Source organism: Magallana gigas, chromosome 6, assembly GCF_963853765.1.
Source record: "Magallana gigas chromosome 6, xbMagGiga1.1, whole genome shotgun sequence".
Lineage (NCBI taxonomy): Eukaryota > Metazoa > Mollusca > Bivalvia > Ostreida > Ostreidae > Magallana > Magallana gigas.
In genome coordinates, this window is record NC_088858.1 from 370,991 (window position 1) to 515,169 (window position 144,179).

A 144,179-nucleotide genomic window follows, 5' to 3' on the forward strand; every position below is an offset into this window, starting at 1 on the left:
TAGTGAATACAAACATTTAGTGTTTTGGGCTCAAATCCAACTGGTGGTCTTTTAAAAAAAAATAAACTTTTTTGTTTTCAATGTTTGTTATTATAACATGATGTTGAATTATAATATACTGGTATATTTTAATTTGTTGTTATTGATTTCTAGATCTGTTGTATGAACACTATTTTCTTTTCTTTTTACTAGTTTTTTAGGATATACACAATATAACTTCATTAAAATATGTTTGCATTAACATTTCCAACTAGTTATCGGTTTACCTCTCATTGCCATTTTTGGAAAGCTTGTGAGTTTTTTAATAACCGGAATAGCCATATACTTCGACTCTCAACATAATATATTTTTGTTGAAACCTGTACATAGCCTTTCGAGGTTATAGACATTTTAATCCCAATTGATTCGTGTCGAGGAATCCTGCAAACTTACAATCTTGTGCGCTCACTTTCTTTAAAACATATATACACGTGACAAATGAGAACTTGGTTTCATAAAAAAGAATTGGGATCGCTGTATGTCGTCTTTTTTATGTATGTGTCAGTGACATATTATTTAAAAAAAAATGTTCGTTTAATCTGGGACAGGTGTACTTGAATTAATAAGAAAATACAATAAGAATTAATTCCCATATACTCAGACTAGGGTGAAGAGTTCACGAGCGAAGGCGATTTTTTTATTTAATTTCTCGATAATAATAATAACAATACGTGTAACTTTACATATAGGCCTATTGTTCGTTGTCAGGCTTTTTTCTGTGGTTGTTTACAGTATTTGTCTCCAAAATGACTTTTCAATAAATTTTCAATTTAATAATTTAATAACCAGTGGTCAGAGACATAAATATTTTTGTCTCTGCTAGTGGTTTCAAGAAAGACACAGATATCCATTGTCCTTTACCTATTTTAAGCTTAAATTAAATATATACATGATTATAATGAAATGAAAATTGATTTTACTTGGTAACACAGATTTTTTCCTCTCATATTTCCCGCCATTTCGGAACTCCTCTAATGTTGGTTTTCGGAAACCGGAAGTTACTATTAAATTATGTACACAAACTGAGGCGATAAACATTATCGTTTGCATCAAGATGTAAGTCAGAGAAAACAGAACAAAGAAGACTCTTAATGTCGAGGTAAGCAGAGTTCATTCCCCCCTCACATTCTCCTACTCTAACTTGACTCAGTCTGAATTTCTCCGTTACTTATTCCTGAACAAGTCCATCAATAGGACCAGTCCAGACAGAAAAAAAAGTTTTATGTGTATTATGTTTTCGTCTGCGAAAGATCAACCGTGTCACTGGTAAGTGAATATATATTACTTGATAATTGGTTTAAACTGTTTAAGCAGCCTATATAAATAACAAAATTTGGATTGTAAATGGCTTTATGTGATAAGATATAAGATCATAAGATGACCTACATTTGAAACGATGTACATACAGTACCCATTCACTTCTCTGGCTACAATGGATGAAACGTTCGATTACCATTAAGATGGTACGTATATATATTATTGAAATATTTTTCATCACGAACACTTTTAACCTACTTTACAGAACTAAGGTAAGAGAGAGAGAGAGAGAGAGAGAGAGAGAGAGAGAGAGAGAGAGAGAGACTTACAAAAATTGGCACGCATTGCAGTGTGTCTTTTGATTTTTTTTCTGTCAGTAAAATATTTGCGAACACAACGGATTCAGTCATGACGATAAAAACTAGCTATGTAAGATTCAAGAGCTCCTGATGAAGAAATTTTTATCGCTGTCTAAGTCTGCAGATTCACGGGATAGATTCAACACTGTTCAAGTTTACACTCTATAGTAATATTGAATTCAGTAAAATCGAGTATCATATTTTTAACAAATCCAAATTAAACCGACTTTTAGTACATTGTATGTCTTTAATTCGGGAGAGTTGGGCTATTTCTCTCTATGCAGGATCGAGACCATTCCATATCTATTCCTTGCGATGGAAAACACGTTGACCTCAATAGTGTTGAGGTACATTATAGTGGTTCTTGACATTTGATGATTAGTTTCAGATTTAATTAGTACGTGGGCATACCTGTAATTTATTCCCATTCTTTCACTTGAACCCCTACACATTCGTCAACATTTTTTAGGCGCTCTGAAGATTTCTTTGTACTTCAAATATCTAAAAGTCGTCGTATTATACATGTAACACCCCACGTAATTTTTTTTTGGCAAACGAAAACTACATCCAAACTAGATTGTAATAAAACTGATAAACTAGAAAAGTAAACTAATTACTTTAAAACGATTGATAAACACTCAAGTTCAACAACTTTTATAAAATCTTTCGGATGTTGGCGCGAGGGAATCAATGAAAAATTAAGAAAAATTCTGGTAAACTAGATCACACTTTGATGTTTTACGGAATGTAAATAATTTTACTTCATTCTCTTACAGTCTCCAGGAAGCCGTGGTGGCCGGAGACGAACAAAGGGTCAAGGACATTCTACAGACGTGCGATCCTCCAAAGGAACAACTCAAGAGTTGTCTGTTCTTTGCTTGTGGGAGCGGGCGGACTAACTGTGCGGCGCTGATTCTGGAGAGCAGCCGACTCTCTCCCGACATCCATAATGACGAGGAGTTCACACTGCTCACCCTCTCCACACGCGGCGGTCACGCCTCAGTGGTGGACATGCTGTTACGTTGGGACGGTGACGTCAATTTGGCGGGACCAATGGGGAACACACCCTTGCACTATGCGTGTAGCGAGGGATACATAGAATGTTGTCATATTTTACTAGCTGCAGGAGCTAATATCAACGCGAAGAATTCTCGTATGGACACACCGTTGATCGTAGCAGCTGCAAACGGCCATCTTGGAATAGTTCGATTTCTCCTGGATAAAAACGCTTCTGTACGTCGCCGTGGTTACCACGACAGAACGGCGCTTCATTGCGCCACAGAAAACGGTCATATAGAAATATGTCGCCTGCTTCTTGAAGCAAAAGCTGACCTTGAAGAAGAAGACACATTTGGGAACACGCCTCTAGTCTGTGCCGCAGAAATGGGCTACGTCGACGTCATGAGACTGTTGCTGTCCTATGGGTGTGACGTCAATCGCATGAGTCACAGTGCTGCAACAGCGCTGCACTTTGCTGCACAACATGGCGATTTGGAATGTTGCCGTCTGCTGCTTGATGCGCGCGCGGAAATCGACGCCCAGGACATCCGCCGCTTCACCCCCGTCATGATGGCGGCCCTTTACGGGCACGAACACATCGTAAATTTCCTGAACGAACGGCGATGTAACGTGAACATGGCGGCATACAACAAACGGACGGCACTACACTGGGCATCAGAAAGGGGAAGCCTGAAGTGCTGCGAATCTCTTCTCAAATTCGGCGCTAATATTGACGCTCAAGATACTTTGGCCTGTACGCCAATATACAACGCTGCCGTTAAAGGTCAAACGGAAGTGGTGAAATTCTTAATCCAGAAAGGAGCAGACCTAACTAAACGACCAAATAACGGCAATTCGTTACTACACTTTGCAGCCACAGGTGGCAGTGTCCCGTGCTGTCAAGAAATCATCAGAGCAGGTTTCAGTGTCGACATTCAGAACCAGGACGGCCTGACCCCTCTGATATCGGCGGTGAATTACAAACAGATACAGGCCGTCAAGTTCTTCCTGGACGCCGGCGCGGACACCAACGTCCGCGGTCTACACGGGATGACAGCGCTAAATGAAGCAGTGTTTTACAACAGTCCACAACTCGTGGCCCTGCTGCTTGAGCGAGGCGCGGATCCAAACGTTGGGGACGATGCGGGCACGCTTCCTCTATGGTTCGCTGTGGACGGCTTCAGCATAGAATCCGTCAAGTTACTCTTAAGGGCCAACTGCAATTTTGACACACAGTCATCCTTGAGTAATTACTGTGGCCCGTGCAACCCAGTGGAACACTCGGTGCACAAACGGAAGGAGCTGGTCCTGCGGTGGATAGTCAGTGCCTACTGCGAGGAAGCGGTCAACATCTTGAGGAAGCACCTGCCGGTCCTCGAGAAAATGACCACCATAGAAGACGTGATGAAAAGTAAAGTGCGCGAAATAGCGGGCTCCCCCGGATCTCTAATGGAACACTGCCGCAAACACGTCAGGAAAACGTTTGGAAGCGGCGGGAATATACAAGACAAAATCAAGCTTCTCAAACTGCCAACAGCATTACAGGACTATCTGTTGTTCTCCGACTTCGATATGGATTGAGTTGGACGCAAATTTTTAACAATTAGCCTTTATTTGTACTTTTTACTTAATCAGCAATTACATATTTATCATTCTTTACTTATACATGTACAGTATTGAAGATATATTTATTGTTAAATGTTGCCATTGTTTTTCTATTGATCACGTGATCTGACTATACTGTTGTAATTTTTTAATATGCTTGCCAGCTCATATTACATTCACTTGGCTTATTTATTTTAACTAAAATTCAATATTAAATGCATTGCAAACACTGTTTGTTTAATTTTAAAATCAACATTCACGCAGTACATTAACAGATTATAACAACAAGTTGCGAAAGGGGGTGGGGGGGGGGTGGGGGTTAGACCAAATAATGTGTCAGTCGCGCAACTTCTTTAAAACCGTTGCTCAGAATTTTGCGGAACTGTGAAGGTATTTAGAGTACTATTTGTACACGTACGTATTACCAAGATATTCCGATTTCGTTAATTTTTTTGAGAATTTTGGCCCTTTCGAACTTATAAGTTTGTTGTTGTTAAAGACAAAACGTTTGCAGAAAGATGATGGGTGGCTAACAGGCTAAGGCGGGTAAAGTGTCTTTATAAGGACGGATAAGATACTGAGAAATTAAAATAGCAACAAATCTGACGATTTGCAACACATCTGATGATTTTTTTAAAAGCCTGCTAAAACAATGTGTATTTAACATAACATCGATTTATAACCTCTAAACCTGTTCAATACTTGGAATATGTTGATTTAAACTTGCATATCAAAACACCCAAATATACAGTGTCATTTTTTATAACGTCAAAGTCCTTTTATAGAATGGGTCTGTGCTCCATATATTTGTCATAGTTTAAATAAGGTCGAGTGGATAACAAACCGATTTCAATCAACAAAAATGTGTAGAGATTACCCATGAAACATTTAAACATCATTTTGTATTCTAACAATTGAACGTTTTTAGAAAAACAATACAAGTCCGTAAATTCGTGGCCAAAGTCCCATGTAGCTATTGTGACCGAAATGGCTCAGTGGGTTGTTTTTCGGGGGGGGGGGGAGGGGGGTCAGATAAAAAAAAATCGTAGAGGGTTACATTATTGCGGCTGGGTAAGCGTGTTCTCTGCCATTCCTTATGTGTAACATTGCTGTGTAATGTGGGAGTGTCGCTGTGTGGGTTATGTGTTCTGTCATAAAACTGTTCTATGCTCCATACCCAGCCTCCAATCTTCACTGCAAATGAAATGACTGTTACACCCGCAAACCTTCTCTGTAATACTGTGATGGAGAATCTTCCCTCCAATATCTTAAGATTAATCAGGTTTCTTCATCATTTTATATTTACCGAATATTTCTCCTTAATTTCTTAAGAAAACTGATTGTGATTCATAGCTACTGTGGTTTCATCAATATTCGTTGAATACCAATTTTCGTGGATTTCGTTGTTAAGTTGATCCACGAAATTAAATGTTCATCGAAGTTCAATTTCAACCAACATTTTGTATTGATAGGATCACTGGCCACGGAATTACGTATCTTGAAACTGTGGTTTTCAGAAAATCCACGAAAATTGATACCCACGAAAATTAATGAAACCACAGTATATGGAATCTGACAAGGCTGAAATCTACCCCGATTCAGTTCTAACCAGTTTATCGATTGGTCGAAACTTTGATGGAAAATTGGCCGTTTGCTCTTGTCGAGAATATGTTACATACTTTTAATAACTTTCTAAGAAAAATTGATTAAATGATTTAAAGATAGATGTAATGGTCTCTTTGGTGCTTTATTCTGGCAATGAAGGTAGCTAGCATTAAAAAAAATTACATAACCCCCTCACGCGTATTTACTTATTTTATGCATTTATTGCTTTAATAAAACAAGAGATGTCTTTACTTATTTTATGCATTTATTGCTTTAATAAAACAAGAGATGTTTGTGAAACACTTATGCCCCCCTCCCTGGGAAACATTCACAAAGAAAATTAATGTAAACTGTTAATATTTGGAATTTTTTTACGTCCAAGGGGCATAACTGTCAAAAATGGCTTGATCGTACCGAATATCAAACTTGATCTAGATATTATCATGATAAACCTGTATACCAAATTTCATTTCAATATGTTCATCCTCTGCGAAGAAAATGAGCGGAGAACTGCAAATAACTGGAATTTTTCTAAGTCCAAGGGCCATAACTGTCGAAAATGGCTCGATCGTACACAATATCGAACTTGACCTGGATATTATCATGATAAACCTGTATACCAAAATTCATTTCAATATGTTCAACCTCTGTGAAGAAAATGAGCGGAAACTGCAAATAACTGGAATTTTTCTACGTCCAAGGGCCATAACTCTGACCTAGATAGTATCATAATAAACCTGTATACCAAATTTCATTTCAATATGTTCATCCTCTGCTAAGAAAATGAACTGAAACTGTTGGTGGACCGACCGACCGACAGCAGCAAAGCAATATGCCCTCCCTTCTTCGAAGGGGGGCATAATAAAACCAACACATAAGTGTTGCATCACTGTCCAAACATGAGTTTTCTGTCATACAGTTTTCACTAGGAAACCAACTTTTACTGCTTATGGTGTTGCATCTTCCCTATAGAAGACTGAAAGTTAATCATCCCTAATTATATCTATCAATCTCTTGTAAAGACAACTGACACAAGGTCAAATTAACATGATTCAATCTTTTAATACAAAACAAGACAAAACAAGGATTTCATGTCTAACATGCGAACAATGTACATGATAAAAATGTCTGTGATGATAATCAGAATAATGATTTAAAAATGTAACAATGGCGGGCGGGCACTGACTGGAGAATAGTTACACTATTCATAATCAGAGTATATAGACTGTTAATAGAAACCAGACTTCAATCTTTTCATAGGAACACTTCAACGTCTGCCTCAGGTTATCTTACATCATGAGCATCAACTTCAGAACACCTCGTACCCAGGTGCCCCTTCATACTCCATCCACCTATGAAGGGCCCGCCTACACCTTCAGGTCCCCTTCATACTCCTTTCACTTCCACGGGGCTGACACACACTTTCATGTCTCCTCCTCGCATTCATCAACGACCTCAAAGTCACTGCCCATTGGTCCACTGAGTCCTCCCTCACTTTCTGGATCTGAAAGGGAAATGTCCAGGTAATAAATATACAACTCCTCATCCATCACATTCTGTTGTTCATCAAACCAATGAGTGCTGATCATTATATTGACTTACTACTATGAAGATTGCGGTTAGGTTTAGCAGTCTCAGTTTAGTGTAATATGACAAAAGTAATCATTTTGTGACAAAATTTAAGGCAGTGAAAATATATGTGTACAAAAAAATAAGTGAGTTTAACAAACTTGTACCAACAAAACAAAAGAGGTCACTAAAGGTACTACAATCCATTTGATTCCAACTGAACACAACCCAACACAGATCAACAATAGGTACAGAGCATGCATGTAAGTAGATACAACGTGAATTCTGATGAAAGCTACATACCAGTGCTCACTGCTTGTTACCTAGCAACACAACAACATAAAGTTTACTGAATAGGCGCTTGAACAGATTCCTACACAAAAGAACATAAACTAAAACATAGAGAACAAAACTGAAAAAAGACAAACAGCCTCTTGTAAGGTGTAGTAACTGTTTACCCAACATCCATAGAGCATCTCGAAAAAAAGAAAGAGGTTTTCTCTAAAACCAATGTGTGTTATCTTGACATGTTGACATGAGTAAAGTAAACAAGAAATATTCATAGATGTCCTGTAACATTGATCACTTACATCAATACAATACTTGGCTGTTCACAATACCTGAATGTTTACATTTAATATCTAATTTTACAAGTATTGGTAGGACCAATGGTGATTTATCTTTCAGACATTAATTCTGCCCCCCATTACCACTTACCACTATCCATGCCGTTACTGTGCATCAGTTCACTGACAATATCCCCCACATCTGGGTCATCCATCCCTGTCGTCATGTCCCCGATGTCCATGGGTCGTAGATCTGAGAAGCACCCCGCCCCCCTGCGTCCTGGCCCCACAGACAAGACGTCGTCCAGGTTCTCCGACTCCCCCCCGATCACCCCGTACAGCCCCTCCACACTACAGTCCATGTCCCCCTCAAGCTCCCCGACTCCCCCTCCCCCCACTGCCACCTCCACCACATCCCCGAGGCTCCCCATGCTGACATCGATCACATCCTCTATTGGACGACATTGATGCTGCTGGACCGAACTGAACTTCTCACCGTCCTTCGTGTTTTCATCACCAGAATCGAGGTCTATTGTGTCATCTCCATCACTGATAGTCTTATCATCATCTACATCTGGATTTTCCGAGTCACCAGTCAATGGTTCTTGGTTTGAGTCTTGGCTGTTTTCAATGTTTACCGATATATTAATGGATTGGCTGACCCTGATGCTGCCGCTATTCACCGAGGGTTGATCAGCCTTTTCTCCTGAATGATCAATTGAAACGTCTTTATTGAATGACGTGTAATTTTTAGTGGTATCTGCAGCAGCGGATGATAATGAATCCGATTTGGAGAGATCTGATTGGTTCTCATTCTGAAATAGACGATCTTTCTTTTCTTTGGTTAGTGTTACAGTAACTGATGGTGAATTGTTAATTCTGCTTTCAGCTGGAGTCATAGTCACTGATTCTGGCATCACAATATTCTCTAGAGACATCTCATCTATGCTCTCTATTGTCACTTGATTACTGCCATACTTCACATTTCCATTATCACTAGCTACTGAATTTCCCTCAGCTTTCTGTGTATTAGGACTCCCTATGGTACTGTTATTTTTCACATTTGTGTCATCCTTTACCTCTGGGTTTAGACGGCTAGGTACAGGTATAGCACTGAGGTCGGCCATCACTGTGTCTCTGTTGCCAGTTTTTTCTGGGGCTTCTGGCCTCGTCTCCTTGCTGGGTGTTTCTTCTGAGACAAAGATATCCTCCTTTTTGCTGGGTGTTTCCTCAAGGATTGGGATGTCTTCCTTCTTGTTCGGTTTTTCCTGAGGAACTGGAATCTCCATCACATTCAGTAGAGCTGCTTGTTTGGCCTTTTCCTCCATTTCTTTTCGTTCCTGCTCTCTCTTCTCCTGCACTGCCTTCAGGATGTCTTGAGCTGTCACCTGTTTCTTCTCGTTAGCAGACTTATTTTTTTCCGCCTCTAATCCAGCAATGGATTTCAGCGGCTCTTGTCTAGAGACCGGGGTCCAAGGAGGAAGAAGTGCATTCTTTTTTGCTGGAACTTTCCCAATGATTCCAATCTTATTAGCAATTCTAATTTCTATTCCTTTTTTTCCATCTTCTTTCTTCTCTCCATCTGCTGTTTTCTCTGCCTCTTCCGCAGAGCTCTGAGTCTGCAGTGCTGGGGGTTCCTCAACTTCAGGCTTTGGCGCAGGATTTGTGACAGTTGGCTGCTTCAAGGATAATTTCATTTTGGCTAATTTTGCGGCATTTGACTGAGTGCTGCCTTGAATATCCGACAACTCTTCCACTTCTTTCTCGGATTGCTTAATGTTTACATTCCTCTCAACAGGTTTTGCTATCTGTCTCTCTCTGACCAAGGATATGTTTTTACCAAATAGTGGCTTGGATTCTTTGTCTTTCAGGGTTTTTTCTTGCTTCTCTGCCAAGCCTTTAGCCCTGTCTAGCTGCCTCCTCTGTTCATAGAAGGGACTGTCCTGGAGAAATTTCTACAAGGAACAATGGTGGCTCGTGTTAGCATTATCGACTTCAAAGGAAGTGATTTCAAGACTACGTTTTCAAATTGGGATATACAAAAAACTTAATCAAGAATGCTTATCTTACATCCAACTTATCAAAAAAAAAAGGATCATCCCTAATAGTTAAAGTAAAGGATCATCCCTAATAGTTCAAGTAAAGGATCATAACAAAGAGTTCAAGTAATAGATCTAGTACAGGGCTTCCTTAATAGGTCAAGTAAAGGATTTATCTAATAGGGTAAAGTAAAGGTCTTACCTGGTAGGTCATGTAGAGATTTTACCTGGTAGTTCAAGTAAAGGTCTTACCTGATAGTTCAAGTAAAGGTCTTACCTGGTAGTTTGAGTGATGAATATCTGTTTTCAAATGAAATTCTGCACACTGAACATCTCCAGAAAATTCACGACACAAAACGCAGAAAAATCCATTAATAGGAAACAGGAACTCTGGACCTAGTGTGGAAAAACATCAATCAAAGTAGACAAGGAGTAACTATTATTCAAATCTTTCATAAAATGAACCACTGTATGTGCATGGCCCGTCAGCAATCTCCGATTATGCTTTAAATATATACCCTTCAGGGAAACCACTTCTGTTTTCTGCGCTTTCTTTTTAGGGGTCGGGTTTTTCATCTGGTCAGGAATCCAAGGCCGATCATAATTATCTGTGTTTTTCCACTGTAAAAATTCAAATGGGGAGGTTTCGCAAACTGTGTTTAAGTAAGACTGGCAAGTTCACCGCGTGAAGATGTTTGCTCTTAATATTGAAATGTCATTCAACAAAGAAAGATCTCCAACTTTGTTGATAGATGAAAAATTGTTTTTATAAAATAAGATTCAAACAATTTAACAGGGTCAGAAGATAGGCAGTCTTGTGGTGCCCTCTTTATTCAATGAAAACAGTGAGATCTACAGATATATCAAAGCATACAAATAACAAAGTTCCTATCAAACAACAACAAGCGCTAATCCTAACAAAGAGCTGTACAGAACCAGTTTAACAGGACTGGTTCCTGTCTCTACCTTCTTGTTGTGACGAAAGTGCGTGTGCTCCAGGAACTGCATGGCCGTGTCGTACACCGTGTTACAGAGCTTGCACCAGTGTTTGCCCGGGTCAAAGAACTCATACCTGGTCTTCACACCGCCCTTCACTTGGAAAGACAACTGTAATGTACAATTGGAAAGTTAAACACCCACAGACTATATATAATTTGTATCACTGCTATTGTTGAAACTTATGTATTTCATTTACTGCTAAAACCAAATTAATGTTCATTTAAGTTTAAACACATCAACAACTTTAGCTTTACAGTTAAACTGCTGGATAAACACTTATCTTTAAATTAGAGCTATCACATAAATATCTACAATGGTATCAGAGTTGACAACTCACTGACTATCTGCTACAATCACCTGTTTTGGTTTTTCCTCTTGCTGTGCCTCAGACTCTGATTTAACTTCCTCCTTGACAGGAACTTCCTCTTTGACAGTTACTTCCTCTTTAATGGTTTGACCCTCAGGACTTGACTTAGGTTCACTTACGGCCAGTATCTCTTCACTCACCACCACCTTCTGTTCTTCCTTGTCAGTCTTGCTTTTCTTCTGCTGAGGTTGAAGCTCCTCCACACTTTTGCCCTCACCGATTTTCCTCAGCTTTGATATCTGCATTGCTATTTCCTCCTGTAACTTGCTGTTTTGTAGAAGAATAGGATCCTTGTGACCATCCTTCTGTCGGCGCTTCTTTCTCATGATCTCGTTTTGCTGCCTTCGGAGTTTTGTCAGTTCCTCTTCGAGCGCCAGGATTCGTTTCTGTCTTTCCTCTTTGTCGCGCTGCAGTTTCTCCGCCTGCTTCCTGGACTGTATCAAGGACTGTGCTGACTCTCGCTCAACTGGTCTCTTCCCTCCCTGTTTCTGATATTGTGAACTTTCACTTTTGGGAGGCAAAACAGTTCGACTGGAAAAAGAAGGATTTTCAGATGGCATGGTTCTTAAGGTTTCAGAGGATTTCGGAATTTCTCTTAAATTTGGTCTTGTATTTTTTTTTTTAGATGGCTCAGGTTTCACACTTTTGGGAAGATTCTCTTCGAGTGGTACGGTCGTCAGGTTTTCTCTTGCTGACATTTCTGGAGCCTTTGGTAACCCTGGAGACAGCTGCCTTACAATGGGCTCTCTCTGTTTTTTGGGGCCAGAGAAAGCACTCACTGTTAGGGGATACTGTGATGGGGCTGTAGAATACTCAGGATGGTAACTATACGGATCAACAGACGAAGCAGGGGGAGCATACGGTGCAGTATAAGCAGGGGCAGTATATCCTTGGGAGAATGAGGGCACAGCATAGGTGGATGAAGGGAACTCTTGTGCGGTGGATGGAGGCATGGAAGGTTCTGACAGAGGAATATGTGCATTAGTTTTACTGAGCTGATCTCTTCTCAGAATCTGGTCCAGAAAGCTGGGACGGCCTTCTGTAGACCCCCTGTCGGACCTCCAATCCCGTCCTTCCTGTGATGACAGAATGTCCAGTGCTGGTTTCTTTTTGGAGAACAGGTTTGAGGTGAGGTCCTCGGTGGACAGGCCTCCCCCGAGGAACGAGGCCGTCTGGTTGATGCCGTACTCCTGAGGAACCTCCTCCTTCTTCACTTCACTCCCGGCTTTTTCTTGCATTCGTTTGGACATTTCAAAATCAAATCCAATTGACTTTAAGATGTTTTCTATCGTGGGATCATACTTTTGTTGCTTCACTTCCTCTTGCATTGTCACTGCAAATGAGGCTGGCTGCTGAGAGGGTGGTTGTATGGTCTGTTGTATAGTCTGTTGCATGGTATGTTGCACTGGTTGCTGAGCAAGCGGTTGTATGGTCTGTGGCATGGGTGGTTGAGTGGGTGGTTGAGTGAGAGGTATCTGATCATCCTCTATGACCCGAGGTTGTGGCCGCTTTGTAAAAATGCTAAGGAGGTCTGAGGAGTCGTACTGTCTTTCTGGCTCATCAGGAGGTTTTTCCTGAATGTAAGCTGAAGGAGGAGAAAATGCTCTCTGCTGACCGAGAACCGGGAAAGTGTTGCTTTGCTGAGCCCCACTGCCCGGGGGCTGATAAAGACCAGCTGCAAATGGCTGAGTCCAGAGCGGTGGTTTTGATGTTGGTGTTTCTGTCTTTTCTGCTTCACCATAAAGAAACCTCTCTTCATCCTCTATATCCATTGCAGGTTCAGCGGGGGGTCTTCCAGAATTGAAATCTTGTCTGGGAGGTGGTCCCAGTCTGTGATCTATCTGGATTCTATACGGATCCTCAGCTGGAGGCACGACAGGTGGCGGCTCAGTGTTGGTTTTCTTCTTGAGTATGGATTTGAGAGGTTTAGCAGTGGGTGGTGTAGGCTCAGCTTTGGGAGGACTTCTCATCACGGGCTGTGTCAGGGATTCCAGGGTCCCGTGGTAGTAGTTCACCGGAGAATTAGGTCGCTCTAGACTCCTGTCAATAATGGTGTGGGGCACAGTATCAAACCTATCAATATCATGTCTACCTCTATCTCCATACTGTGATTCCATTCTCTCACTACTAAATCTTTCATCAAATTTTTTACTTGGATCACCCCTGTAGTAATCTCGGTAGTCTCGATCTCGGGAATCCTCCCTCCTGTCATAGTGACTCGAATAACTGTCACTACGGTGACGTTCCCTGCTTCCTTCTCGCCTGTCGTAATAATCCCGACTGTCTCGTCTGTGGTCTCTCCTATCTCCATGACGATCCCTACTATACCCGGGGTGGTCCCGCCTCTCCCTGCTGCCGTCCCTCCTTCTATCCCTTCCCCTGCTGTCACTTCTCCCGCGGGAATCCTCATATCTCCTCTCCTGGGAATTTTGTCTCCATTTCTCGTTCCTTCTCTGTGAATCATCTGCCCCTTTACTATAGAGCATCCTCTCCTGCTCAAATATATCTGCTGTGTTTTGTGTGTTTGATTGAACTGGGGGGCCCAGTCTCTCCGACAGAGGACTGCCCACAGGTTCTCTGCCCACAGGTTCTCTGCCCACAGGTTCTTTGCTGTAAATGTCATTTCCCACTGTAATTCGCAGGGATTCTGTTGGGGGAGAAGTGTCCTCTCTGGGAAGCTACAAAAACATGCAAACCAATTGTTATACACTGATAAAGAGATAATTTTGAATGAAGTTGGATAATAAATTGTTAAATTAGATATATGGGCTGATTTAAATTTCTTTAAAGCAATATGAGCTGCAATTTTCATGTTAATTTTTTTTTGAAGAAAATGTTATTTTCTACTCAAATGACAAAAAATATCATGGTTTTAAAATTTCTGTTAGCTCTGTTTTTGTGGGAAAAGCCATTAAGAAGCCTTAATGAGGCTGACTTTAGTTTTCATTGGGCATGTTTTTGCGCAATCTAGAATAATACAGTTGATTTATACTTCTTATGAGATTTTCTCGATATCATTTATAAAATTGAACACAATAAATAAAATACAGACAAACAAATTTATATTTTTTAAGGAAATTTTTATTTTTTAAATGATTTTTTCCGTTGTGGGGTAGGGGAGCGATGCCTTTTCTGACGTTATGATAAAATGAAGCTTTAAAGGAGTATGTTATAAGAAATAACATATATGAAAAAGTAAAAATTGTAGGCCGTTGAAATTTTATATACAGAATGATGCTATCCTCAAGGACATCTTCCTTATTTTTTGAATGAATCCATTTTACCAATCTTCATTCGTAATGTTCAAAATATATAGCAAAATTTGGTGCATTTTAATATTTTGAGATGACCCCCACTAAAAACAAGATGGTAGAATTTAGTATTTTTTACATTTAAGGTAGGAAATGATTTTACTAATCATATACAACAATTTGAGAAAAAAGCTATTGTATTTTTTTTTAATCTGCTTTGATGTGCGGAAAATGATAGTTTCCTATATATTCCTATAGTAAATGTACCTCTACTTTGAGATGGTCCCTAAAAAGAACCAGAAGGACGATTTTCTTAAAACTTCGCAAATAAACTAGAGTTGGTTTAAATACATATGGTTAAAAAATAAAGCGTTTTTCCGCAAAAAACCAAACTCGGCCTCCTTCATTGTAGCAAAATTGAATTATTGTTGCCCTGTACAAAGATTGAATGCTGGAGAAAACGTACCCAGGAGAAAACGTACCCAATTTATAGGGTACGTTTTCTCCAGGAGAAAACGTACCCAGGTACGTTTCCTCCAGGAGAAAACGTCCCTATGGAAATAATAAATAATGGTTTTCGTAGATATTCTTAAATGAAATAAAATAAAATATACAATGAACATTTGTATCATTTGTTGCTGTAGTTTTTAGATGCATATATAGTCACCATGGTCACGTACTTAAATTATTAAGACAATAATTTGTAACATACTGTTACACATACACGAATGTGGCCTGAGCAGTTTAATTAGTCGAATTAATCCACCATAAACGAAACCGTTAAATAATTAGTTTTTATTGCAATCTCATTTGGAGAACTAAATGATGAGTATCTCAAGAAGTCGATGTCGCGTTTTTTAAAACATTTTTTTGAAAATTATCTATAAAACCAAGTTTCTTAATAAAACCAAGTCCAAATCTTTTAAATATTTGTTTGATTCATATATGTGGAAACTACTACGAGATGTAACATTGAACAGTCAATTTGCTTCCGACGCCACTGACATGTATAATGTGTGGAGAGTGAATATTTCTACCTCCTGCGCGGGGAGGCAATACATAATATTACATAATAATAACTCCTCAGGTATTTAATTGATTATCACTATAATTAAAATCAGGGGATCTCGCATAGAGAAACTCAAATCGGTAAGGCTACTGATAAATGGATAATTAGAAGAAGTAGACTGATAACACTTTATGACAGATCATTATTTTGTACTAAAATAAAAGTTGCTACAATTATTATAAAGATATCATTCATAAAATGAATATATTTCTATACATCTATGCATTGAAATATGCATTAAAGTAGCATTTGAAAATTATTCAAAATGTCCAACCCCTTTAAAATTATAAAGTATTAAATTCATAGATCAATGAAATTCTTACATTTCTGATTATTTATTATGCAAGTATTAAAAACTATTAAGTAGTATAATTATGATTTTCATAGGGTATGTTTTCTCCAGGAGAAAACGTACCCGGGTACGTTTTCTCCTGGAGAAAACGTACCCTAGAGATTAGGTACGTTTTCTCCTGGGTACGTTTTCTCCTGATACCCAAAAATTGATCTGTTATATATTCCTCATAAGTGAAATCTTTCTCCTGACAAAAATTAATGATTTTTTCAAATTATTTATCAAAATTTTTTTAAAGTTACAGGCAGACTTATCATACCAGCAGGTTTTTGCAGCAAAATAAAATTCTAAAAAATACAGCTCATATTGCTTTAAAAAATTACTCTTCTTTGAGATATCAATAACGGTGTAGTTCTTTTTACACAAACATTATCAAACTTGTTGATTTCTAGCGTAAACATTCAAAATCGACAACTCCTTTGCATCTGCAGAAAACGAAAGTACAGAACCTAAAATCTCTGTCGTACAATTGATTTAATGGGAAAAGCCACGGAATTGTCAATTTTAGATATTTAGGCAAGAAAAAGATAACATTTATTGATGTAGATGTAAATAGATAAAAACTGGAGGCGAGATCCTAAAGAAGAGTCATGTGTAAAGAAATACGAATTGGAGCAAGATTTTAATTTAACGTTTTAAATTAGAAATTAGCTGATGAAGCAAGGCAGTGTGAATGATGGTATCATAACTTGTTATTTTTCTTCTGAGATACCCATTTTTTAACGATTTTTTTTTACTCAAGCTTCTTTAAGTGCGCATATTAGTGGGATAATTAAACAAAGGATGCTTTATAAGGTAGCACTGAGTTTCCCATCTTACGACCTGTTCATTTTGACTGAAAACATTGTTAAACTAAAGGAAATATCTTTCAGTCTACCACCTTAGTCCCAAGGCGGTCTTCTACAGTGGTGGGTCTCTTGCGCGGCGGTGACAGAGACCGATCGTGATCTCGGTAGCGAGACCTGTCAAAACTCGAAGACGACGACTTTCTGGTTGTTGCGTGGATACCTCCGCCTTTTGCTCCAAATCCGCGACCACGCGCTCTCCCCGTAAACACCATTTTAAAGGCGAAACGAGGACTAGTTGGTCCTGGATAGTTAACCGAAAGTTACACCTGAACTGCGCATGAGTGAAATGCCAACAATCTTCTGGTACAAAACACAAAATTCGGATGAATTTGGAAAACAGTGGAAAGGGGGTTTTTTTTGGGGGGGGGTGGGGGTGGGGGTCAAGGCTTGACAACCTTGACAAGCAAGAGAAAAATGCCATAGAATCTTCATTGTCAAGACCCCAACCTCCTATTGTAATAAAATTTTTACAGCAATGACGACTGGATAGGGGTAAAATTGTTAAAGCGGCCTGCATGGATTGTGGTAAAAATTGTTACAACAATGACAGCTGGATCGTGGTAAAATTGTTACAACAATGACAGCTGGATAAGGTAAAATCGTTACAACAATGACAGCTGGATAAGGTACAATTGTTACAACAATGACAGCTGGATCGTGGTAAAATTGTTACAACAATGACAGCTGGATAAGGTAAAATTGTTACAACAATGACAGCTGGATCGTGGTAAAATTGTTACGGCAATGAAAGCTGGATTGTGGTAAACTTGCTATGGCAATGACGTTTGGATTGCGTTAAAATTGTTATACATCAATGACAGTTGAATTGTAATTGCTAGCGCTCTCGAGCGCTAGCAACTACGTTAGTCTTTTTCACTGGAATACGCATGCTCGACTCCATAGAAGGGGATTCTGTGAATATCGTACTTCTATAGACAAACTGTACCATTTGAATTTCGTTTTATCATCTTCATATTAAGTTTTGTATTTGATTGTAAATGTCAAAAAGTAACAGTAGCTTAGGTCTTATAATGCAAGATTTTTTAAAATATTATAATAAAACTGAAGCTTGTCTTATCTTAAATTCCTTCAAGCTCGAAAAGCAACCTCAGATATGCTTTCGAGCTTGCCGGAAAGGCCATAGAATATACGATTGCTACAAAACAGTACTAATAATGGTTCTTGAAAATGTTCACCTCGAAATTGAAATTACAGTAGATATATAATGATTAAGGCACAGTCAATAAGCTATGCCATTGCCAATGTGAAGCTCACTCTAAAATCACAATTCTTAATCTTAATCGATTCAGAAATTTAAATCAATGTTTTCGAAATCTGCTTCTGTGCTTTTTATGATGGCTACAGCGCTAGCTCACCCATCTTTTTAAAAGATAAGCTTGTAAAAATAGTTACAGCAATGACGGCTGGATTGTGGTAAAACTGTAACAGCAATGACGCCCGAATTGTGGTGAAAAATTGTCACAGCAATGACGACCTCATTGGGGTAAAATTGCTACAGCAGTGACGGCTGAATTGTGTTTCTTGTATTTGGGTGGTTGACCGTCGACCTATTCATTTTTGTCGGTAAAAATTAAAATTAGGTATAGAAAAAAAATTCCAATAAGAGGTCACCGGAGTAATTAAGCGTCTGTGGGCACAAATACTATGGCTGGCAAATAAAATAAATAATAATAATAAAAAAAAAAATTAAAAAAAACCCACTATCATGAAACTTATTTCGTTGGGGAAGGAAAAAAGAAGTTGTAGGCAGATATGTTTTTCTTTTTAATATATTAGCGAGAGCAATTGAGATCATTCTTAAGTCTTAAAAGACTTAATTGGATCGTAATTTTTCATATTTGTTTGTTTGGGCCCTAAGTTAGAAAAAGTGTTCTGTTTCCCATTTTTCTTTGGATTTTCTTCTGCATTTCCTTGGCTTATTGATTTTTCCAAAATTATCCGAACAAAATGATTTCAACCATTTTTTTTCTTACGACATCAACTATGAATTTTTTATGCATGTTATGGACTGATAGTATTTTTTATCGGTCGAGTAGAAATATTTATAAATTTGTTAGAAATAGTATCTAATTCACCGATTTGTTTAAGCTAAATTTCCTTGATTTACGACAATCATATATCGTGCGCTGCTGAGGTCTTGTGGGAGTGCCAATAATAGAAGGAAAGCAGTCGACGCTTTGTGGTGATTCAGAGTGTGGATTATTAAGATGTGAATTTTATGAATCAATAAACAATGGATTAGCAGGAGACCATGCCTACGGTTTTGGACAGGCCAGAACTCTCCTCCTCTGGTAAGAAATGAATTTTTATTTTAAAAAAATCACCTGTAATGCAATTTGTGAGACAATAGACAATGGATCAGAGAGCCTTTCATTAAGTTTTATAGTAACACCGGTATCGATGTGATTTGGCATCAGTGATTTAATTCGGTTAAATTCTTTCCCACAACATAAGTATGATAGATATGCACTGAATTAACCTGTCCGGTACTACAGATGTATACTGCACATTTATTTCATTCACTCGAATGTGATCGCCATGAACAGATGAAGCAGTGATGGGGAGAGGTCTAAGATGTTTGATATCACTCGCCAGAGTGTTTTGTTTTGAAGGGCCTGTATTCTGACTTCTGGCTGTATACAGGTTCCTGGTGATAAAAGAAAATCAAACTGCGCTATTAGTTCACTTAGTGTATTGTATTTGATATGATTTAAATACTTAATAATATTAAAATTCAATTAGTAACTGTTGCAACATTGCTTGTTTGGTTTGTAGGCTGGTAAGGGTCTGTCTTTCGGCAGAGTTAACTCCTAAAGGAAGTACTACACACTCTTTTAAGTTTATCCCTTATTGTGTCAACATTAAAATTTTTAATAATATTGAATGTTTACTGCAATCTGAAAAGTATCAATAGACGACATAAATCTATAACACTTGACTTGATTTTATCAAACCTAGTGCTGTTTCTGTGGTTTGAATGATGTTCCCTACAAACAGTGTCTTTAAGTTCAGAATACATGACAGTATATACATCAATAAAGTCTTATCTGTGGTCTTTTCTCTTTATCTACAGGGGCATCCCCGGAGGATGGAGTTCCTGATATGATTGTCATCAGTGAAATCGATGAAAACGGAATCGCTGTCAACCTAAAAACCCGATACACCAAGGATCAAATATATGTATCCTTCTGATAGTTGCTGAAGTAATTTAGAAACTCAAAACAAGAATATTTGATTGATACAACACTCAACAATCAGATGTTGTTAATGTTTATTAACTGTGGACTTCACATTTCTAACTTAAGGTGGTATGGGACACTTCCATGTTATGAAGTATTGTGTATCAAAATAAACAATAAAATTAAGTGCAGTTACATAAGTAGTTTCTTTCCCATTATTGTCATCTAACAGCGTAGCGCAGTGGGTTAGAGGGTTTACTACGAATCTGTAAGTCATGAGTTCGATTCCCACTGTGGGTTTTACAATTTTTACTTTTCGAAATATTTTTAAAAGCTATTTTTTGGTTAGATATCGTCAAATTTGAAAATTCTTAACCGGTGAAAGTATTTCATTTATAATGTACTTTAATCCACGTTTTTATCGACAGATGTCCCATACCACCTTAAAACATATTTCAAATACATTATAGTTAGGTATATGAATTCAGAAATAACTTTGCTGTGTGACTGATTTAGAATATATGTGACCAACAGAGGTTGATTATTTCCTGGTAAATTTCCTGATCATTTTTTTTCTCTTAGAGGAATTTCAGAAATATTCACAGTTTTATACACATTGTACAGAACCAAATTGGATTTTTAAATTAAAGCATCTTTTTTTCCTCAAAATGTATTGCATGCATATGATAATCAGTCCAATGTATGTGAAATAGGGTGAATGTATGCCTGACACAGGTAATACAGCGAAACAAACGCTGAAGTATTCAATGTTTGTGAAACCATTAGAAATCTGACTCCTCTTTATATTTCAACAATTGTTTAAACATTGCATTTTGGAAAATATTGTATGCAGTATTGTTCTTGTCCCAATAAGAGTTACATCAATTGTTTGGAGAGACGATAATTGAGTTACTCTACACAACAGCTGGACTGCATTGAATCCCTCAACCCTGTCCTCAGTGTACAGACCTGGTGCTTTAGGAGCAGACTTTGTGGCAGGGCTTTGATTGGGGCTGGCGGAGGTTCAGTTTTTCTTGCTGGTTGTGTGTGTTTCCTGTACAGCCCTGTAACTGAGCTGTGTCTTCCGCAGTCTGTAGTTATTGGCAGGAAGTCCTTTCCGTTTAAACTTGTAACTTGTGTTACCAAGAAAAGAAAACTGTGTCTGTGAAAATACTGAAGAAATATTTCATTTGATTAAACAGAAAACGTGAGAACATTTGCTGCAATACTTTACTTCCAAATTGGTTTTTATGCAACACCATAAATATTCCTCATTTCTGACATGAGAAAAAAAAGTACCAGTACTTGAATTATTTACATCAATTTTGTCAATTATTTTGAGAACTCCCCCAGTTTACCCAAAATGTGACACTTTGACAGGTGTGTTAACCTTGATGGGATTGTTGTGTTAATTTTGTGTTAACCTTGATGGGATTGTTGTGTTAATTTTGTGTTAACTTTGATAGGGATTGTTGCAGATGTCTATAAAAAAAGGTTCTGATATCTGATTTATCAAGACTATCAATGAAACTTTAAAAAATGTTAATTTACAAGAGAGAGAGAGAGAGAGAGAGAGAGAGAGAGAGAGAGAGAGAGAGAGAGAGAGAGAGAGAGAGATTTTGTGATAGATTCCAGAGTTTATTTAGACTGTGTGTGCTTGTAAGCAGGAAGGAGGTGAAATCCTGCAGTTTCCATTCTAGTTTTTATGTTTACTTTGATATAAGCATGTGCTTTTCAGATTAGGGTGGATACCATTTCACTCATCTGTACCTGCCAAGTTATATCATTAATAGGAACTAATGCAGTAGATCATTTTGCTCTAGATATAGACAATTTCTTATCAGCTGATTGAAGTTTGTTCAATGGGGCTGATTGTCACGCTTCTGTAGAGAGGAATGTTGTGAACTCTGGAGTCTCAGACTGGGAACACTTGATTTAGCCCAGACAAGATACATTGTTTTAAGTGAGGCGATTTAATCCTTTGATAATCAGGTTGTTAAGGTGCCAGATGTTAGCAGTGGCTGCACAATGCCAGGCTCAGTCATGACTCACACGGCACACCTGTGAAGACTCAATGTGCACACCTGTAGTCTCAGGTACCACTGTACAGTACTCACACACCCACTTACACACCCACTCACACATTAAACACTCAAAAACATGTAAATAAGCTTCCTTTACTGTTGATTTGTGAGTAAAAATGAATAATCCTTAACTTCCTCAGACATTTACTGGATCTATACTGGTAGCTGTCAATCCTTACAAAGATATTCCAATATATGATCAGGTAAATATATATATGAAGGGGTCATATTGCACCCCTCCCATTCCCACACCCACCCCTAACCAACGCCAGGTCGTTTGACCATGTTGTGTTGACTAATGCAGCCCATTAGTTGTAGAGGACCTGGTATTACATGCTTCATCAATATTAGATGGGGATGAATGGTGTCCCTGGGGGGCTCTGAATCATATTGACTCTCATTGATCTGCCTCGTTACCCCATTACTACCGGGCTGTGTATTGCACTACAGGAATGAGGGGAAATAAGGGGGTGGATCAAAGCAATCAGAGGAATGTGGGTCTGTTACACAATGGGGAGCCTAGGGGTACATTGATTATTGGGATTCTGTGACAGTGTGTCCTGTTGACAGCGTATCATCAGTTGAGCTCTATGTTAGAGTGCAAGCAGCACCGCCTCATCAGGCTTCAGTCGGCTGTTTTATCTTTGGTATTTTATCTGTGGGGTTTAAGTAGATGCTCACTTCACAGAGTTACATCTGTGTGATGTTTAATTGCTTTGTCCCTAACTGGATCCTTATGGACAGCGACCTTTGATTTGTCCTTGAAATCCAAACAGGCCATTAATCTAATATTATCAGATCAGAAAACAAATATAATTGCCATTTGGCTGCAAAGTGAATAGTCCACAGAAAGTAATCTCTCTACCTCAAAGAAAAATCAATTTTATTTCCGATACCTGTATTTTATAATTGGAATATTTTATTATTTCTTTTGTGTTTGATAATTTGGTGCATAAACCATCACAGAAGTTAGAGATTTCTAGCCTGATATTATGAAGCCTAGGTTGTGAGTCTTATCAGGGCAGTTACGAGATATTTCTGCCAGTCTGCATCAATATTCAGCAGAAGTTTTGTTTAGAGAAACCATAATTTTGTGTGTATAGGACCATAACTGTCAGGAAGTCATTATAAATAGTGCTTACACAAATGCTCACAGCCCTGTGAACTTAATAAAATCTCAAGTCCTCTCTCTCTCCTTGCAGAAAGATGTTGCTCAATTTAACGGCAAGAAACTTAGCCAGGTGGAGCCACATGTGTTTGCGATCAGCGAGGCTGCATTCCAAAGTCTCCACAGCTCCCAGCAGAACCAGTCCTGTATCATCAGCGGGGAGAGTGGGGCCGGCAAGGTAATCACACCTGTATAATTAGTGGGGCTGGCAAGGTAATCATACCTGTATAATTAGTGGGGCCGGCAATGTAATCACACCTGTATAACTAGTGGGGCCGGCAAGGTAATCACACCTGTATAATTGTGGGGCCGGCAAGGTATTCACATCTGTATGATTAGTGGGGCCGGCAAGGTAATCTAATCTCCCTTGGATGATGAACATAGCTGCCCTTTGTAGGGCTTTATTTGTATCAAAACGCAGAAATCTACCTGAAATCAGTTCAGTCAGAGATACCCAAATCAAGAATATGAAATTCAATATTGACCCCATCATGATAGGGATGTAGAATTTGAATATTTTGACAAAAATTGTTTAAAAATGCAGGTGTGCAACACCATCAATAAACAACATATCCTAAATAAGACTCAATCATGAAGTTATTTTAATTTTTTTTACATAAATTTTACAAGGAACCACCGATTGTTTACATTAATTTTATAAGGATCCACGGATTAAACATGTTAGAGATAGACTCTGTAGCACCTGATGATATCACTTTGTCACAAATCAGAAAGTTGTAAATGTAAATTAAAATTAAGTGCTTATTTTAATTAGTAGTAGTTCTGTAGTACTCATAGTTGTCATGGTCATAATTGGGAATGCTACACTTGAGTTTTGGGGGGTACTTGAGAATCAGTAATTAAGAAGTCAGCTTTAAGGGGACTTGAAGCAGTGTCCTACTTGACAGATGATCTAGCGGTTTTCAGTGTGTGATAGTCACTGTAAGTACTTCTGATGAATGTGTTCAACATAGAGAGTATATTATCTCTTTACAAGCCTATTGGCTTGAAACATATGTGAGAAATAAGAATGAAATATGTTGATCGGGAAAGCAGAAGTCGAACACAGAGAAGTCTTAAGTGTGAGGCAAATAGCTCTCGTGGCAGGAGGAAATTCAAGCTGTGTAGAAGGGTGTACTTAGGTTCTGTAATAATTTGATAGGACTACAGTGCCCCTATAGCATACTAAATATAATAGGCTATTGAGGACATGGTTATTGACTCTTGTTTTAAATCTCGTTAATTACCCCTCTTTGCCAGGTGTGTCAGGTGCAGATGTGACAGAGCTCTCTGAGCTGTTAGTGCTATACAGAATGCTGACTCTCACTCAGCCATTATGGGGCCCCTTTCTATCTGTGTCGCATCTGTCCTGGTATTTGGAAGAGATGGAATCTGTTTTGAGATCAATATCTCTTGCGTGCCTGCTACAGAGAATAGCTCCCTGCGGCTCTGTTTGTTATAAGGCCCCATCACGAATAAAAAGGCTATTTCATAATACAAAACACATTGACCATGGCAGAAAGAGAGGGACCAGCACTATTTGCATGATTTGAGGGCTACAGTGGTTTAGGGGCTGTGAGAAAGAGCAGCACTATTGTCGGGTTGGTTACAGTGGTGTGGTCTACCGCCATAAATCAGCTTTATTGACCTGTACTGGGTCAGCACCAGGTGCTGAGTGGTGTTACCTGCCTGTGTTACCTGACACTTCTGTCAGGTGTGAATGTGCCTGTTGATTGTCACTCACTGCACTTCTTTCTATAGGTTTGGGGACTCTCCTACACATCATAAATAAAGCCCTTGTAGTACTGGTGTAGTATTACATGTTGTCTTGTGTAGCCTGAGGGTAGTTGGGGTCAGTGTTTTGTCAGCCTTGAAAAGCATTCCTTTAGAAAATAAAACAAACTGTATGTAGATGATGGCTGTGTAAGTTATTTGAAGGAAATTCATTAGTTTGACTTTTCTTCCTGTTCATTACATAACAAGTTATCGGTAAAAATAAAAATGGAATCAGGATATTTAGTTGAAAATTTTTAATTTACATCAATCTAAAAAAGGAAAAAGATATACATGTTATCCAGATGAAGATACAACCAGAAAAAAATCAAATAGATTCTTCAATTGATTTTATACAATTCTGTATGTTTTTGAAATTAATTGTCAACACACGAGCATCAAAACCCCACTTGTCAGCCCTTTGAAGTGTCATTACATGGGTAGAATTCAGAGTGATCAATGATGACATGTTGTAGAGATTTCAGAACACAGCTGGTGTATTATAGCCATGTCACATGCTAATTAGGAATAATCCAATGTTCTTATCAGAGTTAGAGACACCAAACTACATGTATTAGAATAGTAAAATCTTGTGACATAGGGGACATCTTAGTACGGAGAGAATGGTTAAATCTTGGGAGCATTGTGATAGTACATGTATGTACTTAAAAATCAGACTAGCGGCGAAGTGGGGAACATAGTAGCAATCATGTAGGTGATGTAGCATATTGTGACATGCATGTAATGTAGAGGAAGTCATGTAGCAAAGTTTTAGTCATAAAGCATATTGGCAGTCCTGTAGCATAATGGCAGTCATGTAGCACTGAAGCTGTCATGTAGCATTGTAGCAGTCACATAGTATAATGACAGTCATGTAGCACTGAAGCTGTCATATAGCATTGTAGCAGTCATGTAGGACTGTAGCAGTCACATAGTATAATGACTCATAAAGCATATTGGCAGTCCTGTAGCATAATGGCAGTCATGTAGCCCTGAAGCTGTCATGTAGCATTGTAGCAGTCACATAGTATAATGACAGTCATATAGCATATTGGCAGTCCTGTAGCATAATGGCAGTCATGTAGCACTGAAGCTGTCATGTAGCATTGTAGCAGTCACATAGTATAATGACAGTCATGTAGCACTGAAGCTGTCATGTAGCATTGTAGCAGTCATGTAGGACTGTAGCAGTCACATAGTATAATGACTCATAAAGCATATTGGCAGTCCTGTAGCATAATGGCAGTCATGTAGCCCTGAAGCTGTCATGTAGCATTGTAGCAGTCACATAGTATAATGACAGTCATATAGCATATTGGCAGTCCTGTAGCATAATGGCAGTCATGTAGCATAGAAGCTGTCATGTAGCATTGTAGCAGTCACATAGCATAATGACAGGCATAAAGCATATTGGCAGTCCTGTAGCATAATGGGAGTCATGTAGCACCGAAGCTGTCATGTAGCATTGTAGCAGTCACATAGCATAATGACAGTCATAAAGCATATTGGCAGTCCTGTAGCATAATGGCAATCATGTAGCATAGAAGTAGTCAAAAATATAATACAGGCATAGAACATATTGGTAGTCAAGTAGCATAGTGGCAGTCACATAGCATAGTGGCAGTCACATAGCAAATTGGCAGTCATATGATAAAGTAGCAGTCACATAGCATAGAAGTAGTCATTTAGCATAGCAGTAGTCATGTTGTACAGTAGCAATCACATATCATTAGCTAGTCACACAGCATAGTGGTGTTTATTGTAGTTCAGCATTGTAATACAAGTCAGTCATTGTGATAGTATGTACATGTTGGTTGTTAAAAAGTACAGCATAGTGGTTGGTGTTATAGAGGTCAAGTGCTGTAGTTTACATACTTGTCCAGATTTGTGGTAGTAGTGCAGTGTTGATGTAGTAACTGAATTACTGAGTTAACTTATATTGCTGTAACATTGCGGTACTCTAGTAAGTATCTGACAACTCTACAGGACTCTGACCATGCAGTAATCTGACAGACCTCTACTGGACTAAAGCGATTATCCTCCACCGCTTCTATAATGGTGGTATTATGTAGGCTTCCTCTGTCTGATGCCAGAGGATGTGTCTGACTCTCTGATAATAACCCCTAGTTATACGACTAGTAGGTCTAGCCTTGAATTTTCATCTGTCGGAACTCCATTAAAGCTGAACTTGTTTGGTCATTATAAGCTTTAAGACTGATATTCTTTAGTGTCTTGCTCTTTAGACTGGTTATGAATGTCTGGAAGCAGCCCAGATATTGTGTGGCTTTAATTTCTCTTATGATCTATCATCACAGAACACCAGTTGCATTTGTCGATTTCGTTTGATGAAGATTAAATGTTTACTTATTCATGCAACTTGTTTCTGCTGATACTGAAAAACTATTCATTCTTTGTCTTGAATTAAAAAATTTTTATTTTTTTTAAATCCTGAAAATTAATCAAAGAAACCTCCAATATTTCTTCCACCCTGAACTTAAAAAAATCATATGAAAATAGTCTTGAAAACTAAACAAAGAAACCTTCAATATTTCTTCCAGCCTGAACTTAATCACTGTCATGGAGGATTTATGTCCCAACACAAACCAATATGTCTCCTCTTTCAAGATTCCATTAAATGGCATTTTACATTTATGACATGTTAAATATCCTCCTGGAAGAGAAATTTGCCATGGCATATGATCAATACGGAATAATTCCCAAGCAATTGTTCCAAGTGTTCTCGGAGCAGGCCGGTTTTGTTATTTGGTGTTATCAGCCCGACTTAGTTCATGTTGTCATAATCTCATGATTCATCGCAAGTTGACTCTCTAAACTCAATCAACAAAAGCAAAACTACCTTATGTACAGCAATGGAGGAGGGCAATTAAACAAGACATAGATCCAGTATAAAAAGCTGTTTACCAATAACAAAAAGATAATCAGTTTCCTCACCATATTGCTATTTGATACATGTATATATAAAATGTTGTATATGACTGGACAATTGTTGAAATATTGTTGGTATAAATCAATGCTCCGTGTGTTTTAGGGATAATGTTCCTCTAATGGAGTCTGGTCTGTTTACCCTGACTGAGTGAGAGTATTTATCTTTCGTTGCAGACAGAGACCACAAAGTTCATCCTACAATATCTCTGCTCCGTCACCAATCATGTCTCCTTCTGGGTGGAACAGCAGATCCTGGAGGCCAACACTGTGCTGGAAGCTTTTGGTAGGTCCCCTTCACTAATCAACACTGTGCTGGAAGCTTTTGGTAGGTCCCCTTCACTAATCAACACTGTGCTGGAAGCTTTTGGTAGGTCCCCTTCACTAACCAACACTGTGCTGGAGGCTTTTGGTAGGTCCCCTTCACTAATCAACACTGTGCTGGAAGCTTTTGGTAGGTCCCCTTCACTAACCAACACTGTGCTGGAGGCTTTTGGTAGGTCCCCTTCACTAATCAACACTGTGCTGGAGGCTTTTGGTAGGTCCCCTTCACTAATCAGCTCTGTACTGGAGGCTTTTGGTAGATCCCCTTCACAAATCAACACTGTGCTGGAGGCTTTTTGTAGGTCCCCTTCACTAATCAACACTGTACTGGAGGGTTTTGGTAGGTCTCCCTCATTAACCAACACTGTGCTGGAAGCTTTTGGTAGGTCTCCTTCACTAATCAACACTGTACATGAGGGTTTTGGTAGGTCCCCTTCACTAATCAACACTGTGCTGGAAGCTTTTGGTAGGTCCCCTTCACTAATCAACACTGTGCTGGAAGCTTTTGGTAGGTCCCCTTCACTAATCAACTCTGTACTGGAGGCTTTTGGTAGGTTTCCTTCACTAATCAACACTGTACAAGAGGGTTTTGGTAGGTCCCCTTCACTAATCAACACTGTGCTGGAAGCTTTTGGTAGGTCCCCTTCACTAACCAACACTGCTGGAGGCTTTTGGTAGGTCCCCTTCACTAATCAACACTGTGCTGGAAGCTTTTGGTAGGTCCCCTTCACTAACCAACACTGTGCTGGAGGCTTTTGGTAGGTCCCCTTCACTAACCAAATATGTACTGGAGAGTTTTGGAAACTTTTGGTAGGCCCTCCAAACTAACCAACACTGTGCAGGAAGCTTTTGGTAGGTCCCCCTTATTAACTAACTCTGTACTGAAGGCTTTGGTTAGGTCCCCTTAACTAATCCACACCAATGTTGTAGTGGAGGCTTTTGGTATGCCCTCTTCACTAACATACACTGTATTGGAGGATCTTTGTACCCTCAAACAATGCATGCAGGGTTTTGATAGGGTCCCCCTCACTATAACACAGTACAGGAGACCTTTGGTAGGCTCCCCATATTAACCATCATTAACTCAGTAACAAAGGCTTTTGGTAGACACTCCCTCCTCTCTCAATAACCAAATCAGTACTGTACTGGGGGCTTTTGCTAGTTTCCCATTATAACCTTTACAAACTCTGTTTTGGAGGCTTTTGGTAGGTCCCCCTATTAACCCTCACTAACTCTGTACTGAAGTCTTTTGGTAGGTATCCCTATCAACCCTCACAAACTGTGTACGGCAGGTTTTTTGGTAGGTCCCCCTATTAACCCTCACTAACTCTGTACTGGAGGCTTTTGGTAGGTCCCCCTATTATTCCTCACTAACTCTGTACTGAAGTCTTTTGATAGGTCCCCTCTATTAACCCTCACAAACTCTGTACTGGAGGTTTTTGGTACGTCCCCCTATTAACCCTCACTAACTCTGTACTGAAGTCTTTTGGTAGGTCCCCTCTATTAACCCTCACAAACTCTGTACTGGAGGTTTTTGGTAGGTCCCCCTATTAACCCTCACTAACTTTGTACTGAAGTCTTTAGGTAGGTCCCCTCTATTAACCCTCATAAACTCTGTACTGGAGGTTTTTGGTAGGTCCCCCTATTAACCCTCACAAATTCTGTACTGGAGGTTTTTAGTAGGGTCCCAGATGATGTTCAACTTTTAGTGTGCAATCAATTAAATACAGGGAGATTTTTTATATTATTCCTACTAAGTGAAAGTGCATGAAATAAAAGAAAGTGGTGTTGAATATTATAAGATATGATTGTACTGTCAATTGGATTAATTCATTTTGTGATATAGGCAACATGTTATAAAATGTATGCAATTATTTTTTATAAATCACAATTAACATAATGACTGATTTACTATGGGTAGTAATATGGAGGTGTATAAGGACCTCATATTAGCTGTATTAGTGTTGAAATTACAGATTGTTGGCCTATCAATCATTAACAATGAGTTATATAAAAACTCTCACTTCAGCTGTGATACTTTTAACAATGATGTACAGGAATAGAAAAATGAATCTTTAATTGGATTAACGTTTTGATTTTGGATTGCTCTGGAGGTGCCCCATTAAATTATCTCCCATGTGGGCTCGAGTCTCTCAGGACTGAAGATGATGAGGACGTTATTCCTGTATCAAACTTCCGCCCTCAAGTGTACGAGTGCATTTTCTACAAATAGCAGCAGAACTCTCTCACAAACATGTCTGCCTGTAGAAGAGTTTGCGAGTCCTGCTGGGAATAATCCCTACCGCTGACTTTGAAATCGAGCAAATTATAAAATCAAATTGAACAAAGCAGGCGGCACCCAAGGTTTTATAACAGATTTCAAACTCATGGCCTCTTATAGCAACTCTTACAGCACTCTAATGCACTTTTTGGCTGTAGGCAGTGAATGGCAAATGTTTAAATTGTTGTTTACGAGAGGGATAAGAAAACGGATAGTCGGAAGTGAAGAGGTTTAGTCAATTGGATTAGGAACCCCTGGGATTGGTTGTCAGCTCTTGACACAGTGAGGATGAGAGGTGATACATCTCTATGTCTACATATATATCTATATGTACAGGGGGTTACACGGTATTCACAGCTGATTACATCCCCTTCCTGGTTCATGGGTCGGGTCAAAGATCTGGTGAGGATTGCATGTTACAATAGATTATAAATACACAGATCTCACTGGGTCATCACTCAACAGCAGGAAAACCACAAACAAACAAACCCTCTGATCAGACCCTGTCATGGTCGATGTCAGGAATCCCCCTACAATCCTCGTGTTGGGGATTGATGGCATTCACCTGCCTATTATTTATAAAGCCTACTGTAAATATTTATTTCTCTTTTTAGTTTATTTGTAGTAAAGTATGAATCGTTGAGAACCAGAAGTGATTTATTTTAATGCGTCTTTCTGTCCCTTTTATCATAATGAGGAGTGATCATGTTTTTGTTTAGCTCGCAACTATTACACTTAAAGCTATTTAAAAATAAAAACAAATTTTTCGACATAACTTTATATATAGTTGAAGTAATCAGATTAAGGTTACATTTTTTGGCTTAAGTTATGCAAGATGGAGATTTCCCTTTTCATGCATAATTCATTAAGTGCAAGAACAGTTTCCTATCAGAACAGACTCCAATCAGTGAAGCAAACATTTAAGGCAGAATCTTGACATTTGTAATTATTTTTTCCCATATGAACCAACTAAAGACTAAAACATTCATTTCTGTGTGAACTTTCTAAGGAGGCAAGAGAACTCATTATGACATTACATTATCTCATGAGCCTATGGTTTGCTTGATCCATTACTATTCATACGAAAATACTGTTAAGCTCATAAATTTATGTCATCCATCCCTTCTTTTTTTTTTAAGAATAAATAGTTTACATGGATATGAACTTGGTTTGTGTATATTCCTAACCTCTAAGAAGGCTTCCTACCAAATTCATGTCCTAGTGAACAATTTTAACATTGTCATTAAATTCTCATATTGGATTGAAATTAGACAAACTGATGTTTTTTACTTGTATATAAGAACAGCATATGCAGGTTAGGAATTGATGTGTTGATCTGTATTTGTAGGTAATGCTAAGACGGTGCGTAATGACAACTCCAGTCGGTTTGGCAAGTTCATGCAGGTCTGTTTTGACGCGTCCCACCAGATCAAGGGCTGTATTGTCCAGGACTACCTCCTGGAACAGTCCCGCATCACATTCCAGTCTCCGGACGAGAGGAACTATCACGTGTTCTACCAGCTGGTGGCCGGAGCTGCCGCCGCCCCAGAAATCCAGGACCAATTCTTCCTGCTACCCATCGAAAGCTACTACTACCTGAACCAGAGTGGCTGCTACCAACTCTCAAACGTGGACGATTCTAAAATGTTCGACAGGCTCCGATTGGCTATGAATGTGCTGAATATTCAGTCAGAGATGGTGGATGGGATATTCTCGGTGTTGTCGGCAGTGTTACTGATTGGAAACATGTCGTTTGAGGACATCGAGGGAGAGAAGAGTGACTTGACTGAGGAAGCTAAGAGTATTCTGGAGATGGTGTGTCAGCTGCTCGGATTTGAGCCGGAGGGACTCACGGAGGCCCTGTTGTTTCGTCAGATCCAGGTGCGAGGGACAGTCACCAGCATTCCATACAAAATACAGGAGGTACGTAGTGTCAGCAATGATCAGAGAGGAAACTCATTGTGATGTAGTGGAGAGGAATTCTGTTTAAAGAAGATCATTTAATGTGAAGCTTGCATTATTGCATCATCTAGTTATTAAAAACTGAATAATTTTAGTAGAATTAATGCATTTGGTAAAATAAACTGATTTGGAAAAAAATATAGGATTAAGAATGGCGCATGACCCAAGAACTTTAAAATCTCATTTCAATTATTTCCTGGTAGACTTTTTAACATACTGTATGACCCTAAAGCATGAAAACACACAAGACTCTCCTTGCTGAGGGTCACTGTGATATTGACCCTGGCCCATCTCATGCAGGGCACTTCACTATCTGTTTCATTAGATGAACAGGAAGCACTTTGCCTTGTTTTGTTATCTCAAAGATTACATTTATTTATTTATTGCTGTCCTGTCTTCCCTATATTTCCGCTTTAATCTCATCTAGTTGGGATCACTGATACACCAAGAGCATGACTTTTGTGCGCGGGGTATCGGGGCAATACACTGGAAATCTTCCCTCTTTATGGAATGATCTTTGCCTTAATTTCTTTGTTTAGATTTCCCAAAATAAAAGTTTACTGGAGAAAAAGTTAACTTACATTTTTTTGTGTTGGATGTCAGGGTAATACATTGTAAATATTCCTGCTTGTTCCTGATTTCTGTGTTTAGATTCCCCAATCTAAAAGTTTACTGAAATACATTTATATGTTACCACTAAACAGTTGATCACTGGACTAAATTGCAATACAAAGACTTAGCAATTGAAAACTGGTATCCAAAATATTTGTAAATAACTTATTATCTCACTAAATGTTGTAATGAAGAAACTTACACCTTTACATAATATGCAAAACAACAACTGATATTTTTTCATCAATGCCTCATGTTAGTTTAACATCTAATTTTAAATGTTTGTATGAAATACATTCCTGGTACATCACTCATGCATGACAGATAAGTCGGTGATTAATATAACAGTTTTAACTACTCACTTTCTTTGTGTATAATTTGATAAATTTTCTTCAGCCTCACACTGTAGATAATATTCTATCTATATATATATAACATCTGTATATTTACAACAGACATGCTTTAGGCACACACTGTAGATACATTTTCTATCAATTATATTACAGTGTACTGTATAAGTATATATATCTGTTACAAGTCATTGGCAACACACATGCTTTAGCCACACACTGTAGATACATACACTGGTACTATCAATTGTTTAACAGTTGTATTTGTACACTTAGTACACCATCACTTCTATAACAAGTGTATATTTAATATATTTGTTACAGGCCAGCGACAACCGACACGCTCTAGCGAAGGCCCTCTACTCCCGGACCTTCGCCTGGCTGGTGGACGCCATCAACAAGTGTACCAACCCCGGACAGCACCAGACCAAGTTCATCGGGGTACTGGACATATTCGGCTTTGAGAACTTCCAGGTATTTGTTACGGAGCAGATTGTACCAGCTGATTCTGAGCCCTTATCCATTAAACTCACTCTCGCTTTACTTTCACTGGTTTCAGTGTATTTTAGAACTTTTATAAACGCTCAATGTAAAACATGTACTTGTCACCTACTAGAATTAAAAATCAACAAAGAAATAAAGATCAGAAATTTTATCTTTTTATAAATTTGTTTTAAATCTGAAACAGAGCTGATTAAACTTGAATGGTGGGGCTCACTGTTTACTAATTTGTCTGACATTTTCTTTCAGACAAACAGCTTTGAGCAGCTCTGTATTAACTACACCAATGAGAAACTGCACAGGTTCTTCAACCATTACGTATTTGCCATTGAACAACAAGCGGTGAGGAATCCTCTTGTCTTCCATTCTTACATTAGTTAAAGAAAAGAGAGACAGTGGTATACTCAGGTGTCCTGTACTTGTACAAAATGTTTGGATCTGTTTGATACTTGGTGCTTACATGTGACCAGTACAGTTTTATTGCTCCAGAGGGTTTAGAAATGATTAAGGGCAATCTATAAATTCCACTAAGGAAACACAGAAGTTCTAATGTTTCCTGTTTTTCTAATTCAGAAATGTTATTTTCAAGGGAAGAATTGCGTTATTTCAAATAATGTTAGTTTACATTTCTCCAAAATGACACTTTAAAATGTAAACAGGCAACATAAATTGATTAATCTTTAACAATTATTTATATACAGTATTATATATAATTTGAAATTCCCAAAAGGAATTTTCCCCTATTAAAGTTGATCTGCTCAAACAGAATATGAAAGTTAAAACACTTCTCTACAATACCTTTAATTGTTTGATTGTTTCCTTTTCAAATACCATATTTATATGTTAATGAAATCTGTTATTTGGTTATTTTGTAATGATCTGCTATTTGAGGTTTGTTAGCTTGCTATGATCTGCTATTTGAGGTTTGTTAGCTTGCTATGATCTGCTTTTTGAGTTTTGTGTTAATTTTGTTATGACCGTGTCTTTTCCATATTGTGTTTCAGTATGAAGAGGAAGAGATCAATTTTTCCCACATCACATTCACAGACAACTCTGCCTGTGTAGAACTAATCGAGAAGGTTAGTACCCGCAATACAAAATTATAGTAGAAATCTACATACTGATGCTGCGGTAGCCACTGATATCCATGTATAAAAACTACCTATCGCAGAGGAGATCCTAATACTGAAATTAGCTGTAAATGTTCACAAATCAGTAAACTAGCATTTGAATTACAGTAGAAGTTACTACATTTTGAAATCAATATATAGAAACTACCTTTTACAGTTGAGATCCACATTCTGAAACTAACTGTAAAAATAAAAAAAACTGAAACTAATATTTACTGTTCAGTAGAGCTGGCGCTTGAGAGTGGTTAAAAAAATTTGTTTACATTTATCTGGAACTTTGGCGGCCGCTCTGTTGAAAAGGCCCGTGGTACTGAAAGTAACAGAGAATACTAGTATCCAATTTAAAATAGATGTAGAGGAGTATTACTAATGACAGGCTCTATAGATGTAGAGGAGTATTACTAATGACAGGCTCCAGGTTTATGCTGTCATAGTTAGACTTATTTACACAATTTATTAAGGTATCCACAAAAGCTGAAGATGAAATAAGTTTTGTCATCTCCCTAATTCTTGATTTTATCATTCAGATGTCATATTTAACTGTTGATGAAAACTCTAGAATTTTATGAATCATATTCAAATGAAAAATTGATTACTAAACAAACCAAAGCCCCTCTCATGATGTCTGTCTCGTATGCCGTGACACGTATTCATGCTTTTATTTTTGCCAGGCTCCTAGATGTATCTTGAAAACACTGGATGAAGAGTGCAGGTTTCCTCAGGTAGGGATTAGTGTTACTCAGAATTCTCATATTTTAGTGGATATCTCACTTGCTTCATGTGTACAAGGATTGATTTAATTTGAAACCCTGTCATGACAGGCTTTGTGTGTTAACACTCAATGTAATAGCTCATTCTTAAGAGTTATGTTTAACTTATGAGACATTAAAGGTGAAGTTCCTTGCTTCTGATATAGATATATTATAGGACTAGGATGAGGCTATAACATGCACCAAATGGGATTTTACACTAAGACATCTTTCTCAGGTGCATGTATATCAAACTTGAGAGAAATAATCTAAAGACCTAGCTTTTTATATATGATCATGAAGAACTGAATCTTTTACAGGGCACAGATAAATCCTATGTTCACAAACAACACGAGGCGTTTGATGGACACCCGTGTTACGTGAAGGGAGACCGGCGGATGTGGGATCAGGAGTTTGGGATCCAGCACTACGCTGGCCTGGTGACCTATACGGTCCAGGGATTCCTGGACAAGAACAAGGACACACAGCAGGATCAGCTGTTTGAACTGATGCACGGCTCCACCAATGTGTTCGTACAGGATCTTACCAGGTTCCAGGTACATGAAACAAATTCACAAATTCTAGGTTTAATTGGCACAATTACACTGCATTGGCAAAGGTCCATTGAACATCATAAGGGTACATTTTGAGGGTTACATTTTACACATCTTCACAATGCCATGGCCTACTTTTTTAAGTCCTCCACAGTAGCAAAGAGTGGGGAACAAAACATGGAGCCCTGACACTGTTGAGATGACTTAACATAACAGAATTGTTTATATATAAAGGATATGCAAAGTTCTGTGCTTCTTCAAAAGTTCTTTTTATGCTCCCATGAATTGTGATGCACTTGGTCACTTTCTTTCTCTGACGATTTTGTCTCTCTTTCTGTTCCATTGTCTTCAAACCTCTTGACATTCACAAGATGACCGTAAAGGTCAAAGATGAATGACTATAAAGATCAAACTTCAGCTTAAAGGCCGAACATTTTTACCGGGTGGTAAATCTCAGGTGAGGGCGGGGCTTAATTTCTAGAGGTGTGAAAGCCTCCGGGGCTTGCAGTCTACCTGCGGTCGTGAACGCTGCTAATCACTATACACAGGAAGCAAATTAATACACAGGAAATAAATAATTAGTCAGAATTGGTCTTAGTTTGAATATGTTATTGTTCTAATGACCATACGAAGCGATTTTATACAGAAATGTTTTGCGTCGTCCGAATTTTCTCTACGCACATGTGTGCAAAGTACAATTGAAAAAAATTCAGTAAATTAATTCTGTTTTAAAAAATTAAGTCGGTACATTGTGTTTAGCCCTTGACATTGTTTAGGAAGGTAATTTCAATAAATATAATTGTATAAGAAAACCATACGATCAGTTGGAATGTGGAATGTAAAGGTAGCCATTACACGGTGACAATTAATGGAGTTCGTTTTCCATTGAGTGACGTTTTCGTGCAACAAGTTCCAGTTGAGTGTATTACCAGTAAATACACCTTTAGTAGCTCAGAAGAGTGTATGTGCTCTGGAGCTGCTCATGCATCTTCGTAGAATTTATTAGATCACATGCATTCAACATGATTGAAATATAACTTGCGTATATTCAATTACTGAATAATTATTTTTCATAAACAATGTTAATACTGGTAATGTAAAAAATTCAATTTTTAATCCCCTTTTTAATACATGACGGAAGATATCAAAGATAACGTTGTTAATTGCTAGTAAACAGAAATCCGCGGTCCTGGCAAGATCACGCTCGGACGATCACGTCAATCAAACTGGTGCTATTGTTTCAAACTTGATTGACAAGCGGCATCTTTTTGAAGTTTGTACAGGTAAAAAAGGGGGCGTTTGTAAAATGTTCGGCCTTTAAATTGATAAAAATGGTTGATTTCTTAGATTGGCAGATGTGGTGTTTAACCAATCCTTCTTTGTTTCATTGTCATTTTTTTGTAGATAAAAAGTTGATGCTCGCCATTCTTTAAATATAAATTAAGAAATTAAAGCACTACTGAAATTTTTATAAGTTAACATTTTAACAAATTGAATTTTCCTACAATTTGACAGGACTTACTGGGGGTAAGGCTGGAGGATTTAAAGGGGAGACAAACCATCTCCAGGACAAATAAGAGCAAACCGACCGTGGGAGACACATTTAAACACCAGTTATCTGCCCTTGTGGACATCCTCCACTGCACCAACCCGTGGTATGTTCGATGTCTGAAACCAAACTCGGCCAAAATGGCCAACAACTTTAATACGGGGGATGTGCTGACCCAGCTACAGTACTCGGGGATGCTGGACATCATCAGGATAAAAAAAGAGGTTAGTAGGGGGAATCCCCACTCAATGACATGCCAGGGTCGCGTGTATAAGTGGTGACCCCCCACACAATAGCATGAGGGGACCTCTTGTGTAACGAGACTTTACAATTAATATCACACCGGGGTCTTGTAGGTAACTGTTGCATATAACTTTCAATCCTGCTAAACACCTGCCGATTCATTGTGTTTCACAAGGAAATAATTTTTCACATAAATTTTTAAGCACCATAAAGTCTTCTCTTTATACAGTTTACTGGTTTCATGTTGCTCTATCAATTCTCAATTAACCAGTAAAAATTTATTAATTGTAGTCCTGTACATGATTAGTTAAATATAGATTTTCCCTTTGTTTAAGATTTCATAGGCATTAGATACATGTATGTGTTTCTTGTTCAGGGATTCCCCGTCCATGTTGCCATTGACGTCTTCCTGTCAAAGTACGGCTGTTTGCTGCAGAAGGCGGACGACGGACTAGAACCGCGGGAACAGGTCCGGAACATCCTCACCGTCCTTCTCCTGCCGGAGACAGAGTGGCAGGTTGGAAAAACTAAGGTACGGATGTTCAACTATTCAACTGAAGTGTAAGCAAATCTTTAACTTTTTATAAGAATCTATTATTTCAGTTTAAAGTTAGATATTTAGTAGGAATGTGCACTTTTTATCAGGGACATTTTCCTACTGGAATCAAAGCTACTATTCAGGTACAACAACCCAAGTACCTTTTCCATTGAGAGTTTGTCTTATAGAGTGTTACCTGTTTCAGGTGTTCATGAGGAATTCTGTGTTTGAGCCCCTGGAGGTGCGCCGCTTTGAGTTCCTGACTCTGAATGCATTGTTTATACAGAAGATCTGGAGGGGCTTCCACTGTAGGAAAGGTACGTACATGCAACATGTAATTCAGGTAGGAAAGGTACATACATGCAACATGTAATTCAGGTAGGAAAGGTACATACAGGTAACAGGTACAGGTTAAATAGAGGGCCGAGAACCTCACAGGCTGAACACTCCTACCTGTCTTTATTGTTTATCACTAAGATTCTGATGCAGTAGAAATGACGTGATGATGAAGATTTAGCAGTCTTGAATTAGCATTCATGTGTATCAATGTTTGATTTTAACTGAATACTTGACATTTGATTGCATTTAATTGGCAGTTGGAATTTTGAAGTAATAACTTTTCATTGCTACAAATTGTTTTTGCTTCATGTATTTTTTTTTTCATAACACCTGACTAATCTCTAATGGCCAGTCACCTATAAAAATCATACTTTCAGCTTATCTGGTGAAGAGAGAAGCCGTGATCATTTTACAGACCAACTTCCGAGCTCTGCGATACAGAATACAGTTCAAACGACTAAGAAGGGCAGCAATCACTATCCAGGTAAGTCTTTATCATCACAGACAATGTACGACTCGCTTGTTCTGTGTCATGAACTCCTAGTACAAATAACTACAAATTAATTTACACTGATATTTACAGAGATATTTACGTGGAATGTTTGCTCGATGGTATGTGGTGTCGCTGAGAGAACAGAAACGCATTGAAGAGGAAAGGCGGCGACAAGAAGAGCTTGAACAAGAGAGACTACTCCGCCAGAAAGAGATGGAGGATAACCAAGTCATCGAGGACTCCCTGAAGTATGTATCAGTGGGTCAGGGGGAGAGGGCGAGGGGGTTAATTGAGCTATCATTGTTTACACTTAATTATCATCAGGCACAGCTTTTAGAAATTAGCAGCATGTCAAAATTCATCCACAAAATCATGCCTTCCTTAATATGTGATGGACAGATATTAACCCACAGACAGCCAGAAGGAGACCGGTTTATTTCTGTGGGAGAGATCTTCCTAGTCATTATATAGAATGTAATTGTCATTGGTTTTGCCTGTTTATTAGAAAATGTTTACTTACCTGGATGAATGCGGTGTCTATTTTTATGTCACTATTGCAGATTTTTACCGCGAGCGGAATTAATCCGAAGGCTAAAGTAGGTCGTAGATTGATGTTGTGTTATGTAAACAACTCATTATGTGTTTTGTGTTCCAAACTCACGTATACTCAGTCCTTCTTTGAATAGTAGATGTTTTGATAACAATATCTTATGATTTCAGATATCTGTTTTTGTGTTGTAAATTTTATATTGAATTATTAGCTCACAATATAGTTCAGTATTGATTCGTTAATATTTATGTTTAAGACTTATTCAAATTTCAAGTGAATTTAATTTTCTTTCTTAAAAACATGTTTTGAATTAAAATCATAGAGCAATCATACAAAAAACTTGTAACAAAGAATAATATTAGGACCTACTTATTTATATAATGTAACATGGTGAACTAAGTGAATTTTAATTCCATTGTGACTAACCATCCATTGCTGTTGTGGGGTGACTTGCTCTAACTTATCAAGCTCCCTTCCGTCAATACTTCTTGTCTGTTAATTACAGACTACAGGACAGAGATCATGGCTTCAAATATTATATAAAAAAATCTTGGTTATTTTATGTTACATCAGAAAACAATAATAAAACCCAGTGATTGCCAGTTACCATGGTAACGGTGATAAACAGTGGTGGGTGTACAATAACCTCCTGACATGTTGTTTGTTACAGCGCTGCAGCAGAACTCGATTTACTGGGGTAGGCTACAGAACCCTGTTTATGTTTATCTGTCCTCTACTCTCCGTGACTCTATGCTCTCTCAGCAGTCACATCTGACTGCATTCGCTCTCCGTTAAAATCCAAAACAAAACATTTTGTCCGTATTATTTTTCCCTCAGCTCCTGATATTGAGTTCAGTCCCTTGGTTTGCATTTTGTTTTGGTGAATAAAACATTGCCAAATCGTTGACAATTCAAACTATTAGTTCTGACTTGAATTATTAATTGTAATAACAAGAAATATCTGTATCAAACTTTGTATAGCATGTTTAATCCTTTAACACAATTAATCTTGTGACACTTCCTAGTTAATTAGAGGGAACATGTATAGGTATTAAAAAATTGAATCAACATAATATAAAAAAAATGTTCGTGAAGATAACCTCATCAAACTTTCATTTGGTATGTTCACTAAATCCTTTAAGTGGTTATGATAGCTTTAAAATCAAGTCCTTTTTCTTACATAATATTTTAAAGAGACTTATTTTTCCCCTTGAGTTGATAAAACAATAACTGTAAGACAAGTAAAAGCTATAATAACCTTTTTAAGGACAGTCTGTGTTGGGTCCACTCCCAAAGAACTTGTTGTATTACATTGTTAATGAAAAAATTGAAGTGTGTGGGGTTAATTATAAGGAAACAGTTCCCACAATTCATGAGTCTGGTTTTGTTTGTTTAATAATAAGGAAAAAACTTACCAGTAATATACCGTATATATTGCATGGAAAATTAAATCAATTAATCAGTTAATTACAATCCTCTCAACATAATATATTTTTTCTGATATGATATCCGTATGCATGTATTAGAATTGTTTTGTGATATACATTTTATGTTGAATAATGTTACATTTATACTTTTAAATTACATGAATTTAGCACATTTTGTCTCCTTATCTTAAGGTTGTATGGGACATCTGTTGATATTAATGTGAATTAAAGTACATTATAATTAAAATACTTTGAACCGTTTAGAATTTTTAATTTTACAATATTTAACTAAAAACAAAGGTAAAAATTTTAAAATCCCAGCAGGATTTGAACTCATAACTGACAGCTTTGTAGTGAATCAGCTAACCCACTGTGCTATTCTGTTAAATGACTTCTTTGGAAAAGAAACTATAAAATTACACTTGATTTTATTGTTTATTTCGATAAATAGTAAGTCACAACATGGAAGTGTCCCATACCACCTTAAGTACAAAAACAACACATAATATATAAACAATAATAATTCACTACTCAGTGTTTTGGTGTATGCATGCTTACCCATAGCATATTCATCATAATAAAAAAAAATTCAATCCATTACAAGATTATAATGATGTTAGAGGCTAAGTACTACTTATATGTAAACCATAAATAATCCACTATAAACTGCACAATCTCAACACCTAAAATTGGACATATGTCACCATAATGAAAAACATACTAAAAACATAACTAAATTAACATTACAAATGATGGGGGTTGTGTGCACCATTTCAGTACCACTCATTGCCAGATGGTAATAAAGACAAACGTCTTGTACATTGTGATAGTTTATAGGTAGTTAACAATTAGAGAAACCTCATGCTGTGTCTCAGTTGTCTCACACATAAAAAAATCTCATGATGTATCTCATTCGTATCACACAGATACAGGAATATCATTTGTCTCACACATACAAAAATCTCATGATGTATCTCATTTGTAAATATATCTATAGAAATTTCATGCCGTATCTCATTTGTATCTCAGAGATTCTCAGAAGGAACTCCAGTCGCTGACCAAGATGATCGAGTCGATGTGTGAACACTTCCAGCCGGTGATGTCACCCACGAACCTGAACCTGGATGACATGTTCAGCTTCCTGAAGGACGACAGCCTGGACATCGAGCACCAGACTCAGGAGGCACTCGACCAGATCAACACCGAGTTCACCCTGCTCAACCAGCTCCTGGACGAAGACATGGTGAGTACAAGGGCTCTCACTGCCCGACTTATCAGAGGCTCTCACTGCCCGACCTTATCTCTAAATGTTATGATAAGAATTCAATATTCCAGGTATGAATACTTTAAAAATGAAAATAAAATTGAGAATATTTAATCAGCAAATTATTTATAGATGTAATTCCCAAAACTTTATATTTGTTATATTTTAATCTGTTTAAACCAGTTGGTGTACAGTAGGTTACTGACCCTACAAATTGATATGACCCCTGAGTTCAGATTAAGTTGGTGCATGACCCCATTAGTTGATATTGAGTGTGTGTCATGGTTAAGTAGATCAGTAAGCCCAGACCTGAGTGAAGTTTCATGGTTAAGTAGATCAGTAAGCCCAGACTTGAGTGAAGTCTCATGGTTAAATTAAGTAGGTCAGTAAGCCCATTAATTGACCTGATTGTTATGTCATGGTTAAGTAGGTCAGTAATTGACCTGATTGTTGTGTCATGGTTAAGTAGGTCAGTAATTGACCTGATTGTTGTGTCATGGTTAAGTAGGTCAGTAATTGACCTGATTGTTGTGTCCTGTAGGAGAGGCATGAGGAGGAGACGTACCAGAAGAATCAGGAGCTTGTCCTGAGAGACCTGGACCAGGCCATGGATGGGGAGGAGGCTGATGATGACGGTATCCTCCCACCCCCACCCCCCACCATGGACACCAGCATAGTGGGCCTGGACCAGCTTCCACCCCCACCACAGGTACTGTGATTGATGTGATTAGGAACTGTGGTCATAAGTTGAGTATCAATTTCTGATGAACTTATTTATGAACATATTTTCTTTTATGTTAATTGTGTATATAATTTTTGTTCTAGGAATATGAGGAGACTCCTCCACCACCACCAGAGGGTATGGTCCCACCTCCACCACCCCCACCCACAGGACTGGTGTCCCCTATCTCACCCACCATGACTGCCTCTACAGACTCTTCTTTTGCTGAAAATATGGCAGATATCTTGGATATGCAGAAAGAGCTGGATCGGTTTGAAACCTATGCTGATGTTTTGACATTCCAGAAACCACCTGTGTTACCACCACCGCCGACAATACCTGCTCCACCTCCCCCGCCCCCGGGCACTCCAGCCCCGCCCACTTTACCAGTGCCCCCACCCCCACCTGGACCCCCACCACCGTTATCATCTGAAGAAATGCCACCACCACCAATAACAAATGTCAACAGACCCTTACCTGCTCCCCCTGTTCTTCCTCCCCCTCCCACAATCCCTGCTCCGCCCACCCCTACTGGTATGGTCACAAGGAGACGACCCAATTCAATCAAAATTCAGAATGGCAACGTGAGACCGCCATCCAATGTGGAGGTGTTGTCCCCTACCATGCAGAAAAAGCTGAGCACCCTGATGTCTGGTCCCAGCGACGAAGTGGTCCAGATGCGTGCCAAGAGAATCAGCACCATGTACAACCTGAACGATGAGTTCACTCACCGCCCGTCTCGAAACAGCATGATCGAGGAGGAAGAGGAGGAGGCGGACACTGTCCACGACTTCCTAGAGTACGCCAACAAGTACTTCATTGACCACCCCAAGGACACAGGTGGGGGAACCATCATGAAAAACCTCAAGAGGAAGAGTGGGTCAACAGTGAGTGTTTCGTAGTTTTCATTTTATCTCCATACATTTTTCATACCAATACAAACATTGATTTGATCTACTGATATGATGACTCTCTGATGTTAACAGAAGGAGATACTGACCAAGGAGGAGATGTTGGAGTTCTGTAAGAACGGACTGATCCCCGCCTCACACATCATGATCCATGACAATGAGAACATCCACCTTGCCTGCTCCCTCTTCAAGGTCAGTCTGAGGTCGAACAAATGAGGTCACATGGAAACCGTGGGTGGAACTTCTACCTCAATGTGACTTATACGTAGTGTTCAAGATACCCATGTTGAGAAATCAAAGTTCAAATTGTGTAGAGAAATGTTATGAAATTTTTGAGATAGTTACCGTAAGCAATATTTTTGCTATGAGCTATGATTCATTAAAATAAATAGTTTGAGTTTATAAGGATACAAGAAGATAGATTGCAACTTTATTTGAATTCTTGTTGGAATTGTAATAATTTGTAAAAATGTCAGCATTTCTCCTTCAGGAAATAACAAAGTATATTAAGGATGAGTGTAAAGATGATGTGGCCCTACAGACAGTACAGAAGTACGTCAAGGCAGGAATTGAGCGGATAGAGTTACGAGACGAGATATTCTGTCAGCTGGTGAGACAGACGAGATCGAACCCCGAGCGACCCTGGCTCCTGACGACCTGGACACTGCTGTGTCTGTGTACTGCTTCCTTCAGCCCCAGCAAAACTCTCAATAAGGTAACACTGCATCATACAGCCCCAGCAAAACTCTCAATAAGGTAATACTGGTTCTTTCATCCCCAGCAAAACTCTCAATAAGGTAACACTGCATCATACAGCCCCAGCAAAACTCTCAATAAGGTAACACTGCTTCCTTCATCCCCAGCAAAACTCTCAATAAGGTAACACTGCATCATACAGCCCCAGCAAAACTCTCAATAAGGTAACACTGCTTCCTTCAGCCCCAGCAAAACTCTCAATAAGGTAACACTGCATCATACAGCCCCAGCAAAACTCTCAATAAGGTAATACTGCTTCCTTCAGCCCCAGCAAAACTCTCAATAAGGTAATACTGCTTCCTTCAGCCCCAGCAAAACTCTCAATAAGGTAATACTGCTTCCTTCAGCCCCAGCAAAACTCTCAATAAGGTAATACTGGTTCTTTCAGCCCTAGCAAAACTCTCAATAAGGTAACACTACTTCCTTCAGCCCCAGCAAAACTCTCAATAAGGTAACACTGCATCATACAGCCCCAGCAAAACTCTCAATAAGGTAACACTGCTTCATACAGCCCCAGCAAAACTCTCAATAAGGTAACACTGCTTCCTTCAGCCCCAGCAAAACTCTCAATAAGGTAACACTGCATCATACAGCCCCAGCAAAACTCTCAATAAGGTAACACTTCTTCCTTCAGCCCCAGCAAAACTCTCAATAAGGTAACACTGCATCATACAGCCCCAGCAAAACTCTCAATAAGGTAACACTGCATCATACAGCCCCAGCAAAACTCTCAATAAGGTAACACTGCATCATACAGCCCCAGCAAAACTCTCAATAAGGTAACACTGCATCATACAGCCCCAGCAAAACTCTCAATAAGGTAACACTGCTTCCTTCAGCCCCAGCAAAACTCTCAATAAGGTAACACTGCATCATACAGCCCCAGCAAAACTCTCAATAAGGTAACACTGCATCATACAGCCCCAGCAAAACTCTCAATAAGGTAACACTGCATCATACAGCCCCAGCAAAACTCTCAATAAGGTAACACTGCATCATACAGCCCCAGCAAAACTCTCAATAAGGTAACACTGCATCATACAGCCCCAGCAAAACTCTCAATAAGGTAACACTGCTTCCTTCAGCCCCAGCAAAACTCTCAATAAGGTAACACTGCATCATACAGCCCCAGCAAAACTCTCAATAAGGTAACACTGCATCATACAGCCCCAGCAAAACTCTCAATAAGGTAACACTGCTTCCTTCAGCCCCAGCAAAACTCTCAATAAGGTAACACTGCATCATACAGCCCCAGCAAAACTCTCAATAAGGTAACACTGCATCATACAGCCCTAGCAAAACTCTCAATAAGGTAACACTGCTTCTTTCAGCCCCAGCAAAACTCTCAATAAGGTAATACTGGTTCTTTCAGCCCCAGCAAAACTCTCAATAAGGTAACACTGCTTCTTTCAGCCCCAGCAAAACTCTCAATAAGGTAACACTGCATCATACAGCCCCAGCAAAACTCTCAATAAGGTAACACTGCATCATACAGCCCTAGCAAAACTCTCAATAAGGTAACACTGCTCCCTTCAGCCCCAGCAAAACTCTCAATAAGGTAACACTGCTTCTTTCAGCCCTAGCAAAACTCTCAATAAGGTAACACTGCTTCTTTCAGCCCCAGCAAAACTCTCAATAAGGTAACACTGCTCCCTTCAGCCCCAGCAAAACTCTCAATAAGGTAACACTGGTTCTTTCAGCCCCAGCAAAACTCTCAATAAGGTAACACTACTTCCTTCAGCCCCAGCAAAACTCTCAATAAGGTAACACTACTTCCTACAGCCCTAGCTATGATATGGCTTAAATTCACATAAGTTATAATAAACAAATATAATAATTACCAAGACCTAGATAAAAGGATAGGAAAAAAGTATATCAAAATTAAGGAGAAATTTTTTCAAAGTAGTTTTGAGTGTCACTCTGATGCTGTATTTTCACTCTTGTGGAGTTGTTCTTTGTTACGAGGGTCAGTCTTAATATTTTCGTATTTATTGTTTTTTAAAGTACCTGATGAGTTACATCAAGCAGAGCTGCAGTGACAGTATCGTTGGGAAGTACGCTCTCCAGTGCCATAAACACCTGACCAAAACCCGGGCCACCTCACGTAAAAACCCGCCATCTATGTCAGAAATCATGGTAAGTTTAGATGGACAAATCGGACCCTCCTTCATGCCAAAGCTGAAAGTTTATAAGGTCAAATTGAAAGTGAGATTATCAATTAACTATTATAAAGAGGTTTTATTACCTCAACTTTTTACTGTAATTAACTAAACTAAGAAGATTGAATTATCAAAACAATCATGTCTTTGATAGACTCAGATACTACATAGTAGTCATTTAGTTAAGTTCAAATTAACTATGGTTACTAAGTGAAAAGTATTGTGGTATAGACTTTTGCAAATAGCTGATTTTAGTCAGCTTTTTTCGGAGGCATGAGTAGATGCTTGCCAAAATCCCCTACAAAACAAATTTTGGCAAGTGCTTGCGAGCACCCGCTCTGCTAAACACGCCCCAGATGCCCTAGCTTGTGTATAATTAAGTCAAACTAGTGCACTCTGATCTGCTTCAATTACAGAGCATGCGACACCTGAGCCCCATGATTTGTAAGATCTCATTCATGGACGGGAAGACCAAGGCAGTGGGGGTAATGCCATGTGACACAGCTGAGGACGTCCTGGAGAGTGTCCGGAAAAAGATCACGCTACAGTCCGTGGAGGGCTGGGCGCTCTATGAGGTAGCACTCATAATGACCTTGACCTACTTAACCTGTTGTGATTTCTCTGTCTGGTAACTATGGTAGCATGACATCTGATCCTATGGGATGTTCTTGTTTCAGGTTTCAACAGATTTGGATCGGTACATAAGGACTTATGAATTCGTGGCCGATGTTCTCTCTGGTTGGGAATTGTAAGTACATTTGATGATGTGTTGATGAAACTGTTGATAATTGTGTGGAAGCTGTGCCAAGACAGTATACAGTGCAGTTTATAGACCATTGATATTCTGTTAAAGATTCTGTTGATATTTGTGTTGAAGGAGTGACAAGCTGGCCTCACAGCCAAGTAAATACGAGACCATATCAAAGAAAGGACCCAAAATGGCATTAGGAGGAACGGACGCTGTGATAATGCTGAGGAAGCGTGTGTTCAAACACATCACGGACATCCCTAACGACCCTGTGGAATACCGGCTACTGTACGCGGAGGCTGTCCAACAAGTCATCTCTGTAAGTCACCGTGACTGTCACCACCACCTAATGTAGCACTATGCAATGTCACCAAACTGAATTATAGCATCACACAATGTCACCACCACCTAATGTACCAAAAATAATGTCACCACATTGACTTATAGCACCACACAGTGTCACCACCACCTAATGTAGCATCATACAATATCACCACTTTGATTTATAGCACATTCGCATATGAAGCACCACCAATTGTGCCACCACCAAAAATAATACCATTTAATGTCACAACATTGACACATTGACTTAAAGCACTACACAATGTCAACTTCCTCCCACTAGATACAGAAGATACATCTGATTAAATTACCTCGGAAACAAAGAATGATTCTGTTATATCATTGAAATTCATGGAAAAATCATTATGTACAAAAGCAGAATTTCTTGCATAAGTACAGTACATGTTCAGAAAGAACTTTCTTTCTTGGAATTAGAAATTCATATAACCAGAAAAACCGATGACCCCAGAAACAGGTGAAGATAAGTGTGTTTTATGACATTATTGTTATGACCTGATTTCAGGACAAGTTCCCAGTGTCTGACAAGGTGGCGCTCCAGCTGGCCGGACTCCAGGCCCAGGTGGTGTGTGGGGAGTACGAGGAGGGCAAAGACAACAGGTGAGATTACCCGAGTATTAAACCAGGTAACGGGTGGTACGCTTGTGGAGATAAAAAGTACCGGGTAATACTACCTATATTTAAATCTAGTTACACAACTTAAATATTTATTGCACTGCATTAATGATTGCCGGTAAATGTAAAGAATATAGATGTTGAAATAGTTAAACACTGTCCAATGATTTTAGGTGTAATTTGTGATTATTTTACAGGTATTCTGAGGCAGAGCTGTTCCTGTGTAAGAGGATTTTAGCCCAGCCCGGGAGGGATTGGAATGAGGAGATTGCTGGGGCCCACAGAGTAAGTTTCTGCCCACAATAAAGTATAAAGATGGGGCCCACAAAGCAAGTGACTGCCCACAATAAAGTGTAATGGTGGGGCCCACAGAGTAAGTTTCTGCCCATGATAAAGTATAATGGGGCCCACGGAGTAAGTTACTGCCCACGATAAAGTGTAATGGTGGTGCCGAAGAGTAAGTTACTGCCCACGATAAAGTGTAATGGAATGGATTGTCTCATAGCATAGCAGCTGTGATGTATAATGAATACTTGTATTCACAGAAGATGTCTCTTTGTTGGGAATGACATATGCCTATTATAGCTAAAACTGTGTATATGTTTTGTACATTACAGTAAAAACAAGAGCGAACTGTAAGCCTAATATAGCCTGACACTGTCTATTTGTTTTGTAGCATTACGGTAAGAACAAGAGCGAGCTGGAGGCCATGGTGTGGTACCTGACCTGTGTCAAACAGTTCCCACTGTACGGCTGTACCATATTCCAGATCCAGAACAAGGGCATGTGGGCCCACACGGGCGACGTTCTCCTGGCCATCAACATGGACGGCCTCAAGTTTGTGCGGGCCAAGGACAAGGTGGTCATACACGGGTTCCTGTACTCGGAGATCGAGTCCATCACCATGGACCCCAACGACAACTACATGACCATGGAGCTCAAGAACGAGGTGGTCTGTCAACAGCGCTGCTTCATGTTTGAGACCAATCAGAAGGAGGATATTGGTCACCTGATTGCCAGCTACTCCCCGAACCACGCCTCCTGGCTCAAACCAGAGTACGAGAGTCTGAAGAAAAAGGTAAGAAATAAGTATAATCTGGCAAATGAGTGAACATTTTACAGATCTTTCAAATACTGATGTCTCTGGCACAAGGTTTTAAATTTGTTGAATATTTTTCTGTCCTTATATTTAAAACAAAAATATGGAAAGGCACATTAGTTTTTTTGAAGCATATTTAATTTATATGTATACTGTAAAACAACTTTTATTCTTGATAAATTTATCATAAGAAAAAAACTTTGTTTATGACAAAAATAGTATTTTTATCTGAGTCTAAGTCAATACTTTAAACCAAAACATAAGAACAGTGTTTTGTGAACCTCACAAAATTTAATCACTCACATATAAAGATAATCTACCGTATTTTGATTTGTGTAATTTTCTCCACAAACTCTTTTCCACCTGCTGTTTCTATTGAAGTACATGTGTTTTTATTTTTATATCCTTCATCATGTAGTTTATGATGACTTTTACAGATTACTGTAAACAAATTATATTTGGCGTGTACGATATTTGGTGGAATTTAGTATTTGAACAAGTTGGCGTGAATTTGAATTAGCGTATTCCTGAATGTGACTATTCCTATATATTTATGCATGGCATTTGGCAATGTACTTGATTAAGCGGAAGCCACATTCCGCCAAAAGCGCTAAATAGAATACACAGCCAAACGTAGTACGTTTACAGTAATTGTGTGTTCATCATGTAATGTTTGATGACTCGTGGATGGGTAACCTGATTTTGTGTCGTCTTTTGTGAATGGTAACCTGATTTTGTGTCGTCTTTCAGAACAAGATGACAGACGATGAGAAACTGAAGCTGTACGAGGAGTTGGTGCGATGTCGCCGCGCACTGTCTGACTGTCGACTATTAAGGCCCGCCCAGTCTCATCACGGAGCCAACTTCCTGAAACAGTCCATCAGGAGGCAAGTACTATCATTCATACATTGATTAGCCAACAATTTGGGGCATTACAGTTATGGAGAAATTAAAGTGAAATCTTTCATATGAGTGCATTGGCAAATCCTAAGAAAATAAACCTTGTAAAGTAGTTTTGAGAAAAATGTGATAGTTTGTAAGTGATTTTTAAAATTTTTCCTTCACTGATGATTAGAAAAAAGTAATTGTAAATATTTTACACTCAATGTCATTTATTATTCATAAAATAATAAAATTCAATACCCAATGAATATTCATGATTTCTTAGTATTTTAGGGATTTTCTTTAAATACTTGATTTTGAGTTTTCTGCTGACTTGTGACATTTGGTTTCCAGACTGACCAAGTCTAAGATGGAGCGACTGAGGAGCTCCACCATCGCGGCTGGCCAGTTTGACATCAGCTACTGGTCCTTCAGCAAGTCTTGTATCAAGCAAGCACTCAGTGTCCTCGATCCTCAGATGGAGGAGCAGGCCCTCAAAATGTTCTCCTCAATCCTCGTCTACTGTGGTCTGGAAGAGCCAGGTGAGTCAGTGTTGGAGTTTCTCTGGAACTTCTGAACTTGTGTGTATGAGTTTGAGAGTATTCTATCATAATTTTTCTTTTTGTGGGTGTCAAAAATGTATAATTTCAATTCCTTTATTATTTACTTTGATTTATATTTTTGAATGTTTCTTTGAAAATTCTTTCTTTCCCTTCACTTTTCATTTTAAAGGAATGGTGAGTTTATGATTGTATCCCATTCTTTCTTAAATATTTTTGATTATTCAAGGAATTTGTATTTTTATTTATTATTTATCAATGTATTGCAGCAAAACCATTTCATATTGGTAGCATATTTGACTCAGGTAATCAGAAGTTGCCATGGTAGCGCATTATACTAATTTGTTGTTTAGGTGGTGGTAACTATGGTAACTGTTGTCACACAACAAAACCTAGAGCTTAATATCCAGTAGCTGACCTCTAATGACCTCTGTTGATAATGCTTGGCAATCAAGCAGTCATTAGCTTTTATTAATAAGAATTACACTGAATTTTAGTGGAGATGATCCAACGAATCTTGTGTGGTAAGTAAGTGGTGAGGTCACATGACTTTGTCACAGGGGAGATAACTCAGTGACACATTGGGTCCTCCTAGTTTCTTTCTTCTGTCTTTGAAGTGAAATGATTAACCAATAAAATCACCTGTAACTAAATAAAAGAATATTTGAATCAAAATATAAAAAGAGAGGATGAAAATAGTGGTTTGTACTGAAATTGTCCAATTAATATTATTATTTAGTGAAAGCTAACTCTTATAAACAATGGATGTGGTTGGGTGATTGTGGAACTCTATGGATTATGATAAATTAACAACATATGGGATAAAATGATTGATACCTTGTGAAGGGATGGTGCATTTGTTCTATACATCTTCTTTTCTCCTGAGACTAGAGTACATTATGCTTACCTTGTATTACCTAAACATATAATTATTTTCATTTAACATTATGATTAATCAGAAATGGAGGCAGCTAGATACTATATCAATATAATTCAATGTACATATACCTTGTTAAAGGCTTCAATTTTTGCTTCCAGGAAAAATACCAAGGACAAAAAGATGAAAATCAAAAAATTAAAAAAACTAATTTTTACACTTTTAAAGGAAATTTTTTCTGTAGATGTTCATTCAGAAATGTTCATGTCAATGTTTGATTTATTGTAAAGTTTGAATTCACAACCTCTCTGTTGTGCTGTTGAATTGAACTTACTGATACTTTAATAGTTTGTTGTATTTTTCTTATAATTTTCTAAATAACATGTAACAAATAACTTTTACTCTTCTCTTGAGCATTTGAATTTACTTTTGTTAACGTTTTGTTCCCTTTTTTCAGCAGTAAAGCTAACTATTTTTTGATGTTTTTCAGGTAAAGATGAGAAGCCAGATATGACATCTCTGATTCAGAATGTCATCCACAAGTGTATGGACAGCGACCAGCTCTGTAACGAGTTTTATCTTCAGCTCATCAAACAGACCACTGATCACCCAGGTAATAACAATGCTCACTTCTCAGATAACAATTACATAGTATTAACCCAGGTAACTCTCATCACTCAGGTAACAATAACATAGTAATCACCCAGGTAACAAAGCTCATCACTCCGGTAACAATAACATAGTAATCGCTTAGATATTAAAGCTCATCACTCAATTACAATAACATAGTAATCACTCAGGTAACAAAGCTCATCTTTTAAGTTACAATAACATAGTTATCACTTAGGTAACAAAGCTCATCACTCAGGTAACAATAACATAGTAACCCCCAAGTAACAAAGCTCACCACTCAGGTAACAATAACATACTAGTAGTAATCACCTAGATATTAAAGCTTATCACTCAGGTAATAAAGTAGAACACCTGATCCTGTCTGTGTCCGGCTTAATTGACCTTGGATTCTCCTTTGTAGACCCCAACAGCCTGGTCAACAAGAAGAACTGGCAGCTGATGGCGGTGGCCTGTAGCTGCCTGACCCCTACCCACAGCCGCCTACAGAAGTACCTCCTCTGTCACCTCCGCAAGTGTTCCCTGGATTCCACATCCGAGGAGGGCCGCTTCGCCAGGTTCTGTCATAAAGTAGGTCATTTCTGTCATTAAATAGGTCATTGTACTAATCCAAATCATGGAATAAAACTACCCGGTACCCTGTCAGACCTCTGTAGATGTGTTCATTAATGTAACTTACATCTTGCTGTAGAAATTTCGAAGACTATCTTGTTTTTCACTCTGTCCCTGCAAGATAAACTACATATCTTATCTATTGTCAGTTTTAAATTTGTTGCAAAAAATTTCATACAATGTACCTGGTATAATGTACATGGATATAAGTGATCTTGTGAAGGAAACTGATTTGATGCCTGGCATACTGATGGTTAGAATTTCTTCCTTTGTTTCAGTGTTTCACCAGAACAGCAGAACAGAAGAGGAGAAAGTTCCCACCCTCTCAGAAAGAGATACAATGTCTGACAGAGAGGTCTGTACCCTACACAAGCTTACACCTTACTGGACTTTTTTGTGTCCAATATCTCACTAATCTAACTTAAACATAGATGACAATGTCTTGATTTAGTGATGATTTGTACTGCTGTGTTATTTCAGGCGGCCAATCTTTGAGAAGGTTTATTTCCTGAACATGGAGAACAGAAGTGTGGAATTTGACTCGGCCTCCACCTGTGGAGAGGTGAGTGGTTAAAAAAAAACCTGTATATTTTCATTATACCGGTACATGTGAAGAATCCTGGGTATTATCATTATGTGTGATTTGATCAGAGTTCAGAATATTATTATTGTATGCAAGTTGCCTTGAATTCGTAAGATTTTCCATGATACGTTTACTTTTGGTCTTTACAGCTGATCAAAACGGTGAAAGCCAAGATAGGAATGCGATCAGATGCCGAGTGCTTCTCTCTGTATGAGATAGGACCTTCAGGTACCACAACTCAATCAGTGAATAATCAAAAGTCTCTCATTAATGAAAGCAGTGAGCGATTATTTTTCACATTTTTCTGCATTTTTTTACTATCACACGGCCAATTTCATACAATGTTTTTAAATGAATTGGTAGAGAGGCATATGGCGCATGACGAGAGATTGTCGGACATGCTGAGTAAGTGGGAGAGGCTAGGCAGGGGCTTTGGAAAGGAGCAAAAAATGCTGTTTAAGGCAAGTAGTGAGACTGAAGATTGGAGATCTATTAACTCTTCATCTCTTCTGAAAGCTTTCTAAATTACATTCTGTGCAATGTTGAACAAAGTTGTCTTCCCTTTGTAGAAGCGGCTATTTATTGACCCGTACATTAACCCCTTGGACCCGGTGGAGTGTGACCTGGTGTTTCATCAGCTGATGATTGACCTGGCCGAGAGCAAGATTCCCATCACCCAGCAGGAAGCTGTAAGTTCACACTCCTGAACATACAGTTATGGAATTTTGTTGCTTTTAAATCAGCAATGACATGCATATTCATGTATGTTGCCTTTTGTTCTACTCAATGATTTGTGAACTGATATGTATTTTGTAGATAAAACTGTGTGCCTTGAAGATACAGTCAGAAATGGATCAGCTGCAATCTCCAGAAATAGACTACAGGTAAAGATCAAGTCATACCTTAAGTTCTAACCAATGACCATAGATTGTAGATGACTATTCTTTGACTGACACTGGTATTGTTTGATGTTTCAGTTCCTATTTGAGAATTCTCCCACCCTACGTTAAGGACTCTGTGAGAGTAGAAGACATTGTGTGTGTTCACAACTCCCTGATGGAGCTGACTCCTAACCAGGCCATACTGGCCTTCATCGAGGTCCTCAAGCAGTGGACTCTGTTTGGTGCTCAGGTCTTCAGTGTCTCGGTAAATACATGTACCATTAAGCTGCCCTCAGAAATATTACGCATTAAGAAGCTAACAAGCTGTCCAACCCTCAGAAATAAGATTCCCAATTAGCAACTCCTCAGAATTAAGCAAACAAGTTGGCAACCCCTTTAATTAAGCTTATAATGCTGTCAGCCTCCCAAGGAATTAGCTTACAAGTAAGCTATCTCTCAGAAATTAGCAAAAATGCTCTACAGCATAAATGTTTGTAATGTTTCAAGATATTTCTGACTTAACTATTTTAACTTTCAGCAAAACTACACATCATCTCTCCCCAAAAGTCTGCTGTTAGCCATTCATCAGAAAGGAATAACTCTCATGGAAGTCAACACTTTTGTAAGTCTCATAGATAACGAGTGCCCTATAAATGTTATGTCACATCCAATGTAATGTCACTTCCAATGTCTCAGTTTTATGAATGTAATGTAACAATGTCTCAAGAACATGGGCCTTATTAATGTAATGTCACTTCCAGTGTCTTGGGTAGCACATGACTTATTCATGTAATATGTCACATCCATTGTAATGTCACTTCCAATGTAATGTCCATCCAATGCAATCTTGATGTTGTTGTATGTTCTTTGTATTTTTACTGCAGACCTCAATATTTGGCCTCTTGTATTCCACTGTATGTACTTTCACTTTCACTTTGCAGAGAACCCTGGCCTCCTACGAGTTTACAGAGGTCGTCCATTCTAGTCCTGCCATCACCAGCATTATGATCGTTGTGGGTCACGTCGCCAAGGGAATGAAGTACATGTTCACCACAAATCAGGTCCGTATCATACTCACAAGGTCACACTGAACCAAAGTACATTTCATCTGATTATATCAACAACACTTTTTCCTTTATTACTTGAGAAAAATTCTTAATGTTATAGAACCTTAACAACAATAAACAGTCATGTTTTGTTAAAAAATCCGTAAACCAAATGTTTGACGTTTCCTGATATGACGAAGTGTCAAAGGTTAAGAATGCTCTTTCATTTATATAATGAAATGGTCAATGCTAATGCATTTAAGGTACTTTGAGCCACATGTAGCAACCTTTTTTAAAGACTACTGTGTAATAAATCAATGGGTCTCTGTTTTAGGCCTTTGAGATAGCTCACCTGATCAAGGATTACATCACGGAGCTGCAGTCACGGTTCCTGATTCCTGCCCCACAAACCACCGACATCAACATGAACCGTGCGTCGGCGGTGTTCTTTGATGATCCATCGAGTACTCTACAGACCCTGGTGTAGTAGTACTGACAGAATCACACTGTGTTCATTACGTAATTATCTCCGAAGTCAATAATGAATGATATCATTGAGCTGAGACTGCTGCTTTGGTTCAAGGCTTGGACGAGTGTTTCCTTGCTCACTCAGCCTTTACAGAGTCCACTTCCTGTGCAATCAACCATGTGATATCAATTGGAGGGGGCGTCCTTCTTGTCATCGTGTTTTGTTTTCTCTGGTATTTGCCATGACTCATTTTTTTCTCTATATTTTTTGTTGATTTTTTGTAAGAAATACTCCACCTTAAGTATATTTGTTTTTTTTTCAAGTGGTCTTTTTAGCTTTTTTGCCTTGCTATGCATACTATATGAAGAAGAATCTCATGAAAATTACATCAGAAATGGTTTTTAAGGCAGACAGTTATTTAAATATATACTGCGTGTTTGATAATGCGACTAAGGCTGTCCCATAGAATGATATGGAGGCAAAAAATTTACAGAATGAGGAGAAAAATGTGTACATGTGAAATGTAAGAGGTGCAAAAGCTTGTGATACCGACCCGTGAACCATATGCATTTTTTGTTTTGTGCCTTAACTGACTGACCATGTGTAGTATCAGGGTTTTGTTTTTTTCTATCAGAGATCACTAATAACTTCACATCAACAAGTTGCCAACATGTGACATTTGATAAGTTGACATCAGGGTTAGCAGTGCTCAGACCTATTGCCTATGGCACTCAACCTCAGGCCGTGCCACTCGTGGAAACCAATATTTGTATTGAAGTTTTTTGACATTTATTTTTACTCTTTATGAATGTTTTTATTCGTACATAGATGTGTAATCGTCATTTATGCAGATATCAAGCCGAACACTGACAGCGGATCAGCTGAGGGTGGGAGGAATGTAGTAACTCTGTTGTTTATTTATCAAGCCTTGCTACAGTGTCCAAGTTTCATAAATACATAAATGTTTTTTCATTATGTAACAATTTATCAATTTTGCTTTAGTGGTATGTGCATCAGATGCTTTAAACTAATCCAAATTTTTCTACACTTTGATCTGTTAGCTCTATCATAACATGGGCCGAGACCCTTTCCCACTGCACCACTGTACTGTCTCAGGCATCAATCCTTGGTTCAAAACCAACCACATTTCATGTCCTTATTGGTGACCAATTTTTTTATTTACAGAACAAATTTTTTTTATCCATATTGTATCTAGTCATATTTAAATGCCAAATATTATCTCTGCTCCATCCCCTTTCCTGGGGAATGTTATTTGTGTATTGGCCATTTTTACAATTGCTTTGTACTATTATAAACATATAATAAGTGTAAATGTGTACCGGTACTTTGTTGAATGACACATCTTGAACTGACACATCATGACATGGTGGCTGTTCTAGTGAGAGTGGTGGGCAGGCTTATCTCCTGATCACCTGGGTAGTCTGATTGACTTCTGTGTGTGGCCAAGAACCACTTGGTGGTGCCTCTAGTGCCGCCCATCTCCCATAACACTAGGTGGCTGCTCTCACTGGACCTCCGTCGTGTGGTGATTGTGTTCCTTGTTTTCTCTCAAGGCAAATCTTATGGATTTTTTAATTAAGTCTTATTTTGGGAAGGGAAAAACTTAATATTGGATTTACATCAAAGTTAGAGATCTGAAATGAAGCTATTGTCTTCCAGGGTTTTTATGACCAATGTTTTTCCTTTACATTAAATGTCTTTATTTATTGTTGTTTGTAATTATTTATGCAGTGGAGTTTGTTTTGTTAACTGTATGGATATGGTCCTCTGTAATTTCTATTTGACTGGACTCACAGGCTTCACACAAAATCTCAGTGAAACAGCTGATCCAGCACAAAATCTCAGTGAAACAGCTGATCCAGCACAAAATCTCAGTGAAACAGCTGATCCAGCAGGCTTATTACTCATCAACAACGTTAGGCAGAGGAAGCAGGCTATAGCTCTTCTACAATGTAAGGCAGAGGGAAGCTTAGCTCCGGGTTGGATGACGCTTACCTCTGGGAGGGAAACAAACAAAATACATGTAATAGTTTTCCTTGTTTTGGTAACAAATTCGATAGAAGAAAAACTAAGAAAAACTAACCATGACAAAGGGAGAACATACAATATTTCTCATTCATAAAAATGGAGATGTTTTTGATCTCTTCTCTGGATATGAAGCTGTTGTAAGAACTGTCTGTGGTCCAGAGCTGTAGACATTACAGGGGGCACCTGTTGGCTATGAGTATTGTGCAATAACTAAAGATATTGTGACAGAACTGTCGTGTGCAAGTAATAAATATATTTTCCTATGAGTCCTATCTTATTCTTTTTACAGAAAGTTTGTGAGCTTTTCTGATCACCATTTGTCTGTTCCTTTGTCTGTCAGTCCATCTGTGTAAAGTTTTCACATTATTCAATTCTTCCCTAGAACCAGTGGGTCAATTTTAACTTAATTTGGTACAAAGCATCATTATGGGAAGGGGATCTTAAATTCTTAAAATGAAGGGCAAACCCTTTTCAAAAGGGAGATAACAGTGACTCCCAAACCAATACTGGTGCCCCAAGATGGGATTAAAGTCCAACATAGAAATAAAATGGGGTAATGTTTAAAAAGTTTCTCCAGAAGAATTACAATGTTGCTGTTTGTGAGATTACTATGCACTAAGCACTCTCAGGTAGTTTCAGTTTTAAATTGTTAAAACCAAGACCCCTGGACCAATACTGGGGCCCCAAGAGGGGTTCAAGAATTAACAGAAATATACAGGGAAAATCTTCTTCAAAGGAAATGAAATGCTTCAATCAATTTGTGAGATAACTTTGCATTAGTATCCTACGACAGTGTAGAGTCCAAATTGTTAAAACCATGACCTCAAGACAAATAATGGGAGCCAAGAGGGGTTTTAAGTTCAACATAGAACAATATATAGTAAAAATGTTTAAAATTCTTCTCAAGAACTTCAGTGCTGCAGTCAGATACTATGCAAGCATTCTCAGATAATGTAGATTCTAAATTGTTGAAAATGTTACCCCAGGCCATTACTCAAGAGACATTCATATCGGGGGAAATCCCCTTCTCAAGAATACAATGCTTCAATTTGTGAGATTTCTATGTAAGCATTCTTAGATAGTTTAGATTGTCAATTGTACAAACTGTTACCCCTGGGCTAATACTGTGTCCCAAAGGGGGTTTAAAGTACAATGTAGAAATATCTAGAAAAGAAGTTTTAAATCTTTTACTAAAGAAATACAATGCTACATTTAGTGATATCACACAGTAAGCATCCTGATATCTTCATAACCTCATATCAAGGTCACAGTGACCTTATTCCACTTTATATAAATATTCATAAAGAGTTCATTTTCTAATTTTGTTATATTTGATGCGTTGAGGCCAAGGATTTAAGATTAACCAGTTGATGCACCTTTGTTTTCATTACTAGTATGAAGGCCAAGAATTGGTCTTCAACTTATATATGTATTCTCAAATCTTGGAACAAATGAAAATTTTAGTGAGTTTTACAGTATTTTAAAATGAGAAATTCAGAAAGAGATCTAGAAAATGTTGTTCAGGTGAGCAATGTGGCCCATGGGCCTCTTATTTACTCGTTTTACTTCAACTGTTTTGCGATATTGATTAATGTACACATTCTGGCCTAATTCAATTTAATTAAGATTAGATGTTAGATCAGCTCGCTGATTCGCTACACAAACGCTTTTGTAGCGAGTAATTATATATATAAGCGAGCGGATCTAACATCTAATTTTAATTAGATTGGGCCTGGTTCAACTTTCTTTACATCATAATCTTAAAAGAAAAGTTAATGTACATAAAGAAAAATAACAGGTTCGAATGTTTACTCAGTCTGACGCTATCAATTCATCTACAAAGAGAGGAATACAGGTGAGAAAGGAACATACAGGGCCCATTGAGGTATATTACCTATTCATATAAATAAATGTATTCATGTCAATACATGAGTAAAATACTTCTTATATGAAAGTGAAGAGGACATCCATTTGCTTGATACCTCAATTAAAGGACCCTAGAATTTATGAAAACCACAACTGGCTAGAAGTTCTATTCAATGTTTTCAATAAAGAACTGAAAAAAACCTTCCAATCCAGACACGGGTTACAGCGAATTACAGAATACCGGTAGAGTTTTCAATAGCTTGTTGGATTGCTCAATAGGGTATTCAATTTGGTCAGCAAGGTATCACATCAGGTTTAAATCTAGGTCCTGTGGTTACTCAAGTGTAGATTGTTATTTTGCACTCAACCAATTCATTTTGCACAAAGAAAACCTCTAGAACACTCTCTCCTATTGTTAGCTATTCTATTCATAGACTTTTAAAAAGAATGTTCACCTGGACAGCACTGGACTCAATAGAGCATCAATTCTGCTTGGAGGAATTTGAATTTTGTTTTTCAAAAAATGTAATTCAAAAGAAGAATTCAAAATTCTGAAGAAACAAACAAAAGAGAAAAGCATAACTTTAAAAGGAGATATTTTTTTCCTGCAAAAAATCATTAAACTTTTTGGTTCCCTGATTCCTGGTGCATCTTACAGCACTAGTAGTTTTTTTTTTGCTGACTGCTTAATTAGTTCAGACTTTTATAGCAGTAATGTAGGATAACAGAGAGAAACAAAACGGCCCAAAACGTGCAAATGTTAACCAGATTAACTCACTCTATTGCTGTCATACCTGAGTAATCACATGACCTAGATTTAAACCTAATGTGATACCTTGCTGACCAAATTGAATACCCTATTGATCAATCTAGCAAGCTATTGAAAACTCTACCGGTATTCTGTAATTCGCTGTAAATTTATCAAAAAATTTGATAAGTTTTTAAAAATTTTAGAAAAGGTTTTATCGTTATTGCCTTGCTTCTAGTCCAATTTAAATTAAAAAATTTTGCCCTAGGTTGGTCCCTAAGTATAATATTTTTAAATACATTTGAAGATAAGTTCATAAAAATTATGAATTAAAAAAAAAAAGGTGTTTTCTTTGTTTGATGCTGGTATCTTTCACTCATTGACAGGATGAAAAAATTTGATCTTTCTTAAAATTTGAAAGTTTACATAATCGATTTTTTAATCGATTGTGAGCTGCCGATTCAATTTGATTATCGTTAGTAAAATTGGTCCGATTTTACAACACTAATACTGTGGAATCATTAGAATTCGTGGTGGCTCAATTTTCGTGGTATTCGTGGGTAGCCCTTCCCCACGAATTTAAATCCTCAACGAAAACAATTTTAGAAAGAGTTATCTTTGTTGCTGAAACAGAAACCGACGCATCCACCAAATTACATCCCCACGAACTAGCAAAAAAATTAATAATCCACGAAAATTGGCCCCCACGAATTTAAATGATTCCACAGTAGTCCTTTGATATCAACTTCATGTTTAAAGTTGACTGCTTATTATACCCCCGGCTCCGAAGGGGTACTGTGGTTTCATTAATATTCAAGGGTACCAATTTTCGTGGAAAAAGGGAAAATCACACTTTCAAGGATACGTAAATTCGTGGCCAATGACCCTATCAATACAAAATAATAACAGAAATTGCACTTCAATGAACATTTAATTTCATGGATAAACTTAACAACGAAATCCACGAAAATTGGTATTCAGCGAATATTGATGAAACCACAGTATACTGTTTTACCCTTGTGTGTTTGCTGTCCGTCTGTAACAAAAATTTCTTTCACATTTATCTCAGCAACTATTTATAGCAGATGCTTAAAATTTTTACACAGTGTTTGTTAAGGCATGCCATATCGTGGGATATATTTTTGTACCAATCAGATGTCAACCTCCTGTTAAATGACGACTTTGCTTATTTTTTAACCAAAATTTTCAAACAAATTTCCGTCAAAGATTTCTCAGCAACTATTTACCACAGATGCTTGAAATTTTTACACATTATTTGTATAGGCATGTCATATCGTGGGATATTTTTTTAGGTATGCCATATTGTGGGATATATTTCTGTACCAATCGGATGCCAGCTTTCTGTTAAATGTCGACTTTGCTTGTTTTGCATATTCACATCAGAGCAGGGGTATCACTAGTGAGCATTGGCTCACAGATATCTTGTTTTGCATACAATGTATTATATTCTTCATTACAACTGTAGGAAAATTCACTATATCTCCTCCATGTACTTTATTAACTTGTACAATAAAATTACCATGAACTCTGTAAAAAAAAAAGTGTTCAAAATAACATGGTATATTACTGTTGTAATAAATAATATTGCTTTTTATTGTTCAAGTTCTTTATTTCAATTAAGTATTAAATTTATTGGCATTGGCTACTATATGAACAAAATAACTCATATTACAAATTGACACACAAAGATATACAAATAATTTACAATACGCAATTTTTCATTTAATTCAAGTTATGATTTATCAACAAGCCTCCAATATATGGGGGCGGGGCCACACCCAGTCAATAAACAGTAGACTACACACGCGCATAAGGTCTTACTGTATATGAAAACATCCTATATATTTACGTTTAAATCTATAAAACCTACAAAGTTACCATCATACTGTAAGACAAAATATCATTACAATTATTTCATTTTATTTCAAAGGTCTTATGAAAAAAGTTTAAATGAACTTGCAAAGTGACAAATCTTAAAAAACTATCATTTTAATAATTTTTAGAACACAAATTCGTTGTTAAAATGATTTTGCCAGAGGTAGTGTGAAAATTTCACTTTTTTAAGGTGATACACATCTAAAATATGGAAAGAGTATGTAGTGATGATATTTTGATGTGATGAGTGATTCAAGAACTATAATTATGGGGGACGTGTATTCTAATTAGTGCTTTTGGTGGAATGTGGCTTACGCTAAATCAAGTACATTGCTAAATGCCATGCATATATATATGTATAAGAATAGTCACATTCAGGAATACGCTAATTCAAATCCAACTTCTTCAAAAACTAATTTCCACCAAATTTTGTACACGCTTAATATAATAGTTTACAGTATTGTTTTAATCTCTTTATATGTATTTTTTTCAATCTAAAGGCAGATCCTCTGTATACTGGTGTGGTGTTGACTGAACTATGTCCTGTATTCTCCTCTGTGTAGCAGTTCGTATTTTATGGAATGGATATTGTCTGAGTGACTGTTGGTATGAGTACAGAGCAGCCTGGAGGTTCCCTGTGATCTGTTGACAGATCCCCAGTATCTCCCAGGAAATGTCTCTTTGTAGATTATGTATATCCATTCCCAGATCATGGTGGACTAGGGCCCGTAGCTCATCTAGAGCTGCTTGTGATAATGTTGTACCAATGTGTCTGTAACACAAGAACTCTAGAAAGTGTAACATAACAAGGAATGGGATTTCTGATGTTAGACGTCTGTTCCCTTTAGAAGACTTTTGTTCTGGTAGAAGTTCACTGATATAACTGATTGTGTTGTAAAGTATCATATTTCTTGGTGCAGCCTGTCTGAACATACCCCAAACCTGTCCCTCTACAGGCTCAGTATACCTCGAGATCGCTCTGTGTACAATTTGATGGTACATCAGATCTGGCCGTGCTAACTTGAACTTTATCATCTCTATAACAGATAAAGCTTCCCTGTATCTGAGTGTCTTGTAATAATACATGGCAATGAACAACATGTCAGATTGAAACCCAAACTTGGCTGCTAATATCAGCATAGAGTTGGACAGTTTGTCTGCAATATACATCTGTTTGTTGACACCTGTATTAGTGTACATATTTTGTAATGCAAAAGCAGAACACTGTAAAAAAAAAGATGTGTACATCTGTAATGTAACAACTTTATATTGTGACAAGGGTGTATGTACCAACTGTTCTATTGTATGGATGGCTTTGGTACACATGTCTCCTTGAGATACATCTTTGGTAAACTGAACAGGGGACCTTATGACAAGTTCTATATAATTATCAGTTTCAGACCTAATCATACTCTCATCTGTACAAATAGAAAGTCTGGGATTGTACAGGACATCAATGATGTAGGACCGGATAGAGGAACTCTGTAACAGACAGGCCAGACCTTTCTTGTACAATTCATGTAACTGTAGGAACAATCTGTTTTGTGCTGAGCCATGGACCTTTGTCAGAAACATGTTGTTTTGTGGGATGAAAAAGTTGGGACATATCCCCTCATAAACCCATCTAAGGAGGAGTTTGAAGCAGACCCAGAAACCGGCCAGGAGGTTTTGTGGACACCAGTGAGGCAGTGTATTTTTTTGAATCGCCCAGAAAACTGTTGTCTTCATGTGATAGGAACACAACAGTTTATTGGTTTCTTCTGATTGTTGATTTAAAACTTCTTTTAAGAAAATTTTTAACAACCCATATATCAAAAGCTGACAGTGGTTCATTGAGTACACTAGTTTATATTCTGCCCGAGAAAAAGAAATTCTCCATTCTTCATTTTCATGTGGTCCTAATGGGTGTCCTATTGCTACAAAGTGACATCCATTTCTGACAATGTCATCAAGAACTTCAGGATCAGGCCATAAGTGACATCTGTCTATCCATGAGGAGGCAGATTGAGGCCAAAAGTCACTAACGAAACAGTAGGCACTGTCATGTTCTTCTCCTGCTACTTTGGCAGTTCCACAGGGTCCATGTACAGTAGAATTAGGAATTACTGCTGAACGAGATAACTGTCTCCATATAGAACTAGATATATAGACTCTGTCATTCATTCTGACACATGCTGCTTGGACAGACATACCAAACATAAGTGTTAATGGTGTCAGTTTCTGAAGTAAGGTGAATCCTGGTGGACTCTCAGAGCTGTCAGAGAGAATCAAGGTTGTATTGGCTGTGTTGTAATACTCAGACTGAGACCTGTCCATGATCACTCGGTGGTCGTTTGGCCAGTACATTGTGTCAATATCTGATCCCTCCAGTCTGAACCCTTCTCTTGTACTTCCACTCAACATCTTAACGATCACATTATTTGTTATCAGTCCGTTCTCCACCATCTCCTTGATGTCCGATGTCTCCCTCCTGATAGCCACCTGTTGTGTGGTCCCCACCATCTCACACAGTCCCACAAACACAGACTCCGACATGTGCTGCAGTCCCTGATGTCTGTCAAATTTGATATGTAAACAATGAATGCTTGTCATTTTGTTTTCTTATTCATGCTATACGTGTAAATAACTAAAAAATGTCTAAATTTTAAGATCAATTCTATGTAAAGAATCAAAATTTGGTGATTACGCATAGTCACAGATTTTTTAATACTTTACAGTTTGATAGACTTTGATGAGTAAAAAAGTTCAACACCATTAATTTGTTGCTATGTGGCCCTGTTTCCATGTTGACAGAGGGTAAAGATGTAAAAATGGCAATTAAATGCTTACCGGTATTCAAGAACATATAAATTGTGAGTACATGTATTTGGCAACAATTTAGGTTATCTAATGTAAAATATTTTTTTTTCAAATTGTCATTTTTCAAGAGATAGAAATACATTTGTGGAGAAACACATATTTTTAAAGTGTTTCCATGGTAACTAAACAGAAATTTCAAATTATGATTTCTTCAATATATTTGAATTAATTTCGAATGCAAATCTAGAAATTTTTTAACATAGCATGTGCTTGTCACGGACTAGAATAACTGAGAGACTGCCGAAAATCATGCTACAAATTGATATGGATTAAAAACATATTTAGAACTGGAAATGATTAAAATCATTAAAAAATGGGGGAAAAAATATTATATGATTCTTACCCTCTCCTTCGTTAGATTATATTAAGAAAATAATAGCTATGTCCACAGTTACATGAAAATTGTTACAGGTGTATTTCTCTGAAATAATTGATTGGGAGTTTTGAAAACTTGCATTATTTAAATTCTTAATCATTTTATGTGATATGAAAACAATACATCAGACATGGCCAGTAAAGAATGACTCTCAATGTAAGATGGCCATTTTATTGTCTAATAACGTAAAAACAAAAATCTCCGATCACCTTCTTTAATGGTTGGTCACACCATCCTGGTTTAAACATGGCTACAGCAAGGACCACAGTGAATTAACCGTGATGCTGTAACGCGGAAAGGATTAATTAACGGCGTGGGAGCGCAGTTAAATACGGGGTCCGTGTTGATGGTACTTAAGGCAAGTTTTGTAATTTTTCCATCGTTAACATGGTTACTATGGCAACCGTTACCCCTGGCAACCAACTCTTAGTGTCTGTTTTCATTTGATAAATAGATGTTGTCATTAGATAGCAATACCGGCACCAAGTTTTTGCCCCTAAATAACACTATCTTGAACAGTTTTGGTCAAAGAAGGCCACATGCTATTTTTGGTTTAACCCCATATTGACCCTATGACATTTTGTATTAAATTTGTGTATTACATGTACATGTAAATAAGTGAAAAGACTTGTCATGTTTATATGAGTTATAATAGGGAGGAAGGTGTCTTTTTTTTCCTAATGTATTATGATGCATCAAATATAATGTAGGTCATGACCCTATTGGATTGTGCTGACCCCATGAAACAGGAAAATACCAAATATCTTGAAAACTGTTGAGATCCCCACCACTAAACCATATATATTCTTGTTTCTAATGTCATTATGATGCATCAAATGGTGTAAAGTGCATGACACTCAGGAGTTGTCTTTGAACCACATTCCTCCTTTGAAATAGGAAATGATGATATAGTTTGATAACTTTTGAGATCCCCATCCCTAAACCATATTTATTATTGCTATTTGTGTCATTTCGCATCAGATGGTATGTACAGGTAACTCGAGATAGCTCGAAGTCCATGGGACCAAGGAAAAACTTTGAGGTATCAAGAGTTCAAGTTTTCAAGAGTTCAGAATTTTCCAGGTTGACCGATGGGTTTTAAAATTAGTCTTACCAGATGTTATGATTAAGCCATTTTATTTAGTGCTAACCTTACGCATGTGCTTAAACAACGTTTTCTTTTCAGTTAAATATACAGACCTGGGTATTTTTAAAACTAAATTCAAAGAAATATTGAATAAATTCATGATACACTATAATTATACATTTTATGCATCATCTTATGATCAGATTGCTCAGTTCGACTTGACTGCGAGACAACATATCTTAAGTTAGATAAATGAGTATCAACATGATCACCCATTGTTTCCGCTGTTAATTATAGATTAGGTTTCGATATGGTCAATCATCAAGCAATTATCACCTTGCAGGACAAGTGTCGCCTGAATAAACAACCCGTGACACAGGTCCCGTGTCTAATGCCTGGAGCCATTTCAATGACCAAGTAGGTGTTAATTAGGTAACGCTTGGATATAAACAGCCACTTGGAGGTATCAATAGTAAAAAACTATAGATTATGAATAACAGGACTGCAGTTTGCCTTGAAGGGATCGAGGGTTTCGAGAGATCAAGAGTTCGAGAAATCAAGAGTAAATTTGCTTAGTTATATAAGGAAAAAAATCGGGACCCTAGACTCACTTCGAGCAATCAAGAACTTCGAGCGACCAAAGTTCGAGCCATTGAGAGTTACCTGTATATAGGTTATGCCCCCATGGAGACACCTTGACTTTCCAGAAATGAAAATGATAAAGTATTTTATCTTATTCATATGTCGTGTTTTACCCATGTGGGTAATTCTGAGCCTAATGATGGCCATGCTTTGTTTAGGAGACTTTACAATTACCTCCAATGCATGTAACATTTTGTTAATCTTTAAAATTGAAAAGCAATTTCCAATATCATCTAGAGAAAAATACCAATCAAGAAATAATTTAAAATTTGCTACTGTACAAATGTAAGAATTACCGGTAAGAGTCTGAATCTTTAGGACCATGTTTAAATGGGGGGGGGGGGGGGGGGAGGACATTTAATTTTAATCATTTATTGTTATTATTAGTTTAACTTGAATATATTAGTTATTGATCACTAGGTAGAAAATAAGACTTCTGATCATATCTCAATAGATCATTTGTCATGCAAAGTGTAATGTGATTTTTTTTCTTACAAAAACATTTTCTACCAGGTTATTTAACTTTTTAGACCCCAAATTATTCTTTGATTTTTATAGACCATTCCGCAATTAAAAAGAGTGTAAATGTAAGTTTTTTTTAAATTAAAGCAAAAATAAATGGAAGGTTTTTTTTAATTTTAAGAAAAGAAATGTCATTTTAGTTACAGTTTAAGGATGGATAAATTTTCATTTTCTTTTTCTATTTGACTACCACAATTTTAAATTTTTAAAACCTTATTGCATATCTATAGGACAGCCCCTATCATATCCCAACATATGATGTGTCTATTCATTAAATCAAAAGAAAGGCTTTGGGATCTAGGTTTTTTGTAAGGAGTGTTAAACATCAATTTTCTGCTACTTGACTTCCTGGATGAAATTCAAATACTCAAAACCTTATTGCATATTTATAGGACAGCCCCTATTATATCTATAGGACAGTCCCTATCATATCCCAAGAGATGACATAGCTACTCCATAAGTTATAAGAGAAGTTCTGGGAACCATACTTTTATATATATAAAAAAAAAAAAATTGTTGCCCACTGACCCCCACCCCCGCGATAAAAAAAAATTCTGGGGCCTGATCACACATCAAAATGACACCCTTTTCATATTCTAGTAGATCATTTGGCTACTGCAGAATATGTCGACTTCTTGAAATCAGACTCTTAGTTTAAAAAAATGTCATTTTTCAGCCATTAGATGACCCCCCCCCCCCCCAGGACAAAATTGAAATTTCTGAAACATTATTGCACATCTATAGGACACCCCAAAACATATACCAAGGGATGAATTGTCTATTTCGAAAAAGAGAATTTTGACGAAGCAGGTTTTTTATTATTTGACTGCCAGGACTACCAGAGAATTTTTGAAACCTTTTTACAAAACAACATAACACCCCTAATAAAACTCCTAGAGGTCAGAGGTCAACATAACACCCCTAATAAAACTCCTAGAGGTCAGAGGTTAACATAACACCCGTAATCAAACTCCTAGAGGTCAATTTGCTGGTTTATAAGATGTAAGAGCAAGTTGAGAAAGTAATACGTGACAGACGGACGGACGGACTTGGGTAACAACAATATACCCGAACTTTCTTTAGAAAGTGCAGGTATAAATATTAAGAAAATTGGTGACTATGCGTGGCCAGATCCTTATATAAATCTTTGATTTTTACATAGAATTGATATTAAAACAAATAAAGATATCTTTTTAAAGCACTTACATTTCAGTGGGGAAAGACTCCATTTTGAATGATGTGAAAAATTTTCATGCTTTATAAATGGCAAAGAAATGTACTTCCTGTTGGTCAGGATATTTTCTTTAAGGGTGTCAAGGGTTCTTATGGTTTCTTCCAAAATGAGAACATGTATTTACAAATGATTCCAGTTTCAGTTTTTGTAAATGTTTTTAGCAATGAGCACAAAGCTGAAACAACTCATATATAGGCACCAGTACATAAGTATATAACCATTTGATTTTGTTACATCCAAATGCAGAGCTGAAAGTCATGGCCGATGTGTCTTTATGTTGTCAAAGATTTTGCATTGGGCATTTTTTGTTTGTATATAATGCATAGTCCTGAGTCGGAGTATGTTTGATGTTACTTTTCTCTTTGCTTAGAACAAGTAAAAACTTTAATAAAGTTTAAAAAAAACTTTCATTAAGCATAAAACTTTATAATTTCATTGCAACTGAGGAACATGACAATGCAGGTGTATCAACACAGCAAAATACTTTGAACTGTAATGATTTGTGTGGCATATATAGAAGTTATAGGAATAGCAGCGATGAATTTCAAAGTAAAACACTGTGGACAAGGCCTTTTACAATTTTTGTTCAGATTTAGTTTATTCAGCCATCTACTGATGAATAAAACAAATATATATTATAACAGTGACTTGATCCGGAGGGTCAGATCACGTCGAGTTGTCGGGAGCACATCATCAGATCTAACGAGACAGGAATCATCGATTTTGTTCTGATGATCTGGTTCTGGAAAGAGAAAATTATCATTTGTCCTCTCTGTATCTTCTTTCTTATTGAGAAACATTGAAAGTTTTAACTTCACACAAAGATTGCTTATGACCTTAGGGTGGGTCATGATTCTGAGGATGGTCATTTGAGCAAGTTCAAGGTCTTTGTAAAAAAAAAAAAATGCATAATTCCTGCATAGGTCATATCTAATTGTAATGAAAAAGTATTAGAAGCTTAAATTTGAAACAAAGATCGCCTGTGACCTAAAAATATATCCTGACTATGAGTTTTGGTCATTTGCGCAAGTTCATGGTCACTATAGGAAAAGGTAGCAGCATCAATGCTGGAGTAACCAGTAATACAGCTTTTTGCATGTCCCACGTGCAGAAAATGTTAAAGCATTTGCAGGAGTCAGAATCTATTCAGAGGAAAACCATTTTCCATGATGAACAATGGATTAGGTTTATGAGCAAAGACAGTAGGTTGACGATTGTTTAAGTGGTCACACTGTATTTTGGTACAGAATAATTTGATACCTATTCCTCTACAAAGTGGATCCGTTTTTTGATTGTTTCAAGGTGAGGACTGAGGACTACATGGTTATCGTACATAGCGAGATCACTGAAACACAAGTTGCATTCGGGATCAAATGATGATTTACAGGTGAACTCAGCGCATCTTAAGGAATCCAAACAAGGCCACGGTAGACATCAGTATATCGGAATTATGTGTAAAAATTCCTTGTTGCAGTGATAATTCCATATCGAATAAGATATTGGTGGAAATAGATTTAGACTAGTCTAGTGAGACTTCTTTGCCATTTGTTTCCATTTAGCAGGATTTGCAGTCTAAGTTATTTCTTCTCCAAGGCAGAAGGGTTGGAATTCCTTGTAATAAGTGATGGTAACAAATCCTTAATGGTTTGGTAAGACAAATTCAATGAATTGTAGCAGTAAGCAGCACAGTGCATGAGGGTATAATTGGTGGTAACTTAAGGATAATTCTTCATTTGTGTGAATCTTACTTTTAATAGTACATAGTTTGAGTTGAGGATGAAACTGAGCTTGACATTGGTGCACCTATCTTACTGAAGTTTCCAAAGGACTTTCTTCATGGAAGGGCAAGGCTTGAGATTGGCTGTCTGCGTTGGGAGCCAATCAATTGAATTTGGCATCTGAAAACGAGACAAACGTCAGCTATAAGATTAGTCTTTCCAGGAAGATGTTTTGAAAGGATGCAGAAATTGAATTTTACAGAGCACAAGGTAAATTGTCTCCTTAACTTTTTGATGGAAATTGCTTTAGAGCGTCCTCTGTGAATGATTATCACCGTGGTGTCATAGTTACAATAAAACAAATGTGCTCGTGGTCCAAAGGTGACTGCATAGAAGTGAAGCAATCACAATAGGGTATAATTCTCATACCTCTTACCATTTCTTTATCTTCTTCCTTTGGCAAATCTTCGGGCCATTTGTCGGTATATAGTTGTATGCTCTTGGCAGCTTCAGTGTCGCAAGAGAAGGAAACTTCATTCCACTGTTCTAAGGAAACACTTCTGTATATTTTCATAACATTCAACATTAAGATGTACAACAGATTAATGATGCAAGGCGCAACAGGTGAGATTTGAAAGATCTTCCAGGTATTGGTTCATGTGAAGCAAGGTTAAGATAGCCTAGAAGTTGTAATATCTCACATCAGGTACATCCTTTAAGCACTGAAAGTCTAAACATTTCTCTTATTCTCAGTATATCGTGTGACTCCAGGATAATTCCAAGGTGTCATGGGACCCATTGTTTTGTTTTTGGTAATGGGAACATTGAGCTTATTAAATAACATGGTAAGGATAGCCATTGTTCTATCTGCCGGGAAATCTGGATGGTCTATGGTGAGAAAGTAATCAAGGAGTCAAAGAATACACCCTATTCCTTATTTATTTTAAATTTGCAGTTGAAGAAACTGCTTTAGAAAATTGTTCGAAACTTTTTGAGCTGGAATGCTGGTTGATGTGAAAGTGATTAACCAGGTAGCGAGCCAGAGACAGAGTGTAAAAGCTGTGCAGCCTGTGTGTTTTGCCACCATGTGTGTCAGGCATGGGCTTCCATAGCACTCCCATGTAAGTGACACCACTAGTTGCTTGTTTGTTTATGGTATGCTAGTTGTCTACCTTGACTCCTACAAAAATTGGCAGCCTTTTTCTTGAACATTCAATTGTGCTTGAATTTACTGAGTAGTTACTTATAAACTGTCTTTGTCAAATATGGTGTTTTGATTCTCATGTGTGCATTTGTGGAGCATTTCAGGGTAGTGAAGAGGTAAAGTTATGTCATTTGCTATCTTATTTTAAAAATAAAGTATGAAAAAAACCTTTTTGTGCATTATTATACAGTATTGTTGATATTACATTGACTTATGTCAGAGTAGGGTTAGACTCAGACTATGTTGCTAAGGTGAGCAACGTGGCCAATGGGCCTATTATTATTTTTTCTTATCAAATAGCATAATAAAATCCAAAATTTGAATTGCATTTCTTCTTTATGGTGATGGAAAAAGTGATATTAGTTGTACCTTGTAAGTCATTTAGACAACTAGAAAGTTCTTAGAACTTCTGTTCAAACCTACTGTAACTTATATACAGTAAAATATGTTCAAGACGTCTATTACATTTCCTTCTTTTCTTGCCTCATAGTGCTCGTTCAGGACCCAGGAGCCCCTCCTAGCCCTCCGCCGCACTTTGTTTACCCTGGTCCAGAGATTGACCAACCTTGACCTTGATCAGGAAATAGGTCGATGGTGGCTCTCCAGCGCCCGAATTGCAAGAAAGTAGGTCATACATGATATTTTTAACTTTTAAGAAATTTTCAAACACTTGTCTTTTGTTGCAGTTTGTCTATATTTTGCACAACATTTTATTTTAGTTGCTAATCAATTGTCAATTCTAAAGAATCTATAAAGTAGATGAGAGATGATAAGTACGCAATAAGGAAGAATAGGCGCCTTGTCAGGCTATATGCAATGGTTTTCATGTCCCTGAGGTGAAAACTAGGGTGATGACTTAACGTGTTAGTTTATCTTTTTGTTTATATATACTCAACTTACCTTCCTGCTAACTTCTGATTTATACCTGTTAAACAGGCCCAAACTAAGGAATAAAACCTAAATGTCGATGTCTTATACCAAAACATGAATTCAAATGCTAAGAGTGTTTATAGTCCCGCAAGTTTATATCATTGATTGTTACATACTAAGTTCTAATTCTTTATGAGATTTAACATTGATGTAAGTTATTGATTATTTTTTCAATATAAGAAATATCACTTATTTTTAGTACATTAAAATACTGACTACCGGTACATGATGAAAATTGAATGTGTATTATCTGATTTTTCATTTAAACTTTAAGGAGGCTTAATTGTCAACAGATTACCCATTAGATCTACCTTAAAATGTCAACAAATTACCCATCAGATCTACCTTAAAATGTCAACAAATTACTCGTCAGATCCACCTTAAAATGTCAACAGATTACCCATCAGATCTACCTTAAAATGTCAACAGATTACCTATCAGATCTACCTTAAATGTCAACAGATTACCCATCAGATCCACCTTAAAATGTCAACAAATTAACCATTAGATCTACCTTAAAATGCCAAAAATTCTAAATATGATATATTTGGCCAAACTTTTGTTCAGTAAAGAGGAAATTCAAATATGAGGAAATTCAAATGTTTTAGCTTTGAAATATTATTAATAACTTTAAAAATTTTCTTGTGTTTTTTTTCAGACCTCCTTATCTCAAGGAGATAAATAGATTGTCTAAAAATAAATAGGTCATCTAAAATGGTCACAAACATCCCACTTTGTTGTCAGACAACAATATTTAAATCTTTGTTCTTAGTGACCTGAAATACTTTGGTGTTTAATGCTGTTCAACAAACTATTATTAAATTATAAGATATTAATATTCCATAGTAAATGTACATTAAGAATGTTTGAAAGTAAAAGTTTGCCTTTGTCTCAACATATATCAAGACTAACTTGCTAAAACACAACCCCCCCCCCCAAAAAAAAACCAAAAAACAAAATTCATACACATAAATACAACAGTTATTTATTAATTTCTTTTGAAATATTGGCAACATAAATGTTCTTTGTTTGTGATCAGCAAAATCAGGAAAATAGTTAAAGACTAACCTTCTTAAATTTAAAACATCCCCCCAGCCAAAAAAATCAAAAAACTAAATTAATAAACATTTAAGTATAACCTTCATTTATTGATTCTTTTAAAATATTCTCATTGAAGGTGAAAATATTGGATCCGTTGAATTCCTTACTGACTCCTGCTATCTTTTGTCTTTACTGAACTTGTATCTAATGGCACTCACTGTCCCATCACTCTGGCCCACCCATAGTTTGCCCCGCCCAAAGTACCCCAGGGACCAAGGGGTGTTGTCACACTGATAAATAGTTCGCAAGAGGTCTCCCTCAGCGCTGAGTAAATGCAAGAGTTGACTGACTGCGTCAGCTACAACCGACTGATTCTGTGAGTCAAATGTGATGTCATGAGGTTCAAAGGTTACATCGGTTTTGTGAGGGTAGGTATATTTCAGGGTGCCGTAAGTACCAAACACGAGAACATTTCCTTGGTTTGGTCCTGTCCAGTTCACCACACCGATGTCCTCAGTGTATTGACTGAGTCGAACTTTATAAGGGGACACAATCAGGGGTTTGTTGCCGTTTGTCAATGTTTTGTTTATGCTTTCAATGGTCTGAATTGTCTCCCCTTCCTTGGAATATTTCCTGAGAAATCGTTTGCTGTCTGAATTTACATTGTAATCCCAGGAATCGACCAATGCCACAACGATGGAGTCTGTGTCAAAATGAACACCTATTCCGTATGGATGTAAATCCTCAGTCAGAATAAGCTTGCGGATTGTTCCGTCAGAGGAGAACGTTTTAACACAGAATAACTCCGGACAAGAGATGAGTACCACACCTTCTGACGTGATTGCGACGTCGCTCTTTTTGGTGTTTGTTGTGAGGGATCGTAAAACTTTTCCTGACTCTTTGATGAGTTTTATATCTTTTCCTGTATTATCTCGCAAAAACGCCCGATCTTCCTTGAATGGACATATGCTTGCAATGCCTTTTTCGCACGCTTTGAACTGACACAGGATTTCTGTATCTGCATGGTCCTGCTTTAGGCTACACGTTCTAGCTGGTTCTACATACTCATAAGGATTTTCCTGGTTTGATTTTTTCACCTCTGCTTCCAGTTTCCCAAACATTTCCTCCAAGTTTTCCTTACGGAGTTCGCCAGCTATGAATTTGTAGTACTGGAAGTCAATTTGGGTGTCCTGGCTGTTTGTGTTGTAGCCGTCGATGGCGTCGTTGATGTTGTTGTACAGACTGAGCACGTTATGGATGTTGTTTCTGTTGATCTCAGCCTTGGCCTGTTTGATCAGGCTGTTGAGCTGGGAGTGACGCCGCTTGACCGTGTGGTGGGCGGTGTGAATCTTGTCCATGTTGGCTTTCTTAGAGTCCTTGATGGTCTTTGTCATTTCGTGAATCAGTCGGTCCAGTTCTTCTCTCAGCTCTCTGCCTAAAACATACAGGAATGTATGCTGTAAATGATTTCATTGCAAAAAGACTTTAGATAATTGCAAGACATGCTGTTCAACATCCTTTTCTAAACAGTTCTTTGTTTTGTCATGTAAATCCTATATCTTACTGAAACTATGAGATCCCCAAATCAAGGCTGATGTGTAATGTGTCCAATCCATTGTTATAATTGCCACTTGAGAATGCTTTTATGTATATAAAGCTACTGTTGACTTACTAATACATTGTATTAGTAAGTCAACAGTAGCTCATGCAGGTGTATACTGTAGATTTCTAATTAAACGCAATAAAATAATATCCCCCAAAAAGTAAAAAAGACTTACTTGGGATTTTAAATTCTCACTTCTTTTTTTTGAACAGTTGTAAACTAAATGTGACTCTGATAAAAGTTCTGTGATGGCTACATGTGTAGCAATACAGGGAAGCAGGTATGGAATTTTGAAAAAGTAATAGGTGTTTTTATCTTTTCTTGTCATTTAATTGCACAGAAAATAAGCATAGAATATAAGTATCATCTCCTAAAACTTAATTAAAATGTTCATTGAAGTGTCCTAGCTATGAATGGCAGCCTTATATAGCAAACATTTCCTGGATTTAAGTGGTTATCAAAAGAAGGAGACCCTGGGAATTTCCGTGGAATCAGTTTAGTTTTTGGAGACCAATTTCATGATCTGATTTTGTGTATGATGAATATAGACTGTGTTTCAAACTTGTTTACTCAGAGCCTCCTGGAATATTTGATTATTTCACATTATTTTCACCTTTTTCTTGCCTTTCTATTGCATAAAAATAAGAGCATCAAAGTATAGGCAGCTGGCTTTAATTTCAGTCAGATATCTGAAATGGTCACTAAAGCTATTAATGGAATCTTTCTGTAAATCATTTCCTTATTCTGAAAGAACAGAGATATGTCATGATGTGCCATTCTGTGTAACATGTATTTTAGAGCTTGCTCTTGCCAGTTGACAAGTAATTAGCAAGGATCAATCTGCTCAGCTAATTATCTCCAATTAGTCAATATAATTGTTCCGAGTTGTCCTAGCTTTTGAGTCATTATCATGAGTGCTGTACCTCACTTTTATTAATAATCTTTTAGATTTTGAATACAATTTGGAATTTATTCAACATGTTCATACACTATTGGCCACTCCCTCATGTTACTTTTATCTTTATACTGACTATCCAGTTGACTGTCCACCAGTCTGTCAGTGGACTGAGCAACATCAAGATCAATTCAATTCTGACTCATTTGGCATTTCAGGTATTAATTATCCCCTTGTGCAACTTGCTGCGAAGGGGATATATCATCTCTGCTGTGTGTGTGTGTGTCTTCCTCAGCTTATGGGCAAGATTCAAAGAAAACACTGATGTTTATCAAATGTTGTACACCTCTTAAGTATAGTAAAAGCATTTCAAATCAATTGGTTGAATATTTATTAAAATATTGTTAAAAAAACACCATTTCAGACAGGATTTTTATGATTGACTTGACAATAGACTTATACGGTAGTGGACTGAACGTAAACTTTCAAATCAATAAATTGATATTTAGTTGGATTTAGACCTTGTAAAGGTAAGAAACAAACGTTTGTTTTTAAGTAATGTTGCGTTAAAAGGATGTCCAAAGGAAAAAACTGAAGCAGGAGATTACAGCGAATTACAGAATACCGGTAGAGTTTTCAATAGCTTGCTAGATTGATCAATAGGGTATTCAATTTGGTCAGCAAGGTATCACATTAGGTTTAAGGAAGGAGTCTTTTCATTATCAAACATACTTCTTATAATCAGAAATGCATGAAATTTTGACACAGTCAAACGGATCATATTACTTAATGATTCTATCAGTTTAATTAAATTTGACCTTTTTGTTTTCGGATAAAGGTCAGGTCAAGGTCACTATCTTTTTCCTCAACGTAAAGAATGATAAAAATACGTGTAGCTCTTTATAGTTCTGTAGACATTTGTTTAAGATTTGAAGATTCAAATCTTCAATGAAATCATAGACCATGAGAGTGTCTATCAGCTTATACTACAAAATTGGAATAAATATTTATACTAAAATTGATATTGCTTAGCCCGCATTTCCTCTAATTTTCTTAAATTTTGAAGAAATTTTGATTATTTTTTATGCTTCCAATAATAAAATATTTCTGATTTTTATGTATTATGAAGACTTTATATAAAGATATAAATTGACAGAAAAGCTAATATATTGACCATTTCATAAGAGAGGAAAACTGATTTTAGTGATTTTTTCACAAAAATCAATGTATAGAATGGGCGCTTTAAAAAGCTTATAAAAATGTTATTTGATAGGCAAATCATATTTTAAAAACATATTCTGAAACCCAAGTATCATATTATTAGTTCACATTAGTAAAAAAAAATCCAACATTATTGTTATTGTTTTTAAAATGCTAAAACAGACTCATTATATATATAATCTGCAGCAATTCTGAATTGCGCAACATGTGATATTTTCCTACGCCAAAAATATAGTCCTTGTTCCATTCTAAACATTGATTACATTTTTCTATGCCAAGTTGTATGATAGTAAAAAAGAAAGAAAAATATACTATTTTAATCTCCTTTCATCTTGATTTAATGAACATTTAATCAAATTTACGTTTGACAAGTCGAAAACCAGAAAAGACTCCTTCCTTAAATCTAGGTCATGTGATTACTCAGGTATGACAGCAATAGAGTGAGTTAATCTGGTTAACATTTGCACGTTTTGGGCCTTTTTGTTTCTCTCTGTTATCCTACATTACTGCTATAAAAGTCTGAACTAATTAAGCAGTCAGCACAAAAAAACTTATTAGTGCTGTAAGATGCACCAGGAATCAGGGAACCAAAATGTTTAATGATTTTTTTTTGCAGGGAAAAATATCTCCCTTTTAAAGTTATGCTTTTCTCTTTTGTTTGTTTCTTCAGAACTGCCTTTTGAATTACATTTTTTGAAAAACAAAATTCAAATTACTCCAAGCAGAATTGATGCTCTATAGAGTCCAGTGCTGTCCAGGTGAACATTCTTTTTAAAAGTCTATGAATAGAATAGCTAACAATAGAAGGGGTTCTAGAGGTTTTCTTTGTGTAAAATGAATGGGTTGAGTGCAAAATAACAATCTACACTTGAGTAACCACAGGACCTAGATTTAAACCTGATGTGATACCTTGCTGACCAAATTGAAAACCCTATTGAGCAATCCAACAAGCTATTGAAAACTCTACCGGTATTCTGTAATTCGCTGTAATTCCCCATCTATACATGCACTAGACAAACTTCCCATCTTTCCAATTCAGACACATAAACATGTTGTTAAATTAGGCAACACAAACTTGTTACTAAAAATTGATTCAGTAATCGCAATCTTTGTTTTCTAAATATTTCTTCAAAATAATGATATATATTATTTAAACAGATTTTAACGAGAACACAAATACTGAGGCCTTTCGCGGTTTCGTTTTCGTTCTATAATCTCATAAGTTAAGAATGTAAGGGCCCTCGAGGATTTTGCCCTAAACACTCTTGAGTCTCTAGGCGAAAAAAAAATCTGGATCCGCGGCTTCAGACACACGCAAACTTCCCATTCAGACACTGGAACACCCCCCCCCCCCCACCCACCCAGACAGACACTGGCATGCTTCCCATCAAGACTCGGGCAAAGACAAGCAAATTCCCCACATTGAGACAGGAAAGCTGTCCATACAGCACAGGCTGGAAATATTCCATATCCAGTTACAGGCAAACCCCGATCCAGACACAGGCAAAATCCGATCCAGACCGAGGCTGGAAATATTCCCTATCCAGTTACAGGCAAACCCCGATCCAGACACAGGCAAACCCCGATCCAGACACAGGCAAAATCCGCATCCCACTTCAGACAAGGACACAATGTTCCAAATTCAGACACAGGCAAATTCTCCATCCAGACTCGGGGAAATACTCACCCAGATTCAAGGAAATTCCTCATGCAGACTCGGTGAAATTCTCCATCCAAACTCGGGGAAATTTCTCATTCAGACAAAGGAATTTTCCCCACCCGACACATGCAAATTTTCCATAATGAAAAAGACATGCAACCATTCAAAAAGTAAATTGAAAGGAAATTTGATCTTAAAAAAAAATCACATTACGCTAGCTTCTAAAAACTCGAAAAATGCCAATGCAGCAGAATGTAGCAATGCAGGGAGAAATTGAGAATATAAAGTATGCTTGTTTTTCATGACAATTTTCGGGCAAATTGCCCAAGTTTGGAAATTTGTATAAAAGATCGGAAAGTCAACAATGAACACTTGTACAATTTTATGAATACCAATAATAGTCTTCACACAAGCCTGGTTTTTTTCACCCAATGTTTTGTCCATTGTAGATTTATTAGTTAATGTTTAACTTTAGCATGCTATGTTTAATGTTTTGTTTTATGTAACTCATATTCATGAATATATGCCGACATGGTAATTGTCAATAAATGAATTGAATTATTTATTTTTCGTCAATATGAGAGAGAGAGAGAGAGAGAGAGAGAGAGAGAGAGAGAGAGAGAGTTATGTCCCTTAGTGCGCTCTCTAAGTAACTATGAAGCAAGATGGCTGACTCCAGCATGACCGACACAGCAAACGCACAAATCGGAAACGGAGACTCCGCCGAGAGTCTTAGTGACGAGGTAAAGAAGAAAGCAGAGGAACTCAAAGAAAAGGCAAATGAATACTTTAAAAGTAAGGCTTTTCTGTCCTGTATTTCTGACTAAAACAGCTTGTCAACAAGTGTGTATTGTACAGATGTCTGAAATTGGCATCTAGAATAATCTCGTTGACTCTGGATCACTTCTATCGAGCAATGACTGATACAATGAAGTACATCCTAAGTTGTCACGCTATGAAGGAAAAAAAGTGAAGTATCTGCCATTACTATTGATCTGTTGAAAAGTTATTGAAATCAAGTGACCATTTCCTTCCCCTTATTCAGACATGTTCTATGTGAAAAAAAAGATCTTGAAATCCACAAACGACTCACCCATACAACCACTGAAGCTTTTCATTTTCTCTGTATCAAGAGACATCACAATATAGCCCTTTTCATTTTTGGGCATAATATCCCAAACAGGATGTTGGGAAATATTCCACCCCAGTCTTTTGGCTGAACATTAATGAACTGAGGATCTACATGAGGTCTGAGGGCAAGCACAATGTGTCATATATTTCCTAGCATTCACTTATTAGATTTTTTTGTTTTTGTCACGCCACAATGAAGTTGTGGGAGCTTTTGTGATACTCTCTGAGTCATCATTATGGTTCATAGACCTAATTTGATCGACTAGTTTGACTTGAGCTGCATAAATGATGTGTCTAGTGTTCCATTGCAAGTGTTAGGTTTGAGATGTATGTATTTTCAGCAACTATTTTATGTATGATTGACAAGGATGTTGTGATTTATTTTGACACAGTATTCGTGTTCAGGATGTATATATATTATGATTTGAATAAATTTGCACCAGGGATTCCCAATCAACTCAAACAAATATGTGCTTTTCTTCTTACAATTTTTGGAATGAGAAACATAAAGTGCAGCTTTTAACAATTTATTTATTTTTGGTAGAACTAGTGCTCTGCAGCTACGAAATGTAGAGCAAATTTAAATGATATAGTAATTTATTGAATTTGATATTTGAAAATTTGAAAGTTCTATTTATTAACGTATTATTTATTTAGTTTTTAATAAGAGATTTGTAATTTTAATAATAATTATTGATATATTCTTACAGTTGTTTAACTGCCCATGTTCATGTTTCAGATGGGGATTACTCCCAGGCCATTACCTACTACTCTCAAGCAATAGAACAAAACCCCTATGTGGCTGCATACTACGGTAATCGGAGCTTTGCCCACATCAAGACAGAAAGCTTCGGCTATGCATTGAGTGATGCCTCTAAAGCCCTTCAGCTGGACAAAAACTATATCAAGGTAGGCTATAAATCAAATAAACATAATTTAATCAAGGTAAGCTTTTAAACCAGATAAAAATAGTAATGTCAAGGTAACAGAATCTAGTGGTTTATGGTGGAAAATGAAGGTGGAAACTTTGTCATGGTAAGGTTAAAATGTAGCTTTACAGAATTTGTGTAAAAGAAATCATAGCCAGATAAAACTTTGTGAATTTGAGTCTTACAGCTACATAGTAAATCGGACCAATTTTACTACGATAATCAAATTAAATCAGCAGCTCACAATCGATTATAAAATCGATTATGTATACCGTACTTTCAAATTCCATAGGGACCAACCTAGGACCAAATTTTAATTCAAATTGGATTAGAAGCAAGTTAATAAAAATAAAACAACTTATAAAATTTGTTAAAACTTGTTAATTTGTTAGTTTGTTAAATTTATCGTAAACTCAGCATTAGTGATGTTCCAATCATCGATTATAATTGAAAATCGATCGATTGTTATCGCATTCTAAGCGCTCAATTATAAAAGGTTTCATTACGATTAATCCGTTGAGGTATTTTTCCCTTTCAACGAGCACATATCATAAACAGAATATTCTAGACGCGAGCTAGGCTATATAAACCCTGAAAAAGGCGCGCGGTCTGAAAATGGCTGACATGTCAGACGAGCTCGATATTCTTACTTGGGAAATATAGCACATTCTAGAATTTGGACGCATTTTGGTTTCAAGAAAATTAATGTTGGACTGCCTACAAAGGAAAATCTTTTGAATATAGTTTTTTTATCGCTAGAAATACTAAGTAAATCAAATTACGAAAGCCTAGTAATGAGTCTGTTCATTGTAACTTGTTTATTTACATATATTTAGCACTACACTATAAAATATAAAAATTTCCGATTTTAATCGATAATTAGTTGCGGGAAAGCGATTATTGATTATGAAAATCTCACAAATTCCCATAACTGCTCAGCATACAGGGCGACTTCAACTTGTCTTTTGGAGGAAATTCCGGCGAAGTTACTGATCACAAAGCAAGTCGCCCCATAGGTTGGTCACTGTATAATAATTCTTTAGTCGTTTTATGGATAACGCTATGCAATAAAAGGTTATCTGTCACGTGACTGACTTTAAGCGACTATTGATGATAAAAACTTAGTATCGATTGTTGCCGACCTGCTGCCTAAGCGATGATTTTTTGATAGTCGGTGACTATCGCAACAACACTACTACATAGTCATGTCAACAACACTACTACATAGTCATGTCAACAACACTACTGCATAGTCATGTCAACAACACTACTACATAGTCATGTCAACAACACTACTACATAGTCATGTCAACAACACTACTACATAGTCATGTCAACAACACTACTACATAGTCATGTCAACAACACTACTACATAGTCATGCATTTAACTAAGACTTGTTCGGGCTAGTTTCTCAATTATTTTAATATACACAGGCACTTGTTCCTGCGAAAAAGTTTACCCCAGAGTATAATAACAATACAAGGTATCTAACTCCGAATTTGACTTGGAATATGTAGAGTACCGATACCCCTTTTCTTGAACTGCAATCAGTTTTGCTTTCATTGGAAAAGCAGCAGACAAGTGTTTATTACCATTCTCTTGTAGGATAATATATCTACAAAACCATTTATAACATGTTTGCCTTTATTTACTTCTATCTGCATAAGCAGTGTCCAAACATTGCTCTCCGACTGGAAAAGGCGTTTCATACCACGAACCTCTAAACACTGGTCTCGGTAAGAATGAAGAAATTTAAATCAGATTGTTTTTAAAAAAAAAATACTCTTTGTTAAAACTTTGCAAAAAACTAAGCATGGTAATCATGCATTAACAAATAATGCGAAAACTACTGTTACTTGTTAAATAGGTAAAAGCTTTGTTTTACACATTGTAAAATGCAATAGTTGTAGCCAAAACTCCATACGTGATATGTAATTAAATGACGTGCAGTTATTCAGCCTAAGGGCAATACATAGATGTTTGAGGTGTGAAATGACTTTTCCAGTTGGATAGCAATGTTTTGGTGGTGTTTGTGCAAATGTAGTAAATAAATCCAAGCATACCATTTAAAAATTAAAATTCCTAGTAATAAGAGTGTTATAGAAATCTTGTTATTTTTAATACCAGATATAAATGTTAAGGAGTATACACATTAAATTGTTTGATGAGAATTCTGTATTGTTTTACAGGCTTACTACCGGAGAGCATCAGCAAACATGGCTCTTGGAAAGTTCAAAGTGGCACTCAAAGATTTTGAATCAGTAAGAACATTATTTACATTCACATGTTAGATCATAATTTAAACTAAGTGGCTTTGACTACTGAAAAGAATAAAACCTCATGTTTTTAATGTCAGGTTGTAAAAGTGCGACCAAATGACAAGGATGCCCGGGCCAAGTTCAACGAGTGTAAGAAGATCGTCCAAATGCAGGCTTTCCAGAAAGCGATCGCAGTGGAGGAGAACCACAAGTCGGTGGCGGACAGCATTGACCTGGCCTCCATGAGTAAGCGTGGTTCTTAGGGGTTTCGTGTGGCTCCATGTCATGTTTTGTTTGATGACACCTTTAAAAAAATTGTTTGTTTGCCCTCTCCTGGCTCAGTATTTAAACTTTGGGTTTGATAGGTAGATAATTTTTTTTTTTAAGTAATGTAAAAACTACTGTAGATAATAATATAAAGCAAAAATTAGATAAAAACAGATTTGCAACCAGCTAGATTTTCAAAGACACAATATACCAGTTATGCTCATATTAATAATAAAAATTATAATTTGAGTTGGGTATTTTTCATCATTTTATTTGGAATATTTAAACATATAATTTTTCAAAAGTTGCCCTCTATGTTATGAGTGTTAATTTAATACCTAAACTCTGTCCAGGTATTGAAGACGACTACCAAGGCCCACGATTTGAAGACGGAGGAGTCACTCTGAAGTTTGTGACAGATCTCATGAAAACCTTCAAGGAGCAGAAGAAACTCCACAGAAAATATGCCTATCAGGTAAGAATAATATATATATACCTCTTCCCTACCTGCATAAAAAACCTATGAATATCCTGTTTATTACTTTTAAATAAGCCATTTGTGGATTCAAAACTACCAGAGTGAACTAAATGTGATTTGGTTCATTCTTTTTTATACAGATCCTGGTTGAAATAAAGAACTTCTTTATAAAACAGCCTAGTCTAGTGGACATTACAGTGCCAAAGGTGAGTGTCAAGAGGGTTCTATATCATTCTAAATTTTACTGTGGCGCAATTTGCATAACCAGCAATTTAGAATATCAAGGCCAATTTGCCATGATGATGATGGCAGTTGAAGCTGACTGCTAAATTTCTAGATATTGTAAAATGTTTTTATATTCATTGAATAATCTTTTTATAAAAACGTTCATATGATTTAATAATCATTATTTGGTATAAACTATAACTTTGATGAACATTTTATTCTTGCCAATAATTCTGATAAATTTGACAATTTCCAAAAACTGTTATCCTTGTCATTTACGTTTGTTTTATCACTAGTACTAGTAGTTTGCATTTTAATTCGGATATTTTAGATATTTACATATAAATATAAGGATTGGAGTTAGTGTATGAGGAATGTATAAGGATTGGAGTTAGTGTATGAGGAATGTATGAGGATTGGAGTTAGTGTATGAGGAATGTATAAGGATTGGAGTTAGTGTATGAGGAATGTATGAGGATTGGAGTTAGTGTATGAGGAATGTATAAGGATTGGAGTTAGTGTATGAGGAATGTATAAGGATTGGAGTTAGTGTATGAGGAATGTATAAGGATTGGAGTTAGTGTATGCGGAATGTATAAGGATTGGAGTTAGTGTTTGAGGAATGTATAAGGATTGGAGTTAGTGTATGAGGAATATATAAGGATTGGAGTTAGTGTTTGAGGAATGTATAAGGATTGGAGTTAGTGTATGAGGAATGTATAAGGATTGGAGTTAGTGTATGAGGAATGTATAAGAAGGAATTGTGATTGAAATATTTTCTGGTTTTACAGGGAGAGAAGTTCACGGTGTGTGGAGATATCCATGGCCAGTTCTACGACCTGTTAAATATATTTGAGTTAAATGGTTTACCCTCAGAATCTAACCCTTATGTATCCTTTGATATTCAGTTTTCTTGAATCAATTTGTTCATTTTCATATTATATACATGTATTACTATTAGAGTGTTAAAGATAAGTATATTTTGAAACGAGCATGTAATTCTGTGCGATGATAAAACACCAGACATCATAAATGCCTCTGTATATAACGTCATGGCGTTCCAATGAGTGAATCAGTGACCTTGACCTTTGTGAGTTATTTAACGGAGACTTTGTGGACCGAGGATCGTTCTCAGTGGAGTGCGTCGTCGTCCTGTTCTGTTTTAAACTTCTGTATCCCAATCATTTCTTCATGGCAAGAGGTAATCATAGATAAAGAAATGCTTACGGGCATGTAATGAGTTTTCTCCACTTCAGATGGCTTTTCTGCTCTAAATTGAAATGTTTGGAAATTAAGAGCAGATAAAAAACGCACAAGCAAGAGTTTGATATCCAAAAGTAAAAAACAACAACATGTATTTCCAACGTACAAGATTCAGGCATTTACTAACATGTATGAATTGATACTGTGTATTTACAGGTAACCACGAGAGTGTCACGATGAATCAGATGTATGGCTTTGAAGGAGAAGTCAAATCAAAGTATCCTTAGCTTCATTCAATATCAACCCACATTACATTGAGTTACTACCTTTGACTTTTCATTTGCTTAAAACATTGGTATGATATATTTAATTGATAGGATATATTTAATTGGTAGGATTTATTTGATGGGTGGGATGTATTTAATTGGTAGGATATATTTAATTGGTAGGATATATTTAAACTTTCATACTCTTGTTATAGGTAGGAATATTAAAGTTGGTTATAAAATCTAATACTTTTTAATAGAATAGGCTCCTCTGTATTTTGATATGATGTGATCTCTTCAGAGATAACTTGAAATACATGAACTTTAATTCATATTTGCTGCATCTTACATGATGCCATCGTGGCTTTTGTAGAGTCACTGAGTTATTCCTCTTTAACAATTTTAGTTCTCTGTAACATAAATATTGAACCGAAAAATCCCAAATGTTTCAAATATTCCTTCCTTAATGTGTGTAGATACACGTCACAAATGGCGGACCTGTTTACAGAGATCTTCAACTGGTTACCACTAGCTCACTGTATCAACAACAAAATACTAGTGAGTCAGGCATCTCTTCCACTTGGGGGGGGGGGGGGGGGAGGGGGTTATTATGAGTCATATATAGGGTCTCCCATGGCATGGGATGATATATAATCTTTATTAAATTAGTTTAATGAGTGTTTTTTATTGCTGACAAGTGTGTAGAGGATAGAAAACACACAAGTTGTTGACGACAAAGAATATAATTTATATTTTTCCCTTGTTAATGAACTTAATATCTTTAAATATAGCACCAGCTACTGATCTGCAAGTCACGAGTTTCAAACCCAATGAAACTTTTACAATTTTTACCTCTACAGACAAATTTAAAACTTCCTTCCATTGTCAAATTTTGTACAATTTCAATATTTCAAAACAATGATTAATTGCTTAAATTTATTTCAAAGATTGATGTACTTTCATCCAAATTAAACTGGGTATCTAAGGGTGTCCCATACTAACTTAATGAAGGTATATGTATGTGTATGTGAAATGTGTACAATCAGGTGTATAAACCAATGACAAGGTCAGAGCTATTGATGGCCTGGTATGATCTCCATGCTTACAGATTAAATCAAGACTATGATTCATCTTTTGTAGGTCATGCATGGTGGTTTATTTAAAGATGACAATGTGACTTTGGATGATCTCAGGAAAATTGACAGAAACCGACAACCGCCTGAATCAGGTTATTATTGCACTAAAGGCTAATAATGCAAGAGATCTTTATCAAAATGTTCACCTTTATGTGTTCATTGTACAGTAATAATGAATGCAAGGAACTCACAACCAATATTTTTTACATTAATATGTGTAAAATTGCTTTCATGAGACATTATGAAATATTAATCAAGTTTCCACTAGTTGTATTTCAATACAGACCTGTGTTCCGTGTTTTTAAGGTCTTATGTGTGAGCTGTTGTGGTCGGACCCTCAACCCATGCCTGGTCGAGCGGAGAGTAAGAGAGGAGTAGGGACCATGTTTGGACCGGACATCACCAGTAAATTCTTACAACGAAACAACCTGGAGTACATAATACGAAGTCACGAGGTGAAACCGGAGGGCTACGAGGTCATGCATGACGGGAAGTGTATAACGGTCTTTTCCGCCCCTAACTACTGGTGAGTTGTCTAGACTCATCTATATTCATTAAAGTATGTGAGGAAGTTTGCTTTTAATTATTAACTTTAACTATTAAATTCATCTATTAGAGTCAGATTTGAAAAAAATATAACTATCTAGTTTTGCATTTGTTTATCTTATTCAATTTTTGCATAATTGGGAACACTATACACGACACGATGCTAACATACAATTATTATGATTATGATATTGACACTGACTTTGGTTGTAAAGCATTATTCAATGTAATGGCCCCAGTCTGATTCTTTTAATTAATGACTGTGTTTTCATTGGGCAGTGATACAATGGGAAACCAAGGAGCCTTTCTGACAATTACTGGAGATGATTTGACGCCAAAGTTTACATCATTTGATTCTGTGGTAGGTACACTATAGGGTTCTGACAATTACTGGAGATGATTTGACGCCAAAGTTTACATCATTTGATTCTGTGGTAGGTACACTATAGGGTTCTGACAATTACTGGAGATGATTTGACGCCAAAGTTTACATCATTGGATTCTGTGGTAGGTACACCACTGGGTTTGAGGGCATTGAGTACAGGTCATAGCAAAGATATTAAAACAGCTGTCAAAGGAAGATGACACTCCTGATTGAATAGTGTCAAATTCAACCCATTTTACCACTCTCCTGACTTGAAACAAAGTATCCCAGGGTGAAGGGCATTCAAATATGTTCAAACATAAGGCAGTGTATTTGTACCATGTACAAGTACATGACAGGAAATTTTATGTAAAATTTAAGATTTAAGTAATAGAACTTGTAGTTTGTGCAGTAATTTTTAGCTAACCTAAGCTGAAAACTCGAGTAAGCTTTTCTGATCACATTTTGTTTGTCTCCATCTGTCTGTAAACTGTTCAGATTTTTAACATCTTCTCATGAACTACTTGGCCAATTACAACCAAACTTGGCTCAAAGCACCCTTAGGCAAGTTGTGAAAATTAAGGACCTCGCCCTTTTTCAAGGAATTATTGAAAATTTTTACGAAATTTACAAAAATCTTTTGTGGAAGCATCCACAGGTAGTGTAGATTCAAAGTTGTGAAAGTCATGACCCTCGAAGGTAAGGTGGGGCCACAATGGGGGGTCAAATTTTACATAAGAAAATATAGAGTAAATTCATAAAAAATTTCTTCTCAGAAACTAATCAGCCAGGTGATTCTTTAATATTATTTAGATTTTGGCCCCTGGACAATTCTTAGGCCTCACAAGGGGTCAGAGTTTGATGTTGGTTTATATGCCATTCATAGACAATTGTTTAGGATCTTTTCGAGAACTGCAATGCTAAAAATGTGATATTACTATAACATCATCCTGTTAGAAAAGGGACTAATGATAATAAACATAAGATTATTCGGGGGGAAAAAGATTTTTACCAATACAGGTTCTACCTGAATTTACTACATTATTCAGAGAGTTTGTATTATGACTCCGTTAAGCTGATTTATTATACATAGTGTTTCTTAAGTGAGCGATGTGGCCCATGGGCCTCTTGTTTTTAAATTTGAAAAAAAAAAAAATTTATTACAACCCAAGACCGACCAATAAATCTCTACTTATTTTTTTTTCATTTTGTTTTAGCCACATCCGAACGTGAAACCTATGGCCTATGCAAACAGTTTGTTTGGTATGTTTTAGTCAGCAGGAGTTTGACTCTAAGCCTGTGAAATGAACACTGTATAACCACGATGTGACAGAGAAATCATGGAGACCGCTAATGAAGGGAAACGCCAATCACCCAACTCATGCAAACCCTGGATACCAGAACTCAATATCATCCTATATACATGTAATCTGATTATGTGACTGTCTTTGTTGTATGTACTGAGGGTACATAGTGATGTGTACGCCTGAAGTAGCACCGCTGTAGTTCAGTGGTTGTTATACCACGGTGGTGTCACTACCCGCTCAGTGTGTACCGGTCTAAAATGTGGACCTGTGTCTTGGACTTGAATGTAGATGCTACTATGTCAGTACTGTTTGTGGCAGCTGATGTTTTTATTGTCAGGAACTGCAAGTTTTAATAAACAATAAACATTGATCTTTTTTCTTTAATAGGATTATATGCCATCATGGATGACAATGCATTTGTGAATAAAGAGATCAGTGTGAATCATTTGGTAAAAGATTTCTGAGTTAATAGTAAATGGCAAGTCTGGTAACATAGTTTCAGAACTCTATAAGATCTAGATATGTGATAGAATATATAGTATATCTGCAGCTAGATATGTGAAGGCCAATTGGTGTCGTTGGAATACACTTGACGGTTTCCATAGGTCCCTGCTTTAAAGGGGCATGGTCACGATTTTGGTCAAAATCTATTTTTTGTTTTTATTATTTACAATACTTAAGGATTGCATTTCTATTTATCAAATGGAATTTGAGAGTCAGTCGTAGTTTTATAAGCAAATACAGGGCTCACAATTCTTTGTCATGTAAATTAGGCTTGGGCCCTGTTTTTGTTTACATAGGTTCAATATTCCAGTAAAAAGTCTTTTCAATTTGATTTATCTAGCTTCATAATCATTTCAAGTATAAATAAACAATTCCTAACGTTTAACACATTCATTTTAGGTCTATGACTGGAATTTTTACTTCAACATTCAAAATGTAAATTAAAGCTTTGTTTACATAGCTAAGCATTGTAAACTTTGTAACTCACTTATAACTCAACGAATGACACTAAACCTTTTGGTTTCCTATTTAAAATGCCTTAGTGAAGCATTGTACATATTAAAATTGGAAAAAATTATTTTACCAAAATCATGACCATTTCTCTTGGCCTTGAACTGTGTTTCTACAAGGGTCAACGAAAGGACAGTACAGACTTTCTCCCTCTTCCTTGTTGATGTTTCTATGGTACTGCATGACCTTGCCCTTTAGGTTCCCGCCCAAGGTCGCCTGTGGAATAATAAGGACATTCCCGGGAAGGTCAAGGACAGACACCAGCTTCCCATTCTCTGCATCACTCAATCTTGTGCTCAAGGCTGCTTAGGCTTAAAAGGAAAAGACAGATATTAAACAAGTTTTCCTTTTAAAGGAATGATCGGCAATAATGATATATTGATAGCTAGAAGCGATCAACAAGATCAGTTTGATGTAAAATAAATAAAAAAGTACTGTATTTTAACAGAATATAGAATATTTTGAATATTAACACCATTATTTCATCATTATAAACCGTCAACAAATTTAATTTTGAAATAAATTTGGGGAAAGCACACGCGTAAACTCCTTAATTGTCTAGTTTTATATTTTTAACGTAATTATTAAAATGTTAATGTATATATATCTTCTTCTTCTTCAGAATACTGAGTAGGGATCTTCAAAGAGCATTAACACGTATACAAAGAAAGAGTTGTATTAAAAATTAATTTAATGCGACTGAAAAACATTGAATGCCATCATAGCTTGCTGTTGAGGTCGCATTTTAACGTAACCATGTTTATAAATCAAGCCATCTTCCTAGCTACTATTATGCAACATCAATAGATCGAGGTCAGTTCTTGGAGCATCTTCTTATGATTGAGGTCAGTTCATCGAGGTCAGCTGCATTTCTAAATGAATCTTTCTATCGAAATTCTTACGCGTGAGACAAAATGTGCATTCTTGAATTAACAGGTCGAACTGTATTTTATGTATGTTTGCAGCTCTTAAGGTAAATGGATTGAAATAAAACTGAGTAAAATGTTATATAAATACTAATCCAAACTTCAAGTTTTTATAAGAACTACTTATGCAACCGGAATGTGTGCGCACGTGGAAGCATTTGCGGGATGCCTCATATGGACACAGTGGTGATCGGCCGAAGCCGATCACAAAAAGACTATGTCAAGGTCATTCTCACAACCAGCTACACATAAACTATGGCAGGGTAAATCTAACATTTTGCTACACATAAACTATGTGTTTATTTAAAAATTAAAAATTAATTTAATGCGACTGAAAAACATTGAATGCCATCATAGCTTGCTGTTGAGGTCGCATTTTAACGTAACCATGTTTATAAATCAAGCCATCTTCCTAGCTACTATTATGCAACATCAATAGATCGAGGTCAGTTCTTGGAGCATCTTCTTATGATTGAGGTCAGTTCATCGAGGTCAGCTGCATTTCTAAATGAATCTTTCTATCGAAATTCTTACGCGTGAGACAAAATGTGCATTCTTGAATTAACAGGTCGAACTGTATTTTATGTATGTTTGCAGCTCTTAAGGTAAATGGATTGAAATAAAACTGAGTAAAATGTTATATAAATACTAATCCAAACTTCAAGTTTTTATAAGAACTACTTATGCAAGCGGAATGTGTGCGCACGTGGAAGCATTTGCCGGATGCCTCATATGGACACAGTAGTGATCGGCCGAAGCCGATCACAAAAAGACTATGTCAAGGTCATTCTCACAACCAGCTACACATAAACTATATGGCAGGGTAAATCTAACATTTTGCTACACATAAACTATGTCATGGAAAGACTCACAACCAGCTTCACATAAACTATGTCAGGGTAAGTCTTGCCACCAGCTACACATAAACTATGTCAGGGTAAGTATCACACCAATCAACACAAAAAACTATGTCAGGGTAAGTCTCACACCAATCAACACAAAAAACTATGTCAGGGTAAGTCTCACACCAATCAACACAAAAAACTATGTCAGGGTAAGTCTCACAACCAGCTCCAGATAGACTATATCAGGGTAAATCTTACAACCAGCTACACAGAAACTATATCAGGGTAAGTCTCAAAACCATGCAGCTACACATTAACTATAGCAGGGTAAGTCCCACAACCAGCTACACATAAACTATGTCATGGTAAGTCTCACAACCAGCCACTAATAAACAATGACAGGGTAAGATTAAAAACCAGCTACACATAAACTATGTCAATTATTAAACGAATCGTCATTTTTGTTAATTCTTGTTTCGTTTGAATTTACCTTGAATTAAACGAGGTTGTTAATAGTCGGGAAAAATACTCAAAATTTCTTCGATTTATCTGCATTGTTTCAGGGGTTTTTTTTCCCTGAGTATAACCTGTTTTGGGGTAGTTTACGCTTTAAAATCCGCGATAACTAATGTCTTTTTTTCTATAATTTATCTTTAAATTGACGAATTGCAATTTTCTTTTACGTTTTACTTTGGTTCAATAGAATTTAAAAACAAAACGTTTGTAAAACATTACTTTGAATTTCATCTCAAACGAAAGAAGTGGTACAAATCACATTTTTTCTGCATTTCCTTTCCGAGTGCCAGACCCTCTTATCTTAAGTGTGTTTTCACTGCTTTTAAAACTTGAGATTTCTCTTATAAAAATCTTTTGTAGTAGATGTTTCGTAGGGATTTTAGATAGTCGTGGGTCATTTAAGAATTTCACTTTTTAAAAAAAACTTTACATTTGAATGATAAAATTTGAAATTTATAACTTTATAAAGGCCACTCAATTTCAGTTTCTCATCAAATCAAATCAAGTCTCCTAGCTGTGTGATATTTAGAAGTAGATACATGTATATATAATTCTCTTTCAAATCTTCAAATCTAATGGTATTAAAATAAAATAAATAGCCTTTGCAAAATTAAGTGATGGTTGGTCAGTTATTTCCCTGAGAGGACCTTAATACATCGAAATTAATGCATGACATAATGAACCCGAGACTCCAATATTGGTTGAGAGTTGATTTGAGTGTGATACAGATTTTGCCATGTACTATTGTTTTGATCATATTTTTGATAGATAACTCGTTTATATTTTCATGTGGAAAACTTTATCCAGCTTTATTCTAGTTTTCCAATATCCAAACCCGCGTATTTTGACGATCAAATGTGACGTCTTCGATAAAAATGCCCATGTCCTAACGTCAATGTCTAAACTGCAGAAAAGGGTCGATTAAAAAACAAAAATCGGGAAAAAAGTTAAAAAGTATTACGAAATCCGAATTAATAGGTGACCGAAATGTAAAACAGGAAAAACTCTACAATACAGTAGGTTTTCTGTAGGGGTAGTCAGCTTTCCGTGGGGGAAGAGCTGCTATATTGCCATTTTTCCGGGGGGGGGGGCTGCTATATCGCCATTTTCCCCGGGGGGGGGGGGGGGGGAGGCGGGGCTGGCTAGAGGAAAAGGCACTATATAACACCGGTCTTAGATTTGGAACTGTGTCGTTGACTTGAATGTTGATGCTACTATGTCTGTACCGTTTCTGGCAACTGATGATTTATTGTACGAAATTATTGATGACAATGAATTTGTGACTGAAAAAATTAGTGTAAAAATTTATATTTCAATGGTAAATAAGCAGGTCTGTGAAAACTGTGTGAAAGGTCCATATATGAAGTGTCGGTAGAAAACACGTGTTGGTTTTCATAGGTCTGTGCTTGAACTTCACTTTCCTTTGATTTTTCTTGACCTTGAACTGTTTTTTTTTAAGTTTGACGTGTTGTTTTTCATTTTGCTGAGTTTACACAGCGACCCCCAAAGAGCCGTTTCTAGATCATTTCGCTCTCTTGACGTTTCTTCTGCATTCATTTACTTCTACACCGTGTTCTAGTGCGTTGTCAGCCAGACCACGAACAATTGTGCAATGGCTGTTGTACAATGGCAAACTTGATCACGGCGCTACTATGTTTTCTAGCAATTAATAACGGTTATTTTTTGTAGACCTGTACAGAACTTTTGTCGTCTCAGAAATTATTTAGAAATTAGGTAAGTTTCAAATACAACGTATCTTATTTCATTCAAACAAACAAAACCACTTTTTTTACTTGTTATAAAATTGAAAGTTTTTGTTTGTTTTGCATATAATTGTACAAATTTTAAATTTAAATACCAATCAGTAAAGAACGTCTTGTGCAGGCATTCAGCGCGCAGAATCTTAGCACATCATGAGCTCTTGGCCGATACTCAGCGAAAGCGCAGTCAATCGCAAGTAGAACCACAGGCACCTGAATTTTTATCAATCAATCGCTTAATAAGTCATATATGGAAAAATTCTACCCCTACTATATATAAATATAGTAGGGGTAGAATTTGATCTGATTGATGAAAATTCAGGTGCCTGTGGTAGAACTCTGGAAACGCAGTTACACACCACGGGAGCCCCATAGAACGCATCGGTCTATGTCAGGACGCCTTGACATAGTTCAAAATTCAAATAAAATTGCACATTTATTCTTAATCTTTAACTGCAATCCTACAGCGATTACAGAAATTTTACAACGCCGTGAACACACTTTGGGAACGCAACTTGGTTTGACGGGTATTTAATGTTCCATGTTGTTTCTACGAGCTTATTTAGAGTTATAGTGCATTTCTGTTCTGTTCTTTTCTTCCTTTCTAAAAAATCAACGTAGCTGAATATGAAGAAACAACAAATTGTAGATGTTTGAAATAAATGAAAGCAACTGGGCCAAGTTTGTCTGATATCAAAGCGAACTTTCGATGTGATTGCCTGCATTTTTATTGTGAAGTTTTATGTAATATACGATCATTCTCTTTACAATCAGCCAAATACGTGCAATGGTCCAATTTTTTTTCTTTTGAATTCCAAAATTGAATTTGATGGTACATTGCGACATAAATTGGTATTCTTCTCCGAGGAGCACAACAATTCTACCAGCTGCGCATGTGCAAGAGTTTTCTGTACTTACTCCTCTTTCGTAATCCACTTGTGAAATCTTTCTAAGAAATGTGACGATTATTATTCATTGACAAAATGATAAGATTTGATGATACCAATAGTGATCCTTCATTATTTCCCAATCAACAATTATATATATTAAAAATGTGTTGGTGGTTGACCAGATGATTTTGATAGTCCTAGAAATTAACGGATATGGCGCCGTATACAATTACATTCATGAGTAAATTTTTAATTCATATCCTTCAATTTTCAACAATAGAACATTTATTATTCATAACCTTCAATTTTCAACAAAAAACAGGTACAGCACGCTTAATATACGATATGGCCTAAAATATAGTGCTTTTGCAAACATCAGACATTTTTAATATTGTACAATATTTAGTTAAATACATTTAAAGAAACGCAAATTACACAATAACAATGAAAAGGTGTCTTAAAGCTATACACGCTATAATTTACGTCAATTTTGAATGGCAGTGAAAACGCATGTGTTTGTCTTCTTATAAAAGTTATCCTTAATCTGTAAATTACAATGGTGAATTCCATCTCGTTACAAAGATATAGATTATTAATTGTTCATTTTCCTGCCAGGAAAATATACCTTTTCATGAATATTGATGAAGGAAGAGCAAACCAACCTCATTGCGCATGTCCGCGGAGAACTAGGTGGTCGTTATTGTTTGCCTAATTAAATATCCAACTTGATTTTTAATATGCTTAACAGTTGTTAATTCGAAATACATACATGTATAATGAGTAAAATACGTTTGTCATTCACGATACCCTTACTTCGCATTAACACTTATAGGATCTATAAATAGCACATAAGGGAAAAACACAGGTCTACGTCATTTTTTTAAAGGAAGTATTCATATCTACTCACAGGCTTGTATTTTTTTTCTTTTGTTTGTACTCGTATATCGGACAAATTTATGCTTTACTGAAAATATCCTTTCCTTTGTGAAACTATCACAATTATGAAGATGTTGACCCTTCACCAGTTTTGGTATGATAGACTAAATTTAGCTGTCGATATCACGTGATAGATTGATATTCACGAGGAGGCATTACTTTCCTGGCAGGAAAATAAATAATTCTTATTGTTTAATATTTGATATATTTGTTACGTGATCGAATTGAGCATTATAATTAACAGCATAAAGGTAACTTTTATCAGTAATCAAACACATACATTTTCCCCTTTATTAAAAATTGACGCAAATTATAGCGTGTATAGCTTTAATTATTTTACATCGACATCATTAAAATATAAAGGTTTTGTTAAATAGGTGAGCATGTGGTCTTGTAGTACAGTTAGGTACATGTATATTCGGCAACAGCTAAAACAAAGTTGGTTCAGTACAAATATTACATATTGCACAGGTGCATCAAATGAATAAGTTTTCTTTCGGTGATGTGAATGACTTTCCGCCTGGTTCACGCCGATTGGAAATTTCTTTCAATGTGCAGGATGAAACAAATCAAATGATATGATTATAAATAGCAAACTTTCACAATTTTAAGGTATTTACTATATCTATATGATAATAGACTTGTTCTACTTCGAGGATCACGGTCAGGTAAGAATCACAGCTGGTTTTCAGAGATGTGTCAAAAGGGCCGCCATAGTTACCTCACTCACTGCTATAAAATATCCCCAGAAAATGGAAAGAATACAATTCAGCAGCCGAGAACTCCTCTACTCCGACAGCTATTGACGTGCTGTGGAGACGGAAATTCAACAACAAATACAGGGCAATGAACCCTTGGGAAAATGATACAAGAAAACAAACCACCTCTCGAAATCTAACCAAACACTGTACTTAAAACCTGCATAAAAAGAATGAGTTTCAAAATACGTGATGCTTTTTTTCTAATGCTAGGCCCCTGGTAGCACTAGACGGGCGGTAGTCCACATCCGTCCGTTAAAATATTTTCACACTTGCTTTCTCGTTACTATATAAGGTGTAAACGAGGGGTTCTCAATAGGGTTATTACTTGCATAACTGGAATTAGTTCAAGATATATAAACAGGGGCTCCCCACAGGATTTATATACAAACAACCTGAAGCATAAACCAAGGGATATAAATAAATGAAATAACGAATTATTTCAATTTCTTGCAATGATTAAAACTTTGATTAGCAAAATAAGTTGTTTAAGGGTGCCAGCCGTTGCTCTGTTCTTGTAGGCACCCCTGGTAGGGACAAAGCCCCCAGACACTGGAATTTTAGAGATTTTAAAAACAAAGACGAAACTGTAAAATTTACCCCAATATTGGCTTAAATGCAATAATTGATTACAGGGGTAACTACTTATGGAAATTTTTTCATGGTACTTAGGATCAATTTATTTATTTGAAAAAGTTTAAACCATACTGATTTCAGTAAAAAAAGCAAATCCCATCTAAATCCACCTTTGTATTCCAAACTACGGTATTTCAGTGTTTATTGGTGTTGTGTTGACAGAACTATTTCCTGTATTCTCCTCCGTGTAGCAGTTTCTATTTTGTTGCGTGAATATTGTGTGATCAATGACTGTTGGTATGCGTATAGAGCAGCTTGGAGGTTCCCTGTGATTTGTTGACAGATTCCCAGGATCTCCCAAGAGATATCTTTGCATTCATCAGGTAAATAACCTCTCGGATGATGGACTATAAGCTGTAGCTCATCTAGAGCTGCTTGCGATAATGGTATATCAATGTGTCTGTAACACAAGAAGTCTAGGAAGTGTACCATTACAAACACTGGGATAATCAATATATGCACTCTGTTTTGTTGAGCAGACTGTTGTTCTGGTATTAGTTCACTCATAAAACAGATGTTGTTAGGTACTATTATATCCTCTGCTACAGCCTGTCTCAACTTTGTAGACCAGGACTGTCCCCCAACAGCTTCAGTATACCTCTCTCTGTCTACATGTCCATTATATATCAGATATGGCTGTGCTAACTTGACATTTGTGTTCTCTATAACAGATAAAGCTTCCATATGTCTTAATGTCTGGTAATAGTATGCAGCAATGTACAACATATCAGAAACACACCAACACTTGGCTGCTAATTTCAGCATATGATAGGACTGCTTGTCTGCAATGTACATCTGTTTGTTGACACTTTCAAGAGTAAGTGTACATGTTTTGTAATAGAAAAGCAAACTGACAAAGGATGTAGGAAGTAAGTTTCTGTAACACTACAACTTGATAGTGTGACATTGGTGACTCTATTTACTGTCCAATTGCGTTTACGACGTTGGTAGTTTGACACAATTCTCTTAGATTATTCTTTACATTAAAACAACAGCTGGATTCTATGACAAGCTCTGTATCATAATCACGTTCAGACATATATGTATTCTGTCATCTGTATTCATTGTAAAAGAAAAAAATATTGAATTGTAAAGAATGAAAATGATATGAGGCCTGATGGAGTAACTCTGTAACAGACCTTTCTTGTGCAAATCATATAACTGTAGGAACAATCTGCTTTGAGCTGAGCCATGGACTTTTGTCAGAAACAGGTTGCTTTGTGGGATGAAAAAGTTAGGACAGATTCCCTCATACACCCATTTAAGTAGGAGTTTAAAGCAGGTCCAGAAACCAGCCAGGAAATTTTGTGGACACCAGTGAGGTAGGGTGCTTTGTTGAATTGCCACAAAAATGGTTGTCTTCATGTGATAGGAACACAACAGTTTATTGGTTTCGTCTGATTGTTGATTAATCACTTCCTTTAAGAACAGTTTTAACAATCCATAAATTAAAAACTAACAGTGGTTCATTGAGTACACTAGTTTATATTCTGCCTGTGAAAAAGAAAGTCTCCATTCTTTATTTTCATGTGGTCCTAATGGGTGTCCTATTGCTACAAAGTGACATCAATTTCTAACAATGTCATCAACTACTTCAGGATCAGGCCATGAACGACATCTATTTATCCATGAGGAGACAGACAGAGGCCAAATGTCACAAACAAAACACCAGGCAAAGTCATATTCTATACTTCCTATTAAACCATTACCACAGGGTCCATGTTCAGTAGAATTTGGAATTACTGCTGAACAAGTTAACAGTCTATATAAAGAACTAGATATATATACCTTATCATTTATTCTGACATATGCTGAGTGGACATCTCTGTCTGTTGTTGGAGTCAGTACCTGAAGTAAAGTGAATCCTGGTGGACTTTCAGAACTGTCAGAGAGAATCAAGGTTGTATTGGCTGTGTTGTAATACTCAGACTGAGATATATCTATGATTGCTCTGTGGTTGTTTGGCCAGAACATAAAGTCCATATCTGATCCCTTCAGTCTGAATCCTTCCCTTCTACTTCCATTCAGCATGCGAATAACCCTATCTTTAGATATGATTCGTATGTCCAGCACCTCACCGATGTTCATTGCCTCTCTCTTAATGACTATCTGTTCTGAAGACCCCACCTTGTGAAACATCACCACAAACACTGCCTCTGATATGCGCTGCATTCCCTCAATTCTGTCATACATTAAATATGTATATTTGATACTTATCATTTTGTTTCTCATTCACATTATTTTTTACAAAGCATCAAATAAAAAGGTATTTTCGTAATGTTAAGATTTATAAAAAATGAGAAGATTAAAATTAAAAACACCTACATTTTTGAAGGGAGATACTCCATTTTGAAAGAAATAAAATAAATCAATCATTTGCTTTCAGAGTAAAAGAAAATAAACAATTCATGCTGCTACATTTCCCCCTTGTAATACAGTTAAAATTTCAGGTAATTGGAGATACCAGTGTTTGTTGTTTTTTTGGGAGGTGGGGTGGGGTGTTTGTTTGTGTAATTATCTGCAGCTGTCCAGAATTTCAGGTCTATCCAATAAAAAAGAAGACACTACACATAACTAATTGCATAGTGTTCAAGGTAAAAAGATCGAGACTGGTTTAACAGAAAACGATGGCACAAAACTATTTTAATTTTCCATATAAAAGTCCCGGTACATCCAATCCTAGAACAACTTATTCATGTACCTTTGGTGCATGCACGTAACAGGAACGACAAGCCCGTACCAGGAAAAACAGTATTTTCATACAGAACTGTCTCTAGTTTTCCAAATTTAGAAATTGTATCAGGTCAGTGCCGTATATACAGGCTTTAATCAGTACTTTATGTTGTGTATGATTTTGTTAAGATGACTAAATTTGACCTCTTCGTAAGAACTAAGCTTTTTAAATATGATAACACATTAATTCAAAATATTAATTGAATAGGCATAATAAACTAAACTGAAACTAAATGAACAAGATTGAAAAATTAATAAATTGGACACTCAGAGTACAGTATCTATTGTGTTTAGCTATCTCCTACCTCAGATACTCGACTGTATACATTTGTAAAGGGAAAAGAACAAAAGAAAACTGTCGATAATGCTATACCGCATAAGTCGGGGTTACCAAACTAAGAGAATAAATGACAGTAAGTCAATATATATTCACTAATAAAAAAATAAATACAAATTTCTGAATTAGCACTTAAATATTGAAAATTATGTTTTTCATCACTTTCAAAGTTTTTAATGTGGCATTGTACTAATGAAAATGGCAAGAACAAACCGTCAACCATCTCAAAAATCTCTAAAACGAAATACAAATTCAAAGCAGAGCAACACGGACCTCGAAAAGGGGTAGGATCAGGTGCCTAGGAGGAGTAAGCATCCTCTGCTGACTTGTCACACCCGCCGTGTGCCCAATATCATATCGGTCAAAAAATGTCATTATCAAGAAAAAATTCGTAATTTGGGGAAATTATCATGATGGAAAAACGGAGAAAAATCCGTGGACAATTCGGTAATCAATCTGAGCATTCACAGACCTGGAAAAACTCAGAGGTAGGATCAGTTACCTAGGAGGTACCTAAGAGGAGTGATCATCCTCTGCTGACCGGTCACAATTAGGTGATTGATTATGGTATAACAATTACTATGAAAAACGTCAGTCAGCATGCGAAACGGCTAAAATGTTTAATAGCCGGAAAAAATAATTAAAATCTCTTTGATTTATCTTCATTTTTTCAGGGTTTTTTCCCAGAGTTATTTTACCTAAGATATACGAGTGTTACCTGGGTTGGGGTAGTTTACGCTTTATAATCCGCGATAAGTGATGTCTTTTTTTTTTTTTGAATTTATCTGAAAATTCACGAATTGCAAATTTTTTACGTTTTTGATATGGTTAAATAGAATTAAAAAAAACCCATAAAAACTTTCCGTATAACATGATTTAAATTTCATCTCAAATGGAAAAGAAGTGGTTTAAACCACCGTTTTTTGCATATCATTTCCGTGTGACATTTAGAAGTAAATATATATAATGTATCTAATTCTATTTAAAGTCTTTAATTCTGATAGTATTAAATAAAAATATATTGTCTTTTGGGACATATGGGGGAAATAAATTTCTAAATTTCTAATCCTTTCTCTGCAAAATTAAGTCTAGATTGGTCAGTTATTTTCCTGAGAGGAGCTTAATACATAGAAATTAATACATGGCATAATTAACCCGAGACTACAATATCAACCCAAAGGCGATATGGCTGATATTGGTTGAAGGTTGATTTGAGTGTGATACAGATTTTGCCACGTTTTGTTATTTTGATCATATTTTTTCATAGATAATCGTTTATATTTTCTTGTTAAAAATTTATTCTTGTTAAAAAAGCTTTATTCTAGTTTTCCAATATCCAAACCCGCGTATTATTGAAAATCAAATGTATTGTGGCGTCTTCGATAAAAATGTCCATGTCCTAACGTCAATCTCTATACTGCAGATAATATTCGAGTAAAAACAAAAATAGGAAAAAATCGAAGTATTCCGAAGTCCGAACAATAAGGTGCAAAGATGTTTCAAAAAGGTTTAACAAAAGGTAAAAAAAAACCCATGTATTTTATACTAAGAATTGATAAATGCTTTACCATCCTTTATTATGAGTAATCAACATCATCTCAGATATTACAATTTATTGCCATATTGGTTCGCCATAAACATGACTGGAATGTAAAACAGGGGGGAAATCAACTATATAGTAGGTTTTCTGTTGGAGTCATTTAAGAAATAAGCAACGTTATTTAGTGAACATGGCGTTATAAATAGCAATTGCTCTGTTGGCATATTCCATGATGCGCGCTAGCGCGCATCATGGAATATGCCAGCAGAGCAGTTGCTATTCATAACGCCATGTTCACTAAATAATCGTTGTTTATTACTTATATTTGCATTTTACCACTCGCAAATGCCCTGTATTAGCCGAGACCTTGACAGTTAGCTATTGCATCAAAAATAAACATTCAGACTGTAATGTATTTTAATTCACATAGATTTCTTAACAGAATCAATGATATGTTATAACAGTAAATTTTTAAAAATGTTATAATTATAAGACAGGTTTTAATATTAAATACATCAATTTTATGGAGTTGGAGAAAAACACATGATGTATCGTATAGTGGAAAAGTATATGACGTCACACCTATTTCGTCATAGTATACAGACGGAGCAATTGCGATTATAGAAAATAATTGCAGTTCCTCCCTCTGGACTTACAGTGGGAAAGAACAATGCATATGCAAATATTTGGCTATAAAAGAGGAGAAAACCTACTATAATGTCAGCTTTCCGTGGGGGAAGAACTGCTATATTGCCATTTTTCCGGGGGGGGGGGATGGTTAAGAGGAAAAGACACTATATACCATCGGTCTTAGATTTGGACCTGTGTCTTTGACTTGAATGTTTATGCTCCTATATCTGTACCGTTTCTGGCAGCTGATGTTTTTATTGTACGAAATTATTGATGAGAACTCTATGAAATTTATGAAAGGTCCATGTATGAAATGTCGGTGGAAAACACTTGTTGGTTTTCATAGATCCCTGCTTGAACTTCACTACCCTTTGATTTCTCTTAACCTGGAACTGTTTTTCTACGTTTGAACGTGTTGTGTTTCATTCTCCTGAGTTTACACATCGACACAACAACAGCTGTTTCTTAATCAATGCGCTTGGCGTTTCTTCTGCGTTCATTAGCGTTGATAATGCGCCCACACTTTGTTTCTAGTGCGTTGTCAACAGACCACAAAAACTAGTGCATTGGCTGTTGTACAATATCAAGCGATATATATTCTCAAACCTGATGTGGATGACTATGTAAAAAGTAACTTTTGCGAATATTTCAGGACATATCAAGTACGTAGATGGAATTTATACAAATTTTCGGGTGTTCATGGCTAATCTATGTTTTCTAACAACTAATAACGGTTATTTTTTGCAGACCTGTGTTAAAAATTTTTTGTCTTCTCACAAATTTTTCAGAAATAAATTAAGTTTCAAATACAACATTCCTTACTTCATTCAAACAAATAAAACCACCTTTTAACTAGTTATAAAGTTCCAAATTTCTGTTTGTTTCGCATACAAGTTTTACATTTACACGCCAATCAGTAAAGAACGTCTTGTCCACGCATTCCGCGCGCAAAGCACATCGTGAACGCAATTAAGGTAAAAACTCTTAGCAGGTCATGAGCGCTTGGCCGATATTCAGCGAGAGCGCAGTCAATCGCCAAGTAGAGCTCTGTGGAAACTCAGTTACCTGCCGCAAGAGCTCAGTAGAACGCCTCGGTTGCCGTAGGGACACCTTGACATCTTCAATCTTAAACATTTTAAGCAAATTGTATATTTTTCTGAACTTTTTCCTGCAATCGGCGACTCCATGAATATAACAACACTGTGAACACGCTTTTGGAATGCAACTTGGTTTGACAAGGCATTTGATCTCCCATTTTGTTTCTACAAGCTTATTCTAAGTTGTAATGCATTCTAATTTTCTGTATAAAATTCACTGTATAAAGAAATTTTTCTTATTTTTTTGCCTTTCTTAGAATTCAACGTAATTGGATATGAAGGAATAACAAATTGTTGATGTTTGAAATAAATGAAAGCAAGTGAGCCAAGTTTTGTCTTTTGTCAACGCAAGTTTGGGATATGATTGCTTGCATTTTTATTGTGGTTTTATGTAATTTACGACAATCAACCAAATACGAGCAATAGTCCAACATTTCCCTTTTTCTTTTGAATTCCAATTCATTTTTCATTGACAAAATGACAGGATTTGATCAATAATCATTTCATGTTATTCACAAATCAACAATTATCTATATTTTAAAAATGTGCTGGTGGTTGACCAGGTGATTTTGGTAGTCCTAGAAATTAGTAGATTTGACGCCGTATACAATTACATTCATGAGTAAATCATTATTTCATAACTTTCAATTATGATATTGACTACAATATTGCGGTTTTGCAAACATCAGATATTTTCAATATTATACAATATTTAGTTTAAAAATATTCAAAGAAATACAAATTACACAATTACCACGAGAAAATAGTCTTAATTATTTTACATCGACAGTAAAATATAAAGGTGTTGTTAAACAGGTGAGCACGTGATTGTGTAGTTCAGTCAGGTACATTTATATTCGGCAACAGCCAGAACAAAGTTGCTTCAGTACAATCATTACATGTTGCACGGGTGCAATGAAATGATAAAGGTTTTCTTTTAGTGATGTGAATTTCCCACAGCCTGGTTCACGCCGATTGGAAATTTCTTTCAATAGACTCAATGTAACAAATCAAATAATATTAAGTTATGTAATATATCTCCATTGATGTAAACATACTTTTTCAACTGCCCCAGTTCCCGCACTCACTACTCTAAATACATCCCCAGAAAATGGAGCCGATAACAATTAGCAGCCGAGAACTCCTCTACTCCGACAGCTATTGACGTTCTGTGGGGATGGAATTTTCGAAAATTTAACAGCAAATACACGGCAAAGAACCTTGGGAAAATGATAAAAGAAAACACATACCACCTCTCGAAATCTAACCAAACACTGTGCTTAAAATGTGCTTAAAACGAATGGGTTTTTTAATAGATACCTGATGTTTTTTTTTCTAAAGCCAGGTGCCTGGTAGTACTAGACGGGCTGATGTCCATGTCTATCCGTTAAGATATTTTCGCACTATGCACGCTTTCTCGTTACTATTAAAGAGGTAAACAAGGGGATCTCCATAGGGTTAATAATTGCAAAACCAGAATAAGTCCAAGGTATATAAACAGGGGCTCCCTACAAGATTTATATTCAAATAACGGGAAGACTAAACCAAGGGATAGTATTAAATAAAAAAACGAATATTTTCAGTTTGTTACAACGATAAAAAAATTTGATTAGAAAAATAAAATAAGTTGTTAAAGGGTGACCACCAAAAAAAACTTCAATATTTGGCGTTATCAATGTAAAAAATAAAAAAATACTTGTAAAGTATATATTCATTTTTGAAGCAATATCTCTTCTGACATGAATTTTAAAAGAATTTTATTTCTCAGAAACGAAACAACGTTACAGAATTACTTAGAGTGTCAACTCCAGCGTTCATTACTGTGGTGTTGACAGAATTATATCCTATATCTTGTATTTCTTGTATTCTACTCAAAGTAGCAAACTGTATTTTGTGGCTTGGGTACTGTGTGTTCAGTGACTGTTGGTATGAGTACAGAGCAGCTTGGAGGTTCCCTGTGATCTGTTGACAGATCCCCAGGATCTCCCAAGAGATGTCTTTGAAATCATCAGGTACATACCGACCCGGGTCATGGTGGACTAGGACTTGTAGCACATCTAGAGCTGCTTGTGATAATGTTGTATCAATGTGTCTGTAACACAAGAACTCTAGGAAATGCAACATTACAAACACTGGGATTTCTAAAAGAGCTATTTTGTTTTGATAAGCAGACTGTTGTTCTGGCATTAGTTCACTGATAAAACAGATTGTGTTTGTAAGGAATATATCCTCTGTTACAGCCTGTCTCAACTTTCTAGACCAGGAAAGCCCCCCTACGGCCTCACTATACCTCCTTTCGTCTACATGTCCCCTATACATCAGATATGGCTGTGCTAACTTGACCTTTGTCATCTCTAGAACAGGTAAAGCTTTCCTGTATCTGCGTGTCTTGTAATAATACATGGCAATGTACAGCATGTCAGAAACACACCAACACTTGGCTGCTAATTTCAGCATATGATAGGACAGCTTGTCTGCGATATACATCTGTTTGTTGACACTTGAGAAAGTGTACATGTTTTTTAATAGAAAAGCAGTAGAATAAAGGATGTAGGAAGTAAGTTTCTGTAACACTGCAACTTGATAGTGTGACATGTGTGACTCTATTAACTGTTCTATTGAGTTTATAACCTTGATAATTTGACACAAGTCTCTTGAAAGAATGTTTTTGGTAAAATGAGGTGTGGACTCTGAGAGAAGCGTTGCATCATATTCAAATTCAGACCAACATCTACTCTCATCTGTATCAATAGGATAAATACTTCTATGATTGTAAAAGATCGAAATGATCCAGGGCCCGATGGAGTAACTCTCTAACAGACAGGCCATACCTTTCTTGTACAATTTATATAACTGTAGGAACAATCTGTTTTGTGCCGAACCATGGACTTTTGTCAAAAACAGGTTGTTTTGTGGGATGAAAAAGTTAGGACAGATCCCCTCATACACCCATTTAAGGAGGAGTTTAAAGCAGACCCAAAAACCGGCCAGGAGATTTTGTGGACACCAGTAAGATAACATGTTTTGTTGAATTGCCCAGAAAATGGCTGTCTTCATATGGTAGGAACACAATAGTTTATTGGTCTCGTCTGATTGTTGATTAATAACTTCCTTTAAGAACAGTTTTAACAATCCATAAGTCAAAAACTGACTGTGGTTCATTGAGTAAACAAGTTTATATTCTGCCTGTGAAAAAGAAAGTCTCCATTCTTCATTTTCATGGGGTCCTAATGGATGTCCTATTGCTACAAAGTGGCATCCATTTCTGACAACGTCATCAACCACTTCAGGATCAGGCCATGAATGACATCTGTCTATCCATGAGGAGGCAGACGGAGGCCAAAAGTCACAAAAAAAACACCAGGCATAGTCATATTCTGTACTTCCTATGAATGCATTACCACAGGGTCCATGTACCATAGAATGTGGAATGACTATTGAACAAGTTAACTGTCTGTATTTAGAACTAGATATATATGCATTGTCATTCATTCTGACACATGCTGATTGGACATCTCTGTCTGTTGTTGGTGTCAGTAACTGAAGTAGAGTGAATCCTGGTGGACTTTCAGAACTGTCAGAGAGAATCAAGGCTGTATTGGCGGTGTTGTAATCCTCAGACTGAGACATGTCCATGATCACTCGGTGGTTGTTTTTCCACAGCATCACGTCCAAATCTGATTCCTTCATTCTGAATCCTTCTCTACTACTTCCACTCATCATCGTAATGACCCCATCATTAGGTGTGACTCGTTTATCCACCACCTCTTTGAAGTCTACTGCCTCTCTCCTAATGACTAGCGTTTGTGAGGTCCCCACATTCTGACACATCATCACAAACACTGTCTCTGATATGCGCTGCATTCCCACAATTCTGTCATATATGTTAATTATGTAAAATTATAATTTTCTTTCTCATTTATATTATTTACAAATCATCCAATAAGAAAAAAGATGTTTATGCTGCCTAGATTTTTAAAGCAAAATCGGGTATTAACTTAAGGTAGTCTATCCATAACTAAGGTGAATTTAACAATTCTGATAGATTTTAACTATTTTGCATATCTATTTTAAAATTATTGTGAGGCCGACATAAACCAAACTCGATAATATGTATGCAGTCGATTAAATGAACTTTTTGCACTTGGAACTTTTTTAAAAAGTTGTCTGCCCCTTGCAAAAATAAATAAAAATTAATTACTGTGGAATCATTAGATTTCGTGGTGGCTCAATTTTCGTGGAATTCGTGGTTACCTCTCATCTACGAATTAACATCCTCCCCGAAATTATAAATTAGGGCTTTAAAGTCATATTCCCTTTTGTAGGTATAAGAAAATACACGAAATTACCTCCCCACGAACCTGTAAAATTTAAGCAATCCACGAAAATTGGCCCCCACGAATTTCAATGATTCCACAGTATCAAAAATATTTATGGTAAATAATAAATTTCTTCAGCATTATCAAAGAAAAGAAAACTTTTGCAAATTTTTACCAAGAGATTTGTGAGAAAATTATTTGTACTATAAAGATATATTTAAAAATACATTTTTCCCATAGACTTCAATGTTAACTCCAAAATGGAATAAATTTGTTAAAATTCAAAAATTTTAAAAATGTTATGGATGAATCATTATTTTTAAATAAACCCCTTAAAACCACACTCAGATTTTAGTTGCAATCTTTTAGATATGAAATATGATAGTTATGAATGGACTACCTTAAAGAAACTTACGTTTGTGAGGGAAAAAACTCCATTTCGAAATAAATAAAATATCATTTAACACTGTACAAGTCTCTATCAAAATATTCAAAAAAAGAATTTAAGGAAATGAACTGTGTAAATAAGGAAGAATTTAATTTTGTAGAAATAAACATGCTTGTAGACAAAATTCCAAAAAGCTTAATTCCATAAAAAAAAAATTGCTTTCAGAGTGAAAGGGAATAAAGAATGTATACTACTTCAATTTCCCACCTCCCTTTAATGCAGTTAAAAAATCAAGTCCAACGGTTTTTTAATTAGATGCTGCAATATTTTCACAAGTAACATACCATTTTTACTTATTTTTTTTTTTATGAATTATTAAAATTATTTTATCAGATCTTGGACGGTCCGAAATGTTTTATTGCTCGGTACTATAGGACACAATGGACAGTTTGAGACTGATAACTTACTTAAAACATTATGTATTTTCATTGCTCATTACAGTTTACACAACTGTTCTGCTTCATTTCATGTTGATAAATAATTCATATAATTTCAGTAAAAATGGAGAAACCAGTAATTGTTGAGGGGGTTTAGGGAATTGGGGGTTAAAGATGTGTGCTTATGTTTACCTATTATCGCAGGTGTCCAGTAATTTAACTGTAGCCTTAAAAAGTAGAAACTACGCATACAATATCGTAAAGAGTTCAGGACGATAAGATCGAGATTGGTTTAACAGAAGATAATGTCATATTACAAATAATACAGAAATGTTGTAACAGTTTTCAATATACCGGTACACCCAATCCTAATACAGCTTATTTATGTACCTAGGGTGCACATATGTAACAGGAACAACAAGACCGTACAAGGAAACTCAGTATTTTGCAACAGAAATATATCTCCTGTTATTAATGTAGAGATTGTAACAGGTCAGTGCCGTATTATATATACAGGCTTATGTCAGTACTTTATGGCTTTATGTATAACATTCTTTTGATTAATTTGCTCTCTACGTTATAAACTAAGCTTTGCAGATATGAAAACAACTTAAATCAAGATATAGATTAATAAGGCACAATAAACCAATCTCAAAGTAAATAAAACAATATTGATAACTATTTGAATATTTTTGTTCAACAAAACACAAACAAACAAATTAAACACTTATGAAAAGTGGAGACCAAGAAAAAAGTAGTTAAACAAGCTGTAAACAGGAAAAACAAACAGGAAACATACTAATATAAACTCTTGTCATTGGTTATACCGAATAAGTGGGGGTTACCAAAGTAAGAGAATATCCAAATACATATACTGAAAAGACTATAAGGAATAAATACAAAATCCTGATCTACCTCAGACTATTGAAAAAAACCCACTGCGTCTGTTTCACAGTTTTAATATGCACTAAACACACAAAGGTTTACTGACTCCTCCCTACTAATAAGAAGTTATGTTCAAATCAATTCCAGTCAATAAAAATGGAGATAAAAGTATTATGACCTCTAACTCAGTGTAACAGGAAATACAGAAGAAAAAGAAACAAGTATCACTTTTAAAACGTATTTCAAGCCAAAGTTATACCAAAATAAAGTGGAAGAAAAAAGTTATCGCCAAGAAAATGAAACAGGAAAGACAATAGGCGGAGTAAATCATTCAACTGTTTAAAGGTGATTTCTTTTTCTATGAGAAACATTGTTTAAATTTTTAAAACACTATCAGCTCGTAGTTGTTAGTTCCTATGAGGAAACAATTACTTAAACACCTCACCCTATTCTTAGGTCACTTAAGTCACCGAAGAGACCTATTGCAATCGGCTTCGTCCGTTATCCCTCGTGCGTCTTCTGTTAACAATTTTACATTTTTAACTTCTTGAAAACTACATGGCACTAATTGTGAAATAAATTGCCCCTCGCTTAGGGGTTCAAGCCCCAGGGCCGGGTCCATATGGCGTTATCGCCATTTAATGAAAATGAATTAAATCTAAGAAAATCTTTTTCTCTACTCCAATATAAATATTAAATAAACTGAATGCAAGATTATTGTGTCCATGAAGCCCTCTTCATAAACTGTGAAATTGGTGGCTCCTGGATCAGGGATTCAGGCCTAGTAGGTTGGGAAAATGTTGCCCAATAGTGAAAATGTATATAAATTTGTATTAATTTCTTCTTTACTTTCACAATCATGGAAAAAGCTAAGACCAAACAACTGTTATCATTACTGTCAAGAAACAACAGAAATATTGAACATTTTATTTTTAATTGTGCCAATGTCAAAAACGTACGGTCAAAATTGTGTGCGAATGTGCAATTAGATATAATGTGTAAACATATATCTAAAGGTTTGTTTTACAATGTATGATGAAAAAAAAGTAAGGTACAATTCTTTAAAATAATATTTCATTTATTTATTTTAAAATTGATGTTGCTTGTAGAATTTACACTTTTAAATGTTTGTACATTTGAAAATAAAAAAATGTTGCCACTTTGTGAAAATGTATACAAATTAATGATATTTTCTTCTATACTTTCACAGTCGTTGGAAATAAAATAAATACATTGTTATGGTCATAATGTCCTCTTTTAAAATTCTTTATCTTTTTTTTAAAGAAAAGCTACTTTAATTTCCAATGCATATAATGCTTGTGTGCATTAAAAATGAATTTTGAGTTTTATAAAAGAGTGGTATAACAACAGATGCTTAATTTTCCATTTAAATAAACCGGTGCATCCAAACCTAAGGCAACTTATTTATATACATATGGTGCTTGCATGTAACAGTAACGAAAAGCTCGTACCAGGAAAGACAGTTTTTTAAAAAACAAAATAAATGTCTCTTGTTTTACAAATTCAGAGATTGTAGCAGGTCAGTGCCGTATATGACGTCTTTTGTCAGTACTTCACGTTGTGTATGATTTTGTTTTGATGACTGACTTTGTCCGTTTCGTAAGATTAAAGCTTTATTCAAGTGAACACAACATTATTCAAAAATTTATGATCTAGGCATGGTAAACCAAACTTAAACTAAATGAAACAATATTATTAAAATTGACAAATTGAAGATTCAAAGAAACGTAGCTAATTTAACTAGCTGTCTCCCTCCTCAGATACTCGACTGTATACATTTGTATAGGTAAAAAGAAACAATAAATAAACTGTAGTTGAAGACTATACCGAATAAGTCGGGGTTACCAAACTAAGAATATAAATGACATTAGATCAAAGTACATTTACTTATAAAAACGAATACTTACAAAAAAGATGGGGGAATAAGGTGGCGCAAATGCCTATTCGGTTTAGTAGTAAAATACAATTTTGAATTTAATCATTCACAATTAAATCTATTCAAATATATTTTAATACAAGATTGCAAAAACACAATTTCTAACTTTAATCAGTTTTAATATTTTTAACAAAAGAGAAGAAAAAAATATTGCCTGAAATTTTGGTGGTATCTAACTCATAACATAAAACCCCTAAGCCTAGATAGGTAAGCTTATGTCAGGTACTCTAACAACTGAGCCATTTCAGACACAACAAATTAGGCTGTTCAAATATTAAGTGTAACTTTGACCACGAATTTACGGACTTGTATTATTTTTTCAGAACGTTCAACTGTTCGAATACAAAATGATATTTTTAATGTATAGTGGGTCATCGCTCCACGTGTTTGTTGATTGAAATCGGTTTTTTTTCTAATAGACCTTATTTAGACTATGAGAAAAATATGGAGCACAGACCCACTCTATAATAGAAAAAGCCTTGAAGTTCTAAAAAATGACAGTATTGGCAGGTTTTGATACGAATACGCCTGTTTTAGTAACATATTCCAAGTATTGATCATTTTTATAGGTTAAAAATCAATGATATGTTAAATATAAATGTTTTAAATTATTTAAAACATAAATCAGATTTATTGGTATTTTAATTTTTCAGTAGCTTGTGCGACCGTGTATGGACAATTTACACGCCTTGTCCCCCCACCTTTTTCTAATTTAATAGAGAAATCAAAATATGTTTTTCATCAATTTCAGAATTTTTAATATGACATTGTACTAACACACTTAAGTTTATTCAATATGTATCAATTTATAAAAAATGATAAAATTTGTTCAAATCAAATCAAGTCCTTATAAAGTATTTTGATCGCTAACAAGAAAGAACAGAAAAAGCAGCAATTAAACATTTTACTTACATTCCAAGCCAAAGTTATACTAAATCACAGAGAAAATGAGTAACAGGAAAGACAATAAGCAGAGTTAAAAGATGATTTAACTGTGTAAAGTTTTTATCTTTTTCTCAATGAACTTTGTTAAAGTTTTTATAACATTGTCTATTAAGTTCCTTGGTTTTAAAACGCTTCATTCTTGTTTAAATTATTTCCTAATTATCAACACAGAAGAGGGTGCACGTTTGGATGGTTGAGAGTTGATATGTTGCATAGGTGTAATTGATTTTCAAATATGTTAGGGACTTGTTTATAATATTTCAATCAGTTATTTATGTATTTATGGTCTTTTATTCATGGTGTAGTAGTATGTAATTTTATTGATGGATTCTTACACTTGATTAACTGTCCTCGTTAATGCTTCAGATGGGGATTACTCCCAGGCCATTTCCTACTACTCTCAAGCAATAGAACTAAACCCCTTTGTGGCTGCATACTACGGTAACCGGAGCTTTGTGCACATCAAGACAGAGAGCTTCGGCTATACACTGAGGGAATAACAGCTACACATAAACATTTTCAGGGAAGTTTCGGAACCAGCTACAAATGATATATGTTAAGGTAAGCTTTAAAACCATATCAACATAACTGTGTCAAGGTTACAGAATCTTGTGATGTCACTGTGGTGGAAACTATGTTAAGGTAAAACTAAAATGTAGCCTTACAATGTGTTAAAGTAAATCTCATTGCCAGATAAAAAATTGTCAAGTTGAGTTTTATAGTCACTTATTTATAGATTTAATTAAGACTATGTTCCGGCTAGTTTCTAAATAAATTATTTAATATGATTATTTATTTATTTATTTATCCCTTGTCAGTGATTTTGATGTCATATATATTCTGTAAAATGAAACGTTAAAGTTGTTTTGTTATTTACTTAGCCATACAGTAATGTTAAGAATGAGTAAACTCAAAATAATGAAATGTTTGCTAGTAATTCCGTTATTATTACAGGGTTTCTACATCAAGATAGTATCAGCTAACATGGCTCTTTGAAAGTTCAAAGTGACCTTCCAAGATTTTGAATCCGTTCATTATTTATTTATTAAAGAAATTAATGCCTTACAACATAGCACCAACAATAGTCCAGTACTGTACAATTTTAATTACCGGTATATATTGAGAATTTGATGTCCCAGTATCTATGGGTATCCAAAACCCTTTAAATAATGTACATGTCCCAATTTGTAAAATTTGTAAACTCAGTGGGTAGACTGTAAACCACTGAAAAGGCCAGAGCTATTGATGATATGATATGACCTCCATGTTTACAGATTCAAACAAGACTATGATTCATCTTTTGTAGGTCATGCATGGGGGTTTATTTATAGATGACTGTGACAATTTGACTTTGGATGATTTCAGAAAAATCGATAAAAATCAACAACCACCTGAATCATAATTATATCGCACTAAAGGCTGATAATGTAACAAATATTTACCAAATTGTAGACTTTTGTGTGTAATTTGTATTGCAATACATGAATGCAAATAACCATAACCAGTGTGATCCAAACTTCATTCATCTTTTTCCTGACACAATGCTTACAACTGTTATAATTTTGTTACCGACACTTAAATGAGTTCTAAATCACTCATCAATGTTATGACCCCAGACCGATTATATTGATTAATAAGAGCGTTTTAATGGACAGTGATATGATGGGAAACAAAGGAGCCTTTTTGACAATTAATGGAGATGATTTGACGCCAAAGTTTACATCATTTGATTCTGTGGTAAGCACCCTATTGGGTTTGAAGGCATTGAGTACAGGTCATAGCAAAGATATTAAAACAGCTGTCAAAGGAAGATAACACTACTGATTGAATAGTGTCAAGTGTATTAAAAAGACCAAATTCAACAACTTTTCAGACTTTGCACAAAACCTTCTAGGGTGAAGGGCATTCAAATATGTTTAAACATAAGGCAGTGTATTTGTACCATGTACAAGTACATGACAGAAATGTTTATGTAAAAGTTAAGATGGTTTAGTGGGGGTCAGGAAGGGATTTAGTATACCAAATATTTAACGTCAAAAGGAAATTTTTGGGCATTCTCTGGGGGGGGGTATAGATTCATAATACAGAGGTATTTCTTTATACTAATGGTGTTAAATCTTTTGTTTTCATGTGTACTTGGATAAATTAGGGTAGAAATAGTAACAAAACGTGTACTCTGAGCAGTAATTCTTATAACTAAATACTACTCAAGACCACTTTAGTTCTCTGTTTCATTAATTGGTTGGATGAATAAATCTTTATAGATTTTTTAAAAAATTGTTTCAATCACATTCGAACGTGAAACCTATGGCCTATGCAAAAAGTTTGTTTGGAATGTTTTATGTCAGCAGGAATGTGACTCTAAGCCTGTGAAATGAACACTGTATAACCACGATATGACAGAGAAATCACGGGGACTGCTAATGGAAGGAAACTTCAATCACCCAACTCATGCAAACCCTGGATACCAGAACTCAATATCATCCTATATACATGTAATTTGATTATGTGACTATCTTTGTTGTATGTACTGAGGGTACATAGTGATGTGTACGCCTGAAGGAGCACCGCTGTCGTTCAGTGGTTGTTATATCATGGTGGTGTCACTACCCGCTCGGTGTGTACCGGTCTAAAATGTGGACCTGTGTCTTGGACTTGAATGTAGAAGCTACTATGTCAGTACTGTTTGTGACAGCTGATGTTTTTATTGTCAGGAACTGCAAGTTTTAATAAACTATAAACATTGATCTTTTTTCTTCAATAGGATAGTATTATATGCCATCCTTGATGACAATGCATTTGTCAATAAAGCGATCAGTGTGAATCATTTGGTAAAAAATTTCGTAGTTAATAGTAAATGGTAGGTCTGGTAACATAGTGTCAGAACTCTGTAAGATCTAGATATGTGATAGAATATATAGTATATCTGCAGCTAGATATGTGATAGTATATATAGTATATCTGCAGCTAGATATGTGATAGTATATATAGTACATCTGCAGCTAGATATGTGATAGAATATATAGTATATCTGCAGCTAGATATGTTATAGTATATATAGTATATCTGCAGCTAGATATGTGATAGTATATATAGTACATCTGCAGCTAGATATGTGATAGTATATATAGTATATCTGCAGCTAGATATGTGATAGTACATATAGTATATCTGCAGCTAGATATGTGATAGTATATATAGTACATCTGCAGCTAGATATGTGATAGTATATATAGTATATCTGCAGCTAGATATGTGATAGTATATATAGTATATCTGCAGCTAGATATGTGATAGTATATATAGTACATCTGCAGCTAGATATGTGATAGTATATATAGTATATCTGCAGCTAGATATGTGATAGTATATATAGTATATCTGCAGCTAGATATGTGATAGTATATATAGTACATCTGCAGCTAGATATGTGATAGTATATATAGTATATCTGCAGCTAGATATGTGATAGTATATATAGTATATCTGCAGCTAGATATGTGATAGTATATATAGTATATCTGCAGCTAGATATGTGATAGTATATATAGTACATCTGCAGCTAGATATGTGATAGTATATATAGTATATCTGCAGCTAGATATGTGATAGTATATATAGTATATCTGCAGCTAGATATGTGATAGTATATATAGTACATCTGCAGCTAGATATGTGATAGTATATATAGTATATCTGCAGCTAGATATGTGATAGTATATATAGTATATCTGCAGCTAGATATGTGATAGTATATATAGTATATCTGCAGCTAGATATGTGATAGTATATATAGTACATCTGCAGCTAGATATGTGAAGGCCAATTGGTGTCGTTGGTATACACTGTTCGTTGTCCATAGGTCCCTGCTTTAAAGGGGCATGGTCACGATTTTGGTCAAATTCTATTTTTCTGTTTTTATTATTTACAATGCTTTAGGAGTGCATTTCTATTTATCAAATGGAATTTGAGGGCCAGTCGTAGAGTTATAAGCAAATACAGGGCTCACAATTCTTTGTCATGTAAATTAGGCTTGTTCCCTGTTTTTGTTTACATAGGTTCAATATTACAGTAAAAAGTTTTTTCAAGTTGATTTATCTAGCTTCTTAATTATTTCAAGTATAAATAAGGAATTCCTAACGTTTAACACATTCATTTTAGGTCTAAAACAGGAATTTTTACTTCAACATTCAAAATGTAAACCAAAGCTTTGTTTACATAGCTAAGCATTGTAAACTTTGTAACTCGCTTATAACTCAACGAATGACACTAAACGTTTCGGTTTCCTATTTAAAATGCCCTAGAAAAGCATTGTAAACATTAAAATTGGAAAAAAATTATTTGACCAAAATTGTGACCATGTCCCTTTAACATCACATTCCTTTGATTTCTCTTGGCCTTGAACTGTTTTTCTACAAGGGTCAACGAAAAGACAGTACAGACTTTCTCCTTCTTACTTGTTGATGTTTCTATGGTACTGCATGACCTTGCCCTTTAGGTTCCTGCCCAAGGTCACCTGTGGAATAATAACCAGACACCAGCTTCCCATTCTCTGCATCACTCAGTCTTGTGTTCAATGCTGCTTAGGCTTAAAAAGTAAATGACAAATATTAAAAAAGACTGTCAACGTCATTCTTACAACCAGCTACACATAATCACATAAACTAAGTCAGGGTAAGTCTTACATTTTGCTACACATAAACTATGGCAGGGTAAGTCACACAAACAGCTACACATAAACTATGTCAGGGTAAGTCTCACAACCAGCCGGTAATTAACTATGTCAGGGTAAGTCTCACAACCAGCTACACATAAACTATGTCATGGTAAGTCTTACAACAAGCTACACATAAACTATGTCAGGGTAAGTCAAACAATTAGCCACTAATAAACTTTGTCAGGGTAAGTCTCACAACCAGCCATTAATAGACCATGTCAGGGTAAGTCTCACACCCAGCTACACAAAAACTAAGTCAGGGTAAGTCTCACAACCAGCCATTAATAGACCATGTCAGGGTAAGTCTCACACCCAGCTACACAAAAACTAAGTCAGGGTAAGTCTCACAACCAGCCATTAATAGACCATGTCAGGGTAAGTCTCACACCCAGCTACACAAAAACTAAGTCAGGGTAAGTCTCACAACCAGCAAGTAATAGACCATGCAAGGGTAAATCTTACACCCAGCTACACAAAAACTAAGTCAGGGTAAGTCTCACAACCAGCTACACATAAACTAAGTCAGGGTAAGTCTCACAACCAGCTGCACATAAACTATGTCAGGGTAAGTCTTACACCCAGCTACACATAAACTAAGGCAGGGTAAGTCTCACAAGCAGCTACACATTAACTATATAAGTGTAAGTATCACAACCAGCTACACATATAAACTAATTCAGGGTAAGTCTCACAACCCGCTACACACAAACTATGTCATAGTAAGTCTCACAACCAGCTACACATAAACTATGTAAGGGTAAGTCTTACAACCAGCTAAACATAAACTATGCAAGGGTAAGTCTTACAACCAGCTACACATAAATTATGTCAGGGTAAGTCTTACAACCAGCTACACATAAACTATGTCAGGGTAAGTCTTACAACCATCTACACATAAACTATGTCAGGGTAAGTATTACAACCAGCTTCACATAAACTATGTCAGGATGTGTCTCACAACTAGCTACACATAAACTATGTCAGGATGTGTCTCACAACTAGCTACACATAAACTATGTCAGAATAAGTCTCACATCCAGCTACACATACATTATGCAAGGGTAAGTCTCACAACCAGCCACTAATAAACTATGTCAGGGTAAGTCTCACAACCAGCTATACATAAACTATGTCAGGGTAAGGCTTACAACCAGCTACACATAAACTTTGTCAGGATAAGTTTTACAACCAGCTACACATATACTATGTCAGGGTAAGTCTCACAAACAGCTACACATAAACTATGTCAGGTTAAATCCCACATCCAAACATACAAAAATTATGTCAGAGTAAATCTAACATTCTGCTTTACAAAAGCTTTTTCATCGTATTATGTGACCTTCTTTCAAATTAACTTATGTATTGACAGTTTGCTGTGATGGGTACACTAGAAGTAGCACAGCTGTTGCTCAGTGGTTGTTATATCGCGGTGGTGTCACCACCCACGCCCGGTGGACCGTTGCTGTAGAGCAGTTTTTCCCACAGTAGCTCTCCCGGAAAACGTGCTATATAGTAGCCTATTCCCCCCCGGGGGGGGGGGGGGGCTTCTATATAGTAGCTATATTCCCCCAAGGTAGGTTTCTCCCTCACGTTTTTAGTTTAGATTTTATAAAAAATATTAATGGAAACCCAGTAAAAGGATTAAGGTCAGTGTTTTTCATCCCCATATTGCATTTACCTATATTCATCTGGACAGGTTGATTTTCGTTTTACCGGTTCATTATTTTTTCATAAACCATGCTGAAAATAGAACAATGTATCATGGAATGCATAGAACTTAATTTAGGTAACTGTTTGATAAATTACCTGATTTAACAAGATATACACTCATATGCATAACCCTGACTTCTGAAGTGGAAAATGAAAAATATTTTGCAAATTTTTGGAATTACTCTATCAGCCCGTCTCTGTTATGCCATTTTCTCCTGGCTAAACCTTTGTTTAAGAGGGTCTTTGAAAGAACTGAAAGATCGCTTATGATGTCATAATGTGTTAAGACCTTAACAAATTTTCATAAAGGCAAAATGATTTATGAAAGTATGTATTACCTCCAAGTTGATAAAAAAAAAATGACATTTATGAATGGTTTAGTCAGAGTATGCAATATATAATATAAAATCCGCGATAACTAATGTCTTTTTTTCTATAATTTATCTTTAAATTGACGAATTGCAATTTTCCTTTACGTTTTACTTTGGTTCAATAGAATAAAAAAAAACAACTTTGTAAGACATTATTTGAATTTCATCTCAAACGAAAGAAGTGGTACAAATCACCATTTTTCTGCAGTTCCTTTCCGAGTGTCAGACCCTCTATCTTAAGTGTGTTTTCACTGCTTTTAAAACTTGAGATTTCTCCTATAAAAAATTTATGATAGATTCGATCACGCCCCGACCGAAATTATCACCTCATAATATTCAAAGAATGATTCCTTATTACTTATATTTATATAATTTTAAGCCATCGTACAATTAAATCTTTAACTATAAATAAGCAAACCCCGCCGGCGCTTCAATTTGGCGTCATTTGTATTATGGGTTATATAGTACAAAATCGATACGTAGTGTTATCACAGACAAAGACACTGGATGATGTAAATATATGTATATATAATTCTCTTTCAAATCTTCAAATCTAATGGTATTAAAATAAAATAAATAGCCTTTGCAAAATTAAGTGATGGTTGGTCAGTTATTTCCCTGAGAGGACCTTAATACATAGAAATTAATACATGACATAATGAACCCGAGACTCTAATATTGGTTGAGGGTTGACTTGAGTGTGATACAGATTTTGCCATGTATTGTTGTTTTGATCCTATTTTTGACAGATAACTCGTTTATATTTTCATGTGAAAAACTTTATCAAGCTTTATTCTAGTTTTCCAATATCCAAACCCGCGTATTTTGACGATCAAATGTGACGTCTTCGATAAAAATGTCCATGTCCTAACGTTAATGTCAAAACTGCAGATAAGGATCGAATAAAAAAACAAAAATCAGGACAAAAATTAAAAGTATTCCGAAATCCGAATAATTAGGTGCAAAGGTGTACAAAAAAGGTGTAACAAAGAGTTGTAAAACCCCCCGATGTATTTTATGCTATGTAATAGATGCATTTATCATTCTTTATTATGAGTTATCAATATCCTCTTAGATATTGCAATTTATTGCCATCTTGGTCCGTCATAAACGGGACCGGAATGTAAAACGGGGAAAAATCTACTATAAAGTAGGTTTTCTGTGGGGGTAGCCTGGCTATAATAGAGGGGATAACCTATTAAATGTCAGCTTTCCGTGGGGGGAAGAACTGCTATATTGCCATTTTTCCGGGGGGGGGGGGATGGCTAGAGGAAAAGGGACTATATAACACCGGTCTTATATTTGGAACTGTGTCGTTGACTTGAATGTTGATGCTACTATGTCTGTACCGTTTCTGGCAGCTGATATTTTTATTGTACGAAATTATTGATGACAATGAATTTGTGACTGAAAAGATTAGTGTGAACCATTTGGTAAAAATTTAAATTTCAATGGTAAATAATGGTAAATAAGCTGGTATGTAAAACTGTATGAAAGGTCCATGTATGAAGTTTCGGTAGAAAACACGTGTTGGTTTTCATAGGTCCCTGCTTGAACTTCACTTTCCTTTGATTTCTCTTGACCTTTAACTGTTTTTCTTCGTTTGAACGTGTTGTTTTTCATTTTGCTGAGTTTACACATCGACCCCCAAAGAGCCGTTGCTAGATCATTGTGCTCTCTTGACGTTTCTTCTGCATTCATTAACGTTTACAATTTTGAATTTAAGGAGGCCGACTTTAGTTTGCATTGCGCATGTATTTGCGCATTCTAATATAATACAGTTGATTTATACTTCTTATGAATTTTTTTCGATATCATTTATAAAATTGAACACAATAAACAAAATACAGATAAAAATATTTAGATTTTTAAAGGAAATTTTTATTTTTAACACAATTTTTATGTTGTGCGGTAGGGGAGCATTGCCATTGCGCTTTTATGACGTTATGATAAAATGAACCTTTGCAGGAGTACGTTATAAGAAATAACATAAAAGAAAAAGTAAATATTGTACCCTGTTGAAATTTTATAAACAGAATGATGCTATCCTTGAGGACATTTTCCTTATTTTAGGAATGAATCCATTATACCAATCATCATTCGTGATGATCCAAATATATCGCAAAATTTGGTGCATTTTAATATTTTGAGATGGCCCCCACTAAAAACCAGACGGTAGAATTTTGTGTTTTTTACATATAAGGTAGGAAATGATATTACTAATCATATATAACAATTTGAGAAAAAAGCTATCGTAGTATTTTTTTAAACTGCTTTGATGTGCGGAAAATGACAGTTTCCTATACATGTATATTCCTATAGTAAATGTACCTCTATTTTGAGATGGTCCCTAAAAAGAACCAGACGGTCGATTTTCATGAACCTTCGCAAATAAACTAGAGTTGGTATAAATTACATATGGTTAAAAAATAAAGAGTTATGCTATTGTAGTTTTTCCGCAAAAAAATCCAAATCGACCTCCTTAAATACCAATCAGTAAAGAACGTCTTGTGCAGGCATTCAGCGAGCAAAGCACGCCGTGAACGCCAGGCAAAAACTCTTGGCACATCATTAGCGCTTGGCCGATACTCAGCGAGAGCGCAGTCAATCGCCAAGTAGAACTCTGCTGGAAACGCAGTGACACACCGCGGGAGTCTCATAGAACGTATCAGTCGCTGTCAGGACGCATTGACATCTTCAGTTGTAAGAAAATTCAAATAAAATTGTACATTTTTTCTTAATAATGTTTTTTTGCAATCTTACGGCGATTACAGAAATTTTACAACGCGTGAACAAACTTTGGGAATGCAACTTTGTTTGACAGGGTATATAATGTTCCTTGTTGTTTCTACGAGCTTATACAGAGTTATAATGCATGTTTGTTCTGTTCTTTTATTCCTCTCTAAAAAATGAACGTAGTTGAATGTTAAAAAATAATATATTGTTGATGTTTGAAATAAATGAAAACAGGAGGGTCAAATTTGTCTGATGTCAAAGCGAGCTTTCGATGTGATTGCCTGCATTTTTATTGTGAAGTTTTATGTAATATACGATCCCCCTCTTGATAATCAACCAAATACGTGCAATGGTCCAAAATTTTTCTTTTTGAATTCCAAAATTGATTAGGATGGTACATTGTGACATTAATCGGTATTTTTCTCGGAGGAGCACAATAATTCTACCAGCTGCACATGTGCAAGAGTTTTCTGTACTTACTAAGGACGCCTTGACATCTTCAGTTGTAAAAAAATTCAAATAAAATTGTATATTTTTTCTTAATTTTTTCTGCAATCCTACGGCGATTGTAGAGATTTAACACCGTCGTGAACACACTTTGGGAACGCAACTTGGTTTGAAAGGGTATATTATGCTCCATGTTGTGACTACGAGCTTATTCAGAGTTATAATGCATTTCTGTTCTATTCTTTTCTTCCTTTCTAAAAAATCAACGTAGTTGAGTATGAAGAAACAACAAATTGCTGATGTTCGAAATAAATGAAAACATGAGGGCCAAATTTGTTTGATGTCAAAGCGAGCTTTCGATGTGATTGCCTGCATTTTTATTGTGAAGTTTTATGTTATATACGATCATTCTCTTAATACTCAACCAATTACGTGCAATGGTCCAAAGTTTTTCTTTTTCTTTTGAATTCCAAAATTGAGTAGGATGGTACATTGCGACATAAATCGGTACTCTTCTCGGAGGAGCACAATAATTCTACCAGCTGCACATGTGCAAGAGTTTTCTGTACTTACTCCCTTTCATAATCCACTTGTAAAATTTTTCTAAGAAATGTGACGATCATAATTCATTGACAAAATGACAAGATTTGATGATATCAATAGTTATCCTACATTATTCACATATCAAGAATTATCTATATTAAAAAATGTTTGGTGGTTGACCAGATGATTTTGATAGTCCTAGTAATTAGTGGATATGGCGCCGTATACAATTACATTCATGGGTAAATCTTTAATTCATATCCTTCAATTTTCAACAATAGAACATTTATTATTCATAACCTTTAATTTTCAACAATAGAACATTTATTATTCATAACCTTTAATTTTCAACAACAAAAAAGAGGTACAGCACGCTTAATATACGATATGGCCTAAAATATAGCGCTTTTGGAAAGACATTTTCAATATTATACAATATTTAGTTAAATACATTTTAAGAAACGCAAATTACACAATAACAATGAAAATCTTAATATTTTAACATCGACATCATTATAATGTAATGGTGAGCACGTGGTTTTTTAGTACAGTTAGGTTCATGTATATTCAACAACAGCGAGAACAAAGTTGTGACAGTACAATTATTACATATTGCACAGGTGCATCAAATGAATAAGGTTTTCTTTCGGTGATGTGAATGACTTTCTGCCTGGTTCACGCCGATTGGAAATTTCTTTCAATGTGCAGGATGAAACAAATCAAATGGTATGATTATAAATAGCAAACTTTCACAATGTTAAGTTATATAATATATCTCTATTGATGATAATAGACTTGTTCAACGTCGAGGATCACGGTCAGGTAAGAATGGTTTTGAAATTTCAGAGATGTGTCAAAATGGCCGCCATAGTTACCTCACTCACTGCTATAAAAATATCCCCAGAAAATGGTAAGAATACTGAAGTCGATAACAATTCAGCAGCCGAGAACTCCTCTACTCCGACAGCTATTGACGGGCTGTGGAGACGGACAATTTAACAGCAATTACAGGGCAATAAACCCTTGGGAAAATGATACAATAAAACATACCACCTCTCGAAATCTAACCAAACACTGTACTTCAAGCTTGCATAAAAAGAATGGGTAACAAAATACCTGTTTTTTTCCTAAAGTCAGGCCCCTGGTAGCCCTAGACGGGCGGAAGTCCACATCCGTCTGTTAAGATATTTTCACACACTCTTTCCCGTTACTATATATAAGGTGTAAACGAGGGGTTCTCCTTATGGTTATTACTTGCATAACCCCACAGGGTTTATATACGAATGACCGGAAGGCAAAAAAAAGGGATATTAATAAATGAAATAACGAATAATTTCAGTTTATAACAATAATTAAATCTTTGATTAGCAAAATAAGTTGTTAAAGCTGGAACAGGGTGACAGCGTTGCTACATTCTTTTATGCGCCCCTAGCAGTGACACCCCCCCCCCCAAAAAAAACCACTCGATTTTTAGAAATTTTGAAATAAAAACGAAACCGTTAAATTAACTTCAACATTGACGTTTTGTTAATATAAAAATCAAAAGATAGCAATTAGCTGTGAAGCAATATTTCTTCTAAAATACATTTATAAAAAAAATTCATATTTCTGAGAAAAGTTTTTGGTCCAACAGTTACGTTACACAATTGATTACAGTGTCAACTACTAATTGAAAATCTGTCGACGATCAACTTATTTATTTGAATAAGTTTAAACCATACTGATTTGAGAAAAAAAGCAAATTCTATCTTAATCCACCTTTGTATTCCACACTACGGTATTCCAATGTTTATTGGTGTGACGTTGACAGAACTATTTCGTGTATTCTCCTCTGTGTAGCAGTTTCTATTTGTCGTGGGTGCTGTGTGATCAGTGACTGTTGGTATGAGTATAGAGCAGCCTGGGGATTCCCTGTGATTTGTTGACAGATCCCCAGGATCTCCCAAGAGATGTCTTTGCATACATCACGTACATACGGACTCGTTTCATGGTGGACTAGGTCTTGTAGCATATATAGAGCTGCGTGTGATACTGTTGTATCAATGTGTCTGTAACACAAGAACTCAAGGAAATGCAACATTACAAACACTGGGATGGCTAATATAGGCATTTTGTTTTGAATAGCAGACTGTTGTTCTGGTATTAGTTCACTGATAAAACAGATTCTGTTTGTAAGTACGATATCCTCTGCTACAGCCTGTCTCAACTTTCTAGACCAGGACAGTCCCCCTACAGCTTCAGTATACCTCTCTCTGTCTACATGTCCATCATACATCAGATATGGCTGTGCTAACTTGACCTTTGTCATCTCTATAACAGATAAAGCTTCCCTGTATCTGAGTGTCTTGTAATAATACATTGCAATGTACAACGTGTCAGAAACATACCCAAACTTGGCTGCTAATTTCAACATATGATAGGACTGCTTGTCTGCGATATACATCTGTTTGTTGACACTTGAGTAAGTGTACATGTTTTGTAATAGAAAAGCAGTAGAATAAAGGATGTAGGAAGTAAGTTTCTGTAACACTACAACTTGATAATGTGACAGGGGTGACTCTATTAACTGTTCTATGGTGTTTATGACCTTGGTAATTTGACACAAGTCTCTTGGAAGAATGTTTGTGTTAAAATAAGGCATGGACTCTATGACCCGCTCTGCATCATATTGAGAATCAGAAATATATGTACTCTCATCTGTATCAATAAAAGAAATACTTCTATGATTGTAAAGGATGTAAATGATCCAGGGCCCGATGGAGTAACTCTCTAACAGACAGGTCATACCTTTGTTGTACAATTGATATAACTCTATGAACAATCTGTTTTGTGCTGAACCATGGACTTTTGTCAGAAACATGTTGTTTTGCGGGATGAAAAAGTTAGGACAGATCCCCTCATACACCCATTTAAGGAGGAGTTTAAAGCAGACCCAGAAACCGGCCAAGAAATTTTGTGCACACCAGTGAGGTTGTATGTTTTGTTGAATTGCCCAGAAAATGGCTGTCTTCATGTGGTAGGAACACAGGAGTTTACTGGTCTCGTCTGACTGTTGATTAATCACTTCCTTTAAGAACAGTTTTAACAATCCATAAGTCAAAAACTGACAGTGGTTCATTGAGTAAACAAGTTTATATTCTGCCTGAGAAAAGGAAATTCTCCATTCTTCATTTTCATGGGGTCCAAATTGATTTCCTATTGCTACAAAATGACATCCATTTCTGACAATGTCATTAATCACCTCAGGATCAGGCCATGAATGACATCTATTTATCCATGAGGAGGCAGCCAGAGGCCAAGAGTCACAAACAAAACACCAGGCATAGTCATATTCTATACTTCCTCTAATACTATTACCACAGGGTCCATGTTCAGTAGAATCAGGACTTATTATTGAACAAGTTAACTGTCTGTATATAGAACTAGATATATATACCTTGTCATTCATTATGACACATGCTGACTGGACATCGCTGTCTGTTGTTGGTGTCAGTAACTGAAGTAGAGTGAATCCCGGTGGACTCTCAGAACTGTCAGAGAGAATCAAGGTTGTATTGGCTTTGTTGTAAAACTCAGACTGAGACATGTCCATGATCACTCGGTGGTTGTTTTGCCAGTACATCATGTCCACATCTGATCCTTCCAGTCGGAATCCTTCTCTCATACTTCCACTCAACATGTGAACGAGTCCATCTTTGGCCGTGACTCGTCTGTCCACCACCTCTTTGATATCCATTGCCTCTCTCCTAAAGACTATCTCCTCTGAGGTCCCCACCCTCTGACACATCACCACGAAGACTACCTCTGATATGTGCTGCATTCCCACAATTCTGTCATATATATTAATTATGTAAAATTATTATTTTGTTTCTCATTTATATTATTTACAAATCATCAAATAGGAACAGATTTTCATGTTGCCTATATTTTAAAACAAACTCGGGTATTAACTTAAACACACTTACGTATGTGAGGAAAAAAACTCCATTTCGAAAGAAATAAAATATCATTTTACACTGTAAAAGTCTTTATCCAAAAATGCAAAAAATAGAATATAAGGAAATGAACTGTGAAAGTAAGGAAAAATTTAATATTTTTGTAGAAATAAACATGCTTGTAAACAAAATTCCAAAAAGCTTAATTCCATTTAGAAAAACCACTTACTTTCAGAGTAAAGGAAAATAGTGCATATTACTTCAATTTCCCACCTCCCTTTAATGCAGTTAAAAAATCAAGTCCAACGGTTTAATAAAATTAATATCATTTCAATTTGCTCAGACTGGATTGGAAAAATAGTTTTAATTAGATGTTGCAATATTTTCAGAAGTAATAAACGATTTTTATTTATTTTGTATTAATTATCAAAATTATTTTGTCAGATCTTAGACGGTCCAAAATGTTTTATAGCTTGGTACTATAGGACACAATGGACAGTTTGAGTAATAATAATTGAGTAATAAGACTAATAACTTTCATAAAACATTATTTATTTTCATTGCTCATAAACAGTTTACACAAGCGTTCTGCTTCATTTCATATCGATAAATAATTCATATGATTTCAGTAAAAATGGAGAAACCAGTAATTGTTGAGGTGGTTTATGGAATGGGGGTTGGAGATGTGTGCTTGTGCTACCCATTATCTGCAGGTGTCCAGTAATTTAACTGTAGCCTTAAAAAGTAGAAACTACGCATACATAATCGTAAAGAGTTCAGGACGATAAGATCGAGATTGGTTTAACAGAAGATAATGTCATATTACAAATTATACAAAAATGTTGTAACAGTTTTCAATATACCGGTATACCCAACCCTAAGACAGCTTATTCATAAACCTATGGTACATATATGTAACAGGAACGACAAGACTGTACAAGGAAAACAGTATTTTGCAACAGAAATTTCTCTCCTGTTACCAATGTAGAGATTGTAACAGGTCAGTGCCGTATTATATATACAGGCTTATGTCAGTACTTTATGACGTCATGTGTAACTTTCTTTTGATGAATTTGCTCTCTACGTTATAAACTAAGCTTTGCAGATATGAAAACAACTTAAATCAAGATATAGACTAATAAGGCACAATTAACCAATCTCAAAGTAAATGAAACAATATTGATAACCATTTGAAGATTTGACATTACGTTTGAATTTTGTACAATTTTACATCATTTTAAAGATTAAATGACCTTTTTTATCTACAATGAAGAGAAAAATAAATAAATTATAAGCCATGGATTCAATATTTATTAGTTTTATACAACATAAAATGGTTTGAAACAGATTACGCTTTTTATAAACCGCATCGGTCCCAAACCATTTTATATCGTAAAAAAACAAATTAATATTGAATTCATTCCTAAAAGAAATGAAACAGGAAAGACAATAGGCGGAGTAAACCATTCAACTGTTTAAAGGTGTTTTCTTTTTCTATGAGTAACATTGTTAAAGTTTTTAAAACACTATCAGCTCCTAGTTCTTAGTTCTTATGAAGAAGAAAATTACTTAATCACCTCACCCTAATCTTCGGTCACATATTAGTCACCGATGAGACCTATTGCAAAAAGCCTTCGTCCGTTGTCCCTTGTGCGTCTTCCGTTAACAATTTTCATTTTTATTTAAATTTATCATTAAAACTACATGGCACTAAATTGTGAAATTCATGGACCCTCGCTTAGGGGTTCAAGCCCCAGGGCAGGTCAATATGCCTTTATCGCCATTTAGTGAAAATGAATTAAATCTAAGAAAATCTTTTTCTCTACTCCAATATAAATTTTAGATAAACTGAATGCAAGATTATAGTGTCCATGAAGCCCTCTTTATAAACTGTGAAATCTGTGGCCCCTGAATCAGGGATTCAGGCCTGCTAGGTTGGGAAAATGTTGCCACATAGTGAAAATGTATATGAATGTGTATTTTTTTTCTGTACTTTCACAATCATGGAAAAAGCTATGACCAAACAAATGTTTTGATTTTTGGCAAGAAACAACAGAAATTTTGAACATCTTATTTTTGAATGTGCCAATGTAAAAAACGCACGGTCAAAATTGTGTGCAATTGTGCAATTAGATATAATGTGTAAACATATAAATAAAGGTTTCTTTTACAATGTATAATGAAAACAACTGTAAGGTACAATTCTTTAAAATAATATTTTATTTTATCTATTTTAAAATTGATGTTGCTTGTAGAATTTACACTTTTAAATCTTTTGTAGATTTGAAAAATTAATTTTTTTCCCACTTTGTGAAAATGTATATAAATTAATGATATTTTCTTCTATACTTTCACAGTCGTGGGAAATAATCTAAATACATTGTTATATTCATAATGTCCTCTTCCAAAATTCTTTATCTTTTTTTTAAAGAAAGTTTTCTTTAATTTCCTATGCATATTATGCTTGTGTGCATTAAAAATGAATTTTGAGTTTTATAAAAGAGTGGTTTAACAAAAGATGTTTAATTTTCCATATTAAAAAACCCGGTGCACCGAAACTTAAGGCAACTTATTTATATACAAATGGTGCATGCATGTAACAGTAACGACAAGCCCGTTCCAGGAAAGACAGTTTTTTTTTAAAAATAAAAGAAATGTCTCTTGTTTTACAAATTTAGAAATTGTAGCAGGTCAGTGCCGTATATGCCGGATTTTGTCAGTACTTCATGTTGTGTATGATTTTGTTTTGATGACTGACTTTGTCCGTTTCGTAAGATTAAAGCTTTACTCATATGAAAACAACTTTATTTAAAAAATTATGAATTAGGCATGGTAAACCAATCTTAAACTAAATGAAACAATATTATCAAAATTGACAAATTGAAGATTCAAGGAAACGTAGCTAATTTAACTAGCTGTCTTCCTCAGACACAAGACTGTATACATTTGTATAGGTAAAAGAGCAATAGAAAACTGTAGTTAAAGACTATACCGAATAAGTCGGGGTTACCAAACTAAGAGAATAAATGACAGTAGATCAAAATACATTTACTTATAAAAACGAATACTTACAAAGAAGATGGGGGAATAAGATGGCGCAAATGCCAATTCGGTTTAGTAGTGATATACAATTTTGAATTTAATTTTGCTCAATTAAATCTATTCAAATATATTTTAATACAAGTTTGCAAAAACACAATTTCTAACTTAAATCAGTTTTAATAGCTTTAACAAAAGAGAAGAAAAAAATATTGCCTGAAATTTTGGTGGTATCGAACTCATAACATAAAAACCCTAAGCCTGGATATATAAGGTAAGCTTATGTCAGGTACTCTAACAACTGAGCCATTTCAGACACAACAAAGTAGGCTGTTTAAATAGTATGTGTAACTTTGACCACGAATTTACGGACTTGTATTATTTTTTCAGAACGTTCAACTGTTCGAATACAAAATGATAATTTTAATGTATAGTGGGTCATCTCTCCACGTTTTTGTTGATTGAAATCGGGGTTTTTTTTTCAAATAGACCTTATTTAGACTATGAGCAAAATATGGAGCACAGACCCACTCTATAATAGAAAAAGCCGTGAAGTTCTAAAAAATGACAGTATTTGCAGGTTTTGATACGAATACGCCTGTTTTAGTAACATATTCCAAGTATTGATCATTTTTTTAGGTGAAAAATCAATATTAAATATAAATGTTTTAAATTATTAAAAAAAAAAATCAGATTTATTGATATTTTATTTTTTCAGTAGCTTGTTCGACCGTGTATGGGCAATTACGCGCCTTGTCCCCCCCCCCCCCCCCCAATCTTTTTCTAATTTAATAGAGAAATCGAAATATGTTTTTCAATTTCAGAGTTTTTAATATGACATTGTACTAACACACTAAAGTTTATTCAATATGTATCAATTTTATAAAAATTGAAAAAAATTGTTCAAATCAAATCAAGTCCTTATAAAGTATTTTGATCGCTAACAAAGTGTTACAGAGAATAACAGAAAAAGCAGCAATGAAACATTTTACTTACATTCCAAGCCAAAGTTATACTTAATCACAGAGAAAATGAGTAACAGGAAAGACAATAAGCAGAGTTAAACTGTGTAAAGTTTTTTTGTCTTTTTCTCAATTAACTCTGTTAAAGTTTTGATAACATTGTCTATTAAGTTCCTTGGTTTTATAACGTTTCATTCTTGTTTTAATTATTTCCTAATTATCAACACAGAAGAGGGTGCACGTTTGGATGGTTGAGAGTTGATATGTTGCATATGTGTAATTGGTTTTCAAACATGTTAGGGACTTGTTTATAATATTTGAATCAGTTATTTATGTATTTATGGTCTTTTATTCGTGGTGTAGTAGTATGTAATTTTATTGATGGATTCTTACACTTGATTAACTGTCCTCGTTAATGCTTCAGATGGGGATTACTCCCAGGCCATTTCCTACTACTCTAAAAGATATAGAACTAAACCCCTTTAAGCTTTAAAACCAGATCAACATAACTGTGCCAAGGTCACAGAATCTTGTGATGTCATTGTGGTGGAAACTATGTTAAGGTAAAACTAAAATGTAGCCTTACAATGTGTTAAAGTAAATCTCATAGCCAGATAAAAAATTGTCAAGTTGAGTTTTATAGTCACTTATCTATAGATTTAATTAAGACTATGTTCCGGCTAGTTTCTAAATAAATTATGTAATATGATTATTTATTTATTTATCCCTTGTCAGTGATTTTGAATTCATATATATTCTGTAAAATGAAACGTTAAAAGTGTCTTGTTATTTACATAGCCATACAGTAATGTTAAGAATGAGTAAACTCAAAATAATGAAATGTTTGCTAGTAATTCCGTTATTTTTACAGGGTTTCTACATCAAGATAGTATCAGCTAACATGGCTCTTTGAAAGTTCAAAGTGACCTTCCAAGATTTTTAATCCGTTCATTATTTATTTATTAAAGAAATTAATGCCTTACAACATAGCACCAACAATAGTCCAATACTGTACAATTTTAATTGCCGGTATATATTGAGAATTTGATGTCCCAGTATCTATGGGTATCCAAAACCTTTTAAATACATGTCCCAATTTGTAGAATTTGTAAACTCAGTGGGTAGACTGTAAACCAATAAAAAAAGGCCAGAGCTATTGATAACCGGATATGACCTCCATGTTTACAGATTCAAACATGACTATGATTCATCTTTTGTAGGTCATGCATGACAATTTGACTTTGGATGATTTCAAAAAAATCGACAAAATTCGACAACCACCTAAATCATAATGATATCGCACTAAAGGCTGATAATGTAACAAATATTTACCAAATTGTAGACTTTTGTGTGTAAATTGTATCGCAATACATGAATGCAAATAACCATAACCAGTTTGATCCAAACTTCATTCATTTTTTTCATGACACAATGCTTACAACTGTTATAATTTTGTTACCGACACTTAAATGAGTTCTAAATCACTCATCAATGTTATGACCCCAGACCGATTATACTGATTAATAAGAGCGTTTTTAATCGACAGTGATATGATGGGAAACAAAGGAGCCTTTCTGACAATTACTGGAGATGATTTGACGCCAAAGTTTACATCATTTGATTCTGTGGTAGGTACACTATAGGGTTCTGACAATTACTGGAGATGATTTGACGCTAAAGTTTACATCATTTGATTCACTCCTGGGTTTGAAGGCATTGAGTACAGGTCATAGCAAAGATATTAAAACAGCTGTCAAAGGAAAATAACACTACTGATTGAATAGTGTCAAGTGTAGAAAAAAGACCAAATTCAACAACTTTTCAGACTTTGCACAAAACCTTTGTTGAAGGGCATTCAAATATGTTCAAACATAAGGCAGTGTATTTGTATCATGTACAAGTACATGACAGGAAATTTTATGTAAAAGTTAAGATTTGAGTAACAAAATATGTACTCTGAACAGTAATTCTTTTTACTAAATACTACTCAAGGCCACTTTAGTTCTCTGTTTCATTAACTGGTGGGACGAATGAATTTTTATAATTTTTAAAAAATTTGTTTCAATCACATTCGAACGTGAAACCTATGGCCTATGCAAAAAATTGTTTGGAATGTTTTAGTCAGCAGGAATGTGACTCTAAGCCTGTGAAATGAGCACTGTATAACCACGATATGACAGAGAAATCACGGGGACCGCTAATGGAAGGAAACGTCAATCACCCAACTCATGCAAACCCTGGATACCAGAACTCAATATCCTCCTATATACATGTAATCTGATTATGTGACGATCTTTGTTGTATGTACTGAGGGTACATAGTGATGTGTACGCCTGAAGTAGCACCGCTGTTGTTCGGTGGTTGTTATATCATGGTGGTTCACTACCCGCTCGGTGTGTACTGGCCTAAAATGTGGACCTGTGTCTTGGACCTGAATGTAGATGCTACTTTGTCAGTACTGTTTGTGGCAGCTGATGTTTTTATTGTCAGGAACTGCATGTTTTAATAAAGTATAAACATTGATCTTTTTTCTTTAATAGGATCTTTAATAGGATAGTATTATATGCCATCATGGATGACGATGCATTTGTGAATAAAAAGATCAGTGTGAATTATTTGGTAAAAATTTCTGAGTTGATAGTTATTGGCAAGTCTGGTAACACAGTTTCAGAACTCTATAAGATCTAGATATGTGAAGGCCAATTGGTGTCAGTAGAAAACACTTGTCGGTTTCCATAGGTCAATGCTTTAAAGGGGCATGGTCACGATTTTGGCCAAATTCTATGTTTCTGTTTTTATTATTTAGAATGCTTTAGGAGTGCATTTCTTTTTATCAAATGGAATTTGAGAGACAGTCGTAGTTTTATAAGCAAATACAGGGCTCACAATTCTTTGTCATGTAAATTAGGCTTGGGCCCTGTTTTTGTTTACATAGGTTCAATATTCCAGTAAAAAGTCTTTTCAATTTGATTTATCTAGCTTCTTAATCATTTCAAGAATAAACAAACAATTCCCAACGTTTAACACATTCATTGTAGGTCAACATTCAAAATGTAAACAAAAGCTTTGTTTACATAGCTAAGCATTGTAGACTTTGTAACTCGCTTATAACTCAACGAATGACACTAAACGTTTTAGTTTCCTATTTAAAATGCCTTAGAGAAGCATTCAAATTGGAAAAAATATTTGACCAAAATTCTGATCATGTCTTTTTAACATCACACTCCTTTGATTTCGCTTGGCCTTGAACTGTTTTTCTACAAGGGTCAACGAAAGGACAGTACAGACTTTCTCCTTCTTCCTTGTTGATGTTTCTATGGTATTACATGACCTTGGTCTTTAGGTGTGAGATAATAAGAACATCCCCGGGAAGGTCAAGGACAGACACAAGCTTCCTATTCTCTGCATCACTCATTCTTGTGTTTAAGGCTGCTTAGGCTTAAAAAGTAAAACACAGATATTTAAAAAGACTATGTCAAGGTCATTCTCACAACCAGCTACACATAAACTATGTCAGGGTAAGTCTTACAACTAGCTTCATATAAACTATGTGAGAGTAAGTCTTGCAACTAGCTACACATAAACTATGTCAGGGTAAGTCTCACAACCAGCTATGCATAAACTATGTCAGGGTAAGTCTCACACCCAGCTACTCATAACTATGTCAGGGTAAATCTCACAACCAGCTACACATCAGCTATTTCAGGGTAGGTCTTACAACCAGCTACACATAAACAATGTCAGGGAAAGTCTCAAAACCAGCTACACATTTACTGTAACTGGGTAAGTGTTACAAACAGCTACACATATATAGGGGTAAGCTTCACAACCAGCTACACAGAAACAATGACAGGGTAAGATTCAAAACAAGCTACACATAAACTATGTCAGGGTAAATCCAACAACCAGCTTTACTTAAACTATGTCAGGGTAAGTCTCACAACCAGCCACTAATAAACTATGTCAGGGTAAGTCTCACACCCAGCTACTCATAAATTTTGGAAGGGTAAGTCTCACAACCAGCCACTAATAAACTATGTCAGGGTAAGTCTCACAACCAGCTTCACATAAACTATGTCAGGGTAAGTCTAAAAACCAACCACTCATAAACTATGTCAGGGTAAATCTAATAACCAGCACATAGATAATGGCAGGGTAAGTCTTACAACCAGCTACACATAAACTATGTCAGGGTAAATCCAACAACCAGCTATACATAAACTATGTCAGGGTAAGTCTTACAACCATCTACACATAAAATATGTCTTGGCAAGTCCCACAACCAGCTACGCATAAACTATGTCATTGCACGTATCAAAACCAGCCACTCATAAACTATGTCAGGGTAAGTCTCACAACCAACTACACATAAAGTATGTCAGATTAAGTCTTACAAACAGCTACACATAAACTATGTCAGGGTATAAGTCTTACAACCAGCTACACATAAACTATGTCAGGGTAAATGTTACAACCAGCTACACATAAACTATTCCAGGGTTAGTCTCACAACCAGCTACACGTACATAAACTATGTCAGGTTAAATCCCACATCCAGACATACAAAAACTATGTCAGGGTAAATCTAACATTCTGCTATATTAAAAAATTTTCATCGTATTATTTGACCTTCTTTCAAATTAATGTTTGTATTGACAGTTGGCAGTGATGGGTAAACCAGAAGAAGCACAGCCGTGGCTCAGTGGTTGTTATATCGCGGTGGTGTCAACCCACGCCGTGTGGACCGTTCAGCTGTAGAGCAGTTTTTCCCATAGAAGTTTTCCCGGAAAACCTGTTATATAGTAGCCTTTTCCTCCCCGGGGAGGGGGGGGGGGGGCTTCTATCTATATAGTACTTATATTCCCACAAGATAGGTTTCTCCCTCACGTTTTTAGTTTAGATTTTATGAAAAATATTAATGGAAACCCAGTATAAGGATTAAGGTCAGTGTTTTTCATCCCCAGGTTGCAAATACCTATATTCATCTGGACAGGTTGATTTTCGTTTTGCCGATTCATTTTTTTATAAACCATGCTGAAAATAGAACAATGTATCATGGAATGCATAGAACTTAATTTAGGTAAATGTTTGATAAATTACCTGATTTAACAAGATATACACTCATATGCATAACCCTGACTTCTGAATTTGAAAATGAAATTTTTTTTGCCAATTTTTGGAATAACTCTATCAGCCCGTCTCTGTTTTGCAATTTTATCCGGGCTAAACCTCTGTTTAAGAGAGTCTTTGAAAGAACTGAAATATCGCTTATGATGTCACAATGTGTTAAGACCTAAACCAATTTTCATCAAGGCAAAATGATTTATATCATTCGAAAGAATGTATCACCTCCAAGTTGATAAAAAAATGACTTTTATGAAATGGTTGAATCAGAGTAGGCAATATATAATATATTGATTGCTCATATCTAAGATTTGTTCATTTAATATTTTTTTGCCTACAAATGTAGTTGTGCATACACATGTATCTTCGAAATTCGAAATTAAACGAATCGTCATTTTTGTTAATTCTTGTTTCGTATGAATTTACCTTGATTTAAACGAGGTTGTTAATAGTCGGGAAATATACTCAAAATTTCTTCGATTTTCTGCATTGTTTCAGGGGTTTTTTTTTCAAAGTAATTTTACCCAAGTTATACGAGTATAACCTGTTTTGGGGTAGTTTACGCTTAAAAATCCGTGATAACATGTCTTTTTTTCTATAATTTATCTTTAAATTGACGAATTGCAATTTTCTTTTACGTTTAACTTTGGTTCAATAGAATTAATAAAAAAACAACTTTGTAAAACATTATTTGAATTTCATCTCAAACGAAAGAAGTGATACAAATCATCATTTTTCTGCATTTCCTTTCCGGGTATCAGACCCTCTATCTTCAGTGTGTTTTCACTGCTTTTAAAACGTGAGATTTCTCCTATAAAAATCTTTCGTAGGAGATGTTTCGTAGTGATTTAAGATAGTCTTGCGTCTTTTACGAACTTCACCTTTTTTTTTTTAAACTTTACATTTGAATGATAAAAACTTGTTTACAACATTATAAAGGCCACTCAATTTCAGTTTCTCATCAAATTAAATCAAGTCTCCTAGCTGTGTGATATTTAGATGTAGATACATGTATATATAATTCTCTTTCAAATCTTCAATTCTAATGGTATTAAAATAAAATAAATAGCCTTTTGGGACAAAGGGGTTATAAATTTCTAACCCCTAGTTTCCTCTCTGCAAAATTAAGTGAAGATTGGTCAGTTATTTCCCTGAGAGGACCTTAATACATAGAAAATAATACAAGACATAATGAACCCGAGCCTCCAATATTGGTTGAGAGTTGATTTGAGTGTGATACAGATTTTGCCATGTATTGTTGTTTTGATCCTATTTTTGACAGATAACTCGTTTATATTTTCATGTGAAAAACTTTATCCAGCTTTATTCTAGTTTTCCAATATCCAAACCCGCGTATTTTTGACGATCAAATGTAGTGTAACGTCTTCGATAAAAATGTCCATGTCCGAACGTCAATGTCTAAACTGCAGATAAGGATCGACTAAAAAAACAAAAATCGGGAAAAAAATTTAAAGTATTCCGAAATCCGAATAATTAGGTGCAAAGGTGTACAAAAAAGTGTAACAAAGTGTTGAAAAAAACCCAAGTATTTTATACTATGGAAGAGATGCATTTATCATCCTTTATTATGAGTTATCAATATCCTTTCAGATACTGCAATTTATACCATGTTGGTCCGTCATAAACGTGACCGGAATGTAAAACGGGGGAAAATCTACTATATAGTAGGTTTTCTGTGGGGGTAGCCTGGCTATATAAGAGGGGATAACCTACTAAATGTCAGCTTTCCGTGGGGGAAGAACTGCTATATTGCCATTTTCCGGGGGGGGGGGGGTGGCTAGAGGAAAAGGGACTATATAACACCGGTCTTATATTTGGAACTGTGTCGTTGACTTGAATGTTGTTGCTGCTATGTCTGTATCGTTTCTGATAGCTGATGTTTTTCTTGTACGAAATTATTGATGACAATGAATTTATGACTGAAAAGAATAGTGTTAATCATTTGGTAAAAATTAATATTTCAATGGTAAATAAGCAGGTCAATTGGCTGTGACAAATTATTTAGAAATAAGGAAAGTTTCAAATACAACGTACCTTATTTCATTCAAACAAACAAAACCACTTTTTTTACTAGTTATAAAGTTCAATTTTTTTGTTTGTTTTGCATACAATTGTACAAATCTTAAATTTACATACCAATCAGTAAATAATGTCCTGTACAGGCATTCAGCAGACCAAGCACGCCGTGAACGCGAGGCAAAATCTCTTAGCACATCATGAGCGCTTGGCCGATACTCAGCGAGAGCGCAGTCAATCGGCAAGTAGAACTCTGCTGGAAACGCAGTTACACACTGCGGGAGCCCCATAGAACGCATCAGGCGCTGTCAGGACGCCTATACATCTTCAGTTGTAAAAAATTCAAATAAAATTGTATATTTTTTCTTTATAATTTTTTCTGCAATCCTACGGCGATTAATACAGAAATTTTACACCGTCGTGAACACACTTTGGGAACGCAACTTGATTTGAAAGGGTATATAATGTTCCATGTTGTGTCTACGAGCTTATTCAGAACTATAATGCAATTCTGTTCTATTCTTTTCTTCCTTTCTAAAAAAATCAACGTAGTTGAATATGAAGAAACAACAAATTGTTGATGGTTGAAATAAATGAAAACAGAAGGGCCAAGTTTGTCTGATGTCAAAGCGAGCTTTCGATGTGCCTGCATTTTTATTGTGAAGTTTAATGTTATATACGATCATCCTCTTAATACTCAACCAATAACGTGCAATGGTCCAAAATTTTTCTTTTTCTTTTGAATTCCAAAATTGAGTAGGATGGTACATTGCGACATAAATCGGTACTCTTCTCGAAGGAGCACAAAAATTCTACCAGCTGCGCATGTGCAAGAGTTTTCTGTACTTACTCCTCTTTCGTAATCCACTTGTAAAATGTTCTAAGAAATGTGACGATTATTGTTCATTGACAAAATGACAAGATTTGATGATATCAATAATTATCCTACATTATTCACAAATCAACAATTATCTATATTAAAAAAATGTGTTGGTGGTTGACCAGATGATTTTTATAGTCCTAGAAATTAGCGGATTTGGCGCCGTATACAATTACATTAATGAGTAAATCTTTAAGTCATTTCCTTCAATGTTCAACAATAGAACATGTATTATTTATAAACTTCATTTTCCAACAAAAAAGAGGTACAGCACGCTTAATATACGATATGGCCTAAAATATAGCCCTTTTGCAAACATCAGACATTTTCAATATTATACAATATTTAGTTAAATACATTTGAAGAAACGCAAATTACACAATAACAATGAAAAAGGTGTCTTTATTATTTTACAATCGACATCATTATAATATAAAGGTGAGCACGTGGTTTTGTAGTACAGTTAGGTACATGTATATACGGCAACAGCCAACAAGTTGTGACAGTACAATTATTACATATTGCACAGGTGCATCAAATTAAATGAATAAGGTTTTCTTTCGGTGATGTGAATGACTTTCCGCCTGGTTCACGCCGATTGGAAATTTCTTTCAATGTACAGGATGAAACAAATCAGATGATATGATTATAAATAGCAAACATTCACAATTTTAAGGTATATATCTTTGTTGATAATAATAGACTTGTTCAACTTCGAGGATCACCGTCAGGTAAGAATCACAACTGGTTCTCAGAGATGTGTCAAAAGGGCCGCCATAGTTACCTCACTCACTGCTATAAAAATATCCCCAGAAAATGGTAAGAATACTGAAGCCGATAACAATTCAGCAGCCGAGAACTCCTCTACTCCGACAGCTATTGATGTGCTGTGGAGACGGAAAATTTAACAACAAATACAGGGCAATGAACCCTTGGGAAAATAAAACAAGAAAACATACCACCTCTCTAAATCTAACCAAACACTGTACTTAAAACCTGCATAAAAAGAATGAGTATCTAAATACCTGTTTTTTATAGAGCCAGGCCCCTGGTAGCACTAGACGGGCGGAAATCCACATCCGTCCGTTAAGATATATATTTTCACACATGCTTTCTCGTTACTATATAAGGTGTAAACGAGGGGTTCTCCATAGGGTTGTTACTTGCATAACTGGAATTAGCCCAAAATATATAAACAGGAGCTCCCACAGGATTTATATACGAATAACCGGAAGGATAAACAAAGAGATATTAATAAATGAAATAACGAATAATTTCAGTTTATTACAATGATTAAATCTTTGATTAGCAAAATAAGTCGTTAAAGTGGGAACAGGGTGACAGCGTTGCTACATTCTTGTATGCGTTCCTAGTAGTGACAAACTCTCCAGACACTCGAATTTTAGAAATTTTGAAATAAAAATGAAACCGTTAAATTAACCTCAACATTGGCGTTTTTGTTAATATAAAAATCAAAAGATAGGCAATTAGCTTTAAAGCAATATTTCTTCTAAAATACATTTATAAAGAATTTCATATTTCTGAGAGAAGTTTTTGGTCCAACAGTTACGTTAAACAATTGATTACAGTGTCAACTACTAATGGAAAATCTATCGTCGTACGATCAACTTATTTATTTTTAAAAAAATTAAACCATACTGATTTCTTAAAAAAGCAAATCCCATCTAAATCCATCTTTGTATTCCAAACTTCGGTATTCCATTGTTTACTGGTGTGGTGTTGACAGAACTATTTCTTGTATTCTCCTCTGTGTAGCAGTTTCTATTTTGTGGCGTGGGTAATGTGTGATCAGTGACTGTTGGTATGAGTATAGAGCAGCCTGGAGGTTCCCTGTGATTTGTTGACAGATCCCAAGAATCTCCCAAGAGATGTCTTTGGATTCATCACGTACATACCGACTCGGTTCATGGTGGACTAGGACTTGTAGCACATCTAGAGCTGCGTGTGATAATGTTGTATCAATGTATCTGTAACACAAGAACTCAAGGAAATGCAACATTACAAACACTGGGATATCTAATACAGGGATTTCGTTTTGATAAGCAGACTGTTGTTCTGGTATTAGTTCACTGATAAAACAGATTCTGTTTGTGAGTGTGATATCCTCTGCAACAGCCTGTCTCAACTTTCTAGACCAGGACAGTCTCCCTACAGCCTCACTATACCTCTCTTCGTTTACATGTCTATGATAAATAAGATATGGCTGTGCTAACTTGACCTTTGTCATCTCTATAACAGATAAAGCTTTCCTGTATCTGCATGTCTTGTAATAAAACATTGCAATGTACAACACGTCAGAAATACACCAACACTTGGCTGCTAATTTCAGCAGATGATAGGACTGCTTGTCTGCAATATACATCTGTTTGTTGACACTTGAGTAAATGTACATGTTTTGTAATAGAAAAGCAGTAGAAGAAAGGATGTAGGAAGTAAGTTTCTGTAACACTGCAACTTGATAGTGCGACAGGGGTGACTCTATTAACTGTTCTATTGTGTTTATGACCTTGGTAATTTTACACAAGTCTATTGGAAGAATGTTTGCGTTAAAAGTTGGGTTTGACTCTATGACCAGCTCTGCAGCATATTGAGAATCAGAAATGTAACTACTCTCATCTGTATTAGTTGTATAAGAAAGAAGGATAGGATTGTAAAGAATGACAATGATGCAGGGCCTGATGGAGTAACTCCCTAACATACAGGCCATACCTTTCTTGTACAATTTATATAACTGTATGAACAATCTGTTTTGTGCTGAACCATGGACTTTTGTCAGAAACAGGTTGTTTTGTGGGATGAAAAAGTTAGGACAGACCCCCTCATATACCCATTTAAGGAGGAGTTTAAAGCAGACCCAGAAACCGGCCAAGAGATTTTGTGGACACCAGTGAGGTAGCATGTTTTGTTGAATTGCCCAGAAAATGGTAGTCTTCATGTGATAGGAACACAACAGTTTATTAGTCTCGTCTGATTGCTGATTCATAACTTCTTTTAAGAAAAGTTTTAACAATCCATAAGTCAAAAACTGACAGTGGTTCATTGATTAAACTAGTTTATATTCTGCCCGTGAAAAAGAAATTCTCCATTCTTCATTTTCATGGGGTCCTAATGGGTGTCCTATTGCTACAAAGTGACATCCATTTCTGACAATGTCATCAACCACTTCCGGATCAGGCCATGAATGACATCTATTTATCCACGAGGAGGCAGACGGAGGCCAAAAGTCGCAAACAAAACACCAGGCATAGTCATATTCTAGAACTCCGCTAAAACTATTACCACAGGGTCCATGTTTAGTGGCATCAGGACTAAATTTTGAAAAAGTTAACTGTCTGTACATAGAACTAGATATACATACCTTGTAATTCAATCTGACACATGCTAATTGGACTTCTCTGTCTGTTGTTGGTGTCATTAACTGAAATAGAGTGAATCCTGGTGGACTCTCAGAACTGTCAGAGAGAATCAAGGTTGTATTGGCTGTGTTGTAATACTCAGACTGAGCCATGTCCGTTATCACTCGGTGGTTGTTTTTCCAGAACATCATGTCCACATCTGATCCTTCCAGTCTGAACCC

The 144,179-nt window shown here is 36.1% G+C and overlaps 7 protein-coding genes and 2 long non-coding RNA genes across 23 annotated transcripts; 4 read left to right on the forward strand and 5 right to left on the reverse strand.

Moving 5' to 3' along the window:
• The first annotated feature begins 999 nt into the window (after positions 1 to 999).
• Positions 1,000 to 4,489, forward strand: LOC105337709 (ankyrin-1). The gene is made up of 2 exons (XM_011442571.4): positions 1,000 to 1,138; positions 2,432 to 4,489. The coding sequence occupies exons 1-2, from the start codon at positions 1,131 to 1,133 to the stop codon at positions 4,233 to 4,235; spliced, it is 1,812 nt and encodes a 603-aa protein (XP_011440873.3). The 5' UTR covers positions 1,000 to 1,130; the 3' UTR covers positions 4,236 to 4,489.
• Positions 4,490 to 6,901: 2,412 nt separating this feature from the next.
• On the reverse strand, positions 6,902 to 17,216 carry LOC105324256 (microtubule-associated protein futsch). 4 transcript variants are annotated; one of them, XM_034470630.2, is made up of 9 exons: positions 16,957 to 17,216; positions 11,395 to 14,082; positions 11,005 to 11,145; positions 10,557 to 10,659; positions 10,316 to 10,434; positions 8,151 to 9,954; positions 7,892 to 7,909; positions 7,737 to 7,756; positions 6,902 to 7,368 (listed from the first exon to the last, which is right to left on the reverse strand). In XM_034470630.2, the coding sequence occupies exons 1-8, from the start codon at positions 17,134 to 17,136 to the stop codon at positions 7,743 to 7,745; spliced, it is 5,067 nt and encodes a 1,688-aa protein (XP_034326521.2). In that variant the 5' UTR covers positions 17,137 to 17,216; the 3' UTR covers positions 6,902 to 7,368; positions 7,737 to 7,742. The 4 variants fall into 4 exon arrangements, with proteins under 4 accessions (XP_034326521.2, XP_034326522.2, XP_034326519.2 ...); XM_034470631.2 differs by lacking the exon at positions 7,892 to 7,909; XM_034470628.2 differs by lacking the exon at positions 7,737 to 7,756.
• A 1,858-nt stretch (positions 17,217 to 19,074) lies between these two features.
• LOC105337895 (myosin-I heavy chain) lies at positions 19,075 to 59,182 on the forward strand. Of its 8 annotated transcripts, none has more exons than XM_034470622.2 (45): positions 19,075 to 19,236; positions 20,019 to 20,125; positions 22,349 to 22,411; positions 23,411 to 23,554; positions 28,270 to 28,378; positions 32,046 to 32,620; positions 33,946 to 34,095; positions 34,372 to 34,464; positions 35,127 to 35,201; positions 35,924 to 35,974; positions 36,322 to 36,558; positions 38,071 to 38,328; positions 38,724 to 38,879; positions 39,091 to 39,202; positions 39,602 to 39,708; positions 39,808 to 39,965; positions 40,278 to 40,313; positions 42,724 to 42,937; positions 43,500 to 43,667; positions 43,784 to 44,566; positions 44,666 to 44,782; positions 45,081 to 45,305; positions 47,351 to 47,482; positions 47,922 to 48,080; positions 48,183 to 48,253; positions 48,383 to 48,572; positions 49,119 to 49,213; positions 49,426 to 49,513; positions 49,905 to 50,306; positions 51,078 to 51,214; positions 51,564 to 51,751; positions 52,039 to 52,074; positions 52,267 to 52,293; positions 53,137 to 53,259; positions 53,680 to 53,846; positions 54,167 to 54,243; positions 54,369 to 54,450; positions 54,621 to 54,699; positions 54,835 to 54,932; positions 55,041 to 55,160; positions 55,288 to 55,355; positions 55,449 to 55,617; positions 55,891 to 55,974; positions 56,294 to 56,413; positions 56,733 to 59,182. In XM_034470622.2, the coding sequence occupies exons 1-45, from the start codon at positions 19,197 to 19,199 to the stop codon at positions 56,883 to 56,885; spliced, it is 6,843 nt and encodes a 2,280-aa protein (XP_034326513.2). In that variant the 5' UTR covers positions 19,075 to 19,196; the 3' UTR covers positions 56,886 to 59,182. The 8 variants fall into 8 exon arrangements, with proteins under 8 accessions (XP_034326513.2, XP_034326514.2, XP_034326515.2 ...); XM_034470623.2 differs by lacking the exon at positions 40,278 to 40,313 and adding an exon at positions 40,938 to 40,964; XM_034470624.2 differs by lacking the exon at positions 52,267 to 52,293.
• On the reverse strand, positions 32,120 to 33,467 carry LOC136276585 (uncharacterized). The gene is made up of 2 exons (XR_010715103.1): positions 33,241 to 33,467; positions 32,120 to 32,679 (listed from the first exon to the last, which is right to left on the reverse strand). It is a non-coding gene; the product is annotated as an uncharacterized lncRNA (long non-coding RNA).
• Positions 59,183 to 63,143: 3,961 nt separating the features above from the next.
• On the reverse strand, positions 63,144 to 70,175 carry LOC117689443 (uncharacterized). Its single transcript, XM_034470616.2, has 2 exons — positions 70,119 to 70,175; positions 63,144 to 65,980 (listed from the first exon to the last, which is right to left on the reverse strand). The coding sequence occupies exons 1-2, from the start codon at positions 70,139 to 70,141 to the stop codon at positions 63,916 to 63,918; spliced, it is 2,088 nt and encodes a 695-aa protein (XP_034326507.2). The 5' UTR covers positions 70,142 to 70,175; the 3' UTR covers positions 63,144 to 63,915.
• A 2,321-nt stretch (positions 70,176 to 72,496) lies between these two features.
• On the forward strand, positions 72,497 to 78,134 carry LOC117689444 (uncharacterized). Its single transcript, XR_010714721.1, has 4 exons — positions 72,497 to 73,184; positions 73,559 to 73,692; positions 76,855 to 76,922; positions 77,756 to 78,134. It is a non-coding gene; the product is annotated as an uncharacterized lncRNA (long non-coding RNA).
• Positions 74,987 to 81,669, reverse strand: LOC105319050 (uncharacterized). Of its 3 annotated transcripts, none has more exons than XM_066087811.1 (2): positions 81,512 to 81,669; positions 74,987 to 76,474 (listed from the first exon to the last, which is right to left on the reverse strand). In XM_066087811.1, exons 1-2 carry the CDS (start codon positions 81,585 to 81,587, stop codon positions 75,216 to 75,218), a joined length of 1,335 nt encoding a protein of 444 aa, XP_065943883.1. In that variant the 5' UTR covers positions 81,588 to 81,669; the 3' UTR covers positions 74,987 to 75,215. The 3 variants fall into 3 exon arrangements, with proteins under 3 accessions (XP_065943883.1, XP_065943885.1, XP_034326512.2); XM_066087813.1 differs by lacking the exon at positions 81,512 to 81,669 and adding an exon at positions 76,818 to 77,762; XM_034470621.2 differs by lacking the exon at positions 81,512 to 81,669 and adding an exon at positions 80,446 to 80,767 and having other exon boundaries at positions 74,988 to 76,474.
• On the forward strand, positions 81,055 to 90,901 carry LOC105319049 (serine/threonine-protein phosphatase 5). 2 transcript variants are annotated; one of them, XR_010714720.1, is made up of 14 exons: positions 81,055 to 81,213; positions 82,289 to 82,458; positions 84,671 to 84,742; positions 84,838 to 84,985; positions 85,360 to 85,481; positions 85,625 to 85,690; positions 86,501 to 86,599; positions 86,805 to 86,910; positions 87,129 to 87,189; positions 87,655 to 87,736; positions 88,319 to 88,406; positions 88,621 to 88,840; positions 89,140 to 89,294; positions 90,442 to 90,901. XR_010714720.1 is itself a non-coding variant. In XM_066087810.1 (14 exons), exons 1-14 carry the CDS (start codon positions 81,084 to 81,086, stop codon positions 90,496 to 90,498), a joined length of 1,503 nt encoding a protein of 500 aa, XP_065943882.1. In that variant the 5' UTR covers positions 81,055 to 81,083; the 3' UTR covers positions 90,499 to 90,901. The 2 variants fall into 2 exon arrangements, 1 of the variants encoding a protein (XP_065943882.1); XM_066087810.1 differs by having other exon boundaries at positions 89,140 to 89,221.
• A 34,013-nt stretch (positions 90,902 to 124,914) lies between these two features.
• LOC136276579 (uncharacterized) lies at positions 124,915 to 128,630 on the reverse strand. Of its 2 annotated transcripts, XR_010715093.1 has the most exons (3): positions 128,570 to 128,630; positions 125,721 to 128,434; positions 124,915 to 125,298 (listed from the first exon to the last, which is right to left on the reverse strand). XR_010715093.1 is itself a non-coding variant. In XM_066088944.1 (2 exons), the coding sequence occupies exons 1-2, from the start codon at positions 128,590 to 128,592 to the stop codon at positions 126,394 to 126,396; spliced, it is 2,064 nt and encodes a 687-aa protein (XP_065945016.1). In that variant the 5' UTR covers positions 128,593 to 128,630; the 3' UTR covers positions 124,915 to 126,393. The 2 variants fall into 2 exon arrangements, 1 of the variants encoding a protein (XP_065945016.1); XM_066088944.1 differs by having other exon boundaries at positions 124,915 to 128,434.
• Between the last annotated feature and the right edge of the window lie 15,549 nt (positions 128,631 to 144,179).

Bases quoted from the DNA above. Each gene is read 5' to 3' on its own strand.
- LOC105319050 (XM_066087811.1), bottom strand. From the start codon at position 81,587: ATGCCCAAAAATGAAAAGGGCTATATTGTGATGTCTCTTGATACAGAG. The intron at 76,475-81,511 runs GTGAGTCGTTTG...TGTATGTTTTAG, and splicing joins AAGCTTCAGTGGTTGTATGG to GCAGAGAGCTGAGAGAAGAA.
- LOC105324256 (XM_034470628.2), bottom strand. From the start codon at position 17,136: ATGGTGTTTACGGGGAGAGCGCGTGGTCGCGGATTTGGAGCAAAAGGC. The intron at 10,660-11,004 runs GTAGAGACAGGA...GAATTTTTACAG, and splicing joins ACTTTCGTCACAACAAGAAG to TGGAAAAACACAGATAATTA. The intron at 10,435-10,556 runs GTATATATTTAA...TTTCCACACTAG, and splicing joins AGAAGTGGTTTCCCTGAAGG to GTCCAGAGTTCCTGTTTCCT.
- LOC136276579 (XM_066088944.1), bottom strand. From the start codon at position 128,592: ATGGAGTTTTTTTCCTCACATAC. The intron at 128,435-128,569 runs GTAAGTGTGTTT...TATATATGACAG, and splicing joins GAGTTTTTTTCCTCACATAC to AATTGTGGGAATGCAGCACA.
- LOC105319049 (XM_066087810.1), top strand. From the start codon at position 81,084: ATGGCTGACTCCAGCATGACCGACACAGCAAACGCACAAATCGGAAAC. The intron at 82,459-84,670 runs GTAGGCTATAAA...ATTGTTTTACAG, and splicing joins TGGACAAAAACTATATCAAG to GCTTACTACCGGAGAGCATC. The intron at 84,986-85,359 runs GTAAGCGTGGTT...AACTCTGTCCAG, and splicing joins CATTGACCTGGCCTCCATGA to GTATTGAAGACGACTACCAA.
- LOC105337895 (XM_034470622.2), top strand. From the start codon at position 19,197: ATGCCTACGGTTTTGGACAGGCCAGAACTCTCCTCCTCTG. The intron at 20,126-22,348 runs GTATCCTTCTGA...TAACTTCCTCAG, and splicing joins ACACCAAGGATCAAATATAT to ACATTTACTGGATCTATACT. The intron at 55,161-55,287 runs GTAAGTTCACAC...TGTATTTTGTAG, and splicing joins CCATCACCCAGCAGGAAGCT to ATAAAACTGTGTGCCTTGAA.
- LOC117689443 (XM_034470616.2), bottom strand. From the start codon at position 70,141: ATGGAGTCTTTCCCCACTGAAAT. The intron at 65,981-70,118 runs GTAAGTGCTTTA...CAAATTTGACAG, and splicing joins GAGTCTTTCCCCACTGAAAT to ACATCAGGGACTGCAGCACA.